This window comes from Xenopus laevis, chromosome 5S (assembly GCF_017654675.1).
Source record: "Xenopus laevis strain J_2021 chromosome 5S, Xenopus_laevis_v10.1, whole genome shotgun sequence".
Taxonomy (NCBI): Eukaryota; Metazoa; Chordata; class Amphibia; order Anura; family Pipidae; genus Xenopus; species Xenopus laevis.
In genome coordinates this window covers 62,781,161-62,925,339 of record NC_054380.1, presented here as the reverse complement: position 1 = coordinate 62,925,339, position 144,179 = coordinate 62,781,161, and the positions used below count along the sequence as shown (strand labels likewise).

General features: G+C 41.0%; 1 protein-coding gene and 1 long non-coding RNA gene across 3 annotated transcripts; both read right to left on the bottom strand.

The window, feature by feature from the left end:
- Positions 1–17,522: 17,522 nt before the first annotated feature.
- On the bottom strand, positions 17,523–20,172 carry LOC121394240. Its single transcript, XR_005961574.1, has 3 exons — positions 19,281–20,172; positions 18,038–18,206; positions 17,523–17,690 (listed from the first exon to the last, which is right to left on the bottom strand). It is a non-coding gene; the product is annotated as an uncharacterized LOC121394240 (long non-coding RNA).
- An 18,747-nt stretch (positions 20,173–38,919) lies between these two features.
- On the bottom strand, positions 38,920–122,919 carry LOC121394238 (DBH-like monooxygenase protein 1). Of its 2 annotated transcripts, XM_041564624.1 has the most exons (4): positions 122,496–122,912; positions 54,667–54,813; positions 40,935–41,102; positions 38,920–39,145 (listed from the first exon to the last, which is right to left on the bottom strand). In XM_041564624.1, the coding sequence occupies exons 1-4, from the start codon at positions 122,748–122,750 to the stop codon at positions 39,050–39,052; spliced, it is 666 nt and encodes a 221-aa protein (XP_041420558.1). In that variant the 5' UTR covers positions 122,751–122,912; the 3' UTR covers positions 38,920–39,049. The 2 variants fall into 2 exon arrangements, with proteins under 2 accessions (XP_041420558.1, XP_041420557.1); XM_041564623.1 differs by lacking the exon at positions 38,920–39,145 and having other exon boundaries at positions 39,881–41,102; positions 122,496–122,919.
- Between the last annotated feature and the right edge of the window lie 21,260 nt (positions 122,920–144,179).

Genomic DNA, 144,179 nt, shown 5'->3' with positions numbered 1-144,179 from the left:
CTTTTTGATAACTGGCGAACTAACCACCCAAGGGATACCCAATTTACATTTTATTCCCCGGTATACAAAACCCATTCACGTATCGATTACTTTTTGATATCGCATGCTTGCCTCCATCTGACATACACCAGTAAGATTCACCCTATAACTTGGTCCGACCACTCTCCCATTTCTTTAACCCTGGATTTAGTGAAATTACCTCAGAGGGAACCTCATTGGCGTCGTCATGAAACGATCTTACATGACCCAAATACATTCGAGCAGATAGAAACAGCTCTTAAAGATTATTTCCACCTGAATGAAGATACGGTACAGAATTTGTCTACATTGTGGGAAGCCCATAAGGTGACGATTAGGGGTCATATTATTGCTATAACTTCCCGCAAAAAGGAACAGTCCCAATCCAGATATTTAACTTTACAGAATCAGCTCCTAAATCTTGAGGTGCAGTATAGTAACTCCCATTCAGAACGACTTTTAGCACAGATTTTAGAGATAAGGCAGCAACTATCACTGCTTAAACTCAAGGATACGGAAAAGGCAATTTTATGGACGAAACAAAAGTTTTATGAACAAGGGGATAAACAACACACTTTATTAGCTAGGAAACTTAAAGAGCATAAAACTCGAGCTCGAATTACATCGCTAAAACTCCCCTCAGGACAATTTACATATCGCCAAGAAAAAATAGGAGATATGTTTCATGAGTATTACTCACGTCTGTATAATCTAAACCCAGATAATTCTAAGAATGCGTCCCTCAACCAAGGCTCAGCCCCTCTGGATAGATTTTTGGCGGATGCCAAACTGCCTAAATTATCTGAGGATGATAACGATGCCTTAAATAGTGTTATTTCCCCTGAAGAATTATCTTACGCCCTTAAAAATAGCCAAATGGAAAATCCCCAGGCCCTGATGGCTTCACTTATAAATATTATAAATTGTATTCACATATACTCAGTCCGTATTTACTAAAGCTCTATAATGAGTTTCTTACAGGATCCCCTATCCCATCATCAATGCTGGGTTCTCATCTCACACTTATCCCTAAAGAGGGGAAGGATCCAAACCTTTGCTCTAGTTATAGACCTATAGCTTTTCTTAATTCAGACCTCAAACTGTTTTCCAAGATTTTGGCAAATAGACTTGCCCCCCTACTCCCTAGATTAGTACATGCAGATCAGGTGGGTTTCATACAAGGGAGGCAGGCAGGCGATAATACGAGAAGAGCTATAGATCTAATTGAGATCCTGAACAGAAGATCTACTCCGGCGATCATTTTAAGCTTGGATGCAGAGAAGCTTTTGATCGCCTGAATTGGGCGATCTATTTTCTCTGCTATCCCATCTTAACTTCTCTGGATCCTTTTTAACTGCTATTAAAAATCTGTATAGTTGCCCGACAATGCAATTAAAACTGCCAGGACAAACTTCTAAGTACATCAGTATAACGAATGGTACCAGGCAAGGGTGCCCTTTGTCCCCTCTTCTATACGCATTGAACCCCTGGCAGCGAGTATAAGACATTCTCCGGATATCTCCGGAATAGACCTAAAGGATTCAACTTTTAAGATCTCGCTTTTTGCTGATGATGTCTTGCTGACACTGACTAATCCACTGATTTCTCTCCCACATTGCATAAAATTTTGGACACCTATAGTGAGCTTTCGTATTACAAAGTTAATGTCAGCAAGACAGAAGCTCTCCCTCTAAATCTCTCACACAACTTATTGACGCAGCTACATAATGCCTTTCACTATAGATGGCAAAACGTATCCATTTCCTATCTTGGAATACAAATTACTTCAAAATATACTATGTCATAGGTTTATTTGGGGTAATCGACGGCATAGAATCTCCAAAACTGTTCTTACTACGCCCTGTAAACTAGGGGGTCTGGGAGTTCCTTGTTTTCGTAGGTATTATGAAGCGGCTCATATTAGGCAACTTTTAGCTTGGATGCGGTGGAATTCAAATGTTAGATGGAGCTATATCGAGAATTGCATGACTAACGAGTACCATTTGAATTCTATAATATGGTCAGGGAAATGCCAAATGATTGGAAGATCTTCGCTACTCTCCTCAACTCAGCATACACTTTCCATCTGGTATGCAACTAGACAAAAATACAATCTTATGTCGCCCAGATCGCTTAACACACTTTTTCTTGGTAATCCGGAATTTCAACTGGGGACCCAACTTGATTTCATAAATAAGTGGAAAGATACAGCCTAAATACAATAGGTGACTTATTGGATCCCTTATCTAAAGAGATTTTAGCTTGTAACGATCTTCTCCAAAAAACACCACATCGACCTATGAAGCTTTTTGAGTTTTTTCAATTGCAGCATTTTGTCAAACCATACAGTGATAGTGCAAAAGTGGCCCCACGAACATGTTTTGAATTAATTGCCATGAGAGGTCTTCCACAAAGAGGGCTCATTTCTAAAATATATCAATTGCTATCCGAACCGCAGATAGACCCACCTTCCAGGCATCCTTATATGGTTAAATGGGATATGCAATTTCCACAGCCCCTTTCGGATCAAGAATGGGCCTTGATATGGGATAATGCGAAAAGAGTAGTCACATGCTCGAGGAAAAAAGAACACATTTATAAAATTCTTATGTTTTGGTACCATACTCCTGCCAACCTTCATGCTTTCTTCCCAGATCACTCCCCACTTTGCTGGAGGAACTGTGGTGAAATAGGCACTTTACCGCATGTATTCTGGACATGTCCTATAATACAACCATTCTGGTCTGAGGTATCGGGTGTCCTGAGTAGAATACTGCAGGAGCCTACACCGGCTGATCTGAGCACTTTTCGCTTAGGTAAACCATTTCCTATGGTGCGGAAATCTACCCAGGTTTTAATTAACCATGTTCTTACTGCTGCCCGATTGTCTATAGCATTTCATTGGAAATCTGCTATTCCCCCGTCCTTAACAGAGTTAAAAAGGAGAGTGGACACTAACAAGGTATTTGAACAAGGCATAGCAATATTACACAATCAGGTTTCCCAGTCCTTAGCAATATGGTCTCCCTGGGTGTTATTAAATTCTGATGACTGAACTTTACTTAAATGTAATAATGCTTTGTATTTGTTTGGTTCTTTTTGTATTGCATGCCTTTTGTCTTTCTCCCACATGCTTGCTTTATTTTTCTTGCACTTATTATTGTTACACTTTTTTTTTCCGATTGATGTATGATTCTATTGAATTATGCCTTTGACGTAAACTTTATGTATCACGCTACATACGTAATAGTATGTTTGTATTTTATGCTGTCAAGTAACATTGTGATTCTTAATAAAAATCTAAGTTACAAAAAAAAAAAATATAACACACATCCATCCGAAACACTGCATTCCCCTTCCCCAAAACAACTGTCTCCCACTTGCATCTGATTCACTAGCGTCTGTATGTACAGTTGTACTCATTTTGATGTATCAGGTGCAACTGTGTTAGATTAGACTCTGCCCTTGTCCACAGTGATCCTGCAATGGGTAATAAAATGTAGATACTGGTGACCAAAATTGCACTTTAAACACTTTACTTGCAGTAAAAATAGCCCCTAATGTTTTTATAGACAGTATATACATCCTGTGGTGTCTTTTCAATTTTGCACAAAAGTGTTTAGTTTTAGAAACACTTCCATATATTGCAAAAAATTGTAAAGGACTTTAAAACTGTGCAGCTCGTATTTTCTATCTTTAGTAATATATTTCCTGTGATCAGTGCACCACATATGCTATTGACCTGTAAAATGCTGTTCCTGCTGTATAATATTATTATTGAGCCACAGTTATATCAAATGATTGAGTGGATGTGTCATACTGTAATAAAATATCATTTTTAAATTAACAATAACAACGTTTGACAAGCACGTTAGAACCCATAGCCTTCCATTGTAAAGCCAAGTATCTTACCCACAACCTACAAAATGCAAAACAAATGCAATTTTTGGAAGTTTTATAGTATTTTATATTGAATGAGGACACGATTTGAATTTTAGTAAAAGTTTTAAAAAGTGGTATTCACAAGATTTGAATTCATAACCATATCCATGGAAGGTCATTACTTAAACCACTAGGCTATACAGCCCACTTCCTTTCAATGTAGCTTTAAACTGTCTCTTAAAGGGATACTGTCATGGGAAAAAAATTTTTTTCAAAATGAATCAGTTAAAGTGCTGCTCCAGCAGAATTCTGCACTGAAATCCATTTCTCAAAAGAGCAAACAAATTTTTTTATATTCAATTTTGAAATCTGACATGGGGCTAGACATTTTGTCATTTTCCCAGCTGCCCCAAGTCATGTGACTTGTGCTCTGATAAACTTCAATCACTCTTTACTGCTGTACTGCAAGTTGGAGTGATATCACCCCCCTTCCTTTCCCCCCAGCAGCCAAACAGAAGAACAATGGGAAGGTAACCAGATAACAGCTCCCTAACACAAGATAACAGCTGCCTGGCAGATCTAAGAACAATAGTAAAAAATAGTCAATAGTAAAAACCCATGTCCCACTGAGACACATTCAGTTACATTGAGAAGGAAAAACAGCAGCCTGCCAGAAAGCATTTCTCTCCTAAAGTGCAGGCACAAGTCACATGACCAGGGGCAGCTGGGAAATTGACAAAATGTCTAGCCCCATGTCAGATTTCAAAAATTAATATAAAAAAATCTGTTTGCTCTTTTGAGAAATGGATTTCAGTGCAGAAGTCTGCTGGAGTAGCACTATTAACTGATGCGTTTTGAAAAAAACATGTTTTCTGATGACAGGATCCCTTTAAGGCTAATATACAGTCATCAAAACGGGAAAAAAAATTGTAAGACTAAATTTAGGATGATACCAAGGGTTTTATAGAAAGTGACATAAATGTATGATTTTTTTAAAAAAAATTTTTTGGGGGGGAGGGTGAGGTACTCGACCAAGTCTTTTGCAGCAGATTAATAAAACCTAGAATCACAATGCCCACACATTTATATATAATGATTTGGATGTGTACCTTCTAAAAAATACATTGGCGTCAGCTTTTGTACTGATAAATTAAGGTATTTAGTTGACCCAGCTTTTGACAAGGGGGATCTCGGCAGCAGTAAAAAACAGTCGCTGAGAGGAAAACGAGTCCACCAGGCGCCACCTGGTGTCTGCTACTGGAACTGCACCTATTGTAATTTAGAGTTTATCTTTTCCTAGACATCGGGACAGCGTGTTTCTCTGCACTGAACGCGACTAGCGCGTTTACTCTGATCCGTTACAGCGTGCCAGACACACAATTTAGTCTGGCTTCATCTGTAGCTATCATAGTAATATTTTTTTATTAAAGACAGGACAGTCGTTTGCTTCTTTGTATTTCCAATTCCTAATCGGTTGAAGCACTATAGGCAGGATTGTAAGAGAAACTTGTCTGCTTATTTGGACTGAGCTGCAAAGAATTGTGATGCCACCCCCAGATGAAAATACATGGATTGACATTGCAGAAGATTTCTACAAAAAAAAATATTTTCCTAATTGCTTGGGTGCCTTGGATGGAAAACACATTAGAGTTACAATGCCTTTCAAAAGTGGCTCAAAATATTTTAACTACAAAAAATACTTTTCCGTTGTTCTTCTGGCTACTGTTGATGCAAACTATTGCTTTACTATAATTGATGTGGGATCCTAAGGAAGCACAGGTGATGCCAGTGCTTTCCGGAATTCAGCAATGGGACGCAGATTATCAGAAGGGGCACTACCTCTTCCTAAACCATTGCCTGGGACTGCCTTCCATGCCTTGTGTTTTTGTGGGTGATGAGGCATTTGGTCTAACAGAAAACATAATGCGGCCTTACCCAGGGTCACAAAGTGCCATAGAGAAACGTGTTTTCAATTACAGATTATCAAGAGCACGCCACATGGTAGAATGTGATTTTGGCATTCTCTCAAACAAATGGAGTGTATTCCATACCTCTATACAACTGGAACCCGATTTTGTGGATATTATAATAAAAGCTTGTTGTGTCCTACACAATTTTGTTCGTCTTAGGCAGTGATCCCCAACCAGTAGCTTGTGAGCAACATGTTGCTCTCCAACCCCTTGGATGTTGCTCCTAGTGGCCTCAAAGCAGGTGCTTATTTTTAAATTCCTGACTTGGAGGCAAGTTTATTTGAATAAAAAACATGTGTACTGCCAAACAGAGCATCAATGTAGGTTGATAATCCACATAGGGTCTACTAAATGGCCAATCACAGCCGTTATTTGGCACCCCTGAAACATTTTTCATGCTAGTGTTGCTCCCCAACTCCTTTTACTTCTGAATGTTGCTCATGGGTTGTAAAGGTTGGGGATCCCTGGTCTTAGGGATGGGTATAACTATCAAGACACCCTGACCGATGATATCCCAGATATTGATTGGGCCCCTGTGAGAGGTCCTACAGAAGGAATGAGAGTCAGTGATCAGTTTGCTAATTATTTCATGTCTCCATATGGAGCGATACCATGGCAGTTGAACGGTATAGTCTGAATACAGTTGAATTGTGTTGTATCAATAAAATACTCATTATTTTTCAAACTATTGTGTACTCTGTTGTTTTTCATAAAATGTAACTAAATGACAATATCTAAATGATATAGATATATATGTATACACATATACACTTACACCCAGGAAGTAGAAAGTATTTTTAAAAAAATGTTTTAGGGAATATAAATTAATATGCAAAGGAATATATGGAATATAAAGGAATAAAATTGTTGCCATGTGTCAACTCACAGGCTTCAATCACCATGTCGACAATTGTGGGATAGCCACTACAACTAAGTTTATAACATTAGCCTCTGCGACAAAGCGTTGAGTTTAGTGATGGGTGAATTTATTCGCCAGGCGCGAATTTGCGGCGAATTAGTGCGATTTTTATTTTGTAACTAACCTTAAAAAATTACACTATACATATATTTTTAATATATTTATTTAATACATCATTTTCTATCACGGGGACATCCACAAGCTGCTGCTCAGCAGTCTGATGTGGAGGAGGCAGAGAGACTGGAGGCTGATTTCAGTGAGGTCAGCGATGACTTCCAGGATGTAGAGCCGCCTGCTGATGCTGCTGATGCTGAGCAGCCTGATGTGGAGGAGGCAGATAGACTGGATGGCTGATTTCAGTGTGGTCAGTGGTAACTTACAGGATGTAGAGCAGCCTGAGGAGGAGTCAGCTAATGTTTGTGCTGAAGGTAGCTGCAAGACTACATCAAACCCCCCACATAAAACTTTTTTTTTCTATATTGAAACATTTATAATAATTCTGTATTTTTTTACATATAGGCCCTCAAGAAGAAGAGAACTGGGTTTTATAATTAAAAGCTAGGGTTCTGGCCCTGGAAAACCAGCAGCTTTAAAGGGCATGTAAAGGCAAAAAAATAAAATCCCATTTTTACATTCTTTAATGAAAATGAAACCTATCTCCAATATTCTTTAATTAAAAAATGTCTACCGTTTTTATAAGAAACCCGACTGTATGCAGTGAAATTGTCCCTTCATGTACTGCTGTGGATAAGATGCCCAGACCACACTGAGCATGTGCACAGTCTTGGTCTTGCAAAGATGTTTAAGAAAGTTCCAAGATGACAACCCCCTATATCCGACTTTGAAAGCATAAATCATTTGTTTGATTAGGCTTGCGGTGCAGTAAGTTCATGTTTAGTATACAAAATACAGCATTTCTAGCCTTATTCTTAGACTTTGCATGTCCTTTTAATTTTGTCTTTGTTCTTTGTAAATAGAGTGAACCTTATGGATATCTGTAATTTTTATTAAGAATTTTAAGAATTCAGCTTATAAGAAGTTATATTACAACCAAAAAAAACATTTAGTAAAAGCATCCCCCTCCCCAAAGGTGCAAACATGAACCTTCCCTCCAAAGTGCAAAACCAAAATAAACCAAAAATAAACATTATAAAGTGCATTATAACATTAAAGCATATATAAATCGCATTACAGGTCCGTGAATGAGTTTTGGGACGGATCCCATGCTTGGGAGGTGGAAGGGTATAGGTAGGGGTACCAAGGGTATTTTGTGCTGCTTTGAGGCATGTGGAACAGTTGTGGTGGTTGCATAACAGGCATGTTGGGTGGATGGTTTCCTTGTGGTAAATACTGTTTCCCTAGACGTACTTCATGTCAGTACATTACGGGATAGCCCCTCCTCCCTGCTCCAATTAGAAGGAACCTCCCCAAGCCTTTAAAAGGCCAACCACACCCACCTACCGGCGTCTTTTTTTTCCCTTCTCTTATGCTCTTGGCTTTGTTCTCTGAACAAATGCCTCAATCATTAGAAGCAAATTTTTGTTTTTCTCTTTTTATGCCTTGGAAAGCATTAGGCCTGCCCAGAAGGCGTCCTAGGGACAGGGGTTTTGGTCCATGGGACCTTTTTTCCCCCTAGCACACTACCTCAGACATGGAGTCTTCTGAACTTCAGCTCCTGAATCAGGTAAGGCACTGAGGTGCAATGCTTGCTACTCCTTGTCTGCCTGTATTTCAGCTGCCTTCCTGTATTGCTATCAAGAGCATTGGGTGGCAGGTGCTTGTCCCCCCATTCGTGTGCCCTCCCGACCTGGCCAGAGGGCGTCCGGTGGCAGTGGTGTATGTGGCCCCTACACCCCATTTTTACGGATGGGCGAGGGAGGTGGCAGTTAGTTTAGGCTAATTAGTTAGGGGCCTGAACCTTACTGCCCCCTGTTACCTTTGTTTTATTTTTGTTTTAATGGGGGCAGGTCATGGCCAACTGCCTTCCTCAACAGACTTTCCTAAGGTGGAGGTAGTTAAAATAATAATAATAAAAAATAAAAAATATATAAAAAAGTTTCGCTGTATTATAGCAAACTTGGGCCTGTGCAGGAGGCACCAACACTAATTATCCAATTTGCCTCAGTATAACCTACGCAGTTGCTTTGGGTTCCCTGCCTATGCAGACACCAGCTGAGTATAATCAACCCCCCACTGAGTGCAGACACCAGCTGAGGATAATCAGGTCCAGCTAAAGCAAGTGGAGATGGCCCCGCCCACTCTCTAACTCAGCAAGCGAGGAAGCTGCAGCCTCAGGTAAGTCCTGCTGTTGTCAGTAAACTTGTGAGGCCTGTTTTCCTGTTAACAATGGAGTGTCCTGGAATTTATGGCATTAAGGGGTCTGCTTCCAGCCTTGCATAATGAGTAGCAGGTAAGGAGTGTGTCCATATGCTGTTCTGCAGTGTACTAAAGTCTAACTAACTGCTTGCATGCTATATATTCATATGCTTATCTGCACTGTGCCTGGTTATGCTTGTTCCTGCCTAAAAGCAGTAGCCCGCCTGAAACCAGTAGCCCTTATCAGTGCTTGAATTGGGTTCAAAAAGGTGGAGGGATGGTCGAAGTGCAAATTTTTTTAGACCACGCCCACAAATATAGGCCACACCCACTTTTAATAGGTCTCGCCCACCAGTTATTTTGCTATTTCCATGTTTATCAAAAATATTTTTTTTAATATTGCAAGAAATAGAATGACCCTAATTTTTTACATTTACATAGTTACATATGGTTGAAATAAGACAAAGTCCATCAAGTCCAACCCCTCCAAATGAAAACCCAGCATCCATACACACGCCCCTCCCTACTTTTAATTAAATTCTATATACCCATATCTATACTAACTATAGAGTTTAGAATCACAATAGCCTTTGATATTATGTCTGTCCAAAAAGTCCCTCTTATAGTCATTATCTGAATCAGCATCACAACATCACCCGGCAGTGCATTCCCCAACCTCACTGTGATGAACCCCCTATGTTGCTTCAAATGAAATGTATATACAGAATATGCATTTAAAAGCTTGTAAATTTACAGAAGTGGACTCACACAAAATATATCAGCAGATTGTGAAAGCCTTGGTTGTCCTGAAAAAAAATCGTTTTGCTAGGTAAACTTTCCCTTTAATCTTTTCTATTTCATCCTCACATATTTTCTTTTTCTTTACTGTTCTCACCCACATCCTACTACTTGCTTCAAAGTTTCCAACTTTAATAGAGCAAAATATGTTCTCATTCTTCCTGTGTACATTATCTACTTTTCCCTGATGTTCTTTTGCCCTATCATTCATTTATATATACGTTAATGTTCTCAGCTCATTCCTGACCTTATCTGCATTCTGCCTCCTTTAACTTTATTCCACCCTCTGCTGTATTTTATTTCCCTAACTTCAGACTCATTTGCCCATTAAGTGTTTTTTCCCTCTGGCCTCTCCCCTTATCTGCCAAATTCCAAGAGACCTTAATAGGCGTTTAGCTGTTTCAGTGAGTAAAGCCATCCTCCCCGTGTTTCACACACATTCTGTACTTCTTCTGCCACCAGACTTTCCTAGCCATCTGCCCTGCCTTGCTAAACTCATTTATTTGCCTACCTCAGCCACCATTTTTTAAAGTGTGCAACTGCACAATGCGCATTCATCTCAAGTCAGGGGTCAACTTCTCAAGCGTTGCCATTATACAAAAAATGCACAACTGAGCCAGTAACAGGAGATCCGGTTATTTAAACATGTGAAAATTTTGTACATTTGCAACAGAATACTGACTCTGCTCTGCAAGAACCAACCATACAGGGGCCAGTGGGTCGGTCTCTCCTGCTCAATCCCACATAAAGCTACTAGTCAGGCGCATGGCAAGATTAGAGCCTGGAACACTGGACCCACAGACAAACCGGCCAATGTGGAGACCCGGCAGGCTGGTGGCCATACATGTACACACACACACTCACATTATATACACACACATACATACACACACACACTATACACTATGCAAACACATACACACATACACTATACACACACTATACACTATGCACACACATACACTATACACACACAAAATACACACAAAATACACACACACATTATACACACACACATTATACATACGCATTAAGCATGTCACATTGGCAGGATGCTGCACACATGCTCACACCAATCAAGCCTTCCCGGCTCCCGCAACATCATGGCACACACAGGAGAAAAACGCAAGTCAGGACCATTTTAAGCACGCCGAAAAAATGTCTTCAAAGCCATGCCCACTTTTTGGCCACACCCCCTAAAAAACACAACCACTTAAAAAACATAACCAAGTCGTGCAAACCCTAGCTGTGCCAGTATAATCACTATAGAAATGGCCAATGGGCACTCAATTGATCCCAGACAAGCAAGTAAGATCACTAAAACATGGCCAATGAACAGAAAGTTTGGCAGCAAGGAAGTGGCAAGAGAGAAGCAATTCTGAGAAAACATAAATCTGATTAAATAGTTTATCTGTGGAAGTGGAACCCCCCTGTTCATTAGGTTGTTCACCTTTAAAATAACTTTTAGTATAATGTTGAAAGTGATATTCAGAAACAATTCGCAATTGGTTTTCATTTTTTATTATTTGTGACTTGTGAGTTACCGGTATTTAGCTTTTTATTCAGCAGTTCTCCAGTCTGCAATTTCTGGAATCTGGGCCCAAATGACCCTAGCAACCATGCACTGATTTGAGTAAGAGACTGGAATAGGAAAGGCCTGACTAGAAAGGAGTAATGAAAAGCTAAAAAACAGAGCAATTGTTTCCGATAGGTCAGCTTTCTATTTGAAATTTGGAAAAAGTCAAGTAAGAGGCAAAATAATTATAAATATAATAACAACATAATTCAATTTTTTTAACAAATTAAAATATATTAATGAAGACCAATTGCTAAATTGCTTAGAACTGGCCATTCTATAACATACTAAAAAAAAAAGTTACCTTAAAAAGTGAACCATAATTCAAATATTCAAATATTCAATCACCCCTTCAAAGATCAGGGGCAAGGAATGGTAAATTGTTAAGATGCTCAAGGTCTTGATTACATGACAACATGGCTAGAAATCCTTTAAATAGAGCAGCAGTAAAACCCCACACTCTACAAATATTGATTTTAAATAAATAAATAAATAAGCGCTAAGTGCCAATTCAATCATATGCAATAATGCCCAAATCAATACAGTGCCAGCACATCAATCAATTAATACATTAATCAATTATTTTGGTATATAAATAATATAATAAATAAGCCAATCAATTAATTAAAGTGCATGTGCTTAAAAAAACGAAATATTAAAAATTGAGTTAATTAACTTAAAAATTAAGAGGCCAGCAATTCATTAATTAAATATCAGAAAAGGAAAATAGTATAAGGGTGGCATTGTCCCAAACATTCCTATCTGTTGAAATTTTCTACCTAGGCACTGGGACACTAGACCATACGAGGGTGATAGTTTGAAATATTAATTTAAGGGTCTCTGGGGACAGAATCAGGACCTCCATTTGAATCAGGAATGGATGGATGGCGTGGATGTGCGTAGTGCCTACCTGGGCCTTGCTCGCTCAGTTGGCTGGGACTGCGACTAGGGACCTGACCTGGGACAGGGTGAGTCCTGCGTGTGCAGAATAGCAGAGAAGGCTGGTCACCCGGTCACCGGTGAAACACTGACTTGACGGCCGTCGGCCGGTGTCTGCGACTCTGCGTGTGAGTAATTGGAGCAGGTGAGGCAGCAGACCCTGAACACAGGCCAGCGCTGTGCCGCGCCAACGCGATACTGCTGCATCGGCTCCTCCTCCTGTACCGGGCTTCCTCTCTGCAGACTACAGCAGGCGGGGTTCCTCTCTGCCTATCTCCGCCTATGCCTATCTATACTTTGGATTGGAAGGGAACTCCGTCCCACATGGCGCACGCTCCCACCTACACTAAAGCGCAAAAACAAAGGGAAGTTTTTTTAAAAACCGGTTCCACATAGTTCCGGTATTATAAATCGTTCCATCCCGCCTGAGGGGATAGAGATTGGTCATTTCAAAAAAGTAACGGGATCCCATCCCGCCCCAATTCAAGCACTGGCCCTTATACAAATAGATAATTGGGCTAACATTCTCTTATGCTGACAAGTAGTGTATACTGTCAGGCTGGGTGCTGAATTCAGGCCATTTACAAATAGGACACCAGTAGCCCTATTGAATATGGATCACTGGGCTGGGGGGGCTTCTAGGCTCTGATATATACTTGCTATAAACAGCAGATAATCCATAATATGTATTGCGCTATTTTTGTTCTGCATTCTATGTTTTGGCTATTGCTCACATGGAACAGGTAGCCATAATGGAGGTCGAGCAAAGGTCTGGCTGAATGCTAAGGCCCGATATAAGCTTGCTCTATGCAGCAGCTAATCTAAACTATGGACCTCATGTTTCCGTGCTTGTACCTCTATTGCTCACATGTAAAACGTGATGTAGAGCACAGGTCTGGCTGGCTGCTAGGCCCTGAGACATGCTTGCTCGAAGCAGCAGCTAACCTAACTATGTATTTCATGTTGCTGTGATTGTACCTGTGCTCCTATTTTATTATACAGCTTATGCTCTGGCTATTGCTCACAAAGAACACGTAGCCCTGCGAGATGTAGAGCACAGATCTGTCTTGCTGCTAGGCTCTGATACATGCTTGCTATAAGCAGCAGCTAACCTAACTATGTATTGCATGTTTTCTGCAGTTTAGGATTTGGCTATTTCTCTCATGGAACAAGTAGCCCTTATGGATGTAGAGCACAGGCCTTTTGAGTTGCTAGGCCCTGATATATGCTTGCCCTAAGCAGCAGCTAATATAAACTATGTATTTCATGTTATGGTGATTGAATCTGTGCTTATATTTTCTTCTGCAGTATATACCCTGGCTATGGCTCACCTGGAATAGGTAGCCCTAAGGTATGTAAAGCACAGGCCTGGGAACGGCTAGGACCAGATTTACGCTTGCCCTAAGCAGTAGCTAATATTTTATGTATTACATGTTGCTGTGATCATATCTGTATGCTCCTATTCTCTGCAGAATGATATGCTCTAATTATTGCTCACCTTGAACCAGTAGCTCTAATAGATGTAGATCATTGGACTGGGTGGCTATGAAGGTCTGATATAGGTTTGCTCTGACCGCAGCTAACCTAAACTATGCATTACATGGGGTTGTAATTGTTTCTGGGGTACATTCAGGTTTAATCCAGATGAGTACTGATAGGAATACCTACATATGAATGTCTTTTCATTCCATGGCATTGCTCCTGGGATAAGATATGGCTTAATAAATTAAGCACTAGGCAATATTTTTTCCCGATGGCAGGTAAGCTTAACTTTTGTCTTGATAAACACCACAGGAGTTCTGAAGCCTGTCTGTCATAAGGATTGCTGGGTTAACAATAACCACAGGTATGTACTACTTTTGGGACCATTGAATGTAAATTTTTCCAGATCCAGCAGCCTTGTATCACCGATCACTGCCTGAACGAATGGAGGATCAGATAATTGCCTTGCCCAGTCAATTGTGCGGTTTATTACTACCCACGCAGCTCGAGCTCTGGGGTCGGGTACTGTGTTCTACCAGGAGCTTAGGACTCTGACCGAGGTACATATTATTATCACATACTTTAATATATGCTTGCACCATGGCTCACATCCTGCAGGGGGATTCTACTGCCTTCAGAACAAATGCTCAATTAATGGATAAACTCCATAATACAACTGGTCTACCAAGCAACATATATGTTTGCATCTATAAGAGGGCCATAGGCAGGTGCATATATTTTAATACTAAGGCATGTATATGAATGTGTATATATGTTTGCACAGATATCTATATATGATTTGTGTCCATGGGATGAGTTCTTTTTTTTGGGAACCAGAAACGTTGGCTCAATAAACCTATATTTTTATGCAACATATAGTATTTATGAAGATTCCTGGAACAATCAGTACTTGAACTCTTCATCCATAAATTTCACTATAGCAGCCAGGACATCTGGCTAGTTTCTAGGGGTGCAACCTGTGGAAATTCCATATTCATAGGTTTAAGGAAGAACAAGGTATACAGTTCTCTATGCTTGGCTGAAGGATCCCCAGATGTATCTCTACCGTTTTCTAGGGTGACTCCTTGGTGCCTCCTACAAATTAGAGAGGGGAGCCACTACCCAGTGTTATTCCTATACTATTTCTACTGATATTCTTAATGTCAGGATAGATGGGACATTTTATCTGCCAATACAGGGTGTCTATAGAGACAGGGTACACATACATATCAGGCCACTGGGAATTTGCATAAGGTATATATTTCAAACCAAGGGTTTTCAGGCTATAGGAGTCCTCAAAGTGTCTTGTTAGTCCATAGAGATGACCTCTGTTCAAGTCTGGCCCAGGATAGGGATATGCTGCTTATACTACCTTATACTATCAACAAAACAAAACGGCTTTGTGACTTAAGGCTCTGTGTCCAGAAGGCACTTATTTCGGGCCCATTTATTTTATTTATTTATTTATTTATTTTTTCTTCAATTTCTCAATCCCCTAGTTAGTGGTTTTTTAGAATACAGGGCCGGCTGTTCTTCCACACCAGTTAGGTAACTGATTGGACAGCAGATGGAGGCATCCTAGGAGCGTTAATTTATTTTCCCTCTCTATGTCTGTGCCCTCTTGGAACACCAGCAGTTTTGGATCTTTCCTCCTCACAGTTACATACTGCAGTTGCTACCTGTCCTATTGCTTCGGGCGAGAATGTACTTGGCTCTTCTGAGCAGGATCATAGTCTTCCCTTAAGTGGGACGGTTGCAGTCATCACAGTAGAGTGTAATCTCTTACCACTTCCAGTCATTAAATTCATTGAGAATGAATTAAGGATATTTTATGTATCTGTCCTACAAGTTTGTCTAGTTTCAAATGGGAGGTTTGGAAGTATTTTTTTTGCCTGTTTTGACCATGTCTGTCACTTTGTTCCCTATACTAGGGGTATTACATTTACACCTGCTGAAATTTGTGTCTGAAACATTCGCACAGAGCTCAATGTCCAGGTAACTTCCAGATACAACACTCCTATTATCCTGGTTTGTTCTCGGATTCACATTCCTGTGCCACTCCTGATACATAGGACCCAGCATGACTCTAGTGGATCAGAGGCCCTTCTGACACTTACTGGAACATCCATAGGGTCCCTCCAGTTCTAAGGTCAGCCTCAATGATTAAATATGTAGTATAGTTGATTCCACATATAAATGGGTCCCTTATAGGTAGAAAGAACACAGGTTTGTGGTTGACTATAAACATTTATCCAGGGCATATAATCTGCCTCCATAAATCTTGGAATTAGTCCTTTAGTTGCACGGTGGTTATTGGGATCTGTAACCTTAGGGGTATTCAGTTATACCTCTCAGAGTACTAGGTTGGGTCAACCAATAGGGGCTCTTTCTTAGGTACTGTAGTTGCTCAACTCTTTACAGTTAATTGAGTCTGCCTCATCACAGGACCTTACACAGTGTAAGGAATTCTAATCCCAATTATTTTCTCAGGTGCCCTTGTCTCCGATCTTTAGGATCGGTTTTCTGTTAGAACAGTCCTGACTAACATGCATTCTGATATGAAGATATTTATGGTACTGGCCTTGGGTACCTCAGGGTACATTGGATATCCTACATTTATGGATATATCCTAAACAGATCATTCCTATATTGTGTTTGTTTTGGGTTCTTACTCCTACAAAGTGTTTCTTACAGGTACCTTGCAATTTGCACTGAAATTAGGCATACATGTGATGAATGCTTTTTGGTGAGTAGGAGAGTAAGTATTTCAGCTTGCTGAATTCGCCTTGTACAGGACTGTCTTCCTCTCTCTCTCTTCTGGAGGGTGAAGTGGTGGTTAGTGAGCTAACTTGTTCCTCACTCTCAGTGGGCTAACATCTCTCTCTCGCGCTCTCTCTCTTTCTCTATAGTATAGACTATACTATAGCTCTATTCTTAGCCTGGTGAACTTATTCTGGGGTTTTCACCTGGACTCTCTATTTTAAAGTAAGGAATTTGCATGATGGTGGACTATCTAGTCAGAGATACTCCTTTCCTTATTACAGTTTCTTCTTAAAGCATATTCCCTCCCATGGGATAACGTTAACTTGCTATGTCCCGTAACGTACTGACATGGAGTACGTCTAGGGAAAAAGGAAGATTATTTCATACTTACCGAGATCTTCCTTTCCTAGACGTACTCCATGTCAGTACACCCGCCCTTTCTTTTCCGGTAATTTAAGAGCTTGTTACAAAGACGCTGGTAGGTGGGTGTGGTTGGCCTTTTAAAGGCTTGGGGAGGTTCCTTCTAATTGGAGCAGGGAGGAGGGGCTATCCCGTAACGTACTGACATGGAGTACGTCTAGGAAAGGAAGATCTCGGTAAGTATGAAATAATCTTCCTTTATCTGTATAAGAGATGCAGAAAGTCCATTTGCAACATTTTTCTTTGTGCCTCTGGTACCATCATGATGGTAGGCATTAAACCTGTATAAAATGAGAATTCTGGTGTTTCTTCAAAAGGATAAGTCCTCTTGACAGAAGCCTCTTGGGAATCCTTTTGGGATGATACTGAATCACATGAAAGCATGTCTTTTTTTTCTTTTTCTTTTTGCTGCCCGAGTGTGGTCAGGCTGAGACGCTTGTGCAGGTGGGGAGACAGTGCTGGTAGAAGTGCCAGGTGGGGTAACAGTGCTGGTAGAAGTGCCAGGTGGGGTAACAGTGCTGGTAGAAGTACCAAGTGGGGTGACAGTGCTGGTAGTTGGTTTGTCTGATGAAGCAGTTTCTGGATTCTCTGTCTCTATTTCTTCATCCTGCACAATATCAAGAAGATTGCTAGAAGTTCTAATGGAAAAAATTACCATTAAAACAAGGAATTCTTTCCATACAAATAATACATACATTTTTGTATACTCTGAGTCATTCCTCTGCATTGTTGTGTTAGAAATATCTTCAATATGAGTACATGGATATACCAGGGTAGGTAACATTCAAATGGAGGTCACTGACCCCATCTGAAGACCAAATACTCAAAGGCTACAAAGTTATCACAATAACGTTTTTCTATTTCTCATCTTTCTATATAGGCCCTGTTCAACATTAGTATGATGTATTGATCATACCCTCCCCCCCCCCAAAATGGAGGATTATTCACACTTACTGTCTCTTAGCAAAAGAAAGTAGTACAAATTTCAATTCGTCAGCATAAACATACTTCTTTCTTTTTGATGGCGATGCACCACTTTGTGTATCTGTCTTCTGGGCAGACACTTCCCTACGAAAGCAATCTCTAATGTGCTTCCACCTGCTTTGAATTTGAATTTCTTTGGCTGTAGGGGATGGAAAAGAAAATTAATATTGTTACAATAAGTACTGAATTTAGACGAGTCATATAGTAAGACAGTACTAAACCACATAGTATGACACTAAAGTAATGTTTTGAACCAGCCATACTTAATAACGTAATGATTGCCACTTGTAAAAAAAACCATCATATCCACAGACTGTATGCATACCCCCATACATATGCTTGCAACACATGATATGCCCCACAGTAGGTGCTACCGGTATTTCACCGGCCTGGCTGGTATTTTTGATGGTTGATCACAATGTTATTAATAGGAAAAAAGATAAATATGTAGGAAGGTCAGTATTTTTTCAAGAAAAGGTGGCAACCCTACCCACATATATAAGATTGTAAAATTAAAAATTGTGGCAAGCACTTACCTTTCATATTTTTTTCACCATCTGAAAGAGCTTCCCAGCCTGTAATAAGATGAAGTGCCACCTCATCCCAAGAATTGTTTCCTTATAAGCTTATTGTGGTATGATGGTAAATCATATAGAGACCTGGTCGATCTTCCACCAAATCAATCAGCCTATCTGTATCAAAATGCTGCTTTACCAAAGTCATTTTTCTGGAAATTGTTTTTGCTGGAGTATTGTGGCACAGCGTCCTCCTCGAAAAAAAGCACCCGAGTGATAATGGAGCGTGTGGTCGCTCGACCAAACAAATTTTAATTTTGCGCCTTCATTACTACGTGACGACGACTTGACGCTGTAGGATCTATGTTGTGCGTTCTGCCTACGTCATGCCGCTTTGCATATTATCGCTGCTATTTGTCTCCTGGTCTGTTTGGTACAGGCGTTTTTGTATACTTCACTATGTCTTTGCTGTTTTTCAATTATTGTGCTACTGGTGCTTTTAAATAGCATTGTGTGCATGATACTTGGCAATTTGCTATACTTTCTATGTATATTCAAAACGAGTGACTAGTCGCCGCTACTTTTAGAAAACAACAGGCATCAAATCGCCCCCCAATCTGCTCGTGTGGATTAACCCTTAAAGGACCAGTAACATAATTTTTTATTCACAAAAAAAATAATTAATATACATTACTTACCCCCAATATACTGCTCTTTCCTGCTGTTTCAGTAAGACAGCCGAAAAAAATCAAACCGAAGCTGTCCCACGGCATCCAAAGGGTCTCCGCCATCTTCTAGCTTCATCTTCCTTCTTCTCCTCTACGTGCGCATAGCTGTGTGCCTCTTCCGGGTCTTCATGACATCACTTCCTCTCTCACTGCATGTTCCCTCGGCGTCTGTCCATGCAGCTTTCCCCGTGTTCCTGTCACCACAGCCTTTGCCTCCTTTCAAGTAGCTTTACCCCTCCATGTTCCTCTCACAGACATTCCCTCACCCAGCCTTTTCTTTTCTGAGCGTCCACTTTCAGTGCAGCATTCTCCCCCCCTGTTCCTCTCACTGCCGTTCCCTCATCCAGCCTTCTTGTTTCCTCCATGTTCCTCTCACACTGCGTCTCCTTTCCTTAGCGTCCCCTTTCAATTGCAGCCTCCCCCCTCTGTGTTCCTCTCATTTTTTTCCGTCACCCAGCTTTTTCCTCCCCCTCCTCTGTGTTCCTCTCACTGCTGCCTTTTTCGTTTCCTCCCTCTCCATGTTCCTCTTACTACCGGCTCCTTTCCTTAGCGTCCCTGTCAGTGCAGCCTTCTCCCCCCTGTGTGCCTCTCACTGCTCAGATTTCAACTTTCCTCCCCCCTCCATGTTCCTCTCTCACCAGTCTTCTTTCGTAGCGTGTTCCTCTCACCGTCGCTGCTCTCGCGCTACTGTTCACTCCCCTCACCAACTCGTCTTAAAAAAATAAAATACACAGCAAGAAGAACTTTTGCACTTGCCGGCTGCTCTTCTGACTTCCGGGTTCCTGCCGGAAGTCCTTGGAGGAGGAGGAGTACTGCCGGGGCCGCGCACGTACTGCGCAGAGTAAAGACTGGTCGCCAAATCGCCGTTTTTCTAAAGTCAGGTCCGACCATGGAGGGGAGTTTTTACTGGGGACTTTTCAGCTAAAAGGAGGGTGAATATGGAATATCTATTAGGTCGTGAGTATTATATACAGGCTGTAATTTTTATTTTTTTAATAAAAAAAAATGATGTTACTGGTCCTTTAAGCACAAGGACAGATATTATGTAGTCGTAGCTTAATATTTGCATCAAGCAAATAAAAAGAAACATAAGTCTTTTCAGTCCATAACCATAACATTTTGGTAACACCAGCTATTAATAGTGTGTGCCTGTATGTATGTATAACTTTATTTGTAAAGCGCTGTTAAGGAGCTACAGCGCTGTACAGTGCATAAAAGTACAATATTTATAAAAGTATACACAGGGAAGACAAATCACATAATTAATATACACATAAATCATATCAGGACTAAAAGCTTAAGTGCTCTGTGGTTAGAGACATAGTGGGAAGAAGGTACCTGCCCCGTAGAGCTTACTGTCTAAGTGGACAGGAGGCTCATACAGGCACAAATTGGAGATGAAAAAGTGCACAAGGTAAGGCATAGTCAGTAGACACAGGACTATGCTATGTTTTTTGTTGAAGAGCTTGAGAGAGGGTTCCTTATGGAGAAATTCAGTGTTGGAATTCCAAAGTTAAGGAGCAACAAGATAGAAGGGTTTGAGACGAGAGGTTGCAGTGGATGTGGATGGGGTGAAGAGAAAGTGGCTCTGAGAGGAGCGGAGAAGACAAACAGGAATGTAAAGTGAGACAAGAGAAGAAATGTAGTGAGGAGCAGAGGAGTCAAGGGATTTGAATGTTAGTAGAAGGGTTTTAAATGCTATACTTTGCTTAACAGGCAGCCATGTTAAGGATCTTAGTTGGGGTTGAGCAGGTTCTCTTTTAGGAGATAGCAGAAGGATCCTGGTAGCAGAGTTTAAGATTGATTGGAGGGGAGAGAGATGGGAGTCAGGAAGGCCAGTTAGGAGGAAACAGGGCTGGAACTAGGGGTAAGCAGAGTAGATGCGTGAATAGGATGGCAACAGGCATGTACCTTCTCTGCCACCTACTCCATGTCCGGTCCCCTCTCACCCCATCCATCCATTGTATCAATTTTCGTGTGCACACGAGTGGCAATCCGCGCATTCGCGCTAGCGGGAATTCACGCAGTAGTGTGTCTAGCCGGCACCGTGACCGGCCAGGTTGCCTAGGGAGGAGATTGCAATAGTCTAAACGGGATAAGATAAGGGATTAGTGTTTTGGCAGTAGTTCGTGAAAAAAAACGTGCAAATCTTGGCTACATTGTGGAGGAAGAAATTACAGGTTTTGGCAGTATTATTAATATGATGAGAGAAGGAGAAGGACTGTTCAAAAATGACCCCCAAGCAGCGTGCTGAGTTAACCGAATTAATGGTCATGCCATCAATAGTAATGGTGAAAAGAAGAGAAGGGCTCAACTTGGGTGGAAAGACCATGAGCTAAGTATTGGTTAAGTTGAGCTTGAGGTGGCGTTGGTTCATCCAGGAAGAGATAGCTACTAAGCAGTCTGATATCTGGGTTTGAACGTCAGCGGTTAGTGAGGGGGTGTCTAAATATATTTGAATGTCATCGGCATACAGGTGGTATTTAAGGCCAAATGAAGATATAAGCTCTCCTAAAGAGAGAGTGTACAAAGAGGACTCAGAGCGATACGCTTTCTGAAGTCATCCAAAGTTGCCTCTTGAGGAAACTTCGGGCGACTTACGGAAAACAAATTGCTTCAAGTGCCATCCTACCAGCGATTTAGATTCTAGCCGACGGGAAGGAAGTTTGGGGAGATTAGTCGCCCGAAGAAGAGGCGATTTGCCGATGGGCAAATAAATCTCCCCGAATCTCCACGTGTGTCTCCCTAAGATGGACAGGGGGAGAGGATTTGTTTGCAAAAGTAACAAAGAAGGAGTGGTCAGAAAGGTAGGAATATAACCAGGCTGCAGCTTGATCACTGATACCAATTGAATGTAGAATTTGCATTAAAACAGAATGGTTAATAGTATCAAAAGCAGAAGATAAGTCCAGAGTAAAGATCATTTGCAACTCTACATAAGGCAGTCTCAGTGGAGTGTGCAGGTCAAAAGCCAGATTTTCACTATACAATATGTTTTTTTAGGAGTTAATAATACACCTGCACAGCCCACCATCAGGGTTTTTCATTTAAATGGAAATAAATATATACATATAATGTAATTAGAGAATATATATATATATATATATATGTGTATATATATATATATATACTATATATATATATATAATGTACACATATATATATATGTCCACAATCGTCTCTGATTTGTCAAGTTGTATGGTCGTTTAAAGGTGGCCATACACGGGCCGATAAAAGCTGCCGACAGACCGTGTCGGCAGCTGATTGGCCCGTGTATGGGGGCCCCCGACGGGCTTCCCCGATCGAGATCTGGCCGAAAGTCGGCCAGATCTCGATCGGATGGGATTAAAAATCCCGTCGGATCGCGGCCGCATCTGTTCGTTGATGCGGTCCCGCGATCCGACCGCCCGTTTGGCGAACGCTAGGATCCGATCGTTGGGCCCTAGGGCCCACGATCGGATCAGCCCGATATTGCCCACCTCAAGGTGGGCATATCGGAGGGAGATCCGCTCGTTTGGCGACATCGCCAAACGAGCGGATCTATCCGTGTATGGCCATCTTAAGAGTGCATCTGGATGGTAAGGACCAGCACTCTCTTATATTCAGGTTAAAACAAAAGAAAATTTATTTCACATACCACTTGTGCCCAATGTTTTGCTCCACATTAGGACCTTTATCAAGGATAACAAATAGTGACTTGTGCAAATCTTCCCATAACCATTGTGAAAATGGAGCCAAAACGACCCTCAATTAAGTAAAGTTAAATATGCAAAATACCTAACATATTAAAGTGTATTTCTCTAGTCTATCTACTAGGTGGATAGACATATGCAGGGTCGGATTTACATAGTGGACGCCCCTAGGCCCATTACCGTTCATCACCCCTGTCCCCTCCCCTTTATTCGTGCAAATTTTCATCATCTGGACTGGAGCAATAGGGACTGGCACATAGGAAATGTAAAAAAATATTGTATTATCAGTTCATCCCCAGTGTCTTTGAACCAATTTGGGTGTGGTTGAGCAGCATGCCGTCCCCCTAAAATCTTGCCGTCCTAGGCCTGGGCCTATGTGGCCTTTCCACAAATCTGGGCCTGGACATACAGTATCTGTCATAGTGCATTCCATCGTGTTGCTATATCCAATATACCTTAGTAACTGTGCATTTTGCTAAAATACACATTTCAGTGTTAAATATAAATTTTAACAGCAAAGTTAATTGCACCCCTGGACTTTTCACAACAAACATATTGCTACTGGCAGCTTTAATAATCACATTAATTTTGTGCTGCGCAGGTATTGGAAAAAGCCGCACTCCTCTGGGCATCCAAAGAATTAAGGGAATGATCAGTAACGGGCGTATTTCCCAGTCCACTGCTATTATAATTCCCTTAAAGGCATATTGTCATGGGAAAACATTTCTTTTAAAAATGCATCAGTTAATAGTGCTGCTCCAGAGACTGCACTGAAATTCATTTTTCAAAAGTGGAAATTGATTTTTATATATTTCATTTTTAAATCCGACATGGGGTTTGACCTGGGGTTTCCTAAGTGCCCCCAGTCATGTGACTTGTGCTCTGATAAACTTCAGCCACTCTTTACTGCTGCACTGCAAGTTGGAGTGATATCACCCCTCCCCAGCATCCCAATGGGAAGATAACCAGATAACAGCTCCCTGGTAGATATAAGCAGTTCTATAGCACAACACTGGCTCTTTATGAAAGCTCATGACCAGGCAAAATTACCTGAGATGGCTGTCTACACATCAATATTAAAACTAAAAAAAAAAACACTTGTTGGATGAAGGTTTATATGGTAGAGTGAATTATTTGCAAACAGTGTAATTTAGAAATAAAAACTACACCATAAAAACCATGACATAATCCCTTTAAGTAGAATATTCAAAACAGAAACATAGCTGTCTCATTACCATTGTATCTTTATTTGGGAACCTCGCAAACTACACCTATTCTGCTAGATTTGATTTACACTGATAAAAAGATACAGATAAACCTTTAATGAGCTGCCTAGTTATTTTATCAGGAGCGGGTTCCTGGTCACTCCCACTCGACAACAGCTTCCAATCAATATACGTATCGCAATACCAAGGATAAACATTTCAGTTCTCCAAATAGTATTAAAACATTTTCTTTCTTTATTTCTCATCTTGCTGTCAGTAATGCCACTTTGGGTCACTCTAATCCTGAGTTGTGCAGTCAATGGTGTAATATCTTGAACAACTTCATTTGATTTGATGCTTTTAGTTATAGACTTTGTTGGTAAAGACTTGAAGCAGACACAGCAGGAAATCACAGACTTTGATTCACACCACGTACTGCAGCTTTCGCAGGATAAAACTGTGGACTGGTTGAAAAATATAGAGGTACATCTCTCAAAGGAACTGATCTCTTTTTAGGAGGAAAAGTTGGTTAACGTAAAGGAGGATTACAGTCATAAAAAGGTATATAAGTGGTTATTGGTACTCCCTGAAAAGAGGACCAAAAGACAATTACACTGAAATAAACCAATCTTGCTGGCAATCATAGACAGTTCAGGTGACTCCACAGGTGCACAAATCTCACCCACAAATATACTATTTTCAAAGTATATTTATCAATGGGGTTTGCCATTTGATAAATACGATTCTAAAAATCCCATAAGATTTTGTGGTGAGCTCTAATCTCACATTTTCATAAATCTGCCCGTTAAAGTGGATAAGGAATTCATTATTAGACAAGCTGATATGGGTGGGACGATTATATTGTTAGAAGCATCCTACTATGAGAAAGAGATTTTAAACCAATTGTCTGATTCTAAAGCTGGCCATAGATGTTAGTAGTGATGGGCGAATTTGCGCCGTTTTCGCAAAACGGCGAAAAATTCGCGAAACGGCGCCGGCGTCTCGTTTTTGACGCCGGCGGCCGTTTTTGACGCCGGCGTCCGTTTTTCGAAAAAAAAAATTTTCACGCCGGCGAATTTTAGCGCGAATTTTCGCGGGCGTTTTGCGAATTTATTTGCGCGGCGCGAATCGCGCAAATTCGCCGCAAATTCGCGCCTGGCGAATAAATTCGCCCATCACTAGATGTTAGGATTTTTCGAAGATCTTTTCATTATTGTAAGACCAAGCTTATCTTGAAATGATTGTTGAAATGTACGATTTGTCCATCAACTAAAAAGACCATTTCAAGCAATGTTGCCTAGTTAAAGCTAGGAATACTGAGGGTAGCTGTCTACTTGGCCCAGCAAACAATTGGACCACGGATAGATTTTACTGTGACCAATGAAAATTTTCTAACCTGGCCGATCAATTTTCTGATTTCTGATCAATTGTTCGATTCCCACTAACCTCTCGATAATTTGAGGGATTGGTTGGATTTCATCATTAAAATTGATCAAGGAAAAAACTTTGTGTCTATGGAGGCCTTTACACCTATTTGAGGTTTGATCCTACCCCCAAGTTTAAAAATTTGTTCGACACATTGATTGATTGAGGGGTCACAGCTGGTTAGATCATCAAATTGAACCAAGTCATTGGTAGCACCACCTGGCAGTCCAATCATTTCTGTGATTGGATCCCTATTCCAACCAGTGGCCAAATACATTGACTATTACTTACAGCCAGTAGTACAGAAAATAAATACTTATGTTAAGGATGATAGCCATATCTACCTTGTACACAGTCATCCCACATGATTTGGGTATAGCAGCAACTAGGGAAGTGCTGCAAACACACCATGAATGGTGGCCCCCAGTGGAATTTTTAGTATCCTTGTTGGATCGAAAATGTAAATAATTATTTTCTGTTTAAAGATACTTTGTATTTACAAATAGAGAGGACTGCTATGGGATCCAATGTTGCTCCCTCTTTTGGCAATCTGTTTATGGAACAATATGAGGCCTGTTTTCTAATACCTATGGGAAGAAGCAACATTGTCTTCTATAAAAAGAGATAAAAAGAGACCATTAGTAGCATACAGGAGGGGACGTAATCTCCTAGTGCTAGAGGCCCTGGTGGATTCTCCAAGAGGAGGGGTACATTTGGATAAACTTTTTAAAAAGGGTTTTGTAAATGCACCAATTGTTTGACATTTGGAGGCATGTTGCAGGGGACACATTTCACTCATCCAAGGACTGGTAAGAAATATAAGATTCTGCACTGTGTAACCTACTCAACAGAATACGTGGTCTATATGGGCTGGTGTTCTTGTGGTCTATACTCATATCGGGAGAGCATGAACAAGCATAGAAGTGCCATTAGAAATGCTTTGACCACGGAAAGCAGACCAGCCATTGTCTAAACATTGGTTGAAGTTCAAACACACATTACCCCAATTTAGACACATGATTATAGATCATGTACAACTCCTCGCAGGGGGTAACAGATACTTACTTCTACTAAAGACAGAATTCATGTGGATCTTTAAATTGGACATGTTAGCCCCTCAGGGGTTAAATGAGACATTACCCATTTCTTATTTTTAGTAAGGGTTCAGTATGTGCATGCTGTTAATGAACAATTTATGAAATGTAATGTAGATTCTGGTTACAATAACAGAATCTTACATAGATGCACTGTAAACATGAGTTTATTTACAAGAAGTAATGGTTGGCAACGCTACTTATGCAAAACTTATCTTGGCTGTAACGTCTTATTGATTGGATACTTCGTTTTGTTTTGACCTTCCATAAGGATATTAATACTTTGCTGTTTTCTGCCTATTCTAGGAACGCATACACCTCTACACTGGGAGGAAGCTGGCAGCGATAGGTAAAGGGCCTTGATCGGATGTTGGACCGATGTTCTGGTGCTCCGGATGAGCCTAAGGATGGTGGGTAGTCTTGGTAACGAATAATTTCACCTGGATATGGTACTCTGGTGCACATTGCCAATGTAAGTGGCGGATCCCTCTCTTCCATAAGAGATCAAGGTAACAGAACCATAATGCATAATGCAGTACACTACTCCCGTACCTAGCACCATTTGGTGCAGAGAGCAGTGGGCTAGTGAGCAGCAGCTCATTTTGACACTCTGCAGGGAAGGTTAGGTTAAATTTCACTGTGTTGTATACAGATGTCACTTCCTGAGGACAGCTCAAGTTTAGAGCCGAAATGTTGAATAAACTTTTTTTTCACTTTGTGCAGGTTTTTTAAAAGAATTATGCTGTATCTTTAATGATATTCTTTCTCACATGATGTCCTTATTTATAGCAATTTTAACATAGTTACATAGTTACATAGTTACATAGTTAAATTGGGTTGAAAAAAGACAAAGTCCATCAAGTTCAACCCCTCCAAATGAAAACCCAGCATCCATACACACACCCCTCCCTACTTTTAATTAAAATTCTATATACCCATACCTATATTAACTATAGAGTTTAGTATCACAATAGCCTTTAATATTATGTCTGTCCAAAAAATCATCCAAGCCATTCTTAAAGGCATTAACTGAATCAGCCATCACAACATCACCCGGCAGTGCATTCCACAACCTCACTGTCCTGACTGTGAAGAACCCCCTACGTTGCTTCAAATGAAAGTTCTTTTCTTCTAGTCTAAAGGGGTGGCCTCTGGTACGGTGATCCACTTTATGGGTAAAAAGGTCCCCTGCCATTTGTCTATAATGTCCTCTAATGTACTTGTAAAGTGTAATCATGTCCCCTCGCAAGCGCCTTTTTTCCAGAGAAAACAACCCCAACCTTGACAGTCTACCCTCATAATTGAAGTCTTCCGTCCCTCTAACCAATTTAGTTGCACGTCTTTGCACTCTCTCCAGCTCATTTATATCCCTCTTAAGGACTGGAGTCCAAAACTGAACTGCATACTCCAGATGAGGCCTTACCAGGGACCTATAAAGAGGCATAATTATGTTTTCATCCCTTGAGTTAATGCCCTTTTTTATGCAAGACAGAACTTTATTTGCTTTAGTAGCCACAGAATGACACTGCCCAGAATTAGACAACGTGTTATCTACAAAGACCCCTAGATCCTTTTCATTTAAGGAAACTCCCAACACATTGCCATTTAGTGTATAACTTGCATTTATATTATTTTTGCCAAAGTGCATAACCTTGCATTTATCAACATTGAACCTCATTTTCCAGTTTGCTGCCCAGTTTTCCAGTTTAGACAGATCACTTTGCAAAGTGGCAGCATCCTGCATGGAACCTATAGTTCTGCACAATTTAGTATCATCTGCAAAAATAGAAACAGTACTTTCAATGCCCACCTCCAGGTCATTAATAAACAAGTTGAAAAGCAAGGGACCTAGTACAGAACCCTGCGGTACTCCACTAACAACACTGGTCCAATTAGAAAATGTTCCATTTACCACCACTCTTTGTAGTCTATCTTGATGTGTTTGTATTTTCCCTTAGATCCTGTTCACTCAGTAATTTTCATTGTTGCGCATGTATTGATATAATGTTGCAACTCTGTGAAAGATTAGATACTTTGTTATTTGTACACTATGATTACACGGACAAGCTTCTGACTCTAATACGTCTGGTTTAGGTATTTCTTTGATGGCTCTTTTAAATTTGTGATATGTTTATTTGTATAAGATGCATATTTACATTGACACTGAAGCACTGTGACATCGCCACCCCCTTTTTCCTCGCCACTGGGTGTTTAAACGGTTGTTGATTGTTTGTATGTGCACTTTGAGAAAGGCTAGATTGCTAGCCGAAACGTTAGTCATTACTTTTGACCAATAAACACTATTATTCAAGAGTCAAGGGTGAGTTTATTGTCATTTCATCCATATACATTTGTACAGTACACAGTGAAACGAAACAATGTTCCTCTAGGACCATGGTGCTACACAACACAACATAGATGTACCGAACAACAGACAAAAAGTGCAAGTGCAAAAATATGCAACTCCTGCAAGACAGGTCAGCACAGTGCAGGGACAGGACAATACAGTGCACACTCAGCAGATGTAATATGTTAAGTAAATAATGCTAAACATCAGACATGATGGGTGTATCATTGTGACATGACAGTAGCAAGAACATGATAAAGAACATAATAAAGTGCAGATGTGCTCATAGGGAACAACTGTATCCAATGGCTATTCATCCATACAATGGCGTACAATGACTGTGTAATGTTGTGGTATATAGTAAGGTCAGATGGAGTGTGAGAGAGATCTGTCTGGTCTCTTAGTATTCAGTAGCCTTATGGCTCGGGGGAAGAAACTGTTACACAGTCTGGTAGTGAGGGCCCTAATGCTTTGGTACCTTTTTCCAGATGGCAGGAGTTATTCTTTTTGTAAGACCTGTGAGTGTGAGCCTCGTTCTGTTCAGCATTTACCCTTTTGGGTTTTTTTGCACCCAGGCAACGTATACAGTTATACGTGCTGTGCCGGCATACAGAGTCTCTCTCTCTCTCTCTCTCTCTCTCTCTCTCTCTCTCTCTCTCTCTCTCTCTCTCTCTCTCTCTCTCTCTCTCTCTCTCTCTCTCTCTCTCTCTCTCTCTCTCTCTCTCTCTCTCTCTCTCTCTCTCTCTCTCTCTCTCTCTCTCTCTCTCTCTCTCTCTCTCTCTCTCTCTCTCTCTCTCTCTCTCTCTCTCTCTCTCTCTCTCATATACAGTAGATATTATAGAAAATATAATATTAGAAATAAAGATAAGATCCTCAACATGACCCTTATACCAGCGACCTGCATCCAAAAATCCTACCCACAACACACAGGTTACCTTTTTTTTTTTTGTGGGTAACTCGCAAGAACCTGAAGGTACCTGACCCACTACAGGATTAAAGGGGTTGTTCACCTTTGAGTTAACGTTTAGTATGATGTACAGAGTGAAATCCTGAGTAGTGATGGGCGAATTTATTCGCCAAGTGCGAATTCGCGGCGAATTGTCTCGATTCGCCGCCAGCGAATAAATTCGCGGAAAAATTCGCCGGCGTCAAAAAAACGAGACGCCAGCGCCGTTTTGCGAATTTTTCGCCGTTTCGCGAATTTCGCAAATTTTTCGGCGAAGCGAAACGGCGCAAATTCGCCCATCACTAATCCTGAGACAATTTGCAATTGGTTTTAACATACTAAAAGTTAATGTGAAGGTGAACCACCCCTTTAAATAACATCACAACAAGGAAAAATGATTTTGCGAGTACAAAAAATGATTCACCAAGTGGCGATATTCAGTGTTTTGTGACAAAGACTATTATCTAGAGTTTGCCACATCTGAATGGTTACAATGAGCTTCTTCAATATGTGTGCACATGCCTTTTCTCTAAACACAAGAGTCTTTAATTCTTTTTCAATTACGACATAAAATGAATGCATGATGGATAACAGCTGAAAGCAAATAAGACATTGTTTCTGGTTAACAAGAACTCTTATTTCAAGAGGGAAGAAGTATAGCTTAAAAGACCAATACAGCATGCTCAGATTGTGTTTTCTTCCTGCCCTTCTAAAACATGCCTGCAGTAGCTTTGGGAGGTGAAGAGGTTAATTAACAGAAGGGCAATCGTGGCCTTATATTTGTAATGAATGGGAATGATCACATGATCTAGTAGCTGATCTAGCGACGGGATGAGGAAATTTTTATATCAGTACTTTAATACATCCTCAAAGAATGTCACATTAGGAACATACTTATTAATTACAGAAGTTGTTACAGTATTGTTACAAATTAACAGTGTTACTATGTGGCTTGTTTTTAAATTTTGTTTTTAACTTCAGTTTGCTGCTATATTTATTATAAATGCAAGCCTACAAGGGTTCTTTATATAAACTGTGGGGGAATCGAAATGGATGATGCACTTACGGTGCACTTATGGTGTTACACTAATGGTGGTCGTCCTATTTTGATGAGTACTATAAATCTAGCTATTGTCATTTTCCCACCAGACTGTGTATATTAGAATCTCAGGCCTCCTCAAGAAGTTATTTCAATTGCCCATTAAAGATAGATTTACAGTCCATGAAGCTGGTTTTTCCAAAACGCACATTTTTCTAGTTGAATTTTTAAGGGGAAAAAACTTGAATTTTTAGTGAAACAAAACTATAATTTTTCAAGATTTATTCACCCCCCCTGAAGCTGCTAATAATTAAAATCCAAAAATACTCCAATTAAAACCTGTCTAAATCATGTAAAAGATATATAATATGACTTCTTGAAGTGAAGTGCACAGTGATATATGATTTGCCAATGACCCAGGTTTTGAGCCACTGTTTTAAGTCTAGCACTTATAACAGTTTTGGATCACTCTACAGGCCAACTACTGGTATGAACACCTGTCTATAGGCCCTAAAGATAACATCATATATGAACTCCAGGGAACAGCAATATTTAATTCTGTACAGGTATGGCATCTGTTAACTGGAATAGTTCAACTTTGACTCCCGCACACACTTTGTTAATTAATGAAACGATACCTGGTGCAGTAGGTAGAGGATCAGCCGCCTCACAAACAGTCTGGCAGAAAGAATCCCAAGGCACACAGGATAAATGCAAGCAAGCTGTTAACTGGAAACCCTGTTATCCAGAATGCTCAGAAATATGGGAAAGCCATCTTTCATAGACTCCATTTTAAACAAATAATTAAAAATTTTAAAAACTGTTTTCTTTTTCTCTATAATAATAAAACAGTAGCTTCTGCTTGTTCCTAAATACGATATACTGTTATTCAGGGCTGTCCAACTGGCCCTCCACATCAAAGTCTGCCTGCTGTGTCTGTTTACCATTTGTAAACGTTAAAAGGTATCACTACAGAGATTGACTGGCCCCTGCATTGTCTAAACCACAAATTCAGACTAATCCCCTGCATTGTTCACACCTGTGATCCCCCTGCATTGTTCACAGTTGTGACACCTCTATTGTTCACTCCCCTAAAGGCCTGCACTGTTCACATCTGAGACCCAGACAAACTGCCCACATTGTTCACCTGTTCACACTTTATACAAAATGCTAATGGGGCACCAGCACTGTGTCACTGTATATAGTACATCTTAGAGTGGTTCTGATTCCTGTCTCCTGCTCTGTTCTGCCTTTCCTATGCTCCCTGTGTGTGTCATACTTTGGTATTTGTTCTGGGGGTTTGTTAGCATTTGAAAATTATTGTTAGTGGCCCCTAAGGTGTTTTTTTTTAACATCATAACCTTTATTGCAAGATTGAACATGACATACAGTTGTACATACCGACAGTGTATTTATGGTATTGAACATTTTGCAAAGTACATTCAGTTTGCAAAACTAATTTAGCCTGTTGTCATTTGCATGCCATATTTATATCAATGTACATATAACGTGTGAAACAGATACAACAGAATAAAATATCATCAATCAACTAAAATGGGAGTCCTTGAATTGTAACCTCTCACAGTGGGGGTTGTAACGGGTAAAGAGCCTTTTCATGTCTACTTATCTACTAGGAAGAGGGCCAGTTTCCCCATATTAAGTCAAATTTTCCAGAGGAGGCTCTTTTAGTGAACAAATATTGCATCCTAACAATGTAGAGCTTCATTTGTTCCAACCAACCTTTGTGAGTCGGGGCCACCGGATTTTTCCTTCCCAGTGTTATATGTCTGCGAGCCTGGAAAAGACTTTGCCTAATTGTAGTCAATTGATATTTGTTGTATTGGAAGCTTTTGCCTACATTTAGTATAGCCAGTTCTGGGGTGGGTCGTATTTCCACCGATACTGCATTTGAAATAGTATTGAATACCTCACGCCAATAAAGATTCAGGTTGGGGCATTCCCACAACATGTGTATAAAAGAGCCGGTATTTACCATGCACCGGGTGCAAGTTGGTGGATGTTGTGCATTCATTCTGTTCAACCGCACCGGTGTGAAGTGTGCTCTATGAATGATGTATCTCTGAATAATTTTATGATCAGCATTTGGCGAGACAAATCTAGGGGCTTCTAGAGCATCCTGCCATTCTTCGGCTGTCAATGTGGGAATATCCTTCTGCCAAGTTGCAAGTAGATTGGGACTAAGTCTATCATGTTTACAAAATCTCAGCACGTCATATAAGTTGGAAATTAAGTGTTGGTTGTCATGCAGCTCTAATATTCTACAAAAGGGGGGTTTACCCAACTTAAAGGGGTCAGCAAGGAATGCGTGTTTGACCTGCTCATACAGTAACCAGGAAGATTCTGAAATTCCGAACTCCTGTTGGAGTACCGCAAACGGCTTGAGTGAATTGTCAGAGACAATGTGATTAATAGTCATTATACCTTTGCTAGACCATGGCCCTGCAGATTCTATGTTTTGGAATTCTTTGAGGAGATGATTGTTCCATATAGGGGTGTCAGGGTGCTTTGTTTGGGTAAAGCACAAAGATTGGGCGCGTAGCCACATTTTTTGGCCTAGTAGTATTAAGGGGTGTTCTTTGCTGGCATTTCTACCTGTCTGATTCCTTAGCAGCCTTTGTGCAGTTGGTATCCCCGGTTTCCCGGTCGACCCCAAAAGAGTAGCAGAGAGGCAGCGTGGATCTGCAGTGATCCATGGTTTGATATGAGCAAGTTGGGCAGCTAAAAAATAAAGCTCAAAGTCCGGCAAAGCCGCACCCCCATGCAAAGCTGACCTCTTTAGGATTCCAAATCTTAATCGGGGTCGTCCTGATCCCCATATAAAGGGTCCCATTAGTTTATCCAAAGCTCGAAAATAGCTTGAAGGGATGGCTATAGGAGAGTGTGATAGTATGTATAGGATCTTAGGGAGAATGGTAATTTTTATCAGACTAATTCTGCCTTGTGGGGTTAGCGGAAGTGAGGCCCATTGCTTAAATTTGGATTCCACCTGGCCCAGTAGCGGGGACACATTCAGGTCCCAATAGGATGATGTTGGCAGTGAAACATCTACCCCCAGGTACATAAATTTTGAGAACACAGACAATTCAGGGGTAAGGGGAGCATTAGATTCAGGTCTGGAATCCACTGGAAGCACACTAGATTTGGATAGATTGACCTTTAGGCATGAAAAATTACTGAAGGTAGTGAGAACCTCCGTCAGTCGTTCCAACGATTTACCGCTATCCGCCAAGTAGACAAGGGAGTCATCCGCGTACAGTTGAATTTTCTCCTGGATGGGCCCAAGTTTCCAACCAACTATTTCTGGATCGTTCCTTATAACGGCCGCAAGTGGTTCGATTGCCACAGCAAATAGGAGTGGGGATAGAGGGCAGCCTTGCCTTGTTCCCCGTGTAAGAGCAAAGTGAGGAGAGGATATACCGTTGATGGTTACCAGTGCCGAAGGTTTCGCATATAGCAGCTGGGTAAAAGCTAGGAATTTCGGACCAATCCCCATTTTGTCCATCACCTGCCACAGGTATGCCCATTCGACTGTGTCGAAGGCTTTAGCAATGTCCAGTGCCACTAACAGTCTATTTCCTTTGTTGTCATGATTAGGGATGTAGTGAACTGCCGATTTGGTGTTCGCAAACGTCGTTCGCGAACACCGGCAAAAAATGCGAACGTTCGCGAACAGTTTGCGAACTTCGAACACCCGCTAAAATCGTTCGATTCGAACGATCGAAGGATTTTAATCGTTCGATCGAACGATTTTCATTCTAATCGAACGATCGAAGCATTCGATCGAATGCTTTTCATTCGATCGAATGCTTTTCATTCGATCGAATGCTTACAATCGTTTGAACGAATGGAAATCGTTCGATTTTTAGCGGTCGAAGGAATTCGAATGGTCGAATGATTTGTATTCGAATCGAACTCAAAATGCAAACGTCGCGCGACGTTCGCGAACATTCGGCGGACGCGAACGGATTGAAGTTCGCGCGAACAAGTTCGCCGGCGAACAGTTCGCTACATCCCTAGTCATGATTCGTGGATAAATTTGTGTATAGCCTCCGTAGATTTACAGCTATGCTTTTACCAGGCATAAAGCCGGACTGGCAGGGCCGCCATCAGAAATCGCGGGGCCCCACACAACAAAATTTTCTGGGCCCCCTCACCACGCCTCCCCTAACCACGCCCCCCCAGTACAAAGGTCACATGGATACAAGCACCAAAAACAGTAAATAAAATAATTTTGGCAAAAGGGTTATTAAGCCTGCCACCACATCAAAGTAGACTCTTTAAGCAGGTACCTGCTCTAACCTTAATTGCACTTTGTTTTACAATTATTCTACATTTAAATTGTACAAATAAGAGCCATTTGGTTTAACCCCTTGGTCAAAATATAACCAGTCCTAATAAGGTCAATGGAAGATTGAAATGTGCCCCATCTAACTAGCATGTCTAATGTATACACATATTTATTGTATAATGAATTTTATGTATACATTAAAAAAAACTGAAACCTAAGCACGGGACAATTATAAAGCGCATTGGCAGTTTGTAACTGTTTTTAAACATATAGGCCATCAATAAGAAATTTGATTAGTATAAATAAACAACAGATATACAACTTATTTTTATAATAAACAAAATAACTACTTTTATTAGTATGAATAAATAAATAAGATATAAAACAAATTTTACAATTTGTTCAAGGAACAGGGCACTACTACAATATTTTAGACTAGTTAAGAAAACCAGACAGGGCCCAAAACCTATAAAAAAAACTGGTGGCCAAGGCCCCCTATTAAAATTATATATAAAAACATAACGCCATTCAGGGGGATGCCAAAGAGCTACATTGGTAGGGGCCCACTTGTGGTTCAGGGGCCCGCATGGGGTTCAGGGGCCCGCATGGGGCCCACATGTTGACTCAGGGGTCCGCATTGGTGGTTCAGGGGCACTGCATGGGGTTCAGGGTCCCTGTATGGTGGGTCAGGGGCCCACATGGGGTTCAGGGGCCCTGCAGGGGCCCAGATGGTGACTCAGGGGTCCGCATTGGTAGTTCAGGGGCCCTGCATGTGGGTCAGGGGCCCTGTATGGTGGGTCAGGGGCCCTGCGTGGTGGGTCAGGGGCCCTGCGTGGTGGGTCAGGGGCCCTGCGTGGTGGGTCAGGGGCCCTGCGTGGTGGGTCAGGGGCCCTGCGTGGTGGGTCAGGGGCCCTGCATGGTGGGGTTCAGGGGCCCTGCATGGTGGGTCAGGGGCCCTGCATGGGGTTCAGGGGCCCTGTATGATGGGTCAGGGGCCCTGCATGGGATTAAGGGTCTCTGTATGGTGGGTCAGGGGCCCTGCATGGGGTTCAGGGGCCCTGTATGATGGGTCAGGGGCCCTGCATGGGATTCAGGGTCTCTGTATGGTGGGTCAGGGGCCCTGCATGGGGTTCAGGGGCCCTGCATGGTGGTTCAGGGGCCCTGCATGGGGTTCAGGGGCCCTGTATGATGGGTCAGGGGCCCTGCATGGGATTCAGGGTCTCTGTATGGTGGGTCAGGGGCCCACATGGGGTTCAGGGGCCCTGCAGGGGCCCACATTGGTGGCTCAGGGCCCACATTGGTGGCTCAGGGCCCACATTGGTGGCTCAGGGCCCATGGCCCTGCATGGGGCTCAGGGTCTGCATTGGTGGTTTGAGGGGCCTGCATTGGTGGTCAGGGGCCTGCGTGGGGGTTCAGGGGCCTGCGTGGGGGTTCAGGGGCCTGCATTGGTGGTCAGTGGCACTTACCTGTAACTGGGGGGTCTCTATTTCATGGCCTCACATGGCGACTTCTTCTTCAGTGGCGACTTCTTCATGGCGACTTTTTCTCTTGCAAGGTCTTCCTCTTCTGCGCTGTCTTCGCCATCTCCCGAAAGAAGGTCCTTCTCCAGAGGCATCTTCAGTCTTCTGTCTGCCGGCAGCAGGGTGCCAGCGGTTTAAATAGGGCTGCGCACGGGACGCAGCCAATAGGTATAGCCGCACTGACACCAATGGAAATTCGCCTGGCCCGGCAAATCAATTTACTGCGGCGCGGCCGGGCCCTGCGGACTGGTCTGGGCCAATAATGCTTTCTATCACCAGCATAAGTCTCCTAGCCAAGATCTTAGCAAGAATTTTGGCGTCACAGTTCAAAAGCGAGATGGGTCTGTACGAGCCACATTCCTGTGGATTCTTACCAGGTTTTGGAAGAACAATAATTGATGCCTCTCTCATTGATGGGGGAAGTTCCCCACTATCTAGCGCTGCTGAGTAGACAGCTAGTAACTCGGGAGCGAGAGTTGTAGAATAGGTTTTATAAAGTTCGATCCGTCTCTGCCTGGTGACTTTCCATTGGGGAATGCCCCAACTGCTAGCTCAATCACGTCAACTGTGATCTCAGCGTCCAATGCAGCTCTCTGATCAGGGTTCAAAGTTGGCAGTTCAATTCCTGCTAAGTAATGCGGCAGTTGGTGTCTATATGGCCCCAGCTGGGATCTATACAAGTGCTCATAGTACAACCCAAAAACACCACTGATTTCTTTGGGGGTATCAGTGACATCTCCAGTCACGGACCAAATCAATGGAATTATTGGAGGAGAGGAGTCTGCTCTGGCCAAGTGTGCCAACATTTTCCCAGTCCTTGCCGCCTGCTCAAATATATTATGTTTCAGAAACATTAATTTCCTTTGGCTAATGGATTCCAAATATTTGTGGTAGTTGTCCTGTTCTCGTTGCAGTTTTAGATGGGCTTCAGGCGTGTGGGTTGCGACCACCTCTTGTTCAGCACGAGCCACCAATTCCTGCAACTGGGCCCCTTTGATTTTAGCTTTGGTTTTGATTGCGTTGATCTCACTGATATATGTCCCTCTCACGTGAGACCCCTAAGGTGTTTAATCATATGCTGGGGTACTGTATTAAACACAGGGGAGGAGAAGGCATATGGATTTATGGGTATGTCTTAATATGACTTAGCTTTTTTCCCATATGAGTGGCATCCTTGCCAGGGCAGGCACAAGGTAGTTCCGCACCCTAGGCAAGAGCTTCAATCAGTGCCGCCTGTCCTGCATTACCATTTCCCTCCTAACCATGATGGTAAATATTTTAAATAAAGAGAGCAAGAAAGTGTACAAAACTTTTTAATTTATATTACTGCCCCCTGTACCTGTGCAGGCAAGCTCAGCAGCCATCCAAGATTCGGGGGGGGGGAAACACCCACCCTTCATCAGGTGGGTGTTTCCCCCCCGAAACGTTGATGTTTGGTGGCTGAATAAAAGGGGATAATCCCCGACTGCACTAATCGGTGTGTGTGCGGATCCGTTTCTTTTACACGTTGGTTGCTAAGGGACCCGGCCGGGTCAACGGAAGCAACGCACCACCAGCTTGCAGGATTGGTGAACTACAGGTGTGCGGTAGGAGAATTACATTGTGTCTCTCTGTCATCCAACACATCAGTGACGTCACTGATGCGTGAATTCATGTCACGGTGCACCGCACAGAAGGAGCTATTACTTGCCGGCAAGAGGGAGAAGGGGAAAGTGATGGATTCTACCCAACTGGGTGACAATGATTATTGAAACAAATTATTAAATAAACGCTTGAAAAAAGTGCGCCCCTCAATGATGGCGCTCCTAGACAGCCGCCTACTCTGCCTACCCCTAGTTCCGGCCCTGATCCCTGCAGTGAGCACCAACCATTTGGTGTGTTATTAATGTGGGCATGGTCTTGCAGTAACATGGGTGTGGTCTAAAACAGGGAGTGGCTAACACTGGCTTCCATTATCGGCCCTCCGCCATGTAGATTGGAAAAATTCCGTCCCTCGGTACCATAGAAGTTGGACAGCACTGCTGTAATTAATCCTTATTGAAGGCAAACAAACCCTATTGGGTTTAAATAATTTTTTAATAGACTTTAGATATAAAGATCCAGAAAAAAGACCCCTCATCCTGAAAACCCAGGTCTTAAAAAATTAAGAGGCGACAAAGTAATCACATCCATACCTTTACAACATGATGCTTTTTATTCAGTGCTGGCATCTTAAACATTTGGCACCAGTATGTTGTGTCTTTATACGGAATAGGCACCTGTCTTGAGAGAACATCATATTTTTACTCTCTAGTATGTTTTTAAAGCATTATGTATATATGTGAACATTATATAATTCAGTGTGTACAGGACAGAGACATTAGTTTCAGCTGGAATTATTATGGTATGCATTGTTACACAAATATAGTCAGAAGGTAAAGATATTTGTTATACTTAACATGATCTAGACATGCTTTTCCTCGCCGTTAATATGTTTTATTATTAAAGATGATCCACTAATTATATATATATATATATATATATATATATATATATACCTGTATATGTATATATATATATATATATATATATATATATATATATATATATATATATATATATATATATATATATATATATATATATATATATATATATATATATATATATATAAATAATACTAAGGGGCAGATAGTAAATTTGAATTTTCATTTTTTTTGGTGTAAAAAATCAATTCGAATTTTAATCCCTTAATTCGAATGTAAATTCAAATGTGAGATTTATCACAACATGGAAACAGTTTCTAAATTGAATATTCGCCACCTAAAACCTGCTGAGTAAATTTACAAGTAAACAGCAGAGGTCTGTTTAACCATTTGATTATATGTTAATGCCTTCCTGACATTCAATTTTTTTTCAGAGAGAAGAATAGATTAGAATTCGAAAAAAAATTTCTGTTGGCACTATTCGATCGAATATTAGACATTGACATTTTTTCTTAAATAAACTTCAATTCGAGTTGTGAGTATATTCAAATTTCTTACAGTAAAAAAAAATCACATAAATTCGAAATTCAACCTTTGATAAATAACCCCCTGACACTAACATATTTTTGAAGTAAATAAATTATAATGAAATCAGTCTATAGGTAAATCTTGCAAACCTCAAAATAAGATCCTACTTATTTTGTATTTGATGTTTTAACATGTCCACACATTTTTTTTTTACTGGCATGCTCTTGTGCAGTTCTAAAAATGTTCAATGCTTAGAATTGAAGTTTCTCAACAACTAGATGTTTTTATTATTGGCACAACAATATCAATAACTGTCTGTTCAATGGAAATCTACCCGTGCAAAATGAATTGGTGTTTAAATGTGTTAGCTACAAATAGAGAAATGTACTGCAGACATTTTTTAATAAATGGTGATATATTTTTATGCAGTTTCACAGTACTGTCTAATCCAAAAATGTTTGCTTTTGAGATGAATCAGGTCTGGATATTTACCCCTCAGCCCTTACTGTTGTACACATCAAACCAGTAAAATAACTCAAATAGTATGTGTAGAACTAATCCAATTAAAATCTCCAGTTCAAATGTAAAACTGAAATTCAACCAGAGGCGGTTTAAAGGCATTGCTGTAATTAGGAAGATATCTATCTACATTTGTAATTTCTAAGCTTCTGTTTACACAATAATTGCCTACATTTTGATAGGAACTGTCATATTATCAAAGAAATGGCCCTTTGCTTGGCTTAATAACTGAAGCATGGAGAGCCTGGCAGCAGACATAGCAAATAAAATTATCTGCAAGCAGAATTTATTTCCTGCACAAAATACATTTCAGAGCACAAAGCTCACTTTTGTTGTAATGTAAGCATGTATAGATAATCATACACTTTAGTTAAAAAATGGAAATTTTGCAGGAAATGTGTGTGATTATTTTTATATTTAACCTCCATAATGACTTTCCACTAGTTATTATCGGCCCATTTCTACAAGAGAAACAACAAAATGCCATGCTTACTGTCTTATACAGAAGAAAACATATAAATACATTTAAACTTACGTTCCTATTTGTGAAATTAAAACTGGGTGCATCCACTGGTTTTATATATGTTTTCTCAGGGTTAAGTAAACGCAAGCTTTTCCGACCTTTATTTAGTCCATGATAAGTGGGACCAGTCTGTCCAAAATCCTCATTGTGGAATGCCCAAATAACTCTGATTGTGCTTTCCTAAAACACAAAAAATAAATACTGTTGCAAGTAGTTCTGTCTGCAAAGGGGATAAAATGGCTAAATTAAACCTAAGGGTAAATACAATAAATATGCTTAAAACTTCATTTTATTATTAAGGATATCTGTATAACAACCAATGTCACTTCTTCCTAAGTTTGAAAGAGGGACAAAAAGAAGCGGTGGAAATTTTTTGACCGCACTCATTTGATTTTCACACACCCTAATTATCATGTCCATTTTATACAATTCGGCTGGTTATGAAAGTTTGAACACATTTCTGGGAGCTTTAGGGCAATGTTGTATGCCTTATAACAGATTTACAAATGAAGGTAAATTTACCCTTTAAGCTGTCTCATTTTCCAAAGAGACTTGCTTATTCTAAATAGCTACATTTGTATCTTTGCTTATGTTACATTTACAAATGTATATAAGTGTAGCTGCTGAGTGTTCTGGCGCTCTGTCAAAAAGCCTCTTATTTTAATTAAGTTTCAGAAATTTTGTATTTTTTCTGGCATCAGTACAGGAGATCAAAGAGTAACTCTGGCTTTTTTAATAAAAAGTCGGAACTGTGGGCTGAGCTGTCAAAATCTGGACTGTCCCGCAGAAAACAAGAAAGCTGGGAGGTATGGACTGAGAAAACACTTCTTCCTTTTGAAGCTAAATTGATCTAGATGGAAATCCCCTCATTTAGGATGAGTTATCATGCCCAGGCCACTTCATATGGATTTACTCATTCATTTTAGAGGGCAATCATCTATTGACATTATTACTAGTACAATCCAAATGTTTTTTTATTTTCTGCCAACAAAGCTTTTATAATGCTCCCGCAGCTTTCCCAATATTTGTATTTCTCTCACCTTTGAGTTCATTTTTTGTGATATTCTGAGATAATTTGCAGTTGGCTTCATGTTTTATCATTTGTGGTTTTTGAATTATTTAGCTTTTTATTCAGAAGCTCTCCAGATTGCAATTTCAGCTATTTCGTTGCTAGGGTCCACACTTTTAACAAGTTGATTCTATGTGTACATTGTTTCTCTTGGACAATTCAATCACATATGTACTAACCTTTCTGATTGGCTGTCCAAAACACTTTTATGATTGGTGTGTTCCCATTTAAATATCACTGGTTGTACAGAATACCCTTAGCCTATGACTAAGTGCCCACAAGGCACAAAATGCATAAAGCTACCCTTTTAGATGTTATTTTTTGTTTAAAGTGGACCTGTCACCTGCACATAAAAAGCTGCATAATGAAATCCTTTGTAAATTAAACATGGAACACAAATACTTTTTTTCATTAAAACATATATACCTGTTATAAAGGTGTTTAAATATCTGAGCTATCAATTAAATATTATGTTCCCCACCTCTATGCCTGAGGCATAGAGGTGGGGCAGTAATTTACTTTCACTTTCCATTGAGCACTTCCTACATTTCACTGCACTTCTCACATTTCCCCTTCCCTCCTCAGGCTCTATAATTATGTAGGGCACTGTGCATGGGCATTAGTTCCCCCATTTTGGTGCTTACACAAGATTTTGGGGTGATACACAATTTATCTTGATAACAGTGTCCACAAAATGGCTCCTGCCTGGTTTGCTGTGATTTTTTAATTCCAAGACTGAATGAAACAACATTTAAATATAAATATGGCTTACGTAAATTTTATTTTTTTCAAGAAAATAATTTGCTATATTTTTTTTAGGGTGACAGGTCCCCTTTAATAAAGTACTATTTATTTGCAGCATACTTTGGAGTGAAGTCCAGTTTTAGTTCCAGCCTACAATTGAATCGCAAATGTATGACATTACCTCCCCTGGGGCTTGAGCACCTGGACCCCCTATTAATATTGGTAAGTCTACCTAAATGTTTAAAAGTTTACAAAACTGGACACCCTCCCTTTTTCCCCTCCTTTTTTTTGCCCCCTCATTATAACAAGTCCACATTACCTTAGCAACCATGCATTGATTTAATAAGAGACTTCAATATGAATAGGAGAGGACATGAAAATATTAGTAATATAATGTAGCAATATCAATACATTTGAGGCCTTATATGGCATTTGTTGTTTAGATGGGATCAGTGAAAGCTAGAATTAGAAGAATTAGAAGAAAAAGGCAAAAAAATTAAAGAACAATAACAATTGATAATGAAGACCAATTGAAAATGTGCTTATAATTGGCCATTCTATAACATACTACGGGGAAGATTTATCAAAATGTGATCATAAAAAAAAAAAAAAACTCACTTGCTCTCTATTCATTCCTATGGGATTTTTAAAAGTATATTTTTTAAATAGTGAACTCCATTGATATATATGATTTTAAAAATCCCATGAGATTTTCTGTAGTGAGTTCAAATCTCACATTTTCATAAATCTGCCACTGAAAGTAAAATTAAAGGAGAAGGAAAGCTACCAAGGCATGTTATTGCCAATAGATAAGCCACAACCGTGTAAACTAGAATTACATTTTTATTCTTTAGAATGTTTTTCCATACCTAGTAAACAGCTCAAGACACTGTCTCTGTTTGTTTAGGATAGCAGCTGTCATATTAGCTTGCTGTGACATCACTTCCTGCCTAAGTCTATCCCTGCTCCGTCGTAGCTCTGAGCTCAGATTACAGCAGGGAGGGAAGAAGGGAGAGGAGCAAATTGAGCATGCTCAAGCCCTGGAGGTTTAAGCTGAAAACAGGAAGGTTGATACAGAAGCCCATGTGTACACAATAGAAGGAAAGAAATGAGAAAATTGGTATACTTACCACTGAAATTTTCTTTTCCATTAGTCCGTAAGGCAGTATATTCAGGGTTAAACCCAGCTTCTCCTGATAGGACAGGTAGCCCCAATAATAATTAGCCAGTCTTTAAACAGCTGCTTAATCCTTCCCCCCAACATGTTATTTTCCTAGGATATCCCAAAAAAAATCACACATTGGTTGCTACACACACAATATTATTTATAGGAAGGGATATTATCGTGCTTCCTTACGGACTAATGTAAAGAAAATTTCAGTTGTAAGTATACTAATTTTCTCATTCCATTGCATCTTCCAGGCAGCATATTCAGGGAATTTGCTAGCTTCTCTAACTGGGTGGGTTAATTCTTCTTTGGAAGAACTGCTTGCAGTACTTTGCTGCCAAAAACGGTATCACGTGCTGGCAAGATGTCTAGTCTGTAATGTCTCACAAACATATGCAGACTGCTCCAAGTTGACGCCTTGCAAATATCCTGAGGTGATGCACAAGCTCTTTCCGCCAAGGATGTTGCCATACCCCTTTGTAGAATGGGCATTCTTAATTTGTGGCGACTTCTTATTCTCTAGTACATAAACTGTTAAAATTGTTTCTCGAAGCCATCTTGCAATCAATGCCTTTGAAGCCTTATTCCCTTTGATCTATTCAAAAGAACAAAAAGATGATCTGATCTTTTGAGCTGTTTGGTCCTTTCCAGATATACAGTCAAACACCTCTTCAGATCAAGACTGTGAAGTAGTCTTTCAGTCTCATCCTTTGGATCTGGAAAAAATATTAGCAAACTGATGACTTCATCGGCACACCATGATGTCGGTACTTTCGGTATGAAAAACAGTCCTTGCGCATAATTTGTCTGGAATGAGAACCATATATGGTTCCAAGGCTCCTAATGCCTGTATCTCTCCTATTCTCCTTGCTGATGTTATTGCTGTGAGAAAAAACACTTTAAGAGTCAGCATCTTTAATGGTATTTCTTGTAGCGGTTCAAAGGGAGCTGTGCACAACCTGTTGAGTACAAAATCCAGATCCCATGGAGAAAGAACTGATTTAACCCTTGGTCGCAATCGTCTCGTGGCTGTCAGAAATCTTTTCACAATAGGCTCCAAGGATAACCTTGTGTTCAAGTGGGCAGATAACACTAAAATCTGCACGCTCAACGTATTTGGCTGCAATCCTTTATCAAACTCTTCTTGCAAAAGTTTTAAGATCTGTGCATTCAACATCCAGGCTGTCAATTTGAGCCTCTCCAAGTCCGGGAATTCCATCCCCTTCTGAATTATCAAATCTTTCCTCAGTGGCAGCCTCCAATACCTGCCCCTGGATAGATGCAAGAGTTCTGGGTACCATGATCTACTGGGCCAACTCGGTATAATAGCGATCACCTTTGCCTGATCCTGTTTCACTTTCTTGATTACTTTCTGGATCATGGGAACTGGAGGAAACAGATATGCTAGTTGAAATTCCCAAGTCATGGAGAAAGCATCCAGAAACGTTGGCCTTTCCATCTGATGAAGAGAACAGGAATTCTTGCATTTGTGATTCTTTCTGGTAGCCATTAAATCGATTTGAGGCTGTCCCCACAGTCTGACCACCTCTTGGAAGATCTTTTGATCCAACGACCACTCTCCTGGCACTATCTTCTGCCTTCTGAGTTGGTCCGCCCACTGGCAAAAATTAAAGGATGAGGAGAGCACTTCTCAATAGCAAAACGCTGTGGTTATGTTTATTAAAGGCTACTACACCCACTGATTGGCTACTCCTCTTGTGTGAATCGCCGTCATCTGTGATTACATGTTCTGAGACCAGGCCATGATCTTGGCACATAATTTGGATAGTTTCTTCAATCTTGTTCCACCCTGGTGATTGACATATGCCACAACCGAGATGTTGTCTGATTGAATCAGGACATGTTGGAACAAATCTTGTGCCTGAAAACTCTCATTGCCTTCCATACTGCTTTCAGTTCTCTGTAATTTGATGATGACTTTATTGTCCTTACAGCCCACAACCCCTGAACAGTATGTCACTCCAGATGTGCCCCCCAACACCGGAGGGATGCATCTGTAGTTATCACAACGGGATCTGTTGGAAGAAATATTCTCCCCTTGTTCAGATTGTATGGTTGACACCACCACTGTAATGACTTTCTCAGCCTCTCTGTCACTCTCATGGTCTTGTGCAGACCTGAAACTTCCGATTCCATGCTCCCAGAATTGGTGATTGAAAATCTCTCGTTCTGGCTTTCACCCATGAAATTGCCTCTACTGCTGTGAACAGAATCAGAACCTTTATCGCTTTGCGAATCATAATTTTCTCTTTCCTGATAATTGATTTTGTCTCTTGAACAATTCTGGTCACTTTTTCTTGCAGCAGAATAATTTTCATGTTCTCGGTATTGATGTAAAGTCCCAAGAACTTTACCGAAGTTGATAGATGCAAACTCTATTTTACTCTGTTCACCAGCCACCCATGTGTCTCCAGCGTCTCTATTGTTTTTCGTAGATGTTTACTCATTTTGTTAATGTTTGATGCCTTTAGCAACCAATTGTCTAGGTCGGGTATAATGTAAATGCCTTCCTTTCTTAAAACTGCTGTCAACACCACAATAATTTTGGTAAATACCCTTGGTGCTGATGTTATGCCAAATGGCAATGCTTTTAAATGGAAATGCTTGACATACCCGTCCAGGAACACAGCTACCCTCAGAAATTATGAATATGCACATGCAGATAGTCACCATGAGATCGCCCTTGTTGAGTATATTATGAGCTAATCTGATTGTCTCCACCCGAAACTTCTTTTTTACAATAAATTTGTTTAGGAACCTTAAATCCATGACCAGCCTTACTATGCCCCTGGTCTTGGGCACAAGAAGCATTGTGGAATATATCCACAATATCTTGCTCTGAAGGGTTTACCTCTTCCAAAACTCCCATATGAATAAAGTCTTTTATTGCTGTCTGAGATTTTCTGTCTTTTTGAGGAGAAATCGCAAACCTTTCTGGCAGCCTGTGAAAAAATTCTATTTGATACCCCTCTTTGAACCCACTTGTCTGTTGTGGTTTCCTGCCGTTGATGAAAAAAGAAAGATAATCTACCCCCTCTTTTGTGGTTGGGGCCTGGCGTCAGAATTCACCTAACGCATGCTACCCCCACCAGCATAGAAAACACCGGAGGTATACTGTATGTACCTTTTTGTGTTGCTCATTTCCCTGCGAAAAACACCGGCTCCAGACTTCTGCCTTTCTTCCGGGTAAGAACACGTAAGGGTGGAAGTGAAGTCACACTGTTGCACTTCTGCATCCACCACACTTCAGGCTGCCTTCAGTTCCCTTGGCCAGCCTCATAGATCACTTCCTTTTGCGATCCGCTTGCCTAGGAACGCCTCATTCCCCCAGGGCCTCACCGTCAGGTAGTCCTCAGCCTGCCTTCAGACAACTCAGGACCTGGATCTTCTTTCTTCTTTACTGCCATCTTCCTCATATAGGACAGGAAAAAACATGCTAGGGGGAATGATTAAAGGGCTATTTAAAGACTGGCTAATTATTATTGGTGCTACCTGTCCTATCAGGAAGATATTATTATTTAATATATATATAATATATCATTTAATATGATATATCCAGTATTAATATACAATATATATATATATATATATATATATATATATATATATATATATATATATATATATATATATATATATATATACTGTTTCCATAAGGCATGTTATATATTAAAAGGAAGTTGCTACTTTGAAAGCTCAGCCAATTTTAATATATATATATATATATATATATATATATATATATATATATATATATATATATATATATATATATATATATAATCTACAGACCAGGTAATTCCCTATGGGCCAGACTGTCATTTATATCCTTATAAACTGCGCGTTCTGACATCAGAACGCGCCGTTTATAACTTAATGCGTCAGCAGTTGTCACTGCCGCACTCTCCCTACAGGTTTTCTTCCTGCCTGTGTGCCTCACTTCCCCACTTCCGCCCTCACTGTGTGCGATCACTCGCGGCTCCTATTAAGATCTTGCTGCCTTTCCTCCTTTTGTGTCCCACCCTCTGCTGCTTGCTCCCTCAGTGTCCTCTTCTGTTTCCCCTCCATCTCTAGTCTCGCTGCGTCTCTCTGTCTCTTCTGCTCCCCCTCCTTCTTCCGTGACAGCCACTCTGCCCCTCCCACACCCTGTCACTCTTACCTCGTATTCCTTCTGCGCTCCGTCTGCCTCTCACTCACAGTTTCGCTCCCCCTCCTTCTCCAGGCAACTCCCTGTGCCCCTCCCACACCCTGTCACTCCCCCTCACACCTCTTGTTCTGGCTGCTGCTCCCACCCTCCAGGTATCACACTTCAGTTTTCACTCGTCTGTCCCTCCCACCCACGTTCCTCTCCAGTCTTTTGTCCTCAGTCATCAATCTCCTTTCTCTCACCCTCTCACCCTCCCACTGTCAGTTCATCTCTGCTGTTGGCCTCCCCCTGCATCTTTAACCCTTCATGCCTTTCCCCTTCTGTCACTTATTAAAATTAATTTTAAGTATTTTATAGAATTACTAATTCTAAGCAAGTTTTTAATTGGTTTTCATTATTTATTCTTTATAGTTTTTAAATTATTTGCCTTTTTCCTCTGACTCTTTCCAGCTTTCAAATGGGGGGTCACTGACCCCATCTAAAAAACAAATTCTCTGTTAAGCTATAGATTTATTGTTATAGGTACTTATTACTCATCTTTGTATTCAGGCCTCTCCTATTCATATTCCAGGCTCTTATTCAAATTAATGCATGGTTGCTAGGGGAATTTGCACCCTAGCAACCAGATTGCTAAAACTGCACACTAATGAACTGCTGAATAAAAAGCTAAATAACAAAAATCACAAATAATAAAAAATTAAAACCAATTGCAAATTTTCTCAGAATATCACTCTCTACATCATACTAACAGTTAATTTAAAGCTGAAAAATCCCTTTAACCTACAGCAATATGAGTGCGACATGACATGGTCAGAAATTTACATCAAAGGAGAAGAATCACGCAAAAATACCTCAGAGGGGCTACAGGGAGACAATAATAAAATGAAAAACCACAAAGGGAACAAAGTGTGGCACTGTGTAGACTATATAGAGCAGAGGCAGAGAACTCCTTGAAACGCTGCACATAGAAACACTGTAGATTATTATGAATAATGCACCCCCTACCGAAATTTATAAAGATATTGGAAGTCATCTCGGAGTTACGTGACCTGTATAAAAGCACTCGGCCTCCGGCCTCGTGCTTTTATATGGTCACGTAACTCCTCGGTGACTTTTAATATTTTTATAAATGACAGTAGGGGGTGCATTATCCACTATATATATATATATATATATATATATATATATATATATATATATATATATATATATATATATATATATATATATATATATATACATATATACATATATACATATATACATATATACATATATATATATACACATATATACACAGTGTAACAGAAATGCTGGGAAATTGGTTGAAGGCGTGTATGTATCATCCAGATTTCTGTCATACTGTTTTTAAGCAACCAAGTAAATGTACATTTTTTCACGGGTCTGTGGCTAGCTGTAATAGCCGGAAAAAGGACCCGGTTTACAAGAGTGTTGAGTGTTGGGCGGGATCCGATTCCAGATGGACGGTCCAGGTTTTGCCCAACACCTGAGCGAGGAACAGGTGTTCTCTCTCCTTAAGTAGGGAAGGGATTGTATGTCTCTCTCTCTCAATCCTGGGGAAAAAGAGCAGGCAGTGCAGGCCTGTGTGAGAGAGTCAGACTCATGTGAGTACGTGCTGTGCCACAAATACTGTTTTCTGTTAGGTGCTGGATGTTAGATCCTCACCTCGTTAGTTAGGAGCTAATTGTTTAGTTAGTGCCGGACAGGCAAGGTTTTATTTTCATTTTTGTTTGTTTTGATTCATGTCTTCCTGCCAACCAGACAAATAAAACTGGTCGCGGCCAGTTGCACATTACCAGCCAGTTTTGTGTTGTTTTGCGTGGACTCCAATACTGCTGTGCACCCGTCTACCCCCAGGAGACGACGACCCTGTTACCTCAAACGGTTACAACAGTCATATGAAAACGTTTGGGAACCCCTCTTAATAATTTGGAGTTTTGTTTATCATTGGCTGAGCTTTCTAAGAAGCAATTCATTTTAATATATAACATGCCTCTGTCAGGAGAGCCCAATTGCACTCCCATCTCCGGCGGCATTATCTCCACGTGGGTCGACACCGGCGCCCTGACGCCAGCATGATGGCGTTGTGCGCCTGGTGCAAACTAGCTTGTGTTCCTGGGTGTTCCTAATTTGATTATTAATATTCTCCTGGACCCTTGACCCTACCTGAACCCTCTGACCTTGATCCTTGCCACCTGCTTATTGATCTACTGCCTGAACTCTGATGACGAATACTCTTGATCCAAATTGTTGCTGGCGGCAAAATCACTGTTTTGCAAATTTTTCGACAGTTTCGTGAATTTTTTGATATAGTGGGATGAATTCATCCGTCCCTTGATTTTAACAAGAGCCACAGTCTCTGAACTAGCACACACGGTTTAGACCCCGGCGCCAATTTAGACACCGGCTATGGTAAATGAACGCCCATTGACTTTAATTGGCACCTGCGTCAACTTTCTCCGTTTTGCGGATTTTTGCCTGTTTCATAAATTTTGCAGGAAATTCGCAAAATTCGTGGCGAAGTGAAACGGGAAAAATTTGCCCATCACTAGTCATTGTCTTGTTGGAATATCCAGCCCCTGCGTAAATTCAAGTTTATGACTTATGCTTGAACATTATCCTGAAGAATTTTTTGATATTGGGGTGAATTCATCTGTCCCTTGATTTTAACAAGGGCCACAGTCCCTGAACTAGCCACACAGCCCCACAGCATGATGTAACCTCCACAAAATTTGACAGTAGGTAGCAGGTATTTTTCTTGGAATGTGGTGTTCTTCTTCTGCCATGCAAATCGCTTTTTGTTAAGACCAAAAAACTAATTTTTTGCCTCATCAGTCTAAATCACTTTGTTCCAAAATGACTGTGGCTTATCTAAATGAGGTTTTGCATACAAACAACTCTGTTTGTGGCGTGAGTGCAGAAAGGGCTTCTTTATCATCACCCTGCCATACAGATGTTCTTTGTACAAATTGTAGAACGATGTACTGATACACCTTTTGCAGCAAGATGTTCTTACAGGTCTTTGGAGGTGTAGAGATGTCGCGAACTGTTCGCCGGCGAACTTGTTCGCGCGAACATCGGGTGTTCGCGCTCGCCGGAAGTTCGCGAACGTCGCGCGACGTTCGCCATTTTGGGTTCGCCATTGTTGGCGCTTTTTTTTGCCCTCTCACCCCAGACCAGCAGGTACATGGCAGCCAATCAGGAAGCTCTCCCCTGGACCACTCCCCTTCCCTATAAAAACCGAAGCCCTGCAGCGTTTTTTCACTCTGCCTGTGTGTGCTGAAGAGATAGTGTAGGGAGAGAGCTGCTGCCTGTTAGTGATTTCAGGGACAGTTGAAAGTTTGCTGGCTAGTAATCGTTTTGATACTGCTCTGTTATTGGAGGGACAGAAGTCTGCAGGGGTTTGAGGGACATTTAAGCTTAGGTAGCTTTGCTGGCTAGTAATCTACCTTCTACTGCAGTGCTCTGTATGTAGCTGCAGTGGGCAGCTGTCCTGCTTCTGATCTCATCTGCTGACTGCTGCAATAACAGTAGTCCTTGTAAGGACTGCTTTTATTTATTTTTTTGTTGTTTTACTACTACTACTACTACTACTACTATAAGAGCCCAGTGCTATTAGTCTAGCAGTGTTGGGGAGTGGGACTGGTGTGCTAATCTGCTGCTCCTAGTAGTTCAGCAGCACCAACTTTAATTTTTTTTTTTTAATATTCATTTTTTTTTTATTTTACTTTTTTTTATTTTACTACCGCTGTAGTAGTGTATAAGTTGACCTTTTAGGCATTATTTGCCCTGTAGGCATTATTTGCACACTGTTTTCTTCAACCCGCCATCGAGCTGTGTGACCTTGTTCACATTCTGTCTAAATATCCATAATATTACCGTCTCCAGAAAAAACACCGGAGTCACTTTTTTCAAGCAGCCATAATATATTTTACGTAATCCGTATCCACCGCTGTAGTAGTGTATACGTTGGCCTTGTAGGCATTATTTGCACACTGTTTTCTTCAACCCGCCATCGAGCTGTGTGACCTTGTTCCCATTCTGTCTAAATATCCATAATATTACCGTCTCCAGAAAAAACACCGGAGTCACTTTTTTCAAGCAGCATTCATATATTTTACGTAATCCGTATCCACCGCTGTAGTAGTGTATACGTTGACCTTGTAGGCATTGTTTGCCCAGTTTTTTTGGCCGCAGCCACTGAAGCACAGAGGCCAGAAAAAATATGCCATATAAATGCTGAAAATAGTAATTTTTTGCCATACGTTGACTCAACGTATATGGCAAAAAATGACTATTTTCAGCATTTATATGGCATATTTTTTCTGGCAACTGTGCTTCAGTGGCTGCGACCAAAAAAATGCATATTTTCTGCATTTATATGGCATAATTTTTCTGGCCTCTGTGCTTCAGTGGCTGCAACCAAAAAAATTTATATTTTCAGCATTTATATGGCATAATTTTTCTGGCAACTGTGCTTCAGTGGCTGCGACCAAAAAAATGCATATTTTCTGCATTTATATGGCATAATTTTTCTGGCCTCTGTGCTTCAGTGGCTGCAACCAAAAAAATTTATATTTTCAGCATTTATATGGCATAATTTTTCTGGCAACTGTGCTTCAGTGGCTGCGTCCAAAAAAACTGGGCAAACAATGTCTACAAGGTCAACGTATGGCGAAAAATTACTATTTTCAGCATTTATATGGCATATTTTTTCTGGCAACTGTGCTTCAGTGGCTGCGTCCAAAAAAACTGGGCAAACAATGCCTACAAGGTCAACGTATGGCAGTTGTTTAAAGAGAACAGTAGATTACTAGCCAGCAAAGCTACCTAAGCTAAAATGTCCCTCAAATCCCTGCAGACTTCTGTCCCTCCAATACAGAGCAGTATCAAGCAGATTACTAGCCAGCAAGCTTACTATCATCTGTCCCTGAAATCACTAACAGCTCTCCCCCTACACTATCTCTTCCAAGCACACACAGGCAGATTTTTCAGATACATTTTTGCCCTTGATCCCCCTCTGGCATGCCACTGTCCAGGTCGTTGCACCCTTTAAACAACTTTAAAATCATTTTTCTGGCCAGAAATGTCTTTTCTAGATGTTAAAGTTCGCCTTCCCATTGAAGTCTATGGGGTTCGCGAACCGTTCGCGAACCGCTCGCATTTTTGCGCAAGTTCGCGAATATGTTCGCGAACTTTTTTTCCGACGTTCGCTACATCCCTATGGAGGTGATCTTTGGGTTGTTTGTAACCATTTTTACAATCCTCCGCATATGCCGCTCCTGTATTTTTCTTGTCCGGCCAGACCTGGATTTTACAGCAACTGTGGCCTTCCATTTCCTGATTGCATTCCTTACGGTTGAAACTGACAGTTTAAACCTGTGAGATAGCTTTTTGTAGCCTTACCCTAAACCATGGTACTGAGCAATCTTTGTTTTCAGATCTCTTGAGAGTTGCTTTGAGGATTCCATGCTGTCACTCTTCAGAGGAGAGTCAAACAGAAGCACACCTTGCAATTGGCCACCTTAAATACCTTTTCTTATGATTGGACACAACTGCCTATGAAGTTCAAGGCTTAACGAGCTAATCCAACCAATTTGGTGTTGCCAGTAATCAGTATTGAGCAGTTATGTGCATTCAAATTAGCAAAATTACATTGGCTTTCCTCATCTACACCCCCACTATCTTTGGTCAAGCAAAAACTTAATTATATTTTCCACATGGATTGGGTGGAATCCACTACAAACAACGAACAATTCACTGATAAATTTTTCTCAATATGGATGAGTTACATACAGTATGTTCACTTCCAATACATATCAGACATCTCACAATTTATGCATTTAGACATACTACATGGTACGACACAGAATTATTATTGAACAATACTGTGGTTCAAGATACAGACCACTACATCCAAAATCTACATCGATCACGGGAACAGAATCCACGGTCACCCCCCAGGAGTCATCAAATAAATCGGATGCTAAGTACAAGATGTTATTAATTAACTTTAAACTATGTAAGTGGGGAAAGTGATGTGCTGATCATTGTTCTAGGAATTAACAGACTATGTTAATACTCTCGCTATTATTAGTATATGCTAAAAATATATTGGTAATGGATTCTCTGTATCTTTTTTTTCTGTATTTTCAAATTCCTTTATGTTTGTTTATTTTATTAATTTTCTTTTTTGTTATGAAAACTTAATAAAAACTTGTATTAAAAAAAAAGTTAGCAAAATTACCCAAATATTTGCACAGCCATTTTTCACATTTGATTTAATTTCATACAACTGAATATTGCTTCACTAAAAATATTTGTTCAGAAAACAGAAAAGTACTCAGATGTTCATATAAAATTAAAGACATACCACTGTTGTCTTTTTTGTTAAAAGTAGAGTAAATTATTATGCAGGTTGAGAGGGGTTCCAAATCTTTTTCATATGACCGTATATATATAGTGGTTGTGTGTAATCTGTGTTCTCAATTGCTACCTGCAATGCACATGAAATTTCAGGTGTATGTCATGAGCCACCTGTGATTTTAGCAACCTGTACCATATTCATACTTACTGTTATTGTTTTATCATTGGGATCACATGTATGGAGGTCTCTGCTAAATTTGAGAATAGTGTATGTGCCATTTTCCATAGCATATTCTAGCAAGTAGTTCTGATGTGGGTCTCTGTGAAGAATTCTGTTACTATCTGAATAGAAGTCCTACAAGAGAAAGAACAGAAGAGAGATGCTAAATAAAAACAGTATAGATATAAACTTAATAAATAATAGAACTAGTAAGAATATGTTACACTATTATATTATACTTTTTTTGCCATTTATATAGTGCAAGCAAGTCATGCACCGCTTTACATTAAAGGGGCGGTTGACCTTTAAGTTAACTTTTAGTACAGTAGAACCCCATTTTACGTTTTTCAGGGGACCAGAAAAAAATGGTGTTACATACAGGAAAATATCAGGGGAATGTATTATGCATAATATATTGTGGGACCACAAAACAACAATGTAAAATGAAGGACAACTTAAAATTAGGGGATGTAAAATTGAGGTTCCACTGTATGTTGTAAAATGGCTAATTCTAAGCAACTTTTCAATTGGTCTTTTTTCTTTTCTTTTTTTTAGAGTTTTTGAATTATTATGGTGTCACTGACCCAGTCTAATGAATGCTTTGTTAAGTTTTTATTGCACATCTTTCTATTCAGGCCTCTCCTATTAATATTCCAGTCTCTTATTCAAATCAATGAATGGTTGCTAGGGTGATTTGGACCCTAGCAACAAGAATGATGAAATTGCAAACTGGAGAGCTGCTGAATTAAAATCTTAATTACTCAAAAGCCACAAATAATAAAAAATGAAAACCAATTGCAAATTGTCTCTACATCATACTTAAATGTAACTCAAAGGTGAACAACTACTTTAATGTGTTGTGTTTCGCTTCCCATCCATGCTTTCTTTGATATGATTCAATCATCTGTCCATTTTTAGATAACATGATTTTAAAAGATCGAATTATTTAATTCAGGTCCAGATATTGGGAAGTTGATCTTTTTTCATGTTGCATTGCTGTCTAACATGTCCTTTCATGTTGTGTAGGCTAGACAACTCCAGTTCTACTACCTTTCTAGATATTTGTCTTCCTGGGTTTATTAAGATTTCTTTTCTGTGGCAATATCAGCAGACGCAGATATTGACCATTTTTCAGGAACTCCTGGACAACTGTGTGGTTATCCAAGTAGTAGATATAAAAGGGAGCTTTTTTATATAGAAGGAGAAAAGAAGGAGAAAACTACATAGGAAGGTCGTCTGCCATAGACTCCATTTTAATCAAATTATCCAAATTATCCCAACTAGGATATTATTAATTATTAGAAAAGGCAAAATAATTATACTGTGTTTAATGTTTAAAAGATTTTAAAAAGACTTTAGGTATGGAGATCCAAGTTATGGAAAGATATCTGGAAAACCCCAGGTCCAAAACATTCTGGATAACAAATCCCATACCTGTATAAGGAGGAGAAGAGTTCATCTGGTACAGCATGGTACATCATATAGGCTACCACCAGCAATCACAAAAAGGCTCATTCTCAAATACACATTTAAAGGACATATTTTGTCCATGCTTAAATGCCATTCACAAAGGTACTTTCACAGAGTCATCAGTCTGCATGTAGCACCAATGCACAAGTTCAGCATGCTTTGATGAATTGCATGCATCATCCAGAGTACACAAATGCAAGGGAACCTTTAAATTAACATCCATTGAATTGTGACCTCTACTGATGCATTGACTCAAAAAACAGGCATCGCCGCTTGTGCACAACCGATTAACAGAGAAGGTAACTTGCACCTGCCCACTATCGGGCACTAACTATTACTTTGACAGAATACTGCAAGGTGGATTTATGCACAAATGCGGTCAACATTTCCAGAAACCTGTCAACACAATTTATCTTTCATTATTCTAAGTTCACTTTCCCAGTGCATTCATTATTTGCACATTACCCCTTTTTTCTTTTGAATAAATTACAAGGCACCAGCAATTCTAGTAAATGGTATGGATTTAGGAATCTCTCTATTCCTTCATGTTACCAAATGTAAATGTAAATGTATGAATAACATTATATTTTGTTTTCAAGCCTTGGAATTGCAGTGCATAATGTGTTTTCAACAGTGATTACATTTATTATTTCATCACAAATTCCCAAAATTAGGAGTATGCATTTTCTTATTTATCCCAACCAATTAACTCATTCTCTATAGTGTTATTTCCTTCCACTTCTAAAACAGCTGCCTTAGCATTTTTAACTCTCAAATACATCTCTATGTGAATTTACTTTCAAGTTGGCATGTTTCCTTTTATCCCAAAGATCTTAGAGAAAGTGACTGTGGACACAAATAGTAATTCTTGTTATACCAGTCCAAGCTCATGTTGCTCTCTTTTCCTAGACTAGCAGAAAGCATTTTGATGTTTTCAGCCACCGGAATGTTAAGAGGTTAGTTTAAAGGTGTTTAGTCTATGGTTGATTCTGTAAAAATAATATTTTTTTCCCTCTAATATTTAAAACATTTGACTAAATCTAGCCCCTTGCATTTGGTTTTATCTTTTCCTGTGTAAATGAGCCCATGGTTTAGAACCTTCTAAACTTGTAAAAAATTTTGAACAAATTGCTACTGTAAATGAAAACTTCCTGTAAAATTAATTAAATGAGATTTAGAAGATAAATATATATATTTAGAAGATATATATATTTATATTTCCCCCCCCCCCTTTGGATAAAGAAGCCACATTTTTTAAAGGACCCATAACAATTCTCTTTGGGTCGATATGTAGTAGCTCTTTGCTTGTTATTGAAAATTTTAAGAAAGAAACTAGATTAGAAGATTGTGAAGGTGTCAGGGCACTGCACACTGCGTGGCACATTTATCAAAATTAAGCAGTCCCAAAAAAAATCATGCATAATCGCAACTGATATTATGCCTCAATTTTCTGCTTATTTATGATGAATTGCAAATGGATTAATAACTATTGCGGAAAGTTGCAAAAAAAAAGTGTGCAAAAAGTTGTAACAAAAAATCGAAGTAACAACACATTCAAATTAGATTCAAAGTTTTTCCAAAAAAGCCTCAGATTTTTAAAAGTCCACCAATTGACTCCAAATGGGTTATAGGAGGTCCCCCATGGGCTAAAACAGCAATTCGGCAGGTTTTAGATGGCGAATGGTCGAAGTCAAATTTTTAAAGACACAGTACATGAAGATGTAATCACAAAAAATAAATGTACCAAAAATGCTCAACTATAACTCACCGCTTGTTGCAGCGTTGGGTGCAAGCTGCTGGTCCCCCTGCCAGAGACCCACCTATAACTCCAAGAAACACACGCTGCAGCTCTTCGAATCCTGTGAAAGTGGTTTATTTTGCCAACAAACTAGGCAACGTTTTGGGCCAACGCCCTTTCTAAAGGGCGTTGGCACAGTAAACCACTTTCACAGGATTCAGAGTGCTGCAGCGTGTGTTTCCTGGAGGCACAAAAATAAATTATTTCTGCAATTTTGTGTGAAGTCGGAATTTTGGTTTTTAATAATTGGCCTCTTTGATTCAGTTGGTTTGTTCTTATTTGACAGCACAGAAATCAGACACAACTCAAGTTGTATGGTTCAAGTTTAAAGATACCTAATCTGATTCATCATATTTATTGCAAAAATGTTGTGCAACTTTCTCACTATTTTCTAAAATTACTCCCACCAAATCCACACAGACTTTCCCCCCCATTTATCAATACATTTTTCAGAAAATTTCTTGTGCAGAAAAAAAATCGTACACATTTTTCTGATTTGTCGATGAACATTGTGACTTTTTCAGATCTGACGACCAAATCCTGCTACTTTTCAGATTTGACGCCCAAAAACCATGATTATTGTACAAACTAAGTGCAGATAAGGATATCAATGGGACATCTGCTATTGACTTCTACATGAACTTGTCAGGTCTGAGTTGGGGTACTTTTTTATTTGGACTTTGGACACCATCGAAGTTTAATAATTCCCAAAAAATTTGAGGGTTTTTTTCTACAGAAAAATTGTGTTTTACCCTTTAAAAGTCCGACCAGAAAAAAAAACAGACTTTGATAAATAACCCCCAAAGTTTAAGGATAGAGAAGTGTGTATTGACACAAGGACCTTAGTAAATGGTGTTTAAAGGAGTGGCTTATCTTTGAATAAACTATTAGTATGATGTAGTGGATCATATTCTGAGACAATTTGCAATTGGTTTTCATTTTTTATTATTTGTGGTTATTTAGATTTCAGCATATCCAGTTTGTAATTTCAGCAATATGGTTTCTAGGGTCCAAATTACTCTAGCAACCATGCATTGATTTAAGTAAGAAACCAGAATATGAATAGGAGAGGGCCTGGATAGAAAGATGAGTAATAAAAAGTAGTGATAGCAATAAATTTGTTGCCTTACAGAGCATTCGTTTTTTTAGATAGGACAGTGAACACTATTTAAAAGCTGGAAAGAATCAGATGAAGAAGAAGAAGGCAAATGATTAAAAAACTATTAAAAAATAAATAATGAAGACAACTGAAAAGTTACTTAGAATTACCACTAGAAAACATACTAAAATCATTGCAAATTCACTAATTTAAACTCAAATGTCAATTAAGAGAATCCAGATCCTTACTGCAACTAGTTTCACCATAAAGCCAAATCTGATTTACACTGTTTGCTTTGCTGTGTTAATGGAAAACAAATTAATTCCTGTGCAATAAGTATTCTTACTTACATCTCCTAAGAGCTTATTCCAGACTTTGTTGATGTGAAGCTTTACAAATCAGGTAGAAATATAATTACACTAATTTTAAAACGTGCTTTCTGTGCATAATTTCACAGAAAAGTATATCTGGGCCACCCTTCAAGAGATGAAATTAGATGCATGAATTCCCCTAAAACTTTTTAAAGACAAAAATATGTTATAATCACAGGGGATACAAATCAGATGTTTAACAAAAGCCCCAATCAAAATAAAACTCAGTGCCATGACAGTATTCGTCTTGATTAAACAGATTTCATGGCACGTTATTAGAAGATCATGGCTGTGTATGTTCCAACATGGAAATATGAATGGAAATGGTTAGATATTTATTTGAACACAACACATTGGAATGATCACAGACACCACAGAAGAGTTTTTACTCATATAATTCAATATGTGTTCTGTTCATATGACTTTTATTTGGAGAAGAAGCATCTGCATTATTGCATCTAAAACAAAAGTTGTATATGTACAAGGCTCATCTAGAATGTGCAGTCAGAAGTAGTCAGCACAACCTTGTTAAATCTTCTTACTTTCTTCGGACGGGTGCACGTTCTCCAGTGGCCACTTTCCACCAGCAAATGTAATCAAAGAACGATATGAACAGCACCACAATTGTTGTTGAAGTTAAAATGCCTTTATTGCTCAAGTGACGGGCATTACCGGCTCATCTAGAAACCGTTTAATTTTCCACCCTTACATTTCTCATCTAAACCTTTTTCAAGCAAACACCAAATTTTATAAACTTTGTTTAATAGAACATGCTGAGTTTCTCTGTGGCAGGATGATGAGTAGTTCTGTGATTTCACTTTTAGCATTCACTTTTCAAATTATAGCCCTTGTTATCCCCATTTATCAGGCATAAAAATAACTATATAATCCAGTGCACCCTCATTTTGGATTGTTCTTAGCACAACAGAAATCCTGTGTTGATATAGGTTTATGGCCTCACTCCCCTTGTACAGATTATAAACACACCTATGCTGAGCATAAATGAGTGGATCTTTGTCAAATTTGGTCCCACTGGGCCCCATGTACACCCATCAAGAAAGGACCACATCCATGACTTGATGCCAAGAACTGCTAGGTATGAACTGGAGAGGCAATTTTTAGGCCCTATGCACACACCATTAAGATGCCCCTTATGAAATAAGACCTTGTGTATTTGGTTTTGCGGGTTACTATGACTGTAGCTCTTTGTAAATGGAATACAACATTACAGGAGAGTTGTGGGAAAAGCAGTAACTGGATAGAGTGAGAGCAATAGCAGGGGTGTTTTTAAAGGGGAACTATCATGAAAATGAAAATGTTATATAGGCTTCAGCATAATGACATAAGAAACTTTGTAAATACAATCAATTATATACAGTATTCTGCATTGTTTCTGAAATAATCAAGTTTATCTTCACTATTCCTCTCTCAGCATTCTGCCTTTATGCAGCAGTTGTGTGTCAGATATTCACTGACAGTTAGATCCAATATAACTTATAGGGGGGGGGGGGCTTCCTTTCCTAGCAGATGTACAGTATTTGAGCTCACTCAAATAACTGATTTCAGTACAAACAAAATCTAACAAAATTACTGCCTTTTACACAAATTCTGCATGTAGGGAGACAGGATTTCTGGTGATTTTAATAGAGTGCGCTCTATTACATCTTCTAGGTAAAAGGAGCCCCCCTATAAGAAACACCAAGAATGACATGGGCTATGACAGGACTCTTTATCATTCCCAAAAAATACCTACCTATCCATGTTTATTTAAATGGCTGCATGTAAAACACTTTTAATGCAGCAATCCTGAATAACCATGCAAAAATGCAGAAGAAGACCGCTATTACCTAGGGTCTCTGCATGTAACATGTTTCGCATGCAACAATTCCAGTGAATCAAGAATGCCAAGTATTTTGGTCATCTTGTGAGTCTATCATTTATTGTTACGGTCTCCTGTTTATCTTCTGGTCTCACCTTCAAACTACTGTCTGCTTTCTAGGGTAAACTGGACAGATTCCAGTCTTAGAGTATCAATGTCTACATCGTGCTGAAAGTTAACAGGGGTTGTCTGACTTTTTCAGCTACAGTCCCCCTTGAAGGTCCAACCTTTAATTAGGGGCCCAATAACTTTTGTCTAAAATATATAGCACAGCAAATAATTTCCAACCCTAAATCCACTTTACTAAGGCTCCCCCAATTGGCATTCTGTCTGAGCCCCCTGCAACTGCAACCTTTCATGTACAAACTTATACTATTCTTTTGCAGAAACTACTATATTTTTGTTAATCTCCACCAAACGAAAGGTTTACAGTTTAATTGATGCTTGGAAAGGTGTAAAACCATTAAATACAGTAATTTTGTACATTACATAGGAAACAAACAACGCCTTTTAGTCGAAAGCAGAGTGAGTAAAGTTTTATGTTTCTTCAATTTCAGAAGAAATTGTTAACTCTAAAAGATTATAATTACTAACTGATGGTGTGTTCTTTCTCCCATTAATCTAACTCATTTTTAAAATAGAGGTCTCCAAAATGGAAGAGTCCCAAACTCCTAAAAAAAGGGTCTGTAAACTGAAAAAATACCCAAGATTCAGTTAGATGAGAAAGAATTCTTATTCTCTAGTCTCCGCATCCTTATTCAATTCCAGATTTTCCCACAGAGGGAAATGAGTAAGGCAGATGCAATGATTAAAACTTATCTCACTGTTTATAACATAAAAAAATCTATTGGAAACACTGAAAGTGAATTAGGTGAAAAGTTTTTTTTTTCTCCTTGATTTGAATCTTGTCTGTACATAGTGGAAGCTAGCTCTTGCTGCTGTACTGAGGATTTTAAAGTCCCAGGGTGTTATTCCTAAGCTTGCTTTAGTGATGCGAACGGTAAGGGTAGCACATAGAACAGCCATAAATCTAACACAAAGGATCCAGTAAATCCTGCATACATTTCTTCCCCACTTGCTGCACTCACAGAAGTAAATTACGCTGCATATAATCCTTCCCTGCTTGCAGCACAGAAGTAAATTATGCACAAACGACATGTACCCTCTCATATAACCTAAACCAAACGCATGGTGAAAAATCTGCTTTAGGTCAGCATGATCCGGTTTAGAAGCCTGGCTAGGGGGAGATGTGGAGCGCCGCACCTTGGATTTTGCAGAATCGCCCTTTCACCTTTCTACAGTGTACATTTGAAAGATGAGATTTAACATCTTTTTTGGACAAAGCACTGAAACCAATAAACATTATGCACGATAGAAGAAAATTGTTTCATAATTTTATTTTCCTGGTCATCCCTATGGCAACATAATAACCTTTGGGTATGCTCTCTACCTGTTGGATAAGCAGAAGAAAACAACATGCCTCCCTTACCCATAAGTACCTCATCCTCCAACTCATCTTAGTAGCAAGCACAAACAAGCTAGGGTGGGTATGCTGCCATAGCGATGACCTGGTCATCCCTTGCAGCATAATAATAACCTTTGGGTAATACTCAAGCAATAAAACACAAAGGGAGGGGAATAAAACAGAATATTATTTAATCAACAATACTACAAGGACAGACTGTCCAATAGAATCTCTGAAAAATAATAATCTAATTTATAATGCTTATAAAATTATGAGATGATGCCCAGGTAGCAGCCCTGCAGATTGCCACCGAAGAGACTTTTGCTTCTGTTGCCCAAGAAGCTGTAACACTCCTGTTGGAATGTGCCTTCAAACCTGAAGGTGATGGTCTGTCCTGCTCTGTATTAACCTTGGAAATAGCTTTAGAAATTCAGCTGCTCAAGGTTCTCCAAGATACAGGTTCCCCTTTTCTTGCACCTGCTGGAATAATGACTAGTCTCCTAGATTTCCTAACTTCCTCCGTTCTTTGAATGTAAGCTTGGAGACACCTTTTGACATCTAAAGGACTCTCCTCTCCATCTGAAGGCATAGATGGAAGAAAAATAGGACAATTTAGATGAAAATTAGACACCACCTTTGGCAAAAAAAACAGGACCACCTTCTCATGGAAAACTGTATAGAGCTGATCCAAAGACATAGTTTGCAGCTCTTCAATTATCTAGCCGATGTCAAGGCTACCAGTAAAATAGTATTCAAAGACAATGGCCAAAAAGGCATCTCAAGAACTAGCTCAAAGTGGGCCTTGAGGACCAGAGGAAGATCCCACGGAGGAGAACTCTTTTTCAGTGGAGGTCTGATTCTCAGAGCTGTTTTTGAAAAACTGATCAGTTAGACTCCTCTGCCCATTTCTTACCTAATACTGCAGAAATGGCTGAAATGTGCACCTTTAAAGAACTGAGGCTCAATCCATATCCAGACCAGACTGAAGAAAATCTACTTACTAAATGATTTTTATTGTTTTTCCAAAATTAAACAAGAAGAAACTTTGACAAAATAAAACAGTAGGTGGAGCAATCTTGATTGTTCAAGAGATTAATACACATGAGTTACACCAATCATACAACCAACCTACTAAACCACCTAACCTTAAAGTAACACTCAGAGAATATTACAAAATTATAAAATAGTACACGTGATAAAATGAATAAAAATAAAGAATTCAAAGACATTTTTATTGAACCTTTATGGATTAGCTTAATATTGTAGCAAGTCCAAAGTATGTGATTTGGAGCAAGTGTCAATTTGATCCCAGAATATTGACCAAATTTCAGTAAATGATCTTTTAAGGTGTGGTTCTGCTGATTTTATCCTTATTGCTTCTTGCCAACAAAGTTGGTTTAGAAGAGATAGGATGTCAGTCATTGAAGGAGTGGACTCTGACAGCCAATAGTTTTTTTGTAGCAGCTGTAAAGAGCAAAATTGGTTTGACAATAAATCCTTCTGGGAATTAGGCTGCCTCTTCAGACCTGGTCTTAGAGAGTCCAGATGTAATAGTGCAGATTTTAGGCTTAGTTTAAATTTAAGCTTTTGTTTTAGAGACAAAAACTTTTCCAAGGATAATCATACCTTATACACTTTTGGACAATCCCATAAGTAGGGAAATAAGTTTACGTCTAGTTGGGTACATTTCGGGCAATAGGTCTGAGAGCCCACACACAAAGACTTTTTATACAATTTCCCATAACCCAGGTGAACCATTTTAAAGTGTTGAACGCTCCAATTTTCGAACACCAAATACTTATATTATTATTTACTAATTATTATTTACTATATATAAATATAATTATTTACTTTATTTACTAATAGAATATAAGAGTTGGGAAGGAGTAATTGTAGTATGTAAGTAGCCAGACTATTTTTCAGCCACTTTCTTGAGAGGATGAGTTTTCAGATTTCCTGCAGACCAAAGTTTTTGGGAAATGAGATTAATGTTGATTAAATCAGAATTCTCAAGAAAATCTACTAATGACCTAGTAAGCCAGTGTTTTTGAAGAGCAAAAGATTCTTTATTTTTGACTCCAACCCATCCACTCTTGATAAACATGTAATTAGAGTGGTCTCCTGGCTTCCGGTTGTTCTGTCTTCTAAACTCAGGCCATTTTAGTAGGTTGCCATTGTCAGTATCTACCACATCTTTCATCAGTAAAGGTAAATTATTTCTCCTAAGAGAGAGGGGGAAGGATAGCCCATTTTGGAATTTCTCCACAGGAGTTGTAGAGGCATAAAAGGAGTCTGCTTGTGGTTAAGATCATGGCTTAAGAACAGGAACAGAACAATTTTGAAAAAGAAGAAAATCAAACATCTTGGAAGTAAAAGGGTTCAGGGGATCCCTGAGCTTCAGCCCAGGAAGCAAAACGGTCCCAGATCCTGTAATGGAAGAAGTACCCACTTTCCTGGCCTTTGACCACCTGATCAGAGCAACTCTGTTACTTCAGTCATAACTTTTCAATTTCCAAGCCACTAGATTAAGGGTAATTGGATCCGGATACAGGCACAATCCCTAAATTTATAAATCTTTCACAACATCAGATGCCTCAATAGTGGATCTCATGGCCTCCGTGGCTAATCTGGGAGGATTACTATTGCCTCAATCCAAGACAAAAGTATCTTCTTCAGGACTCTGAAATTAGTGGAAAACATAGAAATATGTACACCCAGATATGTTTGTAAAGATTCTCATTCATCCAGGTCATGGTATATCTGTAGAAATAAGTCAAATCAACTGGACTTGCTGAGTTCTTTCCTTGAAGATGTCCCACCAGTCATCCAACTGGCTTTCTAAATTCAGAATAACTTGTAAAATGTACGCCCAAATATTTTCACAACTCTGTGATAGAGCATCCACTGCTCTTGATGATGGAAAACAGGAGAAGAATGTCTTGGTCTTGGGCAATCCGAGGTCATCAGATCTGTCTGGGGAAGGCCCCAGTGAGTCACAATCAGCTGAAATACCTTCGGGTTTAGCTCCCATTGACCCTTGTCTATGACTGTTCGACTCAGAACATCTGCCTGATAGTTCAAGACTCCTGGAACGTGGATTGCTTTGATGTCCATTAAATGGAACTGTGCCAAAGACATGATTGGAATAGTTTCTTTGAAGAGCATGTGGCTGCATGTGCCTCCTTGCTTCGTTATATATGACACCGCTGAGGCATTGTCCGACCTGATCTTCATGGACAGGCCCATCAGGGCCCATCAGGGCTACTGTTGGTTCTTCCTGAAGAAATTGTCTTGAGGCTTTAGTAAAAACTTCTGGAGCCTTGCCCCTACCGAAAATAGTAGGACCAACCTCATCTCATTGTGGCTTTGGTTGACTTTTATGGGATCTGACTTGTATTCCTTACCAGGCCTCTCTTGAAAGCACCTCAAAGTGAAGTTTACATAAAATATCTTTTGAAGCTGTATCCACATACCAGGAGCGAAGCTCAATGCCTTTCTAACCGCAGTGGTATATGGGATATTACGGGCTGCCAATTTTGATAAATCTACTGTCGCCTCTAGACTAAATTCCACTTCTTTCTTCAAATCATTAATGGCTTCACAGACTGCCTTCTTAGGAGAATTCTCCATAGCGGCCTGTTCAATGTTCTCTGCCTTCACCCACTCCTAGTCAATTATGTCCTTGATTGCTAACAGATGAATAAGCAAAGGAATCAATTAGTCTCAAACATTCTGAACTTTCAGTTTCCTCCTCAGAGGAATAGGTTTCATAATCCTCTGAAAATAAGGAAAACTTAACAACAAAGGTAGAAGGAGAAGGTTCTTTATAAACCATACGCTGTCTTAGTGTATCAGCTGCAGCGTCCTTGATCCACTGCATAATAGACTTCTGATTGACGGCTATAGTAGAAGTGCACAGGAATTCCTGAAAGAATGTCTGATAAAGTCTTTTATGCTTTATAGCAGGATTGTTACATGCCCTACAAGGTTTTAAATCTGCACTTTCCTCCATCCTGTGCTGTTTTTTAGAAGCAGCAGGTACAGGGTCATTAAGGCATGATGAGAGTAGTAATAAATGAACAGCCCTTTTTGCAAAACTCTAAAATAAAATATAAGTTTGTTGGTAGGGCACTCACCCAGTACATAAGGCAGCCTGATCCATGTTGTGGCACTGTAAGGACTCCATAGGGCACAGAACCCTGAAGCCACGCTGTTTAAAATCAAAAGATGTGCCAGTGATGTCAATTCCGGTATGCGACTGCAAGTGGCACCAGAGTACCAAAAAGGTATGCATACAAACAAGCCTGCCCCAGCTGCAGGGGCCTCTGCACAGTAATATATCTGCAGAGCTTTGGGGTTGAGGGAGCTTTAGAACTGCACCTGGTGATTGGATTACAGGAATCTATGAGTGCCGCACCTCCAACTGCTTTACTTACCCACAGAAGAAAACAAAGATGAGGGAAGTTGGTGGAGGAGGTACTTATGGGTAAGAGAGGTGTGTTGTTTTCTTCTGCTTATCCAACAGTTAAAGAGCATACCCAAAGGTTACTATTATGCTACCATAGGGATGACCAGGAAAGAGCGGTTATTGGAGCAGTTTACAGTGGATTTGTTACAAAAAATATATTAGTGTTACTGATCCTTTAAAGCTATCTAATGTATCAGCCTGTACGACTAATTCAGTGAGAGAACTCCACAACTTCACAGCTTTCACTGTAAAAAAAACCTTATTTCTTCATCAGAATAAGTGACCTTGTGTCAGCTGGAAGGATCTACTGGTAAATAAAGCATTAAAGAGATTTTTAAATGATACCCTTATATATTTATACATAGTTAACATATCACTGTGGATAATGTATCTCAGGATCATTTTGTGGTCTGAGTTGGGTGAGACCAAACGGGGGTGCCTCTAGGGCATCTAACCATTGGTGCAGGGATGTCATTTTGCCATATTGCTAGAAGGGTAGAGCTGGTCCTATCGTATCATACAGATCAGAAATCAGGTGTTGATCATCTTGTAGTTCTGTAATTCTGCAAAAGGATAGTTTCCCTATTGTGAGTTTAAAAATCATGTTGGACTTGTCTATATAGTAGCCAGTGGGTGTCTGTAATCCTGAATTCCTGCTGTAGAATATCAAAAGATTTAAGGGAGATATCTAGGAACCATGACCAAGCAGCTTTATACTTTTAAACGATATTTTAGTAGATTTGGAGTTTGGTAATCCAAATTACAGAAAGATCCCTTATCCAGAAAGCCCCCAGGCCCCGAGCATTCTGGATAATAGGTTCCATACCTGCACCTTGTACTTGATGGTAACTAAGCTGCATGGATCCATTTTATTAAATATTTTAATAACTTTGACTTAAGGTCAAGGTCCAGATACCAGATCCCATATACTGCTTACAACCGCATTGATATTTACAAATAATTGTCAACAATTCAAACTTATCGCATAAGTTATATGACTTATTATATTACTGTAAATGTAATTTTCTTTCATCAAGCAACATTTTATTTTTGGGTTTAATAGTAATTTGGGTTGAAAAAAGACCAATGTCAATCAAGTCCAACCCTTTCAAATTACTAATAGTAATTTGGGTTGAAAAAAGACCAATGTCAATCAAGTCCAACCCCTTCAAATTAACCCCATTGCAAGTGTAACTTATACATAAACAGACCTACAGTATGTATACACTCACACACATGAACTGTACACACACACTGTACTGTATATAGTTATACCTATATTAGACTAAGTATAGATGTGTGATCACTATAGCCTTGGATGCTATGCTTTTCCAAGAAAACATCCAACCTTTTAATCGGCCATCACAACATCATCCGGCAGGCCATTCCACAACCTCACTCTCCTCACCTACGCTGCTTCAAATAAAGTTATTTTTCTTTTGTTTAAACAGGTGCCCTCTGGTGTGCTGTGTGCACACTAGGAAGTGTCTGCATATCTATAACAACAATGATACACAAGTTTATACATTGGAGCTCCCCATCTTGGATTTTCTTAGGTCATCTTTTGAGCGTAATTGACACTCCTCGTATTCAGTGTTGAAAAGCTAAGCTTAGGAGGCATCTGTAAAATATTGGGTATTGGAAAATATGTTATACTCCAGTATTGATTAAGTTAAAATATGTTTTATTTGTACACCCATGACTTGCAATTCACACATCCTTCACAAATCCGTTCCCATACTCCATTTGTTCCTTAAGTCTGGAATGGGATTAGGTTTCAGGAAACATATGGAATGTCTAATGGGTAGACTGGGGGAGGTGTATCTCACAGGTTTTGAATATATCCCTGGACAAAGAACAGTTTTACTCTTTCTCTCACACACTGGACACAGACACACACTGACTCTCACACAATACAGACATACACAAAACTTTTATACAATATATCGATACATACATTTTTGTATTATTTTGGTAGGCTGTCAATAGAGAATTTGACTGGCTAAATATCTGATAATTTGTATGTATTTTTTGTAACACATTTTTACATATTAAATATACTTAACCCTTTAAGTGCCAGCAGAATTTCACATTTTGGTTACGCAAAATGCCAGCCATTTTTGAAACATTTGTGCTCTCTCACTTTAGGAGCATTTTCTGAGGGGAAACCTATAGGTTCGGGAGAAACTGTAATTTCTAAATCTGCCTGAGTTTTCCTGTATTTCCACCTCTGCAAAAAGATTTATAGCTCTGAATACAAAAAAAATGAAAAATTATGCATTTATACCAGAAAAATGTTTCATTTTAAACATGAAAATCCAACTGATTTGGAAAGCCTCATGTCTCTTCAACGTGCCAATACCAGATATGTATAGTTTTAGGGAAATGTAGGACTTCTGTACAGCTAAAACTCCCGGCAGTATATTATCGAATTTTGAAAGCACCAAGGCAGAAAACTGCATACTTTAGATTCCAAGGCCAAAAAATCCTGAAACATTAGGTTTACCCCAGAAAACCATATATTTTTGAAAAGTACACATTCTGCTGATTCCAAAATGGGTAACTTTGTCTCTCTACTCCTAACTACCAAACATCAAAGCTTGTCTGAACGTAGCGGTTTTTACAAAAATTTATAAAGATTTTGAAAAATCACTTCAAAGGATTTATTTTGCTGCTCCACATGTCCCACACTGTATTAGGTACCAAGAAAAAGCACCCTGAATAAGATTGCCAGGAGTCCACTGAACAGTTTGATGTCCATTGTGCATAGGTTTACAAAAGCATCTGGTATTTAGAGACCCCAATATGAAGTTAGGGCATCCAGATTGTCCAGGACTTTACTTCAGCTACTGAAAAATCAGCACATTGACTGCATTTTTTTTGGGGTAAAAACAGAAATATAGGTTTACTCCCCAAAACCATATATTTTCGGAAAATTTCCTCAAACTTCAACTTGCCAGCATCATATCGCCTGTGTATCAATGTATACCAAGAAAAAGCACCCTAAATATGATTGCCAGGGGTCCTCCAAACAGTTCGGTGCCCACTGTGCATAGGTTTACCAAAGTATCTGGCATTTAGAGGCCCCAAAATGAAGTTAGCGCATACAAATAGTCCTGTGGGTAACTTCAGCTAATGAAAAACCAACACACAGGAGAAAGCTCTCTGTTTGGTGCTGAATTAAGCTTTCAAATCCCTGTTTGAGACAGGATTTTTTGTTTTCACTTGGTGTGTAAATGTGTTGTCCACTTGGTGTGTAAAATTTGGGAAGTTTTAAGTTGATTTTCTTTGCTAAAAATCGATTTTTCTTTTGACCCTGAAGGTGAGTGATTCCTAGCCCAGTTCCCTTCACTTGCTCTGGGCTACAAACTCACTGTTAGACCCCCTACCCCTCCCCCGCACCTGGGTGTCAGTTTCATTTGCATTTTTCTGTTGTTTCAGCACAAATTGTTTACTTTTTGTACAGATTGAGTGGGGATTTTGATTTTGCACTCAGTTCTGTGAGGAGAGAAAGCTAAAGGGAGAAGTATTTAATATAAGTATAAATATAAAATCTTTTCCAGCAGCAGCAGTGCAGCTCCCAGGCACCTGCTCACATTAACCCTCTCCCTGCCACAGCTTCTCAACTTAAAACTTACTTTTTTGTTAATCAATAGTATAAAGCTTTCTTTTTGTGTGGTGTTGTGTAAAATAATGGGAGGGAATAAAAAGGAAAGTTATAAAAAAACATCTCTTGTTACTAAAGCAAAAGGACCTGAAAAACCCAGCTGTAGCTCTGCAAGGAAACACCAGCCAGAGCCCATGTCAAAAAGCCCCATTGCCTCTACTTCTGCTGCTGCAGCCAATGTGACCCCTGCTAAAACATTTGCACACGCGGTAGCTACTGGCAGCAACCCAAGCCAAGTCACTGCTGGGGTAGAGAAACTTACAAGGAAGCATGGGGTCAGATGCCTAATGTCAAGCACTCATGGCATAGAGGCTTATATAAAGGCTGCAGCTGAAGTGGTGGGCCACTCTGCAGTAGTGGCAGCAAGTAAAATGTATGGGAAAGCCATAATCTTTGCCCGTACGCTAACTGCAGTGCATGCTCTGGTACAGAGGGGTATCACAGTGGGAGGGAGTTATGTCCCTGTAGAACCCCTAGAAGGATTGGGCACAAGGGTGGTTTTATCTAATGTGCCCCCCTTCCTGCAAGACCACTTATTGTAACCCCACCTGCAAGCCCTTGGGGAGTTAAAATCAAATATGTCTAGAATTCCCCTGGGATGTAAGGAGAGCAGACTGAGGCACGTCCTTTCCTTTAAAAGGCAGTGCAACTACTTTTACCTCGGGGGCAAGACACTATTGAGGGGTCTTTCGGGGTTCCATTTGAAGGGGTGCTGTATAAAAATATTTACCTCACAGAGGAAGTGAGGTGCTTCCTTTGTAAGAACCTGGGGCACACTCGCCAGAGTTGCCCCAAAGGGCAAATTAAGACCACAGCCCCTGTTCCTGCTCTCAGTGCCTCAAATAAAACATCTTATCCTGCTGGGACTATTTCAGCAGGGTCCTCAAAGGGGATATCTCCTTCACTAAAGAACCTCAAGGTGGCTGTTACACAACCCACCTCTACAACATCCAAACCTCCTCCTTCTTCACTGAAGACATCTAAGGCTGCAGCATGTCTTACAATTGCGGCAAAAGAGAAGGGGGAAAACATGTCAAAGCTTCCCTCAGGGTCACAGTTGTTCCTACCACAAAAAAGTGTACCCCTGTTATGGGCACCCCTGAGGGTGTGGGGGTACCCATGATTGCAACACCTGTTGGGGTTGGGGCAGATAGTGGCCTTTCCTCTTCAGATGCCAAGAAAAAGAGGAAATTTAAATCAAACTGGCTGGTACCTGAGGAATAGGGATGTAGCGAACGGCGGAGAAAATGTTCGCGAACATATTCGCGAACTTGCGTCAAAAATGAGAACGGTTCGCGAACGTCACGAACCCCATAGACTTCAATGGGAAGGCGAATTTTAAAAGCTAGAAAAGACATTTCTGGCCAGAAAAATGATTTTAAAGTTGTTTAAAGGGTGCAACGACCTGGACAGTGGCATGCCAGAGGGGGGTCAAGGGCAAAAATGTATCTGAAAAATACATTGTTGACACAGCGCTGCATTTTGTGCTGTAAAGGGCAGAAATCACACTACGTCACTCAGGTGATGTTTCTGGACACGGAATGTGAAAAAGCTCACACAGCTAGGTGGCACTTGGTTAAAGACTGGGCAAACAATGCCTGCAAGGGCAACGTATACAGTAGTGGGTACGGAATATATTATTGCTGCTGTAAAAACATCACTCAGGTGATGTTTACGGACACGGAATTATTATTGTTATTTAGACAGAATGTGAAAAAGCTCACACAGCTAGGTGGCACTTGCATACCTCCCAACTGTCCCTCTTTTGACCACTCAACCCCCTGTCCCTCTTTTGTACTGGAAAGTCCCTCTTTTCTCTGAACTGAACAGCCAGAAAAAAAACAGTTTCTAACTTAATTAGCTTTTGGCAGAGAGCTCAGAACAGCTAACAGGTGCAAATAAGATACTTTGTAACAATTTTGACTCTGGTTGGTGCTGGTAGTGGTGAACTACTAGGAGGAGCAGCACACCAGTCCCACTCCCCAACACAGCTAGACTAATAGCACTGGGCTCTTACAGTAGCAAAGTAAAAAAAACAAAAAAGAAAATAAAAGCAGTCCTTACAAGGACTATTGGGTTACAGGCAGCAGTCAGCAGATGAGAGATCAGCAGCAGGACAGCTGCCCACAGCAGCTACATACAGAGCACTGCAGTAGAAGGTAGATTACTAGCCAGCAAAGCTACCTAACCTAAAATGTCCATCAAATCCTTGCAGAGTTCTGTAAAGGGCAGAAATCACACTACATTTCTAAACTTGTGTAATAAACTGCTTTAAAACGTCCGGCGTCTACATGCCAATCAAGTCGTGTAAAGGTTACAGCCTGTTCACACGCAAAGACAAAACGCGGCGCTTACTGCAACGCAAAAAAACGCAAAGAGCTTTAATGAATGATACCGTCAAGTGAGCAAATAATAGTTTTTAATTACTAGTTGCTTGTCACCTCCAGGATGTTCGTCCTGTTGGTGGCAATATTTCTGTAGTGGTGTGTTTAGCAGTCACCGTGCTTGTGCGCACGTGCACGGTCAGGCAGAGGTAATTCAATGTACAGTGAAGTGAACCAAAAAACACTGATTCTGCAGTGTGGGCCCAGTTTTGGTCTACTTTATTGATCACCTGCGGTGGCCATAAAAGATGCGATTTTGCCACTGTTCCAGAACCCTGAAAAATTAGGCATGTGTACTTTCCTGAAAAATTATGTTTTTTTTGTCGCAGCCACTGAAGCACAGAGGCCAGAAAAAATATGCCATATAAATGCTGAAAATATTAATTTTTTTTTGTCGCAGCCACTGAAGCACAGAGGCCAGAAAAAATATGCCATATAAATGCTAAAAATATAAAAAAATTTTGTCGCAGCCACTGAAGCACAGAGGCCAGAAAAAATATGCCATATAAATGCTGAAAATATAAAAAATTTTTGTCGCAGCCACTGAAGCACAGAGGCCAGAAAAAATATGCCATATAAATGCTGAAAATATATATTTTTTTGGTTGCAGCCACTGAAGCACAGAGGCCAGAAAAACTCAGGATTTACCTGTCCAAAAAGTTTTGATTAAAATGAAACCAGTAGGGTTTGCACCCTAGTTTGTAACGGTGGTGGAGGGAGGAGGACGCTAAAGGACAGCTGTGTGTGGAGTCATGCGGCGTGCAGAGAAGGACAGCTGCATGGGGAGTCCGAACAAGTCTTCCGGCGTGCAGTAACCCTCCGAGATCCATGCCTCGTTCATTTTAATAAAGGTCAGGTAATCCACACTTTTGTGACCTAGGCGAGTTCTCTTCTCAGTTACAATCCCTCCTGCTGCACTGAAGGTCCTTTCTGAGAGGACACTTGAGGCGGGGCAAGACAAGAGGTTCATGGCAAATTGTGACAGCTCTGGCCACAGATCAAGCCTGCGCACCCAGTAGTCCAGGGGTTCATCGCTCCTCAGAGTGTCGATATCTGCAGTTAATGCCAGGTAGTCCGCTACCTGCCGGTCGAGGCGTTCTTTGAGGGTGGATCCAGAAGGGTTCTGGCGCTGCCTTGGACTGAAAAACCTTTGCATGTCTGACGTTACAGAGTGGCCAAAGTTCATTGTCCTTGCAGGTGCGCTCATGGCAGGATTACTGGCACCTCTGCCCCTGGAATGTTGATGAGTTCCTGAAGTGACATCACCCTTAAAAGCATTGTACAACATGTTTTGCAGGCTGGTTTGTAAATGCAGCATCCTTTCGGACTTGTGGTACGTTGGTAACATTTCTGCCACTTTATGCTTGTACCGAGGGTCTAGTAGCGTTGCGACCCAGTACAGGTCCTTCTCCTTAAGCCTCTTGATACGGGGGTCCTTCAACAGGCATGACAGCATGAAAGACCCCATTCTCACAAGGTTGGATGCAGAGGTATCCATCTCCGCTTCCTCGTTATCAAGGACTATATCATCCACGGTCTCCTCCCCCCAGCCACGTACAAGACCAGGGGTCCCCAAAAGGTCACCACAAGCCCCCTGGGAAGCCTGCTCCTGTTGGTCCTCCTCCTCCACAAAGCCACCTTCCTCCTCTGACTCCACTTCTGACTCCACTTCTGACACCTCTCCCTGCGTTGCAGCAGGTGCCTGGGCTCGTTCTGGTGATTCCGACCAGAAATCGTGCGCTTCCTGCTCCTCGTGCATGTTGTACCGCTGCTGAATGTCAGCAAGGCGTGCCATGGCTGTGTAGGAACGTCTGAAATGGGTCGACACCTTCCTGGACTGCCTGAGAATGTCCTGGAATCCTGGGTACTTCGAGACAAAACGTTGGACTATTAAATTCAGAACATGTGCCATGCAGGGCACATGTGTTAAATTGCCCAGTCTCAGTGCTGCCAACAGATTGCTTCCGTTGTCACACACCACTTTTCCGATCTTCAGTTGGTGTGGGGTCAGCCACCGATCGGCCTGTGACTGCAGAGATGACAGGAGTACAGATCCGGTATGGTTTCTGCTTTCCAGGCATGTCATCCCCAAGACAGCATGACAACGGCGTACCTGGCACGTCGAATAGCCTAGGGGGAGCTGGGGGTGCACAGGTGTGGAGGAGGAGGACCCAGCAGCAGAGGAGGAGGAAGCAGAGGAAGAAGACGAGGTAGAGAGCGAAGGAGGAGTAGAGGTGGTGGCAGAACCGCGTGCAATCCGTGGCGGTGACACCAACTCCACTGTTGTTGTTGAGCCACGCATTCCCTGCTTCCCAGCCATAAGCAAGTTCACCCAGTGGGCAGTGTAGGTGACATACCTGCCCTGACCATGCTTGGAGGACCATGCGTCAGTAGTCATATGGACCTTTGCCCCAACACTAAGTGACAGAGATGCGGTGACTTGGCTCTGCACATGGTGGTACAGGTGTGGTATTCCCATCTTGGAAAAAAAATTGTGGCTGGGTACCTTCCACTGCGGTGTCCCAATTGCTACAAATTTGCGGAAGGCCTCAGAGTCCACCAGCTGGTATGGTAAAAGCTGGCGGGCTAAGAGTGCAGACAAGCCAGCTGTCAGACGCCGGGCAAGGGGGTGACTCGCAGACATTAGCTTCTTACGCTCAAACATGGCCCTCACAGAAACTTGGCTGGGGGCAGATGACTGGGAACTGGTGGTCAAGGTGGAAGGCGGAGTGGAGGGTGGTTCAGACGGGTCAAGGACAGCAGAGGTAGAGCAGTAAGATGCTGGACCAGAAGAAGGGTGGCTTTTAGTTTGTCTGCTGCCTTTGAGGTGTTGCTCCCATAGTGCTTTGTGCTTGCCGTTCATGTGCCTTCGCATAGAAGTTGTACCTATGTGGGTGTTGGGCTTCCCAAGACTCAGTTTCTGACTGCACTCATTGCAAATTACAACGCTTTTGTCAGAGGCACACACATTAAAAAAATCCCACACTGCTGAGCTTTTTGAAGCTGGCAATCTGGCGGTAACAGTAGAAGTTGGCGGCAATGGCGGGTGCGTTGGCCGGCTGACCACAGGTCCCGATACATGTTGTTGCCCTACTGTTCCCTGCGAGCTGTCCTCCCTGCTTCTTCTAAGTCTTATTCTCCTCCTGCCTCTCTGACTCTCCGTCTCTCCATCTGAACTATCCTCCTCTTGCTCTCTTCTACTGGGCACCCACAAAACATCAATCTCCTCATCATCATTCTCCTCAGATGCATCAATTTCTTCTCACAGCTCACAGAAGGAAGCAGCAGCGGGGACCTCCTCATCACTCATTATGTCCATCTCTGTTGTGTTGTCTGCCAGAATTATATCTGGTGTAACGTCCTAATCTCCTTCATCTTCTTCTGCCAATAATGGTTGCGCATCACTCAGTTCAAGTTCATGTGTAAATAACTCCTCTGACTCCAGTGAAGAAGGGGCGCCGGTGGTGGAGGAAGTGTTACGTGGGGTGCCCATAGCAGAGGAGGATGAGGATGTTGTGGCAAAGTTAGAAACGGTAGAGGATGGGGTGTGCTGTGTAAGCCAGTCAACTACCTCTTCAGCATTTTGGGAGTTCAGGGTAATTGCCTTTGTAAAACTGGGCAATTTCCTAGGGCCACAGGATAGCATAGCAGCACGGCCCTTAGTGCCTCTGCGTGGCGGCCTGCCTTTGCCTGGCATTTTTTTTAAAACAACAACAACAACTCAGGTGGTGTTTCTGGAGACGGTATTATTATTGATATTTAGACAGAATGTGAAAAAGCTCACACACCTAGGTGGCAGTTGTTTGAAGAACACACTGGGCAAACAATGCCTGCAAGGTCAACGTATACACTACAGCAGTGGATACGGAATATATTATTGCTGCTTGGAAAACGTCACTCAGGTGGTGTTTCTGGAGACGGTATTATTATTGATATTTAGACAGAATGTGAACAAGCTCACACAGCTAGGTGGCAGTTGTTTGAAGAACACACTGGGCAAACAATGCCTGCAAGGTCAACGTATACACTAAAGCAGTGGATACGGAATATATTATTGCTGCTTGGAAAACGTCACTCAGGTGGTGTTTCTGGAGACGGTATTATTATTGATATTTAGACAGAATGTGAAAAAGCTCACACAGCTAGGTGGCAGTTGTTTGAAGAACACACTGGGCAAACAATGCCTGCAAGGTCAACGTATACACTACAGCAGTGGATACGGAATATATTATTGCTGCTTGGAAAACGTCACTCAGGTGGTGTTTCTGGAGACAGTATCATTATTGATATTTAGACAGAATGTGAAAAAGCTCACACAGCTAGGTGGCAGTTGTTTGAAGAACACACTGGGCAAACAATGCCTGCAAGGTCAACGTATACACTACAGCAGTGGATACGGAATATATTATTGCTGCTTGGAAAACGTCACTCAGGCGGTGTTTCTGGAGACGGTATTATTATTGATATTTAGACAGAATGTGAACAAGCTCACACAGCTAGGTGGCAGTTGTTTGAAGAACACACTGGGCAAACAATGCCTGCAAGGTCAACGTATACACTACAGCAGTGGATACGGAATATATTATTGCTGCTTGGAAAACGTCACTCAGGTGGTGTTTCTGGAGACGGTATTATTATTGATATTTAGACAGAATGTGAACAAGCTCACACAGCTAGGTGGCAGTTGTTTGAAGAACACACTGGGCAAACAATGCCTGCAAGGTCAACGTATACACTAAAGCAGTGGATACGGAATATATTATTGCTGCTTGGAAAACGTCACTCAGGTGGTGTTTCTGGAGACGGTATTATTATTGATATTTAGACAGAATGTGAAAAAGCTCACACAGCTAGGTGGCAGTTGTTTGAAGAACACACTGGGCAAACAATGCCTGCAAGGTCAACGTATACACTACAGCAGTGGATACGGAATATATTATTGCTGCTTGGAAAACGTCACTCAGGTCGTGTTTCTGGAGACGGTATTATTATTGATATTTAGACAGAATGTGAAAAAGCTCACACAGCTAGGTGGCAGTTGTTTGAAGAACACACTGCGCAAACAATGCCTGCAAGGTCAACGTATACACTACAGCAGTGGATACGGAATATATTATTGCTGCTTGGAAAACGTCACTCAGGTGGTGTTTCTGGAGACGGTATTATTATTGATATTTAGACAGAATGTGAACAAGCTCACACAGCTAGGTGGCAGTTGTTTGAAGAACACACTGGGCAAACAATGCCTGCAAGGTCAACGTATACACTACAGCAGTGGATACAGAATATATTATTGCTGCTTGGAAAACGTCACTCAGGTGGTGTTTCTGGAGACGGTATTATTATTGATATTTAGACAGAATGTGAACAAGCTTACACAGCTAGGTGGCAGTTGTTTGAAGAACACACTGGGCAAACAATGCCTGCAAGGTCAACGTATACACTACAGCAGTGGATACGGAATATATTATTGCTGCTTGGAAAACGTCACTCAGGTGGTGTTTCTGGAGACGGTATTATTATTGATATTTAGACAGAATGTGAAAAAGCTCACACAGCTAGGTGGCAGTTGTTTGAAGAACACACTGGGCAAACAATGCCTGCAAGTGCACTACTATTGGTGCACTACTATGAAGAACAGCAAACAGCACTGGACACGTTAAAGAACAGTAAGATAAGTAAAATAAAAAAATATATATATATGTATATTAAAAAAAAAAAATTACTCTGGTTGGTGCTGAACTACTAGGAGCAGCACACCAGTCCCACTCCCCAACACAGCTAGACTAATAGCACTGGGCTCTTATAGTAGCAAAGTAAAAAAACAAAAAAGAAAATAAAAGCAGTCCTTACAAGGAGTATTGGGTTATTACAGCAGTCAGCAGATGAGATCAGAAGCAGTGCCCACAGCAGCTACATACAGAGCACTGCAGTAGAAGGTAGATTACTAGTCAGCAAAGCTAACTAACCTAAACTCACTGTCCCTCAAATCCCTGCAGAGTTCTGTCCCTACAATACAGAGCAGTATCAAGTAGATTACTAGCCAGCAAAGTTACTATCAACTGTCCCTCAAATCACTAAACAGCTCTCTCCCTACACTAGCTCTTCCAAGCACACACAGGCAGAATGAAAAAACGCTGCTGGGCTTCAGTTTATATATGGAAGGGGAGTGGTCCAGGGGGTGTGGGGGTGGTCCAGGAGGGAGAGCTTCCTGATTGGCTGCCATGTATCTGCTGCTCTGGGGTGAGAGGGCAAAAATAAGCGCCGGCTAAGGCGAACCCAAATTGGCGAACGTCGCGCGACGTTCGCGAACATTCGGCGGACGCGAACGGTCGATGTTTGCGCGAATTAGTTCGCGGGCGAACAGTCCGCGACATCCCTACTGAGGAATGGGCATCAGTGGTGAATGATGGAGCACCCCCATCCAAGGGTAAAAAAGCAAAACTTCTGCTCCTCATGTGGTGACATTGTCAGGCCCAACTGTTGGTCACGATCAACCGGTGTCAGACCATGCACTCTTGCCTCCAGACCAGGTGGGGAATAATGAGGTTAATGGTCTGCATGGCCTTGAACATGGCAGTGTTGGTCTCCCCACAGAGTCAGGGGTGCAGTATCTTCCTCAAAATCATTTGGAAGATCTTCCCTTGGAGTGTAAAGAGACACCTAATGAGACTCCTGCAGAGTGGGCAGTCAGTGTTCCTGAAGTGCTGAGATTTGGGAACTGCAACCAGCCTCAGTTTTTAGTGCCTCTGGGTATTTCACTCCAGGAGGGGGAGAATATTGGGCTAACCCCCATACAGGACCCTGCAGATAAAACTGCTGGGAAGGATGGTGAGGGTGGAGTTATAAATACGGAGGAGGGTAGCCAGACAACCTCTACTGTTCATGCTAAAATCTCTCCTCCCTTGTCTTCAACTGACCCAAATGTTATTGCCATCCAGAAAGCACAGGAGGTAGTGGAGAGGGCAGAGGCTCACCATCGAGCCTCCAAAGCTCTACCTGTTGCTGGGGAGCTAATTAGTTCTGTTGCTCCTGTGTCAAACACTTCCAAATGTGTTTCAAGTGAAGTTGAGGGAACACCTGAGCCATTGCAGGGTCTCCAGAAAAGTGATTCTGATACTTTTCCTGTAACAACTTGTGGAGAGATTCTCAAAGCTCTAGTGGAGAGGGGAGATTATCAATCCCTTAGCCAGGAAGAGCTCATGGATGAGGGGAACATCGAAGAGGAGGTTGACATAGGAGTGGCAAATCCTTCTACCCCAATAATCCCTGCTGAGGAACTCAAAAAGTTTCTTGAGAGCACCCTTGGTGTTAAATTAGAGAAGAAGATGCACATGGCTCTGGAGAAGTGGCATGATTTGCCTTTAGTTATCAATTCTGTGAGACAATACATTAAGGTCATAAAAGAGGCCAAGAACTATGGAACAGCGGAATATCTCCGTATAATGAAGTTTTACAAAAAATGTTTGTCTCATCAGACCTTGATGAAGGTTAAAGCACTTCCTAAGACTCAGTAATGGCCTTGAGTATAAGCACACTTAATACTAATGGCTGTCGGAATCCTTTCCGAATGTTTCAGGTACTCTCCTTTCTTCATCAAGGAGGGTACTCTGTGAGTTTCCTCCAAGAGACCCACACCACTGCAGAGCTTGAAGCAAGCTGGAATCTGGAGTGGAAGGGAAGGGTCTATTTTAATCACCTCACTTGGACATCATGCGGGGTGGTGACCCTTTTCTCAGATTCCTTTCAGCCAGAGGTTCTGAGTGCTACCTCTGTCATCCCTGGCCGTCTATTGCATCTTCGGGTCCGGGAGTCAGGTAGAACATATAATCTAATGAATGTGTATGCTCCTACTACCGGACCAGAGAGGGCACGGTTCTTTGAAAGTTTGTCAGCCTACATGGAGACAATTGACTCTGATGAAGCCTTGATTATAGGGGGTGATTTTAATTACACCCTTGATGCTCGAGATCGCAATGTACCCAAGAAAAGAGACTCGTCTGAGTCAGTTTTGCGAGAACTAATTGCTCATTTCTCCTTGGTTGATGTCTGGAGAGAACAGAACCCAGAGACGGTTGCCTATACCTATGTCAGGGTGAGAGATGGTCATGTTTCTCAATCCCGGATTGATAGGATATATATATCGAGCCATCTCATGTCACGAGCCCAGTCAAGCACCATTAGATTGGCACCATTCTCAGACCACAATTGTGTATCCCTGAGAATGTCAATTGCACCATTTCTGCCAAAAGCTGCTTACTGGCACTTTAACAAGAGTTTATTAGAAGATGAGGGTTTTGCGAAGTCAGTCCGGGATACATGGAGAAGCTGGAGGGCCTTTCAGGATGAATTTGCCACATTGAACCAGTGGTGGGATGTAGGCAAGGTTCACCTAAAGCTCTTGTGTCAAGAGTATACCAAAAGTGTGAGCGGGCAGCGCAATGCAGAGATTGAGGCACTGAATGGGGAGGTGCTTGATCTTGAGCAAAGGCTATCAGGCTCTGAAGACCAAGCCCTTCAGTGTGAATATCTAGAAAGGAAAGAAGCACTGCATAACATGGAACAACGACAGGCTCGTCGTGCCTTTGTGCGAAGCCAGATGCAGTTACTTTGTGATATGGATCGTGGTTCACGATTCTTCTATACTCTGGAGAAGAAGAAGGGGAACCGAAAACAAATCACATGCCTTTTTGCGGAGGATGGAACCCCCCTTGAGGATCCGGAGGCTATCCGGGACAGAGCCCGGTCCTTCTATCAAAACCTTTTTTCTCCAGATCCAATCTCTCCAGATGCCTGTGAGGAGCTATGGGATGGGCTTCCAGTGGTCAGTGAGAGGAGAAAAGAGAGGTTGGAAACACCAATCACTCTAGATGAACTCTCTCAAGCACTCCGTTTAATGCCCCACAATAAATCTCCTGGGCTTGACAGACTGAACATAGAGTTCTTCCAGTTCTTCTGGGATACTCTGGGCCCTGATTTCCATAGGGTCCTAACTGAGGCCTTCAAGAAAGGTGAGTTGCCATTTTCGTGTCGTCGAGCAGTGTTATCACTACTTCCTAAGAAGGGGGATCTCCGTCTTATTAAGAACTGGAGACTATAAGATCGTGGCCATAGCTATCTCACTTAGGATCAAATTGATGCTGGCAGAGGTGATTCATCCTGACCAGTCCTATACAGTCCCCGGTCGGACAATTTTTGATAATGTCTTTTTAATCCGAGACTTACTACATTTTGCGAGAAGGACTGGTCTATCTCTTGCTTTTCTCTCTCTGGATCAAGAGAAGGCATTTGACAGGGTGGATCACCAATATCTTATAGGCACTCTGCAAGCCTATAGCTTTGGTCCACAGTTTGTGGGCTACCTGAAAACAATGTATGCCTCTGCAGAGTGTTTAGTTAAAATCAACTGGTCTCTGACTGCACCTCTGGCCTTTGGACGAGGAGTTCGGCAAGGATGCCCCTTGTCGGGACAACTGTACTCGCTGGCCATTGAGCCCTTCCTGTGTCTCTTAAAGGAATTGTTCAGTGTAAACATAAAAACTGGGTAAATAGATAGGCTGTGCAAAATAAAAAATGTTTCTAATATAGTTAGTTAGCGAAAAATGTAATGTATAAAGGCTGGAGTGATTTGATGTATAACTTGTCAGTCAGACACTACTTCCTGCTTTTCAGCTCTCTTGGTTTACACTGACTGGTTACCCTGGTTACCAGGCAGTAACCAATCAGAGACTTGAGGGGGTGCCACATGGGTCATATCTGTTGCTTTTGAATCTGAGCTGAATGCTGAGGATCAATTACAAACTCACTGAACAGAAATGTACCATGTGGCCCCCCTTCAAGTCGCTGACTAACTCAGAGTTATAGAGCTGAAAAGCAGGAAGTTGGATTCTGGCTGTTTTATTAGACATCCAGTCACTCCAGCCTTTATATATTACATTTTTGCCTAACTAACTATATTAGAAACATTTTTTATTTTGCACAGCCTATGTATTTATCCAGTTTTTCTTTTCACACTGAACTATTCCTTTAAGGAAAAGGCTCACGGTACTGGTGCTCAAAGAACCCAACATGAGGGTGGTTCTCTCAGCCTACGCTGATGATGTAATTCTTGTGGCCCAGGACCTAGTTGATCTTGAGCGGGCACAAGAGTGTCAAGAAGTCTACGCTGCTGCCTCATCTGCCCGGATCAACTGGTCCAAGGCCTTCTGGAGGGTTCTCTAAAGGTAGATTTCCTGCCTCCTGCTTTTCGTGACATCTCGTGGGAGAGTAAAATCATTAAATATTTAGGCGTCTACCTATCAGCTGAGGAGTATCCTGTCTCACAGAATTTCATTGAACTTGAGGAGTGTGTTCTAACGCGCCTTGGAAAGTGGAAGGGTTTTGCTAAAGTACTTTCTATGAGGGGGAGAGCTTTGGTGATTAATCAGCTGGTGGCCTCTCAGATCTGGTACCGGCTGATATGTCTTAGCCCAACCCAAGAATTCATTGCTAAGATCCAGAGAAGGTTACTGGACTTTCTCTGGATAGGAAAGCATTGGGTTTCTGCAGGTGTCTCAAGCCTCCCGTTGAAAGAGGGAGGGCAGGGAGTCATGTGTATATGTTCTCAAGTGCACACCTTCCGTCTCCAGCAAATACAGAGATACTTGTATGCAGATCCTTCTCCTCAGTGGTGTACTCTAGCATTGAGTTTTTATCACCAGGTACGAAATATGGGATATGACCGGCAATTGTTTATGATTGAACCTGAGGGTTTCCTAAGAAACCTTTCAACCCTGCCGGCTTACTACCAAGACACGCTAAAGACCTGGAGCATGGTATCCGTGTTAAGGCAAGGAGCCATTGAAGGGGAAGACATTCTAAATGAGCCCCTACTTTACAATCCATCTTTTAAGACTAGGATGTTAGAATCCATCAGCATCCGCCGTCGCCTTTGCTAGGCTCGGTTAACCAGAGTTGGAGATCTCCTGGATTTTGAGAAATCAGATTGGGTGGACTCTCAAGCAGTTATGCAACGCATGGGATTCCTCACCACTAGGGTTCCACACCGTCTGCTCAAGGAAATCAAGGACACAATCTCTCCTGATTCTCACACCTTCATTGATGGGGTTTTACATGCTGGAGAGCCACGTCCACCTTGGAACTCCTCACCTCCAGACATAATAATAGTACCTAAAACCCGTCAATCCCCCAAGCACCTCCTTCCCCCAACTTGAGCCAGTTGGAGAATTTTCCATTGACACGCTTTCATGATATAACAAGAAAGCTGTTGTACTCTCTAATGCTTCACACTGTACACTTCCTTGCCCTAATCTCCCACTATTATACCATCTGGAGACGTGTGCTTAATGAGGGTGAAAGACCTCAGTGGCGAGCTCTTTATTCCAGTTTGGTGCCTAGACCCACTGGAGACTTGAGTTGGAAAGTGCTGCATGGTGCATTGAGCACGGGAGAGTATTTAGCTCATTTTACAGACTCCCCAGCTGCTTGTCCATTCTGTGGCAAAGGAGAGTCTGTGTTTCATGCTTATTTTACGTGTGCCAGACTTCAACCTCTATTGGCTCTTTTGAGGAAGCTTTACCTGCAGTTCTGGTTACACTTTTCCCCTCATGTTTATATTTTTGGACGCCCAGTATCCTGGGACAATAAAGAGAAAGACCTTCTCTCCAACTTGCTCCTGGCTTTAGCTAAATTAGTCATCCATAAATCTAGAAAGCAATGTTTGGAAGGTGGGAATCCTCTGCCAGCAGAGGTCTTGTTCTGAGTGCTGGTGTGGTGCGTTCCCGCATCCGAGCAGAGTACACCCAAGCAGTGTTTACTGGTCGGTTGAAAGAATTTGCTGACCAGTGGGCAATAGATGGGGTACTTTGCTCAGTATCCCCAGACCTGGTTTCTGTTCAGACAATTCTCACACTCCATATTTAAGTGCACTTTAATTTAAGTGACAGTTGTATTTTAATCAGTTAATTATCTCCTTTGAGATGTGATTAACTTTGGTGAGCAATCACTCACCTGCAATTTGAATAATATATCAGCTAATGAAAAATCAACACATTGACTGCTTTTTTGTGGGTTAAAATTGCAAAAATATAGGTTTACCCCCCAAAACCATATATTTTTGGAAAGTACACATTCTAACAAATCTAAAATGGGTACCCATGCATTTCTACTCCAAACTACTGAGTCGCAAGGCTTTTCCAAAATTGTCGGTTTTGGTGAAATATCTGAAAATTGCCTCAAAGCTTCAACTTTCCAGCATTATATTGCCCATGTATCACTACATACCAAGAAAAAGCACCATAAACATGATTGCCAGGAGTCCTCCAAACAGTTCAATGCCCATTGTGCATAGGTTTACCAAAGTATCTGGCATTTAGAGGCCCCAAAATGAAGTTAGCGCATACAAATAGTCCTGTGGGTAACTTCAGCTAATTAAAAAGCAACACATTGACTGCATTTTTTGTGCGGTAAAAACACAGAAATATACGTTTACCCCACAAAACCATATGTTTTTTAGAAAGTACACTTTGTACCGAATCTAAAATGGGTACCCATGCCTTTCTGCTCCAAACTACTGAGTCGCAAGGCTGTCGCAAATTTGTCGGTTTTGGTGAAATATCTGAAAATTGCCTCAAAGCTTCAACTTTCCAGCATCATAATGTCCATGTATCATAACCAGCATAAAGCATCCTAAATAGGTGCATGGGGGTCTACTAAACAGTTTGATGTGCAAAATGCATAGATTTACCAAACTAGGTGGCATACAGAGACCCCCAAGTACAAATAGTGCATATGAATTTTCATGTATCACACTCTGGCTACCTCAATATAAGCACCCCGGTATTTGTATTATGTGACATAAGACCCCTTAACAGTATGGACACCCTAGAAAACCATATATTTTCCAAAAGTACACATTCTGCAAATCCAACATGGGTAAATATGTGTTTCTACTGCAAACTACCAAACTGTAAAGCAATGCTGAACGTAACGGTTTTTATCAAATTTCTGAAAATCGTCACAAAGCTTGAATTTTACCCCATTATATGCCCCACATTTCGTAACTTATCAGCATAAAACATCCTAAATGTGAGCACCAGGGGTCTACTGAATACTTTGATGCCCAATATGCATAGATATACCAAACTATGTGGCGCACGGAGACGCCAAAATGACAATAGAGTATATACATTTTCACGGCTGACGCACTGGCTGCTGCAATATAAGCACCCTGGTATGTGTATTATGTGACATAAGACCTCCTAACAGTACAGATACACTAGAAAACCATATATTTTCAGGAAGAACACATTCTGACAAATCCAATATGGGTAAATATGTGTTTCTACTGCAAACTGCCAAACTGTAAAGCAATGCTGAACGTAACGGTTTTTATCAAATTTCTGAAAATCGTCACAAAGCTTGAATTTTACCCCATTATATGCCCCACATTTCGTAACGTATCAGCATAAAACATCCTACATATGAGCACCAGGGGTCTACTGAACACTTTGACGCCCCATAATATGCATAGATATACCAAACTATGTGGCGCAGGAGACGCCCAAATGACAATAGTGTTTATACATTTTCACATCTGACGAGCTGGCTGCTGCAATATAAGCACCCCGGTATGTGTATTATGTGACATAAGACCCCCTAACAGTTCAGAGACCCTAGAAAACCATATATTTTCCGAAAGTACACATTCTGACAAATCCAACATGGGTAAATATGTGTTTCTACTGCAAACTGCCAAACTGTAAAGCAATGCTGAACGTAACGGTTTTTTATCAAATTTCTGAAAATCGTCACAAAGCTTGAATTTTACCCCATTATATGCCCCACATTTCGTAACTTATCAGCATAAAACATCCTAAATGTGAGCACCAGGGGTCTACTGAACACTTTGATGCCCAATATGCATAGATATACCAAACTATGTGGCACACGGAGACGCCAAAATGACAATAGAGTATATACATTTTCACGGCTGACGCCCTGGCTGCTGCAATATAAGCACCCTGGTATGTGTATTATGTGACATAAGACCTCCTAACAGTACAGCTACACTAGAAAACCATATATTTTCAGGAAGAACACATTCTTCCTGAAATATGAGCATCCTAAATATGAGCACCAGGGGTCTACTGAACACTTTGATGCCCAATATGCATAGATATGCCAAACTATGTGGCGCATGGAGATGCCCAAATGACAATAGTGTATATACATTTTCTCGGCTGAAGCGCTGGCTGCTGCAATATATGCACCCTCGTATGTGTATTATGTGACATAAGACCTCCTAATAGTACAGAGACCCTAGAAAACCATATATTTTCAGAAAGTACACATTCTAACGATTCCAATATGGGTAAATATGTTTCTACTGCAAACACTTTGATGCCCAATATGCGTAGATATACCAAACTATGTGGTGCACAGAGTCCCCCAAATGGATATATAGTAGATAAAATTTACAAGGTAAAACAAAATAAGACAGAAAAGTGTGAAACGCAAATAAATCCAATAAAACCACAAAAATCAACAGTTTTTTTTTCCAGACTAGTGTAATCGGCCATCAGAAGCACAGTTTGAATATTTTAGCTGGGCCAAATAGGTTATACGGACAGAAACAAGTGAACACAACATATGCAGAGCTGAAAATGCAATACAATGGCTAAAAATTCAATAAAATGGCTAAAAAATGCATCAAAATGCCCAAAATTGCTAAATAATCACTGAAATAACATACAAAAGGTATTGCACAGTATGGTTAGCAAATACGCTATTCGTAATGGCAATGAAAACAATTTTCAGCCAAAAAAGAGACGATGCGAAAAAAAAAGCCACAAAGCCATGTATGTGCATGTGCGTGTGTACAATTGGTAAATTACATGTTATGTGCGTGTGAGTGCAGTGCGTGTGAGTGACCCCCGATCCCCAGTGTGTGTTAAGTGTGAATCTAAGTGTGTATTACTGTAAAAAGTATGTGTTGGTGTGTTTGTGTGTGTAATTGTTACACTAACCTGGAAAAGTCACTGAACAGTGTTGCACACAATGTGGAGGGGCCCCAAGAACAGCTCTGCGACGATCAGCCTGTTCCTGTGCTGTGGGGGTGGAGCTGGGCGGCGCAGTGCAGGCTGCAGCAGCAGGACACGTAAGTAACACGTAACTCGATCCCCTGCTCTGCTCATTGCCTAGGGGCAGGGGATCATTTAGGAATGGAGCGAGCGGCTCTAACAGCCGCTCCTCCGCTCACAAACCCGGAAGTGCTGCAGAACGTAGAATCTACGATCTGTGGCACTTTGGTCCTTTGATCCACAGACTTATGCAAATTATTTAAAGAAACTGAATTTTCTACAGCATCACAAACCATCAAGAAGAAAATTAGGTTGGTCTGTCATAGAAGCTGATGCGTCTAAAGTTAAAGTGGACCTGTCACCCAAACACAAAAATCTGTATAATCTGTATAATTTTTTAAATTAAACATGAAATCCAATTTCTATTTTTTATTAAAGCATTCATAGCTGTTGTAAGCTCATTTAAAAATCTCAGCTGTCAATCAAATATTGTTTGCCCCTCTTCTATGCCTTAGGCATAGAGGTGGGCAGAAAATTAATTTCACTTTCCATTCAGCACTTCCTAGATGTCACTGCACTTCCTAGATGTCACTGTCCTCCATTCTGGTGCTCAAACAAGATTCTCAGATGATGCAAGGCTTGCTTTAATAACAGTGTCTACGAAATGGCTCCTGCCTATAATTATGAATTCCCAGACTGAAGGAAACAAGATTCATATGATTTATATAGTGTAATTTATTTTGCTTGACTAATATGATAAAATAGCATTTTGAATAATTTCTTTAAAGGAACAACACTAAAAAAAGTGTTTTCAATGAATGAATATACTGTAGCCCTGTGCTGGTAAAACCAATGTGATTGTGTCAGGGGCCTATTGTCTCCTAGCAGAGAAGTCCAGACCAAGGACGAAGCTTCGCGGTATCCAAAAGGGTCAGGCGTAATCGTAGTCAAGTTCAGGCAAGCGTTCAATAAGGCAGGCAGCAAGAATCAGAATCAGGGTCTAGCAGAGGGTCATGAATCCAGGAAACAGGAATTTAGGAATACAGGTAACCCAGGAACATGATTCAGCAATTCCTATAATCGGGCACCGAACCAGTGACCTGGAGGTTTCTTTTATCTGAATTTCGTGCAGGGTGCGTGATGTCAAGACGCTAGCGTCGTCCCACATCCTGAGACGGGAGCGACATCGGCCTGGTCATCTTGGATATATTCTTCATCGCAGAAGTCTCGGCAGGAGATAGGGGGTAGGTACGATTTCTGGGGGGCATGGTACCAGGAAGAAGTTCAATGGGAATTGTAGGAGTGATGATGAGGGAGAATCTCTGCGTACTTCTTGCAGAAGACATCTGAAAAGTCCTTGTACGCTGTGGGCAAAGACTGAAGGACTTAGCAGGCAGACTCTTCTGACAAAAAGGGCTCCAATGAGATGCAGACGGAGCCATGGTAGACCCAGCACTACAGGAGTTAATGGACAGTCTATTAAAAGAAAGGATAATTTCTCTTGATGTAGGGATCCGACCATCAGTGGGAGTTTTCCAGTAGTCTCCAAGAACATCTCAGAAGTTTACGGTCGATCACCATCAATCAGCAAAACCCTCAAGGGATTAGATAGAGGGAATAGGGGAACTCTCAGAAACTTGGCAAAAGAGGCATCCATTAAATTTCCTGCAGCCCGGAATCAAGAAAAGCGGAAACATCGACAGTCTTATCAGGTAACCAAATTTGTAAAGGCATTAGGAATCGAAGAGTTCTTTTGAGGTGCAGGTTCAATGCCACCCAGGTAACATTCGTTAGTTCTACCTGAGCATGGAGATATTCCCAGTTTTGCAGGACAGTCATTGGAAAAATGTGTTTTACCGCCACAATATAGGCATAGTCCAGCCAGCCATCTCCTGAGTTTCTCGTGTTTTAAAAGGTGCATCCGACCAATCTGCATAGGTTCCTCCAAAGGAGTGACAGGAGGAGAAGAAACAGGAGCAGTAAGGAGCGGTCTCTGGAAGTGTGGTGCCAGGACAGGCAGGAATCTTCTATTACGCTCCTTATCGAATTGGCGCTCCCGGAATCGGGTGTCTGCCTTGATGGCAATTATATCTTCCAATTGCTCAGGGAGATCTCTAGAGACGAGGTCATCTTTAAGACTGCTTGATAAGCCTTGATAGAAAACGGCTCCATAAGCCTTGTTATTCCAGCTGGTTTCAGCCATCAAAGTTTTAAAGTTAATAGCGTACTCACTGGCACTGCGATTTCCCGCCGGATCTGAAGGAGGCGAGAAGAGGCATTAGCGTCACGACCCGGGACATCACACACTGTTTGGACGCCTGGAGAAAAGCTTTGGCATCGAAGGTTAGAGGAGAATTCTTCTCCCAGAGAGGTATTGGAGTTTACCCTCCAATCTGGACATCATGTACCCCACCTTGGCTCATTCACTGGAGTACTGTGAAGGTTGAAACTCGAACTGGATCAGGCATTGCGTTACAAAACCTCTGCAGGCCTGAGGATCCCCATTATAGCGAGGTGGTGGAGAAATGCGGGGCTCACCTGCCGATGAGGCTAATGAAGGAGGAGTAACAGCCACGGGGGGGGTTACCGGCCACCGGAGACACAGAAGGCATACGGAAGAGGAGAGTATTAAGGAATTGCCCAATGTGGATATGCTAAACTTCATAATCTTCGATGCGGGACGACAATCCCAGGAGAGCTCTTCCCACATCACGCGTGCTTTCTCAGTGGGGTCCATGGCCTGATTATACTGTCAGGGGCCTATCGGCTCCTAGCAGAGAAGTCCGAACCAAGATGGAAGCTTAGGAGTTAAGTCCAAGTTCACAGTATCCAAAGGGGTCAGGCCTAATTGTAGTCAAGTTCAGGCAAGAGTTCAATAAGGCAGGCAGCAAGAATCAGAATCAGGGTCAGAGGGTCAGGAATCCAGGAATATGGGAAACCCAGGAACATGATTCAGCAATTCCTATAATCAGGCATCAAACCCATGACCTGGAAGTTCTGGGGTCATGGGCGCCACAATCTTGGATGTGGCGGCCCCGGAGATGGGAGTGCCATCGGGTGTCTCCTGACAGATTGCGTCAGAAACACTATTATAGTTATATTGTAGTTGCTGTGTGAATGGGCAGTCATTTAAATGAGAAAAGGCTCAGTTTACATAACACATAGGCGCTGTAGAATATAATGGTGTTCTACAGAGCTTATCTGTTATCCAATATGTAAGCTGTGCTAAGTATCCCTTCAATTGCCTCCATTGCTACTCAGCAGCTTGTTTATATAAATAGTAGTGCAATAAATAGTAGTGTTTCTGAAGCAAACAGATCAGTTTACCAGTAAAATACAACAATATTTAATTACTTTAAAAGAGTCTTTTGTTTTGGTTTTACTGTACAGTTATGGGACCCGTTATCCGAAAACCTGTTATTCAGAAAGCTCCAAATTACAGAAAGGCCGTCTCCCACAGACTCCATTATAATCAAATAATCTACATTTTTCAAAAGGATTTCCCTTTTCTCTGTAATAATAAAACAGTACCTTGTACTTGATCCAAACTAATATATAATTAATCCTTATTGGAAGCAAAACCAGCCTATTGAGTTTATGTTTACATGATTTTCTAGTAGACTTAAGATATGAAAATCCAAATTCCAGAAAGCCCCAAGTTCAGAGCATTCTGGATAACAGGTTCCATGCATGTACCTTAAACTTCTTATGTAGAAAGCACTTGTTTCTGCATTACCATGTAATGAGAATCTGAATGAATTATTAATCAGGCATAGTACCATGACTATAAAGCACTGCGTATCTTGACAGCGCTATATAAATAAATGATGATGATGATGATATTCTTAATATATTGTATAGTGTGAGTTGGTCCCTAAGCTCAGTAAGTGACAGCAGCACAGAGCATGTGCAGTGAATCAGCAGAAAAGAAGATGGGGAGCTACTGGGGCATCTTCAGAGGCACAGATCTTAGGCTATATGGCACAGGTTAAATAGTGGATAACAGATGACACCATTATGTTCTATAGAGCTTATTTGTTATCTGCTGTGTAACCGGAGCCTTTTATCCTTTGAATGGCTGCCCCCATGGCTACAAGACAGCATTTTTAGATAAACAATAGTAGTGTTTCCTTCACGTCCTATACATCAGCACATTATGGGTTAACTCCCCCTCCCCACAAGTAGGATGAGCACGGACCAATAAGCTTTAAGAAGCTTATGCGCAGTAGCGCTACTTCCAGGTTTTGCGCACGCCGGTGACGTCATCAATGGGCAAATTCTAAAAATCCATTCATTACAGGGTGTGATGCCCTTTTGGAGTGAAAGAAATCGTCAGTGTGGTTCTTCCTGTCTCTCTCTCTATCTCTCTCTCTCTCCTTCTCTCAGTGCTGGCAAGAAGGTGTAACTTTGTTTGTTTTTTTAGATGTCCAGCCAAATGGAGCAAGCCAAAGGGAAAAGAGCATCGAAATCTAAACATCTTGCCTGCAGAGAGTGTCAGACCCCGCTCCCGGATGCATAACATAGTGGTTGCTGTGACAATTGCCTTGCTAAAGATGATCCTCCTTCTGGTCAGCCTGAGCAAGCTATGGAGTGGTTTAAAGATATGCTCCAGAAGACTTTTGTAGGAGTTTAAAGAATCCCTCCTTAAAGATGTTCCTAAGCCATCGACTCCTGATACACCTTCGTCTGTTGAAGAAGGTGAATTTTTTTTGATCAATAAAGCTGTTTCTTCCTCAGATGAAGATAATTGACACGTCCCTTTTTCAAGCAGATAATGTCTCTAAACTGATCAAGTCTGTGAAAGGAGTAACTGAGGCTCAAGAGGGGAAAGTGAGTCATGTGGATAAATCTCAGGAATCCCTTAAAAAGGGTAAAGCTTTTTAATTACATCCTGTTATTAAGGATCTAATCCAGTTTGAATGGAAGACTCCTGATAAAGCACCAGTCTTAAATAAAAGATTTAAGTCTTTGTTCCCGATTGACAATGAAGCAAAGTTTAGGGAAGCTCTCCCAGTGGTGGATGTGGCAATTGCGCGTCTCTCAAACTCTCAAAAAGAACTACAATTCCAGTGGAAGATGGTTCAGGATTGAGAGACGCTATGGATCGTAAAGCTGAGTGCTCTTTAAGACGCATTTATTCTTCTGCCTCGGCCCACTGCAAGCCATTGGTTGCCGCCTCTGCCGTCTCCAGAGCTATGAGAAACTGGTTAACCTAGTTGGAGGATGATATTGAGAATAAGGTCTCAAGAGAATCACTTGAATGTGATCAATGAATGTGATTAAATTGTCATCAGAGTTTTTGTGTGACTCGTAAATTGAGTCTCTGAAATTGGTGTCTAGGATCATGGCCCTTTCCACTTCAGTGAGGAGAGCGATATGGCTGAAGCCTTGGGTAGTGGTTAATACATCGAAGGTTAATCTGTGCAATATGCCTTTTGAACCGAGCCACCCTTTTGGCTTGAAATTAGACAGTCTCATGGAGAAGATGTTTGATGATAAGGGTAAGACTCTGCCCCAAGATAGGCAGAGGTCTAGGTGGAGAGGTTCCTTTTTTCTTCTGCAAAAGAGGTCTCCAGCAAAAGCGAGACAGCCAAGATATGGTGAAAAGGAAAAAGAGAAGAATCAGCCCAGATCTCAAACTGGATCTAGAGCTAACAGGGGAAGAAACAGATCTTTCCCTTCAGGCTGAAAGTGGGATTTCTGACGCCAGAAGATTTCAGGTGGAAGGAAGGCTAACATTTTTTCTTCAACACTGGCAGGATCTAGTATCGGATCTATGGGTCCTACAGCTGATCAGAGAAGGATACAACATTTTACAAATTCCCTCATGCAAGATATCTTCCCACTCCCAAAAGTGCTTCTTTTCAAAAACAGACAGCTTTAGAAGAAGCAATTCATTATTTTTGCTACAAAAAGGTGCTAGAAAAAGTTCCACATTTGGAGGAAGAATCAGGCACTTATTCTATTGTTTTTCTGGTGCCAAATACAGGCGGGTCATTTCGAACAATTATAGACCTCAGATTTGTCAATCGCTTTATCCGGAAAAAGCGATTCAGGATGGAGACCATAAGATTGGTTCTTCAGATTCTGGAGCCTGGAGATTACCTTGCCACAATAGATCTCAAGGATGCGTATCTCTACATACCCATGTTTCCGGGTCACAAGAAATATTTGAGGATAGCTGTGTATCTTCAGCTACATCATTTCCAGTTCCGGGTGTTGCCGTTTGGAATCACGTCAGGCGAGATTACACATCCTCTTCAACAAAAGGTTCTGGTTCACTGGGACAGGACAGTAGAGTTATTGTATTCCACTTGGATAATTTCCCAAGACACTTTAAATGCTTTTGAATGGTGGCTTCAGACAGACAAATTTTTTAGAGGGATCTCAATCCTGGAACCGGAATGGAACTTGAAAACAACAGACGCATCTGTCTTGGGAGCTCATATGAAGAGTCATTCAGCTCAGGGTGTGTGGAATGCCATGGAAAAATCTCTCTCATCCAGCTTCAGAGAGATGAAAGCTGTTTTCAATGCCCTAATGTTTTTCACAGAGCTCATCAAAGGCAAAGCGATTAGTATACAGTCTGACAACTCAATTGTTGTGTCGTATCTGAATAGTCAAGGGGAAACAAAATCCCGTATTCTTCTCAAAGAAGCTCAAAGAATTCTTTTGTGGGCCGAAGACAATCTATTAGCCATATCAGCGATACACATCAAGGGGAAAGACAATATTCTGACAGACCGTCTGAGCAGACTGAGGTTAGATCCCAAGGAGTGATCCTTGAAAGAAGACATTTTCCTGAAGTTAATGTGCCTTTGGGGCACTCGGAAGTGGATCTAATGGCAACCAGGAAGAACAACAAGCTTCCCAGATTCTGCTCTCTGGTCCAGCAGGACCAACCTTGGGTTCTGGACGCGATGACAATCAGCTGGAGGTTCAGACTATCTTAAATCTTTCCCCCAATTCCTATGATCAACAGTGTAATCCGGGAAATTCACCAGGATCAGGCATCCATAATAATAATTCTTCCCTACTGGCCGAAGAGAGTTTGGTTTTCCCAGGTCATGAAGATGTGCCACGGGAATTACTGGGTTCTTCCCCAGGTGAAAGATTTGACCTCCCAAGACCAAGCACTTCATCCGGATTTAGCACGCCTGAGGCTCACTGCCTGGAGGTTGACAGGCCCCTATTAACATCATCTGGACTATCTGAAAAAGTAATTAGTACTCTTCTTCATTCCAGGAAGTTTTCTACTTCAAAAGCCTATTCTAGGAGAGTCAAGGTTTTTAAGGAATGGTGCCTCGTAAAAAAAGTAAACGTGGATTCCCCTACAATTAAGGATATTCTGGACTTCCTCCAACAAGGACTAGACAAGAATTTAAGACCTGGGACACTCAGACATATACATATATATATATATATATATATATATATATATATATATATATATATATATACATACATACATACATACATACATACATATATATATATATATATATATATATATATATATATATATATATATATATGCTGTAATGTTAATAGTAACTTATGATACACGCTTATTATACCTGCTAATCCAAATTTAAACGTAATTAAGATTAATGTCATTTTTACACCTTTGTTTGTACTTTGGTGATTTGGCTAAACTAGGATGATGGGATTTTAAATCCTTCCCCCCCCACACCTAACGATCAGCAATTAAGTAGTGATGATGTCACTCCTCTTCTGCTTACCTAAGTGTGTAATATGATCCTTTGTTAAACATGCCCATGCATGCCTTTATTGCAAACTTCAGGTACTACACTCTTAACTTTCCTCTGAGGTTTGTTCTTTACAATCTGTCTTATCTCTGCCAGTATATTTTAGTGGTTATGGCTTTTTGATATGTGTTGTGTTCTTAATTTGTGACTATAACACTTTAAGTTACATTATTTTATAACAAATATCACTGCTTTTACAATACCATGTTTACAGAGTTTAGCTATGTGAACACTAGTAAACTGTTTACTGCAAGAGTTTTGACCAGTAATCACACATAGTTTGGCTAAAACTCTTTCACTTCAGTGTTAAGCATTATGGAAATAGGTTTTGATGCTAAGATTTAAAAGTCATTCATTCACTGAAGGTTCCAGCGGGTCACCCCTGAAGAATGTCAAATTGGCTATTTTTGGTAGGCAATTAGAAACTCTGGATTTTTACTGCCTTTCTTCTCTTAACTTCCTTTTCTAGAACATTCCATATGTAGCGCTATAGTAATTTGTGTGCTCTGTACACTACTATTGAACTCCACTCTCAATAAATGTGCTCCGGATGAGACCTATAGTCTTAGGAAATAAGCCCTCACAAACGGTGTGGAGGCAGGGTGTAGTGCAATTGCAACTGTAACTGGATACAGGGTATAATAATTAGGCACCAGTGGTTCTTATAACTTAACAATGAACATATTTATTGAACATACACAATCCTCAGTGGAGTATATAATAGAGCAAACAGGATTTTGCATCAACATTGGATAGGCAATACTCACAGCACCATTTGGTCAGTATTAGTCCCCACAGGCAAGAGGACGTGCTCAGCAGCAATAAAGGTACACACCCAGCTTTCAGCCTTTTCCCTAAGTGGAACCTGAGGGTTAATCTAACTACCCTGTTCCTATACACTTAGTCCCTACTTCTGGGCTATTAGTACCCGGGATCTTAATCCCTCTGACTCTCCATGTTGAAGCTTTGAGCTGCTCAGCTAATTAACCTGTCTTTTTGTCACTCCTAGAGTGACCTATAAGGGTGAGTAGCCTATCCTTACTAGACCTGACCTGTCTAGGCTCCACAGAGCTCTACCTGCCTGTTCAGGTTAGAGCTAGCACAAAATGGACACTGGAAGCATGGCTTTTATATCCTAGCACAGTGCCATCTGCTGGTCACTGTGAGAAACAGCAAGGGGCATAGCTTAGAGCAGGAATAGGAACCAGTTACCCCTCCTAACTGTATTTTAGGACCCAGTTAGGTGTCTATAACACTGAGGGACTGCCTGCTAATAATACTGGGGATGGCTATTTTACACATACCTACATTTATACAAAAGATGAATATTTATGCCACTGTAAAATCTGTGATACAGTTGATTTACTAGTGTTTGTTTGGTTTTGTTCTATTTTTTCTGGTGGGTGTAGCTCTTTTATACAGTACATAGTTACATAGTTAAATTGGGTTGAAAAAAGACAAGGTCCATCAAGTTCAACCCCTCCAAATGAAAACTCAGCATCCATACACACACCCCTCCCTACTTTGAATTAAATTCTATATACCCATACCTATACTAACTATAGAGCTTAGTATCACAATAGCCTTTGATATTATGTCTGTCCAAAAAATCATCCAAGCCATTCTTAAAGGCATTAACTGAATCAGCCATCACAACATCACCCAGCAGTGCATTCCACAACCTCACTGTCCTCACTGTGAAGGTGGCCTTTGGTACGGTGATCCACTACATGGGTAAAAAGGTCCCCTGCTATTTGTCTATAATGTCCTCTAATGTACTTGTAAAGTGTAATCATGTCCCCTCGCAAGCGCCTTTTTTCCAGAGAAAACAACCCCAACCTTGACAGTCTACCCTCATAATTTAAGTCCTCCGTCCCTCTAACCAATTTAGTTGCACGTCTCTGCACTCTCTGCAGCTCATTTATATCCCTCTTAAGGACTGGAGTCCAAAACTGCACTGCATACTCCAGATGAGTCCTTACCAGGGACCTATAAAGAGGCATAATTATGTTTTCATCCCTTGAGTTAATGCCCTTTTTTATGCAAGACAGAACTTTATTTGCTTTAGTAGCTACAGAATGACACTGCCCAGAATCAAAACAATTTCGCCGCGCGACAAAATCTTTTTTATCGCCCATAGACTTTAATGGGCGCCTGCGAGATTTCACTGGCGGCGAATTTTTGGCGAAACAAAACGGGTCAAATTCGCCCATCCCTATTCCTTAATTTAACCAGTAACCTTTTGTGTGGCACTGTATCAAATGCTTTAGCAAAGTCTAAGTAAATCACATCCACTGCCATCCCAGAATCGAGGTCTCTTACATTCTCATAAAAAGAAATTAAGTTAGTCTGGCAAGATTTATTACGCATACTACCATACTGGCACAAACTCATAGTATTATGATTTGCTATGAAGTCCAGTATCTTATCCTTTATTAACCCTTCGAAAAGCTTTCCTACCACTGATGTCAGACTAACTGGCCTAGTTTGACTTAAAGGGGAATTGTACTATAGTGGCTTTTAACCCTTTAAGTGCCAGCAGAATTTCACATTTTGGTTACGCAAAATCCCAGCCGTTTTTGAAACATTTTCTGCTCTCTCACTTTAGGGGCATTTTCTGAGGGGAAACCTATAGTTTACCTAGGAAAACTATACATTGTTTTTTTCGGTAGAAACTGAGCTTTCTAAATCTGCCTGAGTTTTCATGTATTTCCACCTGTGCAAAAAAATTTATAGTGCTAAATACCAAAAGAAAATGAAAAATTACCATTTTTCATTGTATATCAATTTATACCAAATTTTTTTTCATTTTATGGATGAAAATTCAACTGATTTGGAAAGCCTTATGTCTCTCGAACGTGCCAATACCAGATATGTATAGTTTTAGGGAGATTTAGGACTTCTGTACCGAATTTGTACCGAATTTTGAAAGCACTAAGGCAGAAAATGGCATGCTTTAGATTCCAAGGCAAAAAATCCTGAAACCGTAGGTTTACCCCAGAAAACCATACATTTTTGAAAAGTACACATTCTGCCAATTACAAAATGGGTAACTATGTCTCTCTACTCCTAACTACCAAACATAAAAGCTTGTCTGAACATAGCGGTTTTTCTAAAAATAATTCAAAATTCTGAAAAATCACTTCAAAGGTTTTATTTTGCTGCTCCGCATATCCCAAACTATATTAGGTACCAAGAAAAAGCACCTGAAATATGATTGCCAGGGGTCCACTGAACAGTTTGGTACCCATTATGCATAGGTTTACCAAAGTATCTGGCATTTAGAGACACCAATATGAAGTTAGCACATCCAAATTGTTCAGGACTTTACTTCAGCTAATGAAAAATCAACACATTGACTGCATTTTTTTGTGGGGTAAAAACACAGAAATATATGTTTACCCCCCAAACCCATATATTTTTGGAAAGTACACATTCTACAGAATCTAAAATGGGTACCCATGCCTTTCTGCTCCAAACTACTGAGTCGCAAGGCTTTCCCAAAATTGTTGGTTTTGGTGAAATATCTGAAAATTGCCTCAAAGCTTCAACTTCCCAGCACCATATCACCCATGTATCATTACGCACCAAGAAAAAGCACCCTAAATATGATTGCCAGGGTTCCTCCAAACAGTTTGGTGGCCATTGTTCATAGGTTTACCAAAGTATCTGGCATTTAGAGGCCCCAAAATGAAGTTAGCGCATACAAATAGTCCTGTGGGTAACTTCAGCTAATGAAAAATCAACACATTGACTGCATTTTTGTGGGGTAAAAACACAGAAATATATGTTTACCCCCCAAACCCATATATTTTTGGAAAGTACACATTCTACAGAATCTAAAATGGGTACCCATGCCTTTCTGCTCCAAACTACTTAGTCGCAAGGTTTGCCAAATTTGGCGGTTTTGGTGAAATATCTGAAAATTGCCTCAAAGCTTCAACTTTCCAGCATCGTATAGTCCATGTATCATTACCAGCATAAAGCATCCTAAATATAAACATAGGGGTCTACTAAACAGTTTGAGGCCCAATGTGCATCGATATACCAAACTATGTGGCGCACAGAGACCCCCAAATGATAATAGTGTATATACATTTTCACGGCTGACGCGCTGGCTGCTGCAATATAAGCACCTGGTGTGTGTATTATGCGACATTAGACCCCCTAACAGTACAGAGACCCCAGAAAACCATATATTTTCAGAAAGTACACATTCTGAATCCAATATGGGTGAATAAGTGTTTCTACTGCAAACTGCCAAACTGCAAAGCAATGCTGAACGTAACGGTTTTTATCAAATTTCTGAAAATCGTCACAAAGCTTGAATTTTACCCCATTATATGCTCCACATTTCGTAACTTATCAGCATAAAACATCCTAAATATGAATGCCAAGGGTCTACTAAACACTTTGATGCCCAATATGCATAGATATACCAAACTATGTGGCGCACAGAGACCCCCAAATGACAATAGTGTATATACATTTTCGCGGCTGACGCGCTGGCTGCTGTAATATAAGCACCTGGTGTGTGTATTATGCGATATTAGACCCTTCTAATAGAACAGAGACCCCAGACTGTTTTATGGCCCTGGGCGATCGCGCCCCAGGGGCCACTCGATCCCCTGCTCTGCTCGTTGCCTAGGGGCAGGGGATCGAGGAGGAACTTAGCGAGCGGCTCTAACAGCCGCTCCTCCGCTTCAGAACCCGGAAGTGCTGCAGAACGTAGAATCTACGTTCTGTGGCATTTCAAGTTACTTTTCCACAGAACGTAGATTCTACGTTCTGTGGCACTTAAAGGGTTAAATAAACCTCTTTCACTAAGGGTCAGACCACACGAGCAGAGTCGGGAGATTAGTTGCCCCAGCGACAAGTTGCCTGTTCTTCGAGGCAACAATCTCCCCGAAATGCTTTCCCCCTGCCCTCCGCCGGCTAAAATGAAATTTGCTTGTGGCAATGTACACACGACACTTCATTTTCCAAAGTCGCCCAAAGTTGCCTCCTGAGGAGGGCAGTGGGAAGACAGTTCGGGGAGATTGTCTACACGAAGAACAGACGATTTGTCGATGGGGCGACTAATCTCCCCGAATCTGCTCGTGTGGACTGACCCTAACAGTTTCAATCACATTCGAAGGTAACACGCATGCACCCAGCATTGGTTGGATATTCCTGATTTGCACTGGTGCTCCGTCACAGGCAACCACAGGGTTAACTTCAATATATTAGGGTAGCAAATCAAGGAAAACAACAAAAAGCAGAATAACTGCTATTATAGCAGTTATTCTGCTTTTTGCTGTTTTCCTTGATTTGCTACCCTAATATATTGAAGTTGACCCTAACAGTTTATTGTTGTTATTGTATGAGTAAAGGCTCAACAAGATTGTTTTAAAGGAATAAAAAAAAACAGGCTTTACATTTTTTATACAAGTTTATTTATACAGAAATGGGACCTATTATCCAGGAAATGTTTGTGTCCTGGGGCTTTCCGTAATTTGGAGCACCATGCCTAGAATGGTTTTACCACATATAAGGATTCATGCAACTAAGTTAGGATCAAGTACAAGGTACTGTTTTATTGTTACAAATTGAAATTAAATATTTGCTTACAATGGAGTCTATGGGAGATGGCCTTTCTGTAGATCAGAGTTTCCTGGATAACAGGTTTTCAGGTAAGGATCCCATATCTGTTCAACAAAGGTACCCAACATATTATTAACACATTTATAAAGGGCCAACTTATTCTTACAGCACTGTATAATAAATGGGTGTATACATTGAACATACAAAAACAGCCAATAACTGATACAAAAGTTAAAGTGGGTCCTTCCCAGAAGAGCTTACAATCTAAAATCACTATAATGCTTTTTTTATATAGTGCCGACAGTGTGCAGCACTTTGAAGACATTGTACATTCACATGAGTGCTAGGGAGCAGACAATCTAAAGTCTCTGTCACATTCACAAATATACTACATCAGTTAGGCCAGTGAACCTTTGTGTATATTTCTGGAGTATGGAGAAACTTGGGTATCTGAAGGAAACACAAGCAAACACAGGGAGAACATACAAACTTCTGGAAGACATACAAAAACAAAGCAACTGTGCTGCTAATATGCAAATCCATGGTCCACATCAGACCGCCCTAGCATTAGCATTTTGGCACTGACTGTCTTGGTGCTTCTAGGGGTATCTGATGGTAGGAGAAGCTTTTTGCCATTGCATGATTGTCAAGTACTAGCAGAAAAAGGGAGTAGAAGGGAAAACAATAGAAGACACTGTAATATACTACATATTACACACACACATACACACATTGTAAGAGATATCTGCTAAAAAAGCCAATGTGTGTTTTTTCTTGTGTAAGAGCTGACATATCAAAATCTAATTAAACAAATGAATACAAATGGATTGCTGGCACATGTGTTGGATAAAAGCAGCACATTTAAATATGGTTGCTGAAATTACACAAGATTTTGTTTTGCATCAATATGTGACTTCACTACTAAACAGTCATTTCACCTATAATACTATTTCCTGGTCATCCCTGGCAGCATAATAATAACCTTTGGGTATGCTCTCTCCCTGTTGGATAAGCAGAAGAAAACAACACGCCTCCCATACCCATAAGTACCTCCTCCTCCATATCCTCTCTTCTTTGTTTTCTTCTGTGGGTAAGTAGAAGTTGTAATCCGATCACCGGGTATAGTTCTACAGCTCCCTCCACCGAAGCTCTGCCGATATATTACTGTGCAGAGGCCCCTGCAGCCAGGGCAGGCTTGTTTGTATGCACACCTTTTTGGTGCTCTGGTGCCACCTGCAGTCGCATACCAGACGTGGCACTGGTGGGTCTTTTGATTCCAAACAGTGTGGCTTCAGCGTTCTGTGCCTATGGAGTCCTTATAGTGCTACGGATCAGGCTGCCTTACAATATACTGGGTGAGTGCCCTACCAGCATACTTATATTTTATATTAGGGTTCTGCGAAAAGAACTGTTCATTTATTATTACTCCCATTATGCCTTAGTGACCCTGTCCCTGCTGCTTCTAAAAAATGGCACAGGAGGGAGGAGAGTGCAGATTTCAGACCCTGTATGGCATATGTCAATACTGCTATAAAGCATAATAGACATTGCCAAACATGCTTTCAGGAATTTGCTGTGCATGATAAAGAAAGAGAGTCTGCTTCCACTTCTACTTTATCCTTCAATCAGGAGTCTATTATGCAGGGGATCAAGAACACTGTAGCTGATACACTAAGACAGGGGTCAGCAACCTTTACTATAAAAAGAGCCATTTTGCCCCCTCTTCCACTAAAGAAAAATAGTCTGGAGCCGCAGAACATAACACAGCTTATAAACTTTTAAGTTTAAGTTTTAACCTTATTTTAATTTTAACTGTTACAACAAACAGAAGTGCAGTGCAGTGTGTATGCGTAGGCCTACTTTGAAATAAATTAAACACTGAATGGCCCTATTAAATGCTAGTGTTCTCATCTGTTTAATGTGACTTCTGTTTCTGAAGCTCCATGCTGATCTTCCCTCTCTTGTCTTGAGTGTGTGACCGCAGTAAGGACCATGATGAATCATCTTGCTGCGGCTCGGTCTTGCCTGTCACTCCTGGGACGTCTATACAACCCTATCACCTGCTGGCGGCTTCCTGAGTGTGCGACCGCGGTAAGCTAACCGTTAGCTTAACGTGGTCGCACACTCAAGAAGCCACCAGCAAGTGCGAGGGCTGTATAGATGAAGTGACAGGCAAAGCCGCAAGACCGAGCCGCAGCAAGCAGGATGAAGAGCCGCATGAGGCTCCGGAGCCGCAGGTTGCCTACCCCTGCACTAAGGCAACCTATGGTTTCTGAAGAACCTGTTGTTTAAGATTCCTTATTTCAGAGGATTATGAATCCCATTCCTCTAAGGAGGAAACTGAAAGTTCAGAATGTTTGAGACTAATTGATTCCTCCCCTAATTCAGCTGTTAGGAATCAAGGACATAATTGACCAGGAGTGGGCGAAAGGCCCTAAAGAGTTTCCTGTTGAGAATAAAAATTTCTAACCTTTATCTTTTTCTTAGGATTACCTGGAGATCTGGGAAAATCTGCTTACTGTGGATGCTCCAGTGGCCTGTCTGTCTAAAAAGACTGCACTTCTGACTGACAACATTTCAACTTTAAAGCATCCAATGGACAGACAGAATTTAAGAAAGCACTGTTAACAGAAGGAGCTGCTTGTAAGCTGCAGTTGTTGCAGCTGCAGTTGCAGCTTTTTCTGTTTTTAAAGCAATGTCTGTTTGGGCAGAGAACATTGATTAGGCTGTTATGGAGAATTCTCCTAAGGAGACAGTCTGTGAAGCCATTTCTGATTTGAAGTAAGCAGTGGAATTGTTCTAAGGCAACAGTAGATTTATCAAGATTGGCAGCCTGTAATATCTCATTTACCACTGAGGATACATGCAGATACAGCTTAAAAAAATACTTTATGTAAACTTCTCTTCGAGAGTAAGAGTATTTTTGGTAAATCTTTGGACGATATTATTTCCTAATCTTTGCCCCAAACTAAGTGCTTTCAAGAGATAAGACAAGATGGTTTCTTCCAGGCACAGAGAGGAGGCTAGATCCTACAGGCCTGGTATGGAATACAAGTCTGCCTGGCATTCTGGTCAGTTGGGATTTTTTCATGCCTCTAAGGCTAAGAATTCCAGGTCCCCTAAAATTCAAACAAAGCCACAATGAGACAAGGCTGGCCCTACTTTTTACAAAAGACAATTTTTAATTTCTTCAGGGAGAACCAACAGTGGAGCCGATTATTCAGTCTTTCAGGACTACATATCTCAGCTACTTGCAAAGGAGGCAATTTTGCAGTTTCCCCTCAGCAATGGGGTCTATGTGTTATTTCCCCTTGTTCCTAGTTACAAAGGCATCAGGAGATTTATGGCCTATTCTAGATTATGAACAAGTTTTTAAAACATTAGAAATTCAAGATGAAGTCTCTTGCCATAATAAAGTCGGTATTCCACACTGTGATTAGTTAGCTTCTCTCGACTTAAAGGATGCATATCTTCACCTTCCTGTGGCAAAGGAATATCACCGTTTTTTAGTATTTGCCTGGGAAGGTCTCATTTTCTATTTTCATTGCCTGCCTGTAACAAACACTTACTCTAGTAGTCTAGTGGTGCAGGGACGCCTGCCACCCCGCTCCTCTTCTGGCAAAATGCCGGCTTCCTAAGGCGCGTGTGGCTCCTCTTATAGACGCATTCATGCTGGCGTGTTTGCGTCAGCGCGCAATGGCGAGAAATTTGAACAGTATAAAAGGGACATTCAGCCTGCAGGTCCTGGCCCGTTATAGGATCTTGTTTCCTGGTGCTTCTGAGCTTAGTGTTATTCTGTTTATTCTGATTCTGATTCCTGTTGTGACCCCTGCCTGGCTTTTGACGATTCTGACATCTGTATCCTGACCCCTGCCTGAAATCCGACTTTGCATACTCTATATCCCTACTGATTGATCTCCTGGTTTGAACCATGCCTGCCTGACTCCATTTTGTATTCTGCCTGCCCCGACCCGGCCTGATCTGAGTACGATTCTGCCTACGCCTTGTACCGTGACCCTCTGCCCAAAAGACTCTGCTTTACAGTTGTGCCCCCTAGGCTTGTTCAGAACCCCTCGCTTTGCACCTCTCTTTATAAGACCTGGTGGCATCCAATTAGCTGAGGGCTCCTCCTGAGGTGAAAGGCGGCTGTTAAAGGCAGAAGCAAGAGTAGAGAACAGGGTGCTTAGCATCGTTTCTGAATTTAGGGTGCCAACCGTGACATTATAACGGGCCAGATGGATGAAGAATGTCACGTCGCTGCTGCCACTGCTGCCACTGCTCCTTCCTCCACTGAAGCGCTCCTCACTACTCTGCTTGGAGGATCATGAGCGGAAGCTAGACTACCTGATACAAGGCTTCCATAACCTGACTCGCAGATTGGAGACCACACAACTTTCACCAAGTCCAGTAGTCCCTCCTCCTGTGGCCGTCCAAGTGGGTTCTTCTGCCGTGATGGGTAATGTTCACAAATCCCATGAACCCAAAATTTCTTTCCCAAAAAAATTTAGTGTGGATAGAACCAAATTTTTTGTCTTTCAGAAGGCATGCAAATTATACCTTAGCTTTTTCCCTCAATCCGTCACAACTGGTAAGGAAAAAGTGAGGTTTGTAATGACCCTGTTACAGGGTGACCCCCAAAGATTATTCTGACCCTGCCCGGTTTCCCCTTGACACCTTTTTTAACACCATGGCGATACTTTATGATGACCCGGATCGCGCTTCTACGGCCGACTCTGTGATTCGTAAATTACGCCAGGGAAAACGGGATGTGGAGGTGTATTTTGATTCAATAGTAGCGTTGGTTTTGAGATGGGTAAGAAAAGACGTGCTTTTAAGGCTTTCAAGTTAGCTGGTAAAGCTGAAACATTTATAAGGTACAAGGAGGCCAATAAATCATGCAAATAAGCTATAAGGCAAGCTAAAATGGATATAGAAAAGGATATTGCAGCAAGCAGTAAAAAAAATCCAAAATTATTTTTTAAATATGTTAATAGTAAAAAAATTAAGCAGGAAGGGGTGGGGACCCTTACTATCAGAGGGGGGTCAGCTGGTTGATGAAAACAAAATAAAAGTACAGATTCTGAACTCATATTTTTCATCTGTCTACACAAACGAGGAACCAGTAAGTGAAGGTTTCCTTCTTAATAGTACCAATTCTAGTAATACAACTTATGATGCATGGTTCACACATGAAGAAATTCAAAAGAGACTAGAACATGTTAAGATTAACAAAGGTCCGGGGCCAGATGGTATTCATCCCAGGGTAATTAGCGAGCTTAGCTCTGTGATTGCCAAACCTCTTTACTTAATTTTTCAGGGTTCATTGAGATCTGGCATAGTGCAGAGAGACTAGCGAATTGCTAATGTGGTGCCTCTATTCAAAAAAGGATCCCGTTCTCAGCCTCAAAACTATAGGCCAGTTTGTCTGACGTCAGTGGTAGGAAAGCTTTTCGAAGGGTTAATAAAGGATAAGATACTGGACTTCATAGCAAATCATAATACTATGAGTTTGTGCCAGCATGGTTTTATGCGTAATAGATCTTGCCAGACTAACTTAATTTCTTTTTATGAGAAGGTAAGTAGAGACTTCGATTCTGGGATGGCAGTGGATGTGATTTACTTAGACTTTGCTAAAGCATTTGATACAGTGCCACACAAAAGGTTACTGGTTAAATTAAGGAATGTTGTACCTGGATAGAGAACTGGCTAAAAGATAGACTACAAAGAGTGGTGGTAAATGGAACATTTTCTAATTGTACCAGTGTTGTTAGTGGAGTACCGCAGGGCTGTGTACTAGGTCCCTTGCTTTTCAACTTGTTTATTAATGACCTGGAGTTGGGCATTGAAAGTACTGTTTCTATTTTTGCAGATGATACTAAATTGTGCAGAACTATAGGTTCCATGAAGGATGCTGCCACTTTGCAAAGTGATTTGTCTAAATTGGAAAACTTGGCAGCAAACTGGAAAATGAGGTTCAATGTTGATAAATGCAAGGTTATGCACTTTGGCAAAAATAATATAAATGCAAGTTATACACTAAATGGCAGTGTGTTGGGAGTTTCCTTAAATGAGAAGGATCTAGGGGTCTTTGTAGATAACACGTTGTCTAATTTTGGGCAGTGTCATTCTGTGGCTACTAAAGCAAATAAAGTTCTGTCTTGCATAAAAAAAGGCATTAACTCAAGGGATGAAAACATAATTATGCCTCTTTATAGGTCCCTGGTAAGGCCTCATCTGGAGTATGCAGTTCAGTTTTGGACTCCAGTCCTTAAGAGGGATATAAACGAGCTGGAGAGAGTGCAGAGATGTGCAACTAAATTGGTTAGAGGGATGGAATACTTAAATTATGAGGGTAGACTGTCAAGGTTGGGGTTGTTTTCTCTGGAAAAAAGGCGCTTGCGAGGGGACATGATCACACTTTACAAGTACATTAGAGGACATTATAGACAAATAGCAGGGGACCTTTTTACCCATAAAGTGGATCACCGTACCAGAGGCCACCCCTTTAGACTAGAAGAAAAGAACTTTCATTTGAAGCAATGTAGGGGGTTCTTCACAGTCAGGACAGTGAGGTTGTGGAATGCACTGCCGGGTGATGTTGTGATAGCTGATTCAGTTAATGCCTTTAAGAATGGCTTGGATGATTTTTTGGACAGACATAATATCAAAGGCTATTGTGATACTAAGCTCTATAGTTAGTATAGGTATGGTTACATAGAATTAAATTAAAAGTAGGGAGGGGTGTGTGTATGGATGCTGGGTTTTCATTTGGAGGGGTTGAACTTGATGGACTTTGTCTTTTTTCAACACAATGTAACTATGTAACTATGTATTGTACTGAGTTCCACCGGTGGGCTGTAGAAACTGGCTGGAACGACATGGCTCTTCAAAGCCAATTTCGGTTAGGGCTCTCTGATGCTGTAAAAGACAGCCTAGTAAACTACCCTCTATCTACTAATCTGGATGATCTCATGTCTCTAGCCATCCAAGAAGACAGAGGGAGAGAAGGGGTGAGAAGGGTACCTCCGTTCCTACTGTGTTTACTAATGTTAAGTCATCTAACCCTTCAGTGCCTCTACCTCAGGAGGAACCCATGCAATTGGGTGTCACTGATCTAACTCCTGAGGAAAAGGCCCGCAGGCAGTCTCTGGGGTTGTTTATTTAATGTGGGGAAAAGGGTCATTTTCTCAACCAATGTTCTAAGAGGCCGGGAAACTTCAAAGCCTATATGGAAAAGGGGAGCTCAATTTGGGTCGAGAAGTTTCCTATCCCCAAGTTTCCTCTTAGATCATGATTTCTGTTAAGTCAACCTGGCCTACGTGCTCCGTTCAGGGGCGGCGGGGAATTTTGTGGATGCTGCCTTCGCAGTGAGGTTTAATATTCCTCTAATACCCCTTATTCCTCCTATGAAAATCTTAGCTGTTGACAAAAGCCCTTTGGGGTCAGGTTTGGTAACACAAAATCTGTGGCCTTGTCCTTGTGCATTAACAACTTGCACTCCGAGGAGTTATCCTTCTACATTATCAAGGGTTCTTCTTCTCCTCTAATTTTAGGGTTACCTTGGTTACATGTACATAACCCACATATTGACTAGGTAACTGGGGAGATTCTTCAATGGGGTCAAACATGTAAGGGCTCTTGAATAAGTGTTCCTCAATAAGCGGCAGTCACATCCCTGGAGGGTTTACCCATGGCTTATACTGATTTCGCTGATGTATTCTCTGAAAAAGCCGCAGAGACATTAACCCCACATAGGCGTTATGACTGCCCAATTGACCTCATTCCTGGGTCTACTCCCCCTAGAGGGAGAACTTATCGTCTTTCATTGCCTAAAGCCCAAGCAGTGAAAATCTCAAAAGAGGTTTTATTAGACCCTCTAGTTCCCCTGCTGGTGCTGGGTTCTTTTTCATGGGCAAGAAGGATGGAGGTCTTCACCCATGTATTGATTATAGGGGCCTAAATAAAATAACCATCAAAAACCGCTATCCCCTTCCGCTGATTTCTGAGTTATTTGATCAGGTCAAGAATGCTACCATCTATTCTAAACCTGACCTTAGGGGTGCATATAACCACATTCTTATCAGGGAAGGGGATGAGTGGAAAACGGCCTTTAATACCAGGGATGGCCACTATGAATATTTAGTTATGCCATTCGGTCTTTGCAACGCCCCCGCAGTGTTCCAGTAATTTGTCAATGACATCTTCCAGAGACCTGCTGGGGTTTTTCTTAGTGGTATATCTTGACGATATTCTAATTTTTTCCTCTAACTTGGGTCACCATCAGAAACATGTCTGGGAGGTTTTGCTCAGGTAAAGAAAAAATAACTTATTTGTGAAACTTGAGAAATGCACTTTTGAGGTTTCTTCTGTCCAATTTTTGGGGTTTAATATCTCCGGTAAGGGTCTAGAAATGGATCCCAAGAAGGTTCAGGCAGTATTGGACTGGGCTCAGCCTCTTTCTTTACCTGCAATCCAAAGGTTCTTAGGTTTTGCTAATTATTACCGTCAATTTATTAAAAACTTTTCTGTGGTGGTGTCTCCAAGTAAGGATCTAACCAAAAAGGGTGTGGATCAAAGAATGTGGCTTCCCAAGGCTATTCAAGCCTTCAAATTCCTTAAGAAGGAATTTGTGTCTGCTCCCATCCTCCATCAGCCGTTTATTGTAGAGGTTGATGCCTCAGAAGTCGGGGCAACCAACAAGAAGTCCGATAACCAACAAGGTGCATCCATGTGCATTCTTCTATAAAAAATTCTCACCGGCCAAAGCCAATTATGATATTGGTAATAGAGAATTGTTGGATATCAAATGGGCCTTTGAGGAATGGCGACACTTGTTAGTTTTTACTGACCACAAAAACCTGTTATACATCGAGTCTGCTAAATGGTTGAATCCTAGGCAGTCTAGATGGGCTTTATTTTTCACTCGGTTTAATTTTTTTCTCACTTACAGGCCTGGTTCCAAAAACACTAAGGCAGACACACTTTCTAGGAGTTTTGAATCTAATCCGTCTGAACCTAGTGAATGTGTTCCTATCATTCCTAGTGAGTTGATTGTGGCAGCCCTGGGGTCAGATCTTGCCACACTACTGTCCCCAGTACAATCTTCTGCCCCTATAGATACTCCTCCTGGGAGATTATTTGTACCAGTGGATTTAAGGGAACAGGTTCTGGGAGAGGCTCATAATTCTAAGATGGTGGGACATCCTGGTATTTCAAAAAACTTATCTTTATTGTCTTGTAATGTGTGGTGGCCTTCATTTAGACAGGATGTAAAAAATGTTGTGAATCCGTGTCTTGTCTGTCAAAGGTCAAAGTCTTCTAGAAACCTGTCACAGGGATTGCTAAGGCCACTGCCTATTCCTGACAGACCCTGGTCCCATCTGTCTATGGATTTTGTGGTTGACCTTCCTCCATCTCAAGGGAAAACTGTGATTTGGGTGGTGGTGGATAGGTTCAGCAAGATCAGTAACTTGATTTCCCTCCTACACCTCCCATCTGCTAAGATGTTAGCTAAGGTATTTATCTCTAATATTTTCAAATTACATGGTTTTCCAGTCAATATTGTTTCTGATAAAGGGGTACAGTTCGTTTTTAAATTCTGGTGAGCATTCTGCTCTTTGGTGGGAATTGATTTGTCATTTTCTAACGCATACCACCCGCAATCCAATGGTCAAACTGAAAGGGTTAATCAGTTCCCTCCTACACCTCCCATCTGCTAAGACGTTAGCTAAGGTATTTCTTTCTAATATTTTCAAATTACATGGTTTTCCAGTCAATATTGTTTCTGATAAAGGGGTACAGTTCGTTTTTAAATTCTGGTAAGCATTCTGCTCTTTGGTGGAAATTGATTTGTCATTTTCTAACGCATACCACCCGCAAACCAATGGTCAAACTGAAAGGGTTAATCAGTCCCTTGAACAATTCTTAAGGTGTTATGTTTCGGACAACCAATCCTCTTTGGCTGAACTATTACCCTTTTGCAGAATTTGTTTATAATAATGCATCTCATACTTCTACTTGTCAATCTCCGTTTTTTATTGTTTATGGTTTACATCCCAAAGCATTTTCTTTTTCTGGTTCATTATCCTCTGTACCATCTGTTAATTCTTCTGTCAAACAATTTGCCAAAATCTGGTCAGGGGTGCACGATTGCCTTTCTGCAGCTACGGCCACTCAAAAAATGGCAACTGATAGGTCTCATAGGGAAGCACCCAAATATCAGGTAGGAGACTCTGTATGGTTATCCACAAAAAACATCAAACTTAAGGTTCCTTCTCTCAAGTTGGCACCCAGGTTTATTGGTCCATATATCATTACTGAAATAATCAATCCTTCTTCTGTTCATCTCAAATTACCTGACAATTTTAAAATATTTAATTCTTTTCATGCATCTCTCTTAAAACCAGCTTCACAGGTCCATCCACAATCCTTTCCTCCCCCAGTGTTGGTAGAGGGTCAGCCTGAATTTGTAGTCCAAGCGCTCCTTGACTCTCGCCTTGTCAAGTCAAGTCAAGTGAATTTTATTGTCATTTCAGCCATATACAGTAAATATTGTACATAGTAGAAATGAAATGACGTTCCTCCTGAACCCCCCGGTGCTATACAACGACTCTAGTACACGGTCATGCTGGGCAAAGTGGACATTTCAGTTCCTTATGAATATATTCAGTTCAGTCCTTGGGAGTTGAGATATCTGATGGCTTGTGGAAATAGACTGTTTCTCATTCTGGAAGTCAACGCTCGAATACTGCGGTATCTTTTACAGGATGGCAAGAGGGTAAAGAGATCATGTGCAGGGTGGGTGCTATCCCTGACAATGCTGGTAGCCTTCTGGAGACAGCGGGTGTGGTAAATATCCATAATGGCAGGAAGCGAGACCCCAATGATCTTTTCCCCTGTCCTCACCACCCACTGCAGGATCTTGTGATCTGATACAGATCAGTTCCATACCAGGTAGTGATGCAGCTGCATAAAATGTAGGGGTAAGTTGCAATATCTTGTACAATTAAAGGGTTACGGCCCTGAGGAGAATTCTTGGGTTCCTGTTTGTGATGTGAGGGCTGATAGTCTCAGAAAACAATTCCACCTTAATTTTCCTGAGAAACCTGGGGGTCCTCGAGGGGGGAGGTAATGTAACAAACACTCACCCTGGTAGTCTAGTGGTGTGGCGGGGATGCCCGCCGCACCATCGGTGGGGACGCCTGCCATGCCGCTCCTCTTCTGCCAAAATGCCGGCTTCCTAAGGTGTGCGTGGCACCACCTCTGCTCCTCTTATACGCTGGCGTGTTTGCGTCAGCGCACAATGGTGCAAAATTTGAACAGTATAAAAGGCACATTCCAAATAGAAGAGGAGGATGGTGGTTAGCACAGCTTTTCCAAATGGTATGCGTCCAATTCCTTAATAGTTGCTCTGTGCTGCAACTGATGCACATGATCCAAGTATAGGAGAAGGAAGAGGAACTCCAGCTGTGTTCCTGCAAACAACTTTTTATTCCAGGCAGTGGTAAACACAACATGTTTTGGGTTCAATACCCTTTATCAAGTGAATAAGGACCATTAACATGTGCACCCATTTAAAACTCATATACAACAGTATACAACAAAATGCAGTCTGGGTAATCAATTTAAAGAGAAATGTACTAACACATTTTAAAACATTGGTGCGTATATAGGTTGTATTAAAACAAACAAGAAAAAGATCGCTGGCTACTAATCTCAGGTGGACAAACTTGAAGATGGATATATATATGCAAGTTAACCCCAATCGCTTAAACCAATTTAAACAATTTAAGCAAATCAAGCATAACGCTCTTTTAAAAACGATTGAGGTAACTAGCAGCCACACGGTAATCCTTACCGCATGGAACGGGATGGCCTGGGTGTCCAAACCCCAGGCCTTTCACTTGCAATCAAACAGTTCTTATCCAAATCAAAATGAACTCAGCTTTAGCTTGGCACTCACCGCGTCTATCTGATGGCCCGGGTGCTGTGCCCCGAACCCGTAGCTTGGGCGAATAAAATCTTCAGACAAGAGAATGCACGCACTCCTGCAGCCTTGATAGTTGAGGTAAAAGAGTAATTTTATTTCTTCATGTTAAAAGTAGCGTCCTGAGGACGCTACTTGTCTATAGGTTGTCTATAGGTTGTATTGCAACACATAAATAGTGAAGCCGGTGCTCAGACCATAATTGTGTGCACAGATATAAAAAATACAAAAGCTGAGAACCACACTCTCTGCTTGTCTGTAACATAGATTCCCTGCTAGAGGCTGCTGTAGTCCATAGTGAGGGGGTAAAGTGACACTTGTATCTGTGTGTGTAACATTATTAACACATAAATAGTAAAGCCAGTGCTCAGACCATAATTGCACAAATATAAGAAATAGAAAACTTTGCAGCATTCAAAAATTAAAACAAAGTTAAAAAATCCCAATCTTGTATTCATCTTTATTTGCTTGTATCCAATTGCGATAAGTCCAAGATGGTTAAAAAATGTCCATTTGTTAAAAAAGAACAAAATGTCCAATAATATAGAAACAGTGAAAGGAACAAAATGTATCAAAAAATTTCACTTTAGGCAGGCCACTGTCTAACTAAAACCTGGCCTACTTAACGATGAGACACTGCACATAATGCCTGTTCCAGGTAAAGAAACCTGAACCAAGCGTGTAAGGGCAAGACATCCTATGGTCAAAGGGATACAAAAATACCAAAGTATTTGATACGTCACAATTTTTCAACACTCCCTATGTGGCCCAGCATATATTAGCACTACAGCAGTAATGCTGACATTATGCAAGCTGGGTCTGTGGATTCAAGGACCACTGCGATTTTCGCTTATAAAGATAGTGATGTAGAGCGCATATTGAGCCAAAGTTACCAATTGAGAATTAACTTTGGAACCCCTGATACGAATGACCCTGCTCTTGGGCTGTTGCAGCTAGAAAAGAGACTTTTACACTTGAGACTACATTGCTCTACTTTAACTGAATATGTCCATACTGATAAAATTCCTAAAGTCTTGAGAGTTAACAATAAACCTAACCTCTGTACCAAAAATCCTTTAATGATTGCAAGATGGCAAGAAATTTGTAATAAATGTTCATTGGACTTTATCTTACTCACGATTGAGTGTTTGAATGCAGACATTAATGAGTTAAAACTTGAAGTCTCTTCCGCAAAAAACAACATGTTACAATCAGCAACGCGAGAGCGGACGTGACGTTTGCGGATCACGCTGAAACCCTTGCGCGTCTGCAGGAGGAGGTCACGGAGAAGAAGCGCCACAAGTATCAGAGGGACTGCAAGTACTACGATACTGGCCGCGTCTATAGTTGGAAGGAGGAATGTACTCGGCAGCGTTGGGGAGGAGATGAAGACGGTCTGCCACCTCCGGTGAGAGAAAGACGCACAAATACCGCCAAGTATCCTTTTACCCCTAGAGAACAAGGAGCAAGACTACGTGACCACTACCAGCGCAAGGCCCATACACTCCAAGATTACCACGATATCAGTCTAGTTCTGCTAACTCGTCTTCTTACAATAGCACTGAGGAGGATGACTACCCACCAACGAAGCATCCTGCTGATTTTTTAGAGCTACAACCAATCCGCAACAAACCAGGGACAGAGAGGAGAAATCCACGGTATCCCATCCCAAGAGAGGCCTACCCCCAGAGGGACCGCAGTCACAACAGCAGGAGGTAACTAGTTTGGTTGTTAACCTTTCCTCCCATTTGCCTACTAAGTATGAGCTTTCTGTTTTGAATAAAGGCCTATAGTTTGTTTTTTGAATGGGAACTTGATTTTTTTAAGTTTATCAGGTGTATTAAGCTCAAGATGTGTTTTTCAGGTTCCCCTTTGGTGCAGCCTGTCCTTAAAAAGAAAAGTAACTATATGCCTGAGGTTTCTAGTGACTGCCTTGATAGTTTTGTACATGTTGTGACAAATGAGGCCAAAAGGCTATAGGACAATGATAGCAAATTACCACAACACCCTAACCTCTCTAAAAATGAACTCCTTGCATTAAGGGCACTAAAAAAAAAACCTAATATCATTGTCAAGAAGGCTGACATGGGAGGGGCTGTGGTAATTATGGATAGAGAAAAATATAATAATGAGGTGATACGGTTATTAAGCATACCAGGTCATTATTGCAAAATCGACTCTGACCCTACAAATATGAAAAATACTATTAATACTAGGTTAATGATGCCTTTCTTCAGGGCACTATTGATAAAACTGTCAGAGATTTTCTCACTACTGATTTTCCCCTTATTCCACTGCTGTATATTTTGTCAAAAATCCATAAAACCCTGAATGACCCCGCGGGTAGACCAATTGTCTCAGGGGTAGGCTCAGTATTGGAACCCTTATCAAAATTGTTTGATTCCCACTTACAAAAATTGGTTACTAATTTACCAACATGTTTGAAACACACAACGGATCTACTAAACAGGGTAAAGAACTTGGGCATTATAGAAGGGGAGATCACATTGTGTAGTATTGATATAGAAAGCTTATTTACTTCCATTCCTCAGGAAGAAGGGCTGTTGTGCATGGAAAAAGCTTTACTTGATGCCCTAGTGTACTTTCTTGTTGATTGTTTGGAGATGGTCCTGGGTAAGAACTATTTTATGTACGATGGGCAATTTTATTGGCAAAAACAGGGCACCTCGATGGGTTCGGCGGTCGCGCCATCCCTTGCGAATCTTTTCGTATATGGGCTAGAGAAGAAACTATTCTTAAATGACACATACTTACCTTATATCAGACAGTATTATAGATACGTGGACGATACATTGATTATATGGGATTTCCTTTATAGAGAAGCAGACAATGACCTCACATTGCGTTTTGCAGAGAGAGGTTACTCTAAAGGCAAACTACAACATATTGCTAACGAGGTTGAAAAATTGCCGCGAGAGCAACTACTGCAGCCTAAAAAACACAATACTGACAGTAATAGAATGATGTTTGTAGGGAGATACGATAAAAAAAGCCATAAAATAGAAGAGATTATTAAAAAGTTTTAGCCAATTCTGCAATCAGATGACAAGTATGGTGGCTCATTTAAACAATATCCCAGTTTTGCGTACAAACGAGGTTCTTCACTTAAAGATTTATTAAGTCCAACTCAACTTACCCCTCAAAAAAAGCTCTTTGAAGGCACACCCAAAATAGGCTTTTTTTGCAGATATTAAGACTATGAAGATTCAATGCCAGTTATATGCAGTCTTACACAGATCTCCTGCTGTAAATGTAATATGGGGTGAGTTACAGGAGATAAATCACTACAATATATGCTGGAGTAAATATTGTACTATAATCCACATAATATATGCTGGGTCACATAGGGAGTGTTGAAAAATTGGGACCTATCAAATACTTTGGGTATTTTTGTATCCCTTTGACCATAGGATGTCTTGCCCTTACATGCTTGGTTCAGGTTTCTTTACCTGGGACAGGCATTATGTGCAGTGTCTCATCGTTAAGTAGGGCAGGTTTTAGTTAGACAGTGGCCTGCCTAAAGTGAAATGTTTTGATACCTTTTGTTCCTTTCAGGAAATTTTTTCACTGTTTCTATATTATTGGACATTTTGTTCTTTTTTAACAAATGGACATTTTTTAACCATCCTGGACTTATCGCAATTGGATACAAGCAAATAAAGATGAATACAAGATTGGGATTTTTTAATTTTAATAGTTTTTATTTTTGTATGCTGCAAAGTTTTCTATTTCTTATATTTGTGCACACAATTATGGTCTGAGCACTAACTTTACTATTTATGTGTTAATAATGTTACACACACAGATACAAGTGTCACTTTACCCCCTATGGACTACAACTCCCAGCAGCCTATAGCAGGGAATCCATGTTACAGACAGAGCAGAGAGTGTGGCCCTGACCTTTTGTATTTTTTATATCTGTGCACACAATTATGGTCTGAGCACCGGCATCACTATTTCACCATTGAAAATGATTGCTCCTCTATGGGATCTTCCTCTGGTCCTTAAAGGGGAAGGAAACCTAGTCGGCGCAAACCATCCCAACCGCCCTCCCATTTGTTGCCCACCCTCCCTCCTCCCCCCTGGCCTACCCGTCCCGCTGCGCAAATGCCCCTAACTTGTTACTTACCCTTCTGCGCAGGTCCAGTCCAGACATCTTCTTCCACGCGATCTTCTTCCTGCTGTGAACGGCGTTTTGGCGCATGCGCAGTAGATCATACCGGCGAAATGATCCTACTGCGTATGCGCCGTTCAAAGCAGGAAGAAGATCGCGTGGAAGAAGATGTCGTCTGTGAACTCCCTGGACTGGACCTGCGCAGAAGGGTAAGTAACAAGTTAGGGGCATTTGCCCAGCGGGACGGGTAGGCCAGGGGGGAGGGCGGAGGGTGGGCAACAAAAGGGATGGGGGTGGGGGGTTTGTGCCGACTAGGTTTCCTTCCCCTTTAAGGCCCCCTTGGAGCTGGGTCTTAATATTTCCCTTTGCCCATTGTCTCTGAAGACTATTTTACTGGTAGCCTTGACATCGGCTAGATGAGTTGGAGAGCTGCAAGCTTTGTCTGTGGATCAACCCTATACAGTTTTCCATGAGGAGAAGGTGGTCTTGAAACTGGTCCTGTCTTTTTTTTACCAAGGGTGGTGTCTAATTTTAATTTTAATAAACCTATTGTTCTTCCATTTATGCCTTCAGTTAGAGAAGAGAGTCCTTTAGATGTCAAAAGGTGTCTCCAAGCTTCATTCAAAGAACAGAGGAAGTTAGGAAATCTAGGAGACTATTCATTATTCCAGCAGGTGCAAGAAAAGGGGAACCTGCATCTAAGAGAACACAGATAAGCTGGATTACTAAAGCTATTTCCAAGGAGTATACAGAGCAGGACAGACCATCACCTTCAGGCATGAAGGCACATTCTACCAGGAGTATTGCAGCTTTTTGAGCAGCAGAAGTCTCTTCAGAGACAATCTGCAGGGCAGCTACCTGGGCATCATCTCATAATTCGTAAGCATTATAAATTAGTTTTATTTTTCAGAGATTCTATTGGACAGACTGTCCTTGCAGCTTTTGTTGATTAAAGCATATTCAGCATGTTAATTTCCCCTTCCTTTGTGTTTTATTGCTGTGGTATTACCCAAAGGTTATTATTATGCTGCCAGGGATGACCAGGAAAAAGGAAAATTGTTTCATACTTAGCGTAATTTTATTTTGCTGGTCATCCCTATGGCAGCATACCCACCCTAAGCTTGTTTGTGCTTAGTACTAAGACGAGAGGAGTTGGATGAGGAGGTACTTATGGGTATGGGAGGCGTGTTGTTTTCTTCTGCTTATCCAACAGGGAGAGAGCATACCCAAAGGTTATTATTATCCATCTAGCTTTTTTTTTTCTTTAAAAAACTGAATAATTGAAAAAAGCTAGATCTTGGGCCCCATGCACCCATGACCCCGATTAATTGTTTTATATTTGTAAACTGGGAGTAGCCTAGAAGTGGCCCTGTGGAAAGTGTAACCTAGGGGCCTCACATCTCATTAATCCAGCACTGGGTATAGGATCTGTTATCTGGAAACCCGTTATCTAGAAAGCTCTCAATTACGGAAAGGCTGTCTCCCAAGACTCCATTTTATCCAAATAATTCACATCTTTTAAATGATTTTCTTTTTCTCTGTCATAATAAAAAAGAACATTGTACTTGATACAAATAAAGATATAATTAATCTTTATTGGAGGCTAATCAATTATATTGAATTTATTTTATATTTGAATTATTTTTTAGCAGACTTAAGGTATGACAATCCAAATTATGGAAAGATCTCTTATCCAGAATACCCGAGGTTCTGAGCATTCTAGATAACAGGTCCATACCTGTATACACATTTCAAAACTCTTTTATTTTCCACAGATGTTTGTATAATATACATTATAATTAAGAACACCATGTGTGACTTAACCCTTAAAGGACAACAAAAGCAGATATCATTGGGAATGCCAATATGTTGGACACCCCACAGTCAATAAAATTACTGATTATCTACCCCAATAAAGTTCATGTTTTCTTCAAAAAACACACCAGACCGGGGTAATTCTGAGCAGAGATCTGTGTTGCCATGTGCAGTTTTATTTCATGTCATTGAGTGAACTGGCTGAATCATGCCAGCCAATTAGTTCAATAGCATGCAAATAAATCCATAAAGGAAGGAAGGGACATGCCCAGCAGCACTTCTTTTTCATCATTCAGCCATGGACAGAGCTTGCTGACACACCTCTGGGAGGAGGGAGAAGAAGAAGAAGAAGAGGGGTAACAATCTTGAAAAGATGGTTTTAAAAATGTTTTTTTTTTTTTAATAAAGTGGGTTGTTAATTTACAGACAGTTGTCTAAATGGGAACTTTTTTGTTTAGGTCATGGAACTCTGACACACCTATTACTATGCATTTGGTATTGGGTATGTATGATCTAATATAATACATACAATTGCAACATATTTGTATTCACATTTAAGAATGCTGCATTGCAAAGAGCATTTCTGTTCCTAAATCCAATTTTGTCTGCTATTGCATCATTGTGTAGGGATGTGTAGAATAGCCACCCCTAGTATTTTGTGCAGGCAGTCCCTCCATGTTATGGACACCTAAATGGGTCCTAAAGTACAGTTGGGAGGGGTACTGTTGACTCTTGCTGTTGCCCCTAGTGACCAGCAGAGGGCTGTGCTAGAGTATAAAAGGCTCTGAAGGCGGAGTTCAGGGTCCATCTTGTGCTGGCTCTAGCCTGTGCAGGAGGCAGAGCTCGAGTTGGAACCTAGACAGGTCAGGTCTAGTAAGAATAGGTTACTCACACTTATAGATCACTCTAGGAGTGATAGTCAGTCAGTTTATTTAGCTGAGCAGTCTGAGGCTCCTACGAGGATTGTAGTGGGATTAAGATGTACTAAGTGTACAGACCTAGGGTAGATAGATTCCCCTCAGGTTCCACTTAGGGTAAAGGCTGAAAGCTGGGTGTACCTCCTCAAAGCTGCATGTATTGTTCCTATCTCTGAGGAGAATCATACTGACCAAAGGTGTTGTGAGTACTGCCTATTCAATGTATTGTATGAACCTGCATTGCTCTGATTTATGTACACTCCACTGAGGATTGTATAATGTGCTCAATAAATCTGTTATTTGGTTAAGTTATAAGAACCACTGGCGCCCAATTCTTTGCACCTTGATTACTGTTACAGTTGCACTACACCCTGCTTCCACCTCGATGCGAAGGCTCACTCCCTAAGATTTAAGGTCTCATCCGGAGCATATGTAATAGGAGTGAAGCCCATAGTAGAGTTAGGTGCACTCAATTTACTATAGCGCTACAAATGAATTAGCGGTTCAAGATTTTTCTGACTGCCAAACTACTTATCATAATACACTTCACATAAATAAGGGGAAGGGAGGCAGCTAAAATATGGTTTGCTGCTGAGACTGTCTGGTTATAATCTTTTATCACTGACACCTACAAAAAAAGACTACAGTATCCACGATGCATTGTAAAATATTTAATATTTACTCCAAGGAAGTCAGCTACTGCAGCTAGAAAATCAGTTTAACTTTTACTGGGGCTATTTTTATTAAGAAAATGTTCTTCCAGTCTATTGTGTTTTGGAACTGGTGGCAAAAGAAACGAGCCTCAAAAAATCTGTGATGAACCAACATTTCTGTAAAAGAATACTTGGCATTAGAAATAGCTGAAGCACATTACAGCTCTGCCTGTTTTCTCTTTGTTTTTGGCTCTGACTGCTATCTAAAACATATCTAAAACAAGCAGAGATAAAAAAAAAGGATCTTGACATACAATAAAATTGACGAAAAAATGTATTTTAAATATATTAAATTGTGTCAATTTAAATCTACTGTTTATATGTACTGTAATTAATTATGCAATCATGGTGTTAATGCTAATAAAACCAGGTATCTGCTTTCATTGTCTAAATTGAACATTGTACAAAACTAGTTGTAAAATAAGTGTTTGTAAATATGCTACCTTTATTTAACATAGAATAAAAGCCTTTAAATAAGATTTAGAAATACAGTATTAAAATAAGATCTGTCCTGCTCCTCTAATGTCACCCCCATCTCTCTGTTCCCCTGTCACTGCTGTGCTTCCAAGTAATCTGGGTTTAATTCACAAACAGTGTCAGCATGAACTGGGATTGTCTTCTAGTGGGAAAGCGCTGCATGAGTCAATCACTGAAGATCGGTATTCAGCCAGGCTTTCATCACATGCAGCTGGGAGTCTACTAAACTTATGTATTTGTAATAAGAATTATTATTATTATATATTTTACTAGACATGAAAGCATATACATACACAGCAGTATACAGACTTAACTTATACAGAATGCTTGCAGTCTAACCGATATGCAAAGGGACAGGAAAAATAACAATAGCTAGCAGCATAAATACATAGTAACATAGTAAGTTAGGTTGAAAAAAAGACACACGTCCATCTAGTTCAACCTAAATAAAATAAGCTTGTATATATTTTACATTAAAAATATCTACATGAGTTCCCACTATGCATTAAGAATTTTAATGTTTCTTTTATCCTCCCACACAGTAATTATTAGTTTGGTGCTTCATAAGATGACATGAAAAACACATTAACCCAAAATGCTCTTGAAATGCACTTCTATAAACCAAATATTGCCTACACAGAAGTTAAGCATAAGTGGTGGTGTATGTATACTGCTGAGATCTCCGGTGTTTGTGCTAATTCCTGCAGGAAATAATTACTGGGTGCAGATAACAATCCCTACCTGCAAGTAGGGCTTGCCTCCTTCCACTCCTCCAATAACAATGTCTGAAGAAGCCATATCCCCATTGGGAGAGAATCCAAAACCGACGTAGCCTAAGGTCTCCACCTGTAGCAGGAAGGTGACTGAAGTGCCATGATGCCTCCAGTGCAACATGTATTTGCCCTGCCCATCCAGCATGGCACTATGGCTGTAGGGTTGTAGGTCCACACTCAGAGCTGTGGCAAAGAAGGGAAATAGGAAGAAAAAGGCAGACATCCTTATCCAATGTTTCCTCTGTAACGGACAGACAACTGATGTGGGATATCTTTCCACTCAGCCCTCCCACACAGCTCATAGACACTCGCCACCCCTAGCTTATAGTAAGAACTTTTAAGATCAGAGGAGGGGGAGATGCAGCGTGTACAGTGCAGCTGTAGGGTTTATATGAGACCATAAGAAATAGACATGAGTCGAGCCCTGAGCCAGCTCTGCACCAGTACCCTGAGGGAATAAGTGCACAGAGCAAGCTGCTACAAGTGACTATTCTTTGTATTTCAGAGATGTTACCTTTGTGATCCTGTAAGATACATTTAAAGTACTCAGATCTCTGGAACAGCACAAACAAAATGCTTTATTCTGCTCTATTTCTTTGTTTGTTTTTACAGCTTTGTCAAAAACTAGTGTGATCTAGTAAGTAAGTAAAGGTTAGCTAAAAAAGCTGGCAATGCAGAATAAAAGATTTGTTAGATTAAAGTCAGAGCTATCAAATTTATTTGAAAAAATATTCTGAATAAATAAGTAATTAGAGTATGTGGTAACAAAGACCTGTAAAAGCTAACCTGTAATGGTAATTAGGCAAGGGCCATCTTTGCTCAGGTTACTACATAACTGTAGCTCCTGGACACATGTGGATAATCAAACATCAAGATATGTGACCTCATACACACTAGGCAAACTGACCAGCTGGTAATGGCATACAAGATAGATATCAGCACTTTTGGGATTACACTCCAGAATTTGCAAACAGTAGTACACTATAGCATTTTACAAAAATGATGCACTTATGAGTGAAGTGATAATAGCTCAGAAATGCTCTCTGTGCAAAGTTACTGTCCGGGTCCCATTGACCTAGTGTGTGTTTCCACTGTGAGTGCATAACTGAGCTGTTTAATTCAGCAGAATTACCATCTTCCACACATGCCTTCCTTATTAAAAACATGCTATTTGGACACAGACTACTGTAAACCAAAAACTGCATGAAATCTATTTCTTCTTACACCCCTTTCTCCTGGCGCATACATTGTAATTGTGTGATTTTGGTATTCACAGCAAATTTGGGTAGGATCTTAGTCTGACCTTTATAACTTACTTGCTCCATTGGGCACTAATAGCAGACATCGATTGACAAGGAAATTTAAAGAGCTGTCTTCACAGAGGAATAAGCAGGGTTAGCCATGCAATTTCCCATTATTTATAGGACTGCTTACAGTCTGAGCCAAAAGCAGCAATAAATAGTTGAAATAATATGTAGTGCAGCAAAGAATTTATCATTCTTATTGGTATCTTATCAATTATCTCAACTGTACTGTTAGAATACACATTCCTTTCTGAAATGGCAGGTAGAATTGGGAAAGATTCTGCAGCTGATGACAGACATTTGGACATGGTAACAATATGAGAAGGATAATGAGGAGGACATGGTGCTTAAGAAAATCCTTGGGGGAGATGGAACCTCTGAATAAGGAATTCATTAACTAAAAGTATAAATGGTCTTCCTATAAATCTTCTCTACAATCACCCTATACATTCTAATGCAATACATCTCTGACAGCACCACTGACTTATTTGCTATTCTTATTACCGAATATACTTGAGTATAAGCCGACCCGAGTATAAGCCGAGGTACCTAATTTTACCTACGAAAACTGGGAAAACTTATTGACTCGAGTATAAGCCTAGACACAACTACAGCCCTGTCTCCCAGCAGCGCACATTCCGCCAAAGCGACCCCCCCCAGCAATCAACCGGACTTCTTTGCAAAGTTGATGGTGACAGAGAATTGCCAAACGGATTACTGTGTGCATTGTCCCACTGTCCCACTACCATGTGCTGTGTGATATTGCCATCACTGTTAATCTTTCGTATAACCAACAGAGGGCGCTGTGTGATATTGCAGTCACTGTTATTCTTTCATATAACCAACAGAGGGCGCACTGTTATTCTTTCATATAAACAACAGAGGGTGCTGTGTGATATTGCAGTCACTGTTATTCTTTCATATAACCAACAGATGGCGCTGTGTGATATTGCAGTCACAGTTATTTTTTCATATAACCAACAGAGGGCGCACTATTATTCTTTCATATAACCAACAGAGGGTGCTGTGTGATATTGCAGTCTCTCCCCAAGTTAACTGTTTGTATAGAAAAAGTCTACCTTGGCTTATACTCGAGTCAGTGGGCAGTGACTGCAATCTCAGCTACTGCCCACTGACTCGAGTATAAGCCGAGGTAGACTTTTTCAGCACATTTTGGATGCTGAAAAACTCGGCTTATAATCGAGTATATACGGTACAGGTTTAAGGCAATAACTGAACACTTTCTAAAGCAGAGTTCCAAACATTTTAAAGAATATTTAGGGGCAGATACAAAGTCTAAGCCAAGAATCTGGAGAACGGAAGCAGATATTATGTCGCTTCAGACACAAGAGATACTGAAGATATATTAGAACTTCTTTTGGGTGCTCTTACTTGGCATATTTTCCACATCTTACATACAAAGATTTAGGATCATCCTCTCAGAATAAGATTATTTAAGATTACATTTTGAAAAAATGGTTTCCTTAAGCAATGATCTTTTATATGGTAAATTGTTCCAGGGACTAATGTGTTATTTCATCTGATCACATATTCATTTGCAACAGAACATTTCAGGTACTGTCCTCACCCCTGCAAAGAGGTTGAAAAATATTTTTTGTTCACAAAACACCCACCAATCTTTCTCACCAGTCAGATTTAACCATTCTCTAGCGGGTACAGCCAGCTGCAACAAAATATGTTTCAGATGCTGTGCTTAATTCAGCTGTTTGTTTACTCCAGCTGCATACACACCTGCCATCTGAACAAGCAGATTGGGCTATTCTATACTAGTGCAGATAGTATATATTTACTACTGCTATATGAAAAAGCTACACACCGGTAATTAAGACCAGTGGCGTTTCAGTGGTCCATGCCACCTTGAGGTAGTTTGTCTGATGCTGCCCCCCCTCGCACCTGGTGCATACCATTTAGAGCACTGGAGCTGGTGTAGGGAACTGCATTGCTAGTGCGGAGAGCACAATTGCCTGTGTGCCCAAAGACTTAGCTGAAATGGAAGGTAGAAATGGTAGGTAGATCTCAAAGAATGGCACTAAAAGATAAATATGCTATTTTCCAGGCAGTGTGGCATGTTGGGCGTTCAGATGTATTCACTTCTCTTCACAAGTAGTGGTCTGATATAAGAAACTTCTGTGAAGATTTTGTTCAAATAATTATTTGCTTTATTGATGCAATTTTCTGAAAAGATCTGAAAGCGTCATATCTAAAGAGAATGATGCGATTTAGCCTATTGTTTTAACACTGACAAACAGTGTAACATTTAGAGGCACTTTTATCAAGGGTCGAATTTCGAATTCAAAATTTATTATTAAAATCAAATTTTCTCAGCTCAGACGAATTGTATCAACCCGAAGACTCAAACCGAATTTGATTCAAATTGGAAATACTCAAATTAAATGAAAAAACTTGATGCCAGGTAGGCTGCAAACATCACCAAATTAATCCCTGGACCTCTCCCATTGACTTATACAGCAATTCAGGAAGGTTTAAGGCCGGAGAATAGTCGATTTTGAGTTCTTAAAGAGCCAGAGTATGAAAAATCTCAAAATTTTAATTAAAACTCGAATCGAGTTTGATAATTCACAATTCGAATTTGAGAGTTTTGACAAAAAAAGTTTTTTTCACTTGGACCCTTAATAAATCTGCCCCTTAGCTTAGTTATTGCAGTATTTTGCATATTCCTGACAGTATGGCAAGTCCGAGGTTCAGATGTACTAAATAAGCAGCTGTCTGATATAAGAACCAAGGAGGAAATACAACATAGCCCTGGGACATCCAAACTGACCTATGAACATAATGAGGAACTGCGGGTTTATAAAAATCAGGTCAATGAACAAAAAAAAAAGGCTTTGTAGCTTAAGATGGATGTTTGGGACATTTGGGACAAAAGAATACGAGATCCATTCTTATTGAGATACAAACTTTGATTCAAGAACTTGCAGAACTAAAAGCAGAAATGATCTCCCCACAGAACTCCCCCTGTCATAAGGCACCTAAATACATTATAGTACTTAGAATCAACCTTCTGAATCAATACAATGCTTTAGTGTATTTTGATGCAAATAAATTCCAATCCTTATGGAAAATATTTGTGAGAGATGCAAAATATTTGCCAAGAATCAGCCAGAATAGAAACACAAATTGTCTCATTTCAGAAGATAATGCAGAAAGGGAAACCCACAATACCCTCTATGCTTAAAAAGGCACTGTGGGATTTTGTACTAAAGTATTTTCAAAAGCCTTATGAATAATAATAGATCCCATAATTGTACTAATGGAAAAAGATTTCATTGCTATTTCTTTATATTAATAAAAGGATATGAGTACATTCTAAGGGATCAGGCAGTAAAAGGCGTTTAAATATAATAAAGACACAGGTTTAAATTTGTGGGAAGGCCAAGAGGACTAATCCTAATTGCCTCTGGGGCAATATTTTGCTTCCATCCTCTTTGATGTTGTTCTCATTGGCCTCATGTTTTAATTTCTTCTTTTAGAGGCCCAAACATAAACATACTGAAAAATAGAGCCCCTGAAGACTAGTAGGGGCTCATAAATAGCAAATCCAAATAATTATTTAGCAGCCCTCAGGATTGTTTTCAGCTTAAGTGGCTTCCCAACGCTTTCTACATTTAAAAAAACAGTATTCCCCCTTTTCAACATTGGTTCAATGAACAAGGCTTTTTGCCTATTTTCCTCTTTTTTAAAATATAGATTTAGTAAATATAGTTTTTGTTGACTTGCTTAAAAAAGAGCAACAATTGAAATTGAAACAAAAGCCACGTTCTACTTCCTGATCCCAAAAAGCAAATTTAAACAGGCCACTGAGAAATCCTTTGTATAATGAGCTGTTTTGTTTCTAAAAAGATAACCGGGCTATAGCATAGGGAAGGAAGGGGTTTATATTAATACAGAAGCTTCTCAGTGGACTTTGTTCTTTAGGATCAGGAAGTAAGTAAAAAGTAGCTTTAGTATCATTTTCACATTTTATTTAGAGTAAGACAAAAACCATACATATTTGAATGTTGAATGTTGGGATATACGGTACCTTTATATGTGATTCAGGCATAAAAAAATACAGTCGAAAATTCCAAGAAGAACAGCACCGTTTCCAATGTTAAAAAGCCTTTATTTCTTCATGGCTACAACCAGAAATAAAGTAACGTTTCGAGCCACTGTTTTGAAAAAGAGCCAGGACGTAGCCATGAAGAAATAAAGGTTTTTTAACTTTGAAAATGATGCTGTTCTTCTTGGAATTTTCGACATTAAGTGGAGTGTGGCCACTATAGCAATCTTTATACCTACTACTTCTACTAGAAAATTATATAAACATTAAATAAACACAATAGGCTAGTTTTGCTTGCAAAAAAGATTCATCATATCTTAGTATGGCTCAAGTACAAGGTACTGTTTTAATATTACAGAGAAAAAGAAAATCATTTTTATAAACTTGGATTATTTGGATAAAATGGAGTCTATGGGCCTTTCTGTAATTCGGAGCTTTCTGGATAACAAGTTTCTGAATAATGGATCACATACTTGTACAAAATCCAGTAATGGTGTAAACCAATTCATTTTAAACAGGATATAACACATTTGGATGTTCTAATATAGCTAGAACCAAATGATATTTTTTATTTAAAAAAAAATGTAATTAGAAAAAATTTTAAATTAACATTTTTAACCATTTTTTTTAAAAATGAAAAATGTATCATTTGTGCTGGCTGATACTTTAGATGCTTTAAGAAGTGGTTGGAGGGCTTTTTAGCAAATGAGGGAATACATATTTATGGAAGATAGCTCATAGTACAAGTTGATCCAGGGACTAGTCCAATTGCCATTTTGGAGTCAGGAAGCATTTATTTCCCCCTCTGAGGCAAATTGGAGAGGCTTCACACAGGGTTTGTTTCCTTCTTCTGGATTAACTAGCAGTTACGCAGATTTTATATAGACGTTAAAGGTTGAACTTGATGGATGTCTTTTTTCAACCTAACCTATGTGACTAATGACTATGTAAATGGTTTTATTTTTCAAAAATAAATTTTCAAAACATTGCACGTTGTTTTAGGCACAAGTAGAAAAGTATGTTTTGTTGAGTGTTTGTATATAATGATCTGTGCCTGTCTCAGGGCTTTGTCATGCCACTAGAGCTGAGAGCTATCAGACTGCCATCTTTTCTTCATGCTTTGTTAAACAACCTAAATACATTCTGAAATTGCCATCAGCAACATTTTCAATTTCCCATTGCAAATTTCTTCTTTTACTTTTTTGAAAAGACTATATCTTGCTAGGGCTTGCATATTTGATATAATAGTACTGGACGTCTCATGGATGACTTGGCCAACTGCACAATTGAATGCTTTTAGAAAGTTGAACTGACTATAATAGCAAAGATGAACTCAAGGGATAAAGTGACATATCACAGCTGCACAAAAAAAACATTGTAAAACGCCTTTTTCTGGTTTCCATGTTAACTCTGCTGTGCTTAAAGGAACAATAACACCAAAAAATTTAAGTGTTTTAAAGTAATGAAAATATCATGTACTGTTGCCCTGCACTGGTAAAACTGATCTGTTTGCTTCAGAAACTACTATAGTTCATATAAACAAGCTGCTGGGGAGCAATTGCGGAAATTGAAAACCAGCTATAAGGCACAGGATAACTAATGGATAAAAGATAACACCATTAGACAGCCAGAGCTTATTTGCTATCTGATATGTAACCTGAGCCTTTTCGCCTTTGAATGGCTGCCCCCATTGCTACACAGCAGCTTATTTATATATACAATAGTAGTGTTTGTTAACCCCTTTCCCTGCCAGCCGTTTTGTCCTAGATGCGAACATCTACTGCCAAGCAGTTTTTAGATATTTTGCACTCTTTCACTTTAAGGGCCTTTCCTGGGGTGGTCTTTCAGTTTACCCAGGAAAACAATATATTGTTTTTTTCAGGACAACCTGAACTTTCACAATATACAAGAATTTTGGTGTAATTCTACTTCTGTAAAAAAATATAGGCTTCTAAGTGTCTAATAAAATGAAAAAAATCATGTTTCACGAAGAACAATCACATATATCAGAAACATCATTTATTTTATGTACGAGAACGCAGCCAATTTAGAAAGTTCTATGTCTCCTGAACGCGGCAATACCAAATATATATAGTTTATGGAGATTTCTCACTTGTATAGCTCAAAATCTACAAGCAGTACACAACCAAATTTCCAAAGCAATTGGTGAATTTTTTGAAAAATGACCTCAAAGCTTCCACTCTACAGCAACATATCTCCCACACATCATTAGGTATCAATGTAAAACACCAATCCCAATTAAAGTACAGTCAGCTGGGCCAGACACAAAGCCTTAAAAGCCCTGTCGACTGAAAGCTAACCAGTTCAGATACTCTTAACAATAGTTACTGGCTAAAACATAACTTTTAATAAATATATTAAAACCATAATACACACCACCAACAAACTAAGTCATAACAACAAGACTCCATTGTGACAGTAAGGAAGTCCGGGAAAAGTGTCCCTAAAACCATTTAAAAACCAGGCTATAGGTAGAACGGTGTATAGCACAATTACAACTGTCTTAATTGACAGCGTGCTATTTGCAAGCAGTTAGAGTAATGGATGCCAGTCGCAATCCCAGAACCCTCCCTTCCAAAAGTTCCCCAGGCCAATTTTTCCTACCTAGCTACGTGGGGAGCAAGTGGGAGCTAGTCGCCCACCGTCCACCTATGCCACAAGCCCGACGCGTTTCGCCGTTTGCGCGGCTTCCTCAGGGGCATAAGTGCCGGGTGTGTGTCAAAATGCAGTTTAAATAGCCGATTCTAGCCGTCCGTCTGACAAGGCGCTCCCGAATGACGTCACTTCCGGTTGCGCCTGCCGAGAGTACTCTCAGGCGCATGCGCTGCCCATACTTGGCTCCTCAATATGTCCATTGCGCATGCGCTGCCCACACTTGGCTCCTCATACGTGTTGTCAGTTCCGGTTGCGCAAATAGTATGGTCCTTCAGGCGCTTCACTCTATCTTTTGAGCATGCGCTGTTCTGAAAAATCATCAGTGGATGGTGCGCATGCCTTCAATTCAAGTTTGTCAAATTGTTGGTATGTGTGGACGCCTCGTTCGTCCACTACGCCTGAACTATTCCCATTATCCTTGATGATCAGTATAATGTGCGCCTAGTATTATTCATGCTCACGTATCCTGCGCATACACACCCTATATAACCCTCGTTGCTATGGTGTATAGCGTTAGTAACCAGTTCAAAGTATAGTCTGATTCTCTACAGGAAAGAGCAAACGCCCCATATTTTGAAACACTGATGCTCTGGGATGCTCAATGTAAAACACCCCAAATATGAAATCCTGGGGTCCACTGAACAGTTCGATGCCCAATATGAACAGGTGTGTACCCAAGCACGTGGTATTGGGGGCCCCAAAAGGAAGATAAATCACCCCAAATATGAAAGCCTAGGGTCCTCTGAACAGTTTGATGCCCAAAATGTATAGGGGTACCCAAGCACGTGGCATACAGGGGCCCCAAAACGAAGACCCCCATTTGGTCTGTCATTTCAGATACTGCAAAATCAACACATTTACATTGTTTTGAGGGGGGCAAATGTAGAAAAAAGTAAGTTCACCCCAGAAAACCATATATTTTCTGAAAGTACACATTCCCACGAATCTAAATTGGGTATGCATGTCTTTGTACTCCAAAGTACCATGCCGCAAACCATTCCTAAATTTGGTGATTTTGGTGACATTTCCAAAAATGACTTCAAAATTTCTACCCTGCAGCATCATATTACCCCCATACTTTTAGGTATCAAGAGAAATCACCCCAAATATGAAAGCCTAGGGTCCTCTGAACAGTTTGATGCCCAATATGTATAGGTGTACCCAAGCATGCGGCATATAGGGGCCCCAAAAGGAAGACCCCCATAAGGAAGACCCCCATATGGTCTGTCATTTCAGGTACTGCAAAATCAACACATATACATAGTTTTGGGGGGGAGCAAAGGTAGAAAAAAATACATTCACCCCAGAAAACCATATATTTTCGGAAAGTACACATTCCCGCGAATCCAAATTGGGTATGCATGTCTTTGTACTCCAAAGTACCAAGTCGCAAGCCTTTCCTAAATTTAGCGATAAAAGCAACAGTTTTTACATTTTTGAAATTGCCTAAAAATATTGCAATTGGCGCATTTATCTCACCCAATTTCTTGCATACAATTGTAAAACACCATAAATATTGATGCCAAGGGTCTACTGAACAGTTTGATGCCCAATATGCATTGATATACCAAGGCAGCTGGCATGTGCGGACCCCAAATGAAAATAGTGCATATGATTTTTCTCCGCTGCCGATTCGCCTTCTGTGAACATAGACCCTTGACTTCATATTATATGCCTCAAGACCCTCCTAACAGCAAAGACCCCCCCAAAACCTTATATTTTTGGAAAGTACACATTCTGACGAATCCAAAAAAGATAAAGACGTCTTTCTACACCAAACTGAAAAGCTTTTCTAAACGTAGAGGTTTTTACAACATTTCTGAAAATCGCCTAAAATTGTTGCAGTTTGCCGCATTTATCGCACACAATGTTTTACGTATAAAGACAAATCACCCTAAATATGGACGTCAGAGGTCTACTGAATAGTTTGATGCCCAATATGCAAAGATTTACCAAAGTATGTGGCGTGTACGGACCCCAAATGAAAAACATGCATATGAATTTTCACGCTAGTCAACTAAGCTGCAGAAAAGAGAGCCGAAACTGTGCGTTATGTGCCGTAAGACCCCAAAACTGTAAAAAGATCCCCAGAAAACTGTATATTTTTGGAAAGCATATATTCTGGCGAATCAAACTAAGTAAAATAAATCTTTCTATACAAAAGCACCAAACAGCAAAACTATACTAAAGATACATAAGGAACAATAATGCATGGATAAAATTGCAATAAAACCACAAAAATAGCATAAATCAATGAAATAACAAAATAATTGATCTGACAGCATAATTAGTGTCCGAAATCGATTATCCAATAGTCACGCTGTCAAAATAACATGTTTTTAGGCAAAACAAATGGTACAATGAATAAGTAAAAAAAAAAAACCACCAGTTTGTGAGTTTTTGTGTATACATATTTGTGCACTTCTGAAAGTTGTCTGAGTGTGCAAATACATGTAATTAAGTGTAAATAAGTGTACAAAAGGGACCCAGTGTGCTAAAGTAAAAAAAAAATTTATAAAAAATTCCAATCTTTACTAAAATGTTTGTGTAAGTGTATAAATGTAATGTAGGTATGTGTAAGTGCAGGTAAGTGTGTAAAAAAATGTGCACTTACCGTTTTTGAAGCAGGAGGATCACTGGAACTGAAGGAGGACTTGTGGCAGCGTGTTAGCAGAGTTACTGCGCAGCAGGAAGTGAGTGGGCGAGTGGTGCGACGTGGATCAGGTAAGGAAGTAGCAGCAGCGCTTCCATTGCGCTTCTGCTACTTTAAAAGTCGGATCTGCGACAATCGCGGCGCAGATCCGACTTGACAGCCCCCCAGCCACGTTGCCCGGGGGGCTGTATGCCCTCCTGACACTCTGCAGAGGTGGCAAAAGCCACCAAAGCAGAGAGAAGGGCTCAGCTGCAGGAGAACGTACAGTTCTTGGTTAAAAGGTTAAGCAAACACAGCAGTTTTACCAGTGCAGGGCAACACTGCATTATATTTTCATTATTTTAAAACACTTTTATTTTTTGACTTTACTGTTCCTTTAATGGCCAGAAAAGGACCTTTTTATTTATAGAGGCTTTTATTTTCCATGTACGTTAGGGATGTAGCGAACCGCCGCCGATGTGTTCGCGAACGCCGTTCGCGAACACCGGCATAATTTGCGAACTGTTCGCGAACTGTTCGCGAACTTCGATCATCCGAAAATCGTTCGATTCGAACGATCGAAGGATTTTAATCGTTCGATCGAACGATTTTCGTTCGAATCGAACGAAAATCGTTCGATTTTAGCGATCGAATGGTCGAATGGGCGACCGATTTTGACGCGAACGCCTATTGGCGAACGTCGCGCGACGTTCGCGAACTTGCGGCGGACGCGAACAGTCGAAGTTCGCGCGAACTAGTTCGCCGGCGAACAGTTCGCTACATCCCTAATGTACGTCATAGTAAACAAAAAATCATGATGGACCTGCTCTCCATAGCTGTGTGTTTCTATATTTGAACTTCTGTTCTGCTTTCCTTTGCATAATATTAGTAGCAATGGGCAAAGGCTGACCAGGCATATACTATAGTAATCAGTTAGGATTTACCCCAAATAGTGTTCCCAATGATTTCTCGTTGGCTGCAAGTGCAACAGTTATCTTTTGGGTACACTTTTATAAAGAACATGCTAACCCTCTTAAAGACAATTTGTAGTAAGCTTAACTATTATCTGTATTATCTCCAGATTAAACTCAATGTGAAATAGTTTCAGACGGATGAAGATTGCAGCACTACAATCCTTTAAAATAGAAAGTAATAGTAGTAGAAGCAGTAATAGAAATCCATAATGCTGCCTTCTCTCCCTCAGACTAAGACCTTGATTCTGTTTGTTACTGTGTGAGCTGCTGTTCCCTTATTTTTGTGCATGCATAAATGGACATCTTTAATATGTACAGTATGTGAAAGCAATATGGCGACCGAATGGAAGAGAGATAATATATTTATTATATTGCATAAATAACTTTGTGGTTAGGGAGAGGAAAAGGAGATCTAGCAGACTGTGAATGGTTTAAAAAGAGGATTGCCTTGGCCTTTAAAAATCTGAGCACTAAAAGTTGGGTGGGTTTAAATAAGCAGTAAATTATATGTGTTTTCACACAAATTTCCTTGTGCGCTCTGACCTCAAAATGTGTGCATGCATGAGCACATTGCTTTAAAGATGCATTGTTCAAAGCATCTACTGATATCTGAAGGCCTTTAGGTTGGGCATCTCTGATTCTACAATGGTGTGAAAAACTATTTGCCCCCTTCCTGATTTCTTATTCTTTTGCATGTTTGTCACACAAAATGTTTCTGATCATCAAACACATTTAACTATTAGTCAAAGATAACACAAGTAAACACAAAATGCAGTTTTTAAATGAGGGTTTTTATTATTTAGGGAGAAAAGAAATCCAAACCTGTGTGAAAAAGTAATTGCCCCCTGAACCTAATTACTGGTTGGGCCACCCTTAGCAGCAATAACTGCAATCAAGCGTTTGCGATAACTTGCAACGAGTCTTTTACAGCGCTCTGGAGGAATTTTGGCCCACTCATCTTTGCAGAATTGTTGTAATTCAGCTTTATTTGAGGGTTTTCTAGCATGAACCGCCTTTTTAAGGTCATGCCACAACATCTCAATAGGATTCAGGTCAGGACTTTGACTAGGCCACTCCAAAGTCTTCATTTTGTTTTTCTTCAGCCATTCAGAGGTGGATTTGCTGGTGTGTTTTGGGTCATTGTCCTGCTGCAGCACCCAAGATCGCTTCAGCTTGAGTTGACGAACAGATGGCCGGACATTCTCCTTCAGGATTTTTTGGTAGACAGTAGAATTCATGGTTCCATATATCACAGCAAGTCTTCCAGGTCCTGAAGCAGCAAAACAACCCCAGACCATCACACTACCACCACCATATTTTACTGTTGGTATGTGTAAGGCCAAAGGCCTCAGGAGTAGTGAGGACCAAGGGAGGAAATAACAATGTCCAAGTTCGCAGTACAGATAAGGATGAAACAGAAGAATGGTCAAACAGGCAACAAGATCAGTCCAGGCAGAAGAGGTTCAAGGTCGAAGTTTTCAGGCAAAGGTCGGTACACAAATATCAAGAAGTTCGCAATGAATCACACCCAGGAGTAGTAAACTAAACCTATAATCGGGCATTGAGGGAATCCCGGAGTTGCTTTAAATAGGCCAGGTTTCGGCGCCAATTTTGGACGTGCTGACGTCATGACGCCGACGCTGACGCACTGACGCCAGCGTCCTGACGTTGACGCACGTTCTGACGCCGGCGTCCGTTCCGACGCCGGCGACCAATCCGGGGACGGAAAGACGCTGACGTCATCGTGCTGCGACCAGCAGGATCCAGGGGGCTGCCATCTTGGACGCCATCTTGGGAAGGACTTACGGTTTTCCTTACAGTACCCCCCTCCTCAGGGGGGGCCTCAGGACCACCTGGGCTGGACGGGAATCTCCGATGAAATTTTTGGACCAAGAGAGGGGCATGGACATCGGAGCTTTTTACCCAGGAGCACTCCTCAGGACCGAATCCTTTCCATTCAATAAGATACTGCAGGGTGCCTCTAGAAATTCGAGAATCCAAAATCTTCTTTACCTCGAACTCTTGATGCCCATCCACAACGACAGGAGCTGGGGAAGAAGCAGAAGAAGAAGACGAAACTGCAGGTTTAAGTAAAGAAACATGGAAGGCATTGGGGATCCGCATCTCAGGAGGAAGTTGCAGGCGCACAGCCACAGGGTTGATGATCTCGGTGATAGGGAAGGGACCAATAAACTTGGGACCAAGTTTAGGTGAGGGAACTTTGAGGCGGATATTGCGGGTAGACAGCCAGACCTTGTCACCAGGAACATACAGAGGGGAAGAAACCCTTCTCTTGTCAGCGAACTTCTTCTGTGCAAGCGAGCTCTTCTCCAGGTTGACAGTAGTAGCCTGCCAGATGGCCAGCATGTGGGCAGCCTGATCGTTAGCGGCAGGGACATTTGTGAGCAGTAGATCTTGAGGAAAGGCCAGGGGGTTAAGACCGTAAACACAAAAAAAAGGAGACTTTTCAGAGGAAGAGTGTATGGCATTATTATGTGCAAATTCGGCCCAAGGGAGGAGGTCAGCCCAATCATCCTGACACAGGGACACATGACACCGAAGGAACTGTTCAAGAGCCTGGTTAACTCTTTCTGCCGCTCCATTAGACTGGGGATGATAAGAAGAAGAAAATTGGAGAGAAATGTCCAGGGCTTTACAAAGGGACCTCCAAAACTTTGAAACAAATTGGGACCCCCGGTCAGAGACAATCTCAGCAGGAAAACCATGGAGACGGAAAATATGTTTAATAAATAACGAAGAAAGTTCTGGAGCTGAAGGGAGTTTCCGGAGAGGGATAAAGTGTGCCATCTTACTAAACCTGTCAATCACCACCCAGATAACGGTGTAGCCAGAGGAAGCAGGAAGATCCACGATGAAATCCATTGCCAAATGGGTCCAAGGGCGGGATGGAACAGGCAAAGGTAAAAGTAGGCCTTTAGGAGGAGAATGTCCTGATTTGGATACAGCACAAGTGGAGCAGGAAGAAACAAAATCTTTAACATCCTTTCTTAAGGAAGGCCACCAGACAAGACGAGATAAAAGTTCAGTCGTCTTTTTAATTCCCGGATGACCGGCCTGCTTAGAACTGTGAGACTGGATCAAAATGGACTGACGAAGCTCAGGAGGAACAAAGGCTACACCCACAGGAGTTTCCACAGGAGCAGAAGATTGAATGGACAAGAGATGCGAAGCAAGGGAAGGGAACAGGGCAGCAATGATCTTTGTAGGAGGCAAAATGGATTCTGGGTCTTCGGAGATGGGATCTTCAGGGATAAAACTTCTGGAAAGAGCATCCACTTTCTTGTTTCTTGAACCAGGACGAAAAGTTAAGATGAAGTTAAAACGTGAGAAGAACAATGCCCATCTGGCTTGTCGGGGATTGAGGCGCTTAAGGGTCTGGATATATTTTAGGTTTTTGTGGTCGGTGAAGATGGTCACAGGGACCAATGACCCTTCAAGAAAGTGTCTCCACTCGTCTAGAGCAAGCTTGACGGCCAGTAACTCCCGGTTCCCAACGTCATAATTCCTTTCGGAGGAGGAAAACTTTTTGGAAAAGAAGGCACACGGATGCAGTTTACCATCAGAAGAGGATCTTTGGGATAATATTGCTCCTGCTCCGATGTCCGAGGCATCTACTTCGATGAAGAAAGGTTGGAGAGGTTCAGGGTGCCTGAGGATTGGGGCAGATGAAAAGGATTCTTTAAGAGTCTTGAAGGCTTCCAAGGCTAGAGTAGGCCAGTGCTGTGGTTTACCCCCTTTTTGTATAAGAGCAAGAATTGGAGCAATTTTTGACGAAAAACCTTTAATAAACTGTCTATAATAGTTAGCAAAGCCGATGAATCTTTGAACAGCCTTGACACTGGTGGGGAGAGGCCAATCTTGAATTGCCGAAACCTTGGCTGGGTCCATCTTGAAGCCTTGTTGGGAAATGATGTATCCTAGGAAGGAGATGGATGATACTTCAAAGGAACATTTCTCCAACTTGGCAAACAGGTTGTTCTTTCGAAGACGAGAAAGTACTTCTTGAACTTGAAGACGATGCTCAGCAAGATTCTTGGAAAAAATAAGGATATCGTCTAAGTACACCACCACATACTGGCCCAGTAAATCCCTGAAAATGTCATTCACAAATTCTTGGAAGACCGCGGGGGCGTTACAGAGACCGAAAGGCATGACAAGGTATTCATAATGCCCGTCCCGTGTGTTGAAAGCGGTCTTCCATTCATCTCCCTCTCTGACCCAGATTAAATTATAAGCCCCACGAAGATCCAACTTGGTGAAAAGACAAGCCCCTTTGAGTTGGTCGAACAGTTCGGAGATGAGAGGAAGGGGATAACGGTTTTTAATTGTGATTTTATTTAAACCTCTATAATCAATGCAGGGCCGCAAACCTCCATCTTTCTTCTCAACAAAGAAGAAGCCGGCTCCAGCCGGGGAAGAGGAAGGACGAATAAAACCTCTTTGCAGGTTCTCTTGAATGTACTCCTTCATGGCACAGGTTTCAGAAGGAGAGAGCGGATAGGTGCGACCCCTGGGAGGCATGGTTCCAGGAAGAAGTTCGATGGGGCAATCATAGGGACGATGGGGAGGCAGGACTTCGGCAGACATTTTATTGAAGACATCAGAGAAGGCTTGATAAACAAAGGGCAAAGAAGAATTGGAAGACACAGATGAAGCTTTAATGATGGATTTGGTGGGTAAACAATTTTGTTGGCAGAAGGAATTCCATCGGGAGATCTGAGACGAAGCCCAATCGATTACTGGGTTATGAATATTCAACCAGGGCAAACCAAGTACAATGGGGGTAGAAGGACAATCAATTAGAAGGAAGGACAATCTTTCAAGGTGCATGGATCCCACAATAACGGAAAGTTCATCGGTGGAGTGGGAAATTGTAGCAGAGGAAAGTGGACGATCGTCAATTGCCAATGCACGAAGAGGAACAGCCAGAGGTCGCAGGGGAATAGAGTGGCTTTCAGCGAAGACTTTATCCATGAAATTCCCAGCTGCGCCGGAGTCAAGGAAAGCTTCAGAAGAAATCGTCCGGGTTCCAAAACGAATCTGCACAGGAAGGAGGAAGCGTTGAGCAGAAGAATGGGGAGAGGGACCAATTCCACCCAGGTAAGTCTCCCCAGTCTTACCTAGGTGTTGGCGTTTCCCGGCTTCACTGGGCACTCATAGGCGAAGTGGGATTTTCCACCACAATAGAGGCAAAGTCCAGCAGCCCTTCTCCAAAGCTTTTCCTGTTCGGTCAGACGAGCCCGTCCGATCTGCATTGGTTCTTCCGAAGGCAGGGAAGAAGAAGCAGGAGCCGCAGGATTTGGAGAAGACAAGGTGGAAGCCGGGTTGAGAAGAATGGGTCTTTGAAAACGAGGAGCCAGAGTAGGTTGGAACCTGTGGAATCTTTTGGTTGGGGAGCGCTCTCTGTCGAGTTCAGCTTGAAACTCCCTCTGCCGAGTATCTACCTTTATGGCCAGGGCGACTAGATCTTCCCAACGGGATGGAATTTCCCTGGACACCAGATCAGTCTTTATACGTATCGCCAGGCCGTTGTAAAAGGCAGCGTGATACCCGTCATTGTTCCACGAAGTCTCTGCAACCAGGGTGCGGAATTCAATGGCGTACTCCGAGACAGAGCGAGTTCCCTGTTGAAGATGGAACAGGCGTGCGGAGGAAGCAGTGGCACGACCCGGAGCATCAAAGACCACTCGAAGTTCTCGAACGAAGGCTCTAGCATCATCGATAATGGGATCCTCCTTCTCCCATAGAGGCGAAGCCCATTCCAGTGCCTTCCCTTGCAGACGGGAGAATATGAAGCCCACCTTGGCACGTTCAGACACGAACTGGCTGGGTGCGAGTGCAAAGTGGACCTCGCACTGGTTGATAAACCCACGGCAGGCTGCAGGATCACCACTGTAGAGTGGAGGGGCCGGAATGCGGGGCTCGGAGACGTGAAGCGGGGCCGCAGATATAGGTGCAGGAATAGGATCGGCGGGTGTTAAAGCCGACAGCTTAGCAAGAATGGTCTCCAGAGCCTGGCCAAAGTGAGACTGCTGTACCTCATAGGACTGCATCCGGGAAGCCAGACCACGAAGCGCTCCACCGACATCAGGCGGCGCTGGATTCTCCTCCGAAGGGTCCATGGCCCGATTATAATGTAAGGCCAAAGGCCTCAGGAGTAGTGAGGACCAAGGGAGGAAATAACAATGTCCAAGTTCGCAGTACAGATAAGGATGAAACAGAAGAATGGTCAAACAGGCAACAAGATCAGTCCAGGCAGAAGAGGTTCAAGGTCGAAGTTTTCAGGCAAAGGTCGGTACACAAATATCAAGAAGTTCGCAATGAATCACACCCAGGAGTAGTAAACTAAACCTATAATCGGGCATTGAGGGAATCCCGGAGTTGCTTTAAATAGGCCAGGTTTCGGCGCCAATTTTGGACGCGCTGACGTCATGACGCCGACGCTGACGCACTGACGCCAGCGTCCTGACGTTGACGCACGTTCTGACGCCGGCGTCCGTTCCGACGCCGGCGACCAATCCGGGGACGGAAAGACGCTGACGTCATCGTGCTGCGACCAGCAGGATCCAGGGGGCTGCCATCTTGGACGCCATCTTGGGAAGGACTTACGGTTTTCCTTACAGTATGATGTTCTTTTTCTGAAATGCTGTGTTACTTTTACGCCAGATGTAACGGGACGCGCACCTTCCAAAAAGTTCAACTTTTGTCTCGTCGGTCCACAAAGTATTTTCCCAAAAGTCTTGGCAATCATTGAGATGTTTTTTAGCAAAATTGAGACGAGCCTTAATGTTCTTTTTGCTTAAAAGTGGTTTGCGCCTTGGAAATCTGCCATGCAGGCCGTTTTTGCCCAGTCTCTTTCTTATGGTGGAGTCGTGAACACTGACCTCAATTGAGGCAAGTGAGGCCTGCAGTTCTTTAGATGTTGTCCTGGGGTCTTTTGTGGCCTCTCAGATGAGTTGTCTCTACACTCTTGGGGTAATTTTGGTCGGCCGGCCACTCCTGGGAAGGTTCACCACTGTTCCATGTTTTTGCCATTTGTGGATAATGGCTCTCACTGTGGTTCGCTGGAGTCCCAAAGCTTTAGAAATGGCTTTATAACCTTTGAAATTGCACTCAGGTGTGATAAACCACAGTTAAGTTATTTTTTAACAAGGGGGGCAATCACTTTTTCACACAGGCCCATGTAGATTTGTAAACCTTCATTTAAAAACTGCATTTTGTGTTCAATTGTGTTATCTTTGACTAATAGTTAACGGTTTTTGATGAGCAGAAACATTTAAGTGTGACAAACATGCAAAAGAATAAGAAATCAGGAAGGGGGCAAATAGTTTTTCACACCACTGTATAATTTTTCCCTCTCTCAGAATGGGGCCCTAGCACAATTCACAGTGGAGCTCCATTTGTACTTATAACTTCAAGGGAGAAAACAATCTATGAAAGTTATCATTTGCTTGTTTAATCCACTTCTGAATTAACCAAACATCATAATTAAATGTAACAATGTATAAATCAGGGATTCTTAACCTATGGATCAAGAAAAAAATAAAAACAAAAGCCAAAATGCTCATTGCACTGGCTGAGAAAGATCCCCTTGAAGGGAAGTTATTCTGTTTTTGGCATCAGGACATTCATTGGGCTTACAAAGAAAAGGTGCATAAATACTGAACTCCCAAAAATAAATGTATAATCAGATATATCAGATTCTACAGAATGATAGGAAGCCATGTTACTTGTAAGAACAACCTCCCTTGGGTTGAATACAACCCCTCCTTCATCTAATTTCATTGTGAAGTGGTGGTTTCTAGGATTTGAAGTCCCTCTACTTTCTATAGTGCGTGCTGCATTGGTTCTCTAGACTTTAGGTTCCAGAATTTACTACTTCACAATGGAGCAAAGTAAGGGGGGTTACATAAAAATGGTCCCTGTGAGCAGAGACGCAGGCCAGGACTGGCAATCTGTGGGTTCTGGCAAATGCCAGAGGGGCTGCTATAAGGTGCCATAGAAAGGCAGTATTTAGTGGGCTGTTTGGGCCTCTGTGTACCTAAAATGCAAGGGCCTATTTTTATTCTCAGTCCAAACCTGAGAGACAGACTCTCATGGTTTCCTTTTCCTCTGTGGAATCTGTGGTATCTCTGTGTACAAAACCATCTGTTTTCAAATAAGTAGTTAATTTCCAAGCCATTTCAGCATTTGCAGTTTTTTCCCTAATTGTATACATTAATAAAGAACTTTAACATAGTTCTCCAAAAAATTCCAAGAAATTATTTCTGTAGCTCAGATGTGTCAAAAATGTATTATCATCCTAGGATATAATAAAGAGCTTTGTTTTGGCAAAATGAGGCAGTAGTTATCAAAATGAAAATAATTATACGTCAGAAAGTTATTAAAATCATATAATGTCAATAGTAATATACTACTTTCTCAGGTATGACATGGCATGTCTGTCATTCAAATATACATGGAGCATGGCAGAAACCTATTGAACAGATATCTAGCTAAGACTTAAACTACACCTTTTACAGGTGTACATAGTCATACTTAGATATTTTACAGGGATTGGTGAAAAGACCTGTTTATGACAAATCTGAATAAATCTTTTTCTTGAATGAATTAGAGAATGGATTAGGGCAGGGTTGTTCAACTGGTGGCCCATGACCCCCCTTGTGTGGCCCCCACATGAGAGTCTGCTGTGCCTGCTTACCATGTATAAACTTTAAAGGAATCGCTACAGAGATTAAAGGCCCCTGCATTGTGTCAACCTCAAATTCAGACTGTAAAATCCTGTATTGTTCACACATGACACCTCTATTGTTCACACCCCTAAAGCCCTGTACTGTTCACACCTCAGCCCCAGACTGAAACTGCCAACATTGTTCACCTATTCACATTCATACAAACTGCTGGAGGGGCACCAGCACTGTGTCACTGTATGTAGTACTGTCTCCTGCTCTGTTCTGCCTTCCCTATGCTCCTTGTGTGTGCCATACTCTGCCTGCCCTATGCTTCCTGTGTGTGCCATACTCTGCCTGCACTACGCTCCCTGTGTGCCTGCCCTTTGCTCCCTGGTTGTGCCATACTCTGCCTGTACGTTGGAAAAATAGGATGGCGCACACATTTGAAAACTCAAAAACCTCTACCCTCCCTTTGCTCCCTAGGTGTACCATACTATGCCCGTCCTGTGGTCCTTGGGTGTGCCATACTCTGCCCTCCCTATGTGCCCTGATTTGCCTGTGGAACATAAGCCTGGTATATGTTCTGGGGGTTTGTTGGCATTTGAAAATTAGTTTTAGGGGCCCCTAAGGTGTTTAATCATGTGCTGGGGTGGTGCTGTGTTATCCACAGGGGAGCAGGAGGCATTTGGATTTAAGGGTATGTATTAATATGACAACTTTTTCACATATGAGTGATAAGTGATATCCCTGCATCCCGACCATTTGGTTTTTTGGTGTGCTACCAATATAAAAGTGGACATGATTTTGTGGTAACATGGGTATGGTTTGAAGTGGGTATGGTTTAAAAATAGGGGCTTCCATTATTGGCCCTCCACCATGCAGGCGAGAAAAATTCCACCCTCTGTACCAAAGAAGTTGGACAGCACTGCATTAGGGAATTAAGAGAAATTAAAAATAGATTAGGAAAATATAAACTCTTGGATCATATATTGAATAACAAATTCATAATGTGATAAATGAAACAATTCCAAAATACTGAAGAGTTGTAAACATTAGAAGACCACAACAAAGGAGCTGACTTGATCCACTGAATTCAATTACTTCCAATAAAACAGCAAAATCCTGTACATTTCCTAGAATTGTAGTAGTTATAAAAACTATCCTTCCCATCATGCTAGCACTTAAAATATTCTCATGTTATCTGTCCAAAATGCAAGGGCTGAGGAAATATTAGATGGAAAAACATGCTGAACAAAGGAATATCCCAGTCCAGCTGGCTGAGGTCGACACAT

Coding starts and splice junctions, on each gene's coding strand:
- LOC121394238 (XM_041564623.1), bottom strand. CDS start 122,750: ATGTCTGCCTTTTTCTTCCTATTTCCCTTCTTTGCCACAGCTCTGAGT. Junction 54,814..122,495: donor GAGGCAAGCCCTACTTGCAG/GTAGGGATTGTT, acceptor TTTCTCTTGTAG/GACTTCTATTCAGATAGTAA. Junction 41,103..54,666: donor CCAATGATAAAACAATAACA/GTAAGTATGAAT, acceptor TTTGTGTTTTAG/GAAAGCACAATCAGAGTTAT.